This window comes from Eschrichtius robustus, chromosome 13, assembly GCF_028021215.1.
Source record: "Eschrichtius robustus isolate mEscRob2 chromosome 13, mEscRob2.pri, whole genome shotgun sequence".
In the NCBI taxonomy this organism is placed as follows: Eukaryota; Metazoa; Chordata; class Mammalia; order Artiodactyla; family Eschrichtiidae; genus Eschrichtius; species Eschrichtius robustus.
Window position 1 is genome coordinate 87,242,483 of NC_090836.1, and position 144,179 is coordinate 87,386,661.

Genomic DNA, 144,179 nt, shown 5'->3' on the forward strand with positions numbered 1-144,179 from the left:
CAAAAACAAAGAATCAACAAAATTTTCCTCTTGTTTTTGCCCCTTCAGATTCTGGACTTTATGAGCATTGCAGGAGAGGGGCATAAAGAATCGTGCTTATTTTATTTTAAAATTTCAAAATAAATGATGCCATAATGATGCATAAATCAGATTTATCTTTCGAAAACATTGATGGGAAAGCCCAGGTGATTTGAGTGGGAATGCTCTTTCTTATGAAGAGAGCCAAATAGGATCTGTCTCTAATAAATTAGTACAATCTTTTAAGATTAAAAATAGCAAAAACATTTTAAATAGTCTGATTATAGCTTCAACAAGTCAAACATACATTTCTATCTAGCCTATAGTTTTAAAGAGTCTATGTGGGTTTAACTTATCATCCCTCATTCCAATATAAAAAAAGAAGAAAAAAACCAAGTCATTTTTGAACATTAAGATATTCATAAAGACTGTATAAAGTAAAAAACAAAACAAAACAAAAACAAAAATATCTTCACAGATTGTTAGCCATCTCTTTCAACGGTTTCTCATAAATTCTTCTCTTTCCTTATCAGTAGATAACCCCCATCTCAGAAGGAAATACTTGCCAACACTTCCCAATGAGATCAGTGATTGCTTTTTATGCGAGCTACTGCTCTTTGAGATGTTTAGGTGAAGGGAGAATATCTTCTATAAACCAGTAAACTCCAAAGAATTACTCAAGGGGGATGTGGCAGAAGCTATTTTTAGCAGGTGAATCTATGCATTTTTCTTTTTGTTTTTATTTTCTCCACTTGCTGAATATCTGTTTTAGAGCAGAGAGCACGCGCACACACATGCACACACACGCGCACACACGCACACACACACAATGAGTAACTTAATCATCTTTTCAGTTCTGCCATTTGCCTATAAGGTCTTTTTTTTTTTTCTTTCCCATTTATACTCCATGCTCTTGAATCAAGATGTTCATATTGGATAATATATTGCTAATTTTATTGAGTTTGAGAGCCAACAAAATAATGGAGCCTTCTAACTTAAAAAAATTTCCATCTTCTGCCCTTGCACCCACAAACTCACAATTTGGTGAACAGTACACTACTTGTGAGTGATATAAAGTTGAAAGGTGGTGGTGACTAGACCTAATGCTATTTTCTTAAGCCATCTATCTAAAGAATTGTTTTTTTCATACTTTAAAAAAATATGTCTATGCTTTCTTTTTTTTCTTTTTTCTTTTTTTTTTTTTAGTCAAGTACTTTCTTAAAGAAACAATAGCACCACATTGGCATAGCTGGCCAAACAATAAATGGGAAAGCAAAATGTGCTACATCTTCCATTTTAAGCATTCTCCCAAGTGCATAAACTAATAACAGAAACCCTGAAGCCATAGTGCATGAGATGGTTTCATCTACACAAACACTGACATTCCAAGGAGGGGAAGGATTCTCAAGGGAGGCCAGGCTTTTTTTTTTTAAAGATTTTTCAAGGAAGTGATTTCTTCTCAGTATTCCATTGGACTCTTAGGATGAGTGTGTGAGTGCACGTGTCTATGTGTGTGTGTGTGTGTGTGTGTGTGTGTGTGTGTGTAGGGTGGGTATTGGGAGAGTTTTTCTTTATCTCTAGAAGAGTGGATCCTGATGGAAAGATGCTTTAACTTTTTCAGGGGAGCTTCCTCATCTTAAAATGTTCGAATAATACAGTTATACTATTTGGGGAAGTGGGAATGGAAATTTGACCTAGGTATTCAGTGTTGTCAATTAAACTGGAAATCAACCCATAAATTAAAAGCTCATTCTTACCAGTATTTATAGCTCTTTCATAAACATCTTGATATTGCCTCATTTCAAAATTCTAAAGCAAAGCTTATAAAGTTTTGAGTTGTAAGATTTTCTGTGCTTCCTTCTGTCAGTACCAGGTAGTTCTGCTGTAGTATATAGTGATCAGCTGACTTGTGGAGTTGACAGCAATTTGTCTTCTAGTTTTAAATCATTTGAAAATAAGATAGTGGGTTAGTATAATTAGTTAATTTTTAATTAGCTGACTTGTGATACAGTTGGAGAGGACTATGTATTAGAAAAAGTTAAGAAGGGTAATATGACTTCGCATATTTAAGCTTTCCTCACTGGGGTATTTTTTGCTGTGAACAGAATTATTAAGTGAATCAAATAAGTCATAGACACTCTTAGAATTACCGTATTCAACTATGTCTGGAAACTTACAGGTCTGCAGAAGGTTGCATGTAAAGTGTTGTTCGTAGTTAGTAATTTTAACAGATACACACTAGGAATAAGAAATAAAAATCAGAGTGCCATTTTGGGAAAATGGGTCCAGCATCTCATTCCATAGAACCCATATGTCTAGAAAACAGATGAAGGGCAAAATTACCTGTGGTTTCTTTTACATCTGTCCACAGTGATCAGAACATAGCTCTGCATGCCAGGGGTGCTAAATTCAAATAACACTGTGGACTAAGGTTAAAATACCAGTTGGCTGACCAGAGGTGTCCATTAAATAGGCCTTCTTTTTGCATATGTTCAGAGATCCAGGAAATCTTGTTTTTTTCTGGCCTCTGAACCTTGAGGTGAACCAGTGGGATGAAGACTAAAGATGTTATTTTTGTTTTGCATGTACACTCTCCAAGAATAAAAAGGATATAATTTGCATGAAATAATCAAGCCTGGTTGCTTTTCACCAAAAAGTTCTAAGGCAGATAAAAAGATCTGAATGATGGATGATTCATTGTTTTAATAAGAAAATCTTGATATGTAGACAGGAAATATTTTCTAGGTCAGCATGGACCTGTCCTCATCATTGGATTTTCTTGATACCAGTTTTCAATTGAATGGATAAGACACATCCACAGAGGACTAGAGGCCACTCTTCTAAGCAGACATGAGGGAAATTTTCTAGCTGTGAAGGAAATGTTTGTCTTTCAACCAGCAACTCTAGTCAAGCATACTTTAACCAAAAATATATGTATATATCAGTATCTCCAAGGATAAGAACAAAATTCATTAAAGAAAGTAAATTCGTGACATTTTATTAGTTATTATTTCAGTATTTGAAATCTTGGGACTTTTTTTAGATTACTTGAAAAGCGGAAAGAACTGTTTTTCAAAATGAATAGAGTATCATTTATAATATTAAAAGAAGTATTATTAGGTTATTAGTAACTTCCTGGCAGAGTCAGTAAGTGCTAGCAAATGGAATAATCATCCTTTCGCTGGGAGAAATCTTTGTTTTTCTCCTTTTTTCTTTTCCTCTCTTTTCACTTTGTATTCTTAAATCCAAATGCAGAATTCAAAATCAAATTGCAGATCAAATGTTTCTAGGTTATTTTGAAAAGTGTTTTAAAAGAGATTGAGCTGTTAGCCTTTAACAACTAGTTAGTTGGATAGTTAGTTGGATAGCTTCACTGACAAGAACTGGCATGTCAGGAGCATTCAGCTTATCAATTTTCTAGCTATGCTGTGAATGAGTTGTTCATAGAATTCCTTGCATCCCAGCAGCTCAAGGGCTCTGATCTTGACGCCCTCATAGCAACTCAGGATAAAAATCTGGAGCTTTATCTTTTTAATCCTCATACCACCCCTGTGAGGTAGGTAGATGACATATTGCCCCCATTTTGCAGATGAGGAAACTGAGGCACAGAGAGGTGAAGTGACTTGCCCAAGGTCACACGGTGGTGAGTCCTTGACAGAGTCGGCAGATGTTTGTTTCTTCAGCGAGAATAAGAAACCAGGACTGTTAAAATTCCTAGCTTTTTGCTTCTTCTACTCCTCTCTGGACTCGCCAATCAAATTTGCATCAGTGGACTTTGTGTCTTATTTCTTTTGGAAGGCATAATTGGGGAACTTTTCTTTCCCAAGTGGTTAAATTTTGAGTACCCTTCCCCTCTGTGTCACCTTTGGCTCCAGGCTTCCTCTTGTTTTGCTTTCACCTTTTACCGTTTTGGCCAGACTCTTTCATATAACAAACTACAAAATAGCACCATTGTACTAAAAAACAGAGTTTTACATACTGTTTGATACATCCTGTATTATTGACATGCTAAATTTACATAGTGCTTTATATGGAAAAAATAAAAAGAGAGAAGTACTGATTAGGTCGCACACTAACTCATCATTTGAAGGAGCCATTCAGAGCTTGAGACTTTCTATGCTTAAAACATATGCCTAAAATGATTGGCCTCAAAGTTGCAACTACTTGCATTTTTTTTAGCAAGATGTGGAAAAAATAAAGCTTTGTGTCTAAAATAAATGCATCCAACTTATATTTGGTACAAATGCCACAGATGGAATCTTGTGGGTTAAAAATTGGTGTGCTATTTGACTGCTTGCTGCTGCTATTGAGGAGGCCAAATTTGGCAAATAAAAAGGTGATGAAGGGGGGAGAGGGATAGACGAACAAGATTACCAGACACTGTAAAACAAACAGCCTGTGTTGCGTAGAAAGAAGTGCAAATAAAAAAATTAATAAACCACTTAGATAAGGCTGCTGAATGAATGTCTCTAGCAGCCAAGATTCAGAGACAAATGTAGTGCAACTGGATCTATATACACCCATGCATTTGTGGCTCTTGAGAGGCAGGGACTAAGATCTATATATATATTTTCTCTATAGAACATTATTGATAAAGGATCAACAGCAATCTACCAACTCCAGGACCATTTTTGCAAGGTGCAAAGCTTTTAACAATCACTCCTAAAGACATTGTTGGAATGTTTACTTGCGTATTTCATTGGGGGGAATGCCCATCTCAAACTTATTTTTTTGGTAGGTCTTCTGGTGTTTAACAGGTAACTCGTGCAGAGCAAAGGATCCTGCCAGTGGCATGTCATTCTTCACTCTTCAGGAAAGTCTTCCTACATTCTGTAGTTCTTGTTTCCTGCACTCCCTCTACTTGTGTTCTTCAAATGTACTTCCTAAAAATAAGGGAGAAAAAGTGACATTACTTTGATGAAGTTTTTTGTATCCTACCTATCTATTTCTAACATTGGGTCTCAACCTTTCATATCTGTGCCTCACCACTCAATTTAGCAGACAGCTTGGGCCAAGTTTTTCTGAGAAAGACATATAAGTAGATGGGCCTGTAGTTTTTAGTTTAGCCAAACCTCACTCAGGCTACTTCTGTTTATCCTTGATGGCATGGGAACCACAGATTGCTTTATAATTACACAAAAATGTGTTTTTATTCATCAGCTACTATCACAGATTCCTTGACAGGAAGGAGATCCTTTAAAATTCAGTCTTCTGGCCTGGAACATCTTTTCCTAGTGAGGAAAAAAATCACATTTTGGGATCATCCTTTGTTGTTTTATTGCATTTTGTTCTGTTTTAGTTTTTGTAAAAAGGAGCAATTTCTTTTTCATTTTTTCTTTATCTCCTTTGGAGAGAGGCAGAGCTTTAGAAGTAGAAGATTGGGAATTTCTGTAGTTGATTTAGAGTCTATAAAATCACAGACATTCTAAGCCGTGCTCAAATCCAGCTCTTCCATTTTCTAGCTATGTGAACTTGTGCAAGTGACAATCTCTTGTGTCTCAATTTCATCCATAAACTAGGATAATAATAGTTTCTACGTTGTAGGATTAAGGATTAAAGAATTAGAACATAAAAGCACTTATAGTAGGCCTGGCACACGGTAAGCACTACGTAAGTATTACCAATTGTTATTTACTCTTATTATTATTATTTCATCTTTATTGGAAAGTAACCATTCTTGGATTAAAAATTCTGGATTCCGTGCTTTGGTGCTACCATTCACCTATCAACAAGCAATTCTGTTATCCAAGGAATACTGAGTTTTGCTTAGAAGCCCTATGATAGTAGGGACTTGTCTCTGTTCACTGTTACAGCCCCATGTCTAGAGCAGTGCCCAGAACATTTCAGGTGCTCAATAAATAGCTATAGAATGAATTGAAAGAATGAATGAATATAATGGACCCTCTGATAATGTGAAGAATCAAGTCATTATACTTTTTCTGTAATTATTATTTTATCCTAGAATATACTTAAATAGCAACATTAATTTAGACAAATAAGATGTAAAATACAATCTGGGAGGAAATAACATTTGCATGCATAAACATCAGGTGCTGCTTCTCTTGATTTTACTTCTAGTCAGGAGGCCCTTAGAGAAGGATGTAATAGATAATTATTGGTACAGAGTGAGGTTCAAGGATTCAGTGTCCTTTTTCCTGGGAACATTTTCCATCAAGACCAAAACCAAGAATTCTCACCATTGTGACTGGAATCTCCAAATTCTTCCTTCTGGCTAAGGAAATGATCAATCACCCAATCACTGTTAGAAGTTTAGAGATCATTGTAAGGGACCTTGGAGCTCACTCAGCCCTGAGAACTGGAGAGGGGAAGAAGGTGGGGCAGTATCAACTACCAGTCCCTGGAAGTTGTACCTACTGACTAAGACCCATAGGGACTTGATAATTTTTCTTACACATGTTTTTCAGCTCTACCTGGAACATTAGAGTTACCACCAAGACCTTTATAAAAGCAAGTTAGCCCTTTGTAAGTTGATGGTCAAAATATCTTGTACCTACTGAATAGAAGGAAGATCATTGTGTAAAAATGTTTATTAAAATATCTAGCTCAGGGCTTCCCTGGTGGCGCAGTGGTTGAGAATCTGCCTGCCAATGCAGGGGACACGGGTTCGAGCCCTGGTCTGGGAAGATCCCACATGCCGCGGAGCAACTAGGCCCGTGAGCCACAACTACTGAGCCTGCGCGTCTGGAGCCTGTGCTCCGCGACAAGAGAGGCCGCGACGGTGAGAGGCCCGCGCACCGCGATGAAGAGTGGCCCCCGCTTGCCGCAACTAGAGGAAGCCCTCGCACAGAAACGAAGACCCAACACAGCCAAAAATAAATAAATAAATAAATTTTGAAAATTAAAAAAAAAAACAAAACCAAACTGGCACAATTAAAAAAAAAAGAATCTAGCTCAGTGGCCACTGAAAAAAACTTTGTGGGGAGCAATTGGGCATTTGTATAGGATAGCTTGAAATACTATTGTTTAAAATCCTGCCACTTTTCCCCCAAATATCGTACAACTTCTACCAAGTTCACTTAACACGCATTTGTTGCTCTGCTGTTAAGCTAACAGTAAAGTTTGTATTCCTTCCCAGTCTTACCTTTTAATCTGCTTCCTTAAAGGAGTTCTCCAGACAGTGGAAGAAAGACATATGGGGCTACAGAGTAGAGACACTACTGTCCCAAACTCCTTGAAACGTTCCTGTTCAGTTCTCAGTAGACCCTGCTGATTTTATATGGCTCATCAAAACCCCACAATCGCTGTTATTAAGGACACTATCAGTCTATCAAACTAGTAACCAAATTAACCAACAGGTCTAAAAGTACCCTAACTTGGGTTTTACCTCTTTTTCTGTTTAGGAGGCATGCCTGCTTAGAAAAAGAAGGTTTTCAAGAATCTGGATAAAGCCCCAACTAGGAAAATGCTCCAGAATGAGATGGTAACAAGTAAAAAGAAAGTACATGAGGTATTTAATCTCCAGTCTTCCTCTCAAGCCAAATTAGTCTCAGATTTCCAGAAGAAAAACTTCAAGTATCTTCTATGCTTCCCTCTTCAAATTCATGAGGGCTGTAGCAAAAAGTATTGGGGTGAGCTTGGCCAGCCATATAGATCTTATTCTTTTCCCCAACAGAGAGATTCTTTTTCCCTCAAAGCAGGAGTCTAAAGTGTAGAGTCTGAGTGGAGGGATCTTCTGGCCTGTTTCTTCTGGGTCTGTCTCGGCATCGCAGCAAAGTCATGGGCAGAAACTCACTTGATAAAGCGGACACTGCTCCAAGCAGCATGGTTCCCATGCACACAGGCGTATGGTGGAGGCCATTCAAAACCAGCTGGGATGTCGTCTGGTTTGCGTTTGGCTCTCTTCCCAGGCTCTCACGTGCGGCTTCTTTGTTGCAGACAATGACAGTGACAAAACAAGAGCACTCAGGGATTTAGTCTCAGTTGCATCTGTTGCTTTGCTCACTGTCTTAATTTAATGACGCGGGCCACCTGACAATGGGCGGCAAGTGGAGACATGTTAGAAGCAGCCGTCGGAGCTGGCACCCACCTTCAACGCACTTCTTGAAGGGGTTATGAAACTGTCCCACATTCAGCCAAGCAAAAACTTTTCACTTCAACAGCTTGTCCAAGACAAACAAACCAGCTGAAACTGTTTCTAGTATGCAACTAGACAGATTTTTGAAAGGAAAACAGTAGTGAGTAAATACTGTTTCCTATTGACACCAGGGAAGGTAAGATTATTTACAAAAAAAAATGCTGGTCCTTTAGCTCACTGGGGTTGGTTGAGGAAATTTACCCTCTGAAGGAAGGGTTAACCAACTCACGAGGAAATAGGTTTGATAGGGGTTAATTTGTGATATACTTTATTACACAGTGTGTACCGTACACAGGTATTTAGGAAGCTGGAAAATGCCCTGAAGGGGTCATTCATATTCCCCCGTTATCTCTTAGCACATCCTAGCTCTTGGTTTTTTCCAAAGGAAAGCTATCCACAAACCTTTGGATTAAGATTGCTGAGCGCTAATGACAATGGCAATACTAGGAATCTGGATTAAAACTTGCACACACTTTACAGTTTACACGGTAGTCTCAGTGAACCCTCCCAACAACCTTGTGAGATGTTGTTTGCATCTGTCTCATTCACAATCCGAGGCTCCCTAAGATTTAGGGACTTGCTTGAGGTCACATAGGCACAAATCGGTAGACCTAGAACTAATAGTAAAATAATTTATTATTTTAATAAAAGAATAACAATTCTATCACTTGAACATTTGTATGTGCTGGACACTGTATTATAAGGTGCTAATTGTATACATTCTCTTATTTAATTCTCATAGTTCTCTTGGAGATGGGTACTAGTGCCTTGCTCATTTTACCTTTATGGAATACGAAGCTTATAAAAGCTAAACAACTTTCCTAATTTCTTAGAGTGAAGATGTGACCACGGTTGGAATTTGTATCAGTCCCTTCTGATTCTGGAGCTCACCAGTTAGCCACTCTGCCGTACTGCCTCTCTAAGAGGTAGGACAGTATCTGGTGCCTCAAAATCCACATCTCTTTCCAGTAACAATAACTGATAATGTCATGAGCTGCCCATGATCCCAAATGGTGGTAGATGCTGGTTTGGAGGGTAAGGCAAGACTCTAGGGAAGTGGGTGCCCTCCCTTATCACAATATGAGCTGAGTCCTGTTTTTATGGTTAGTGATAGAGGTCCAGTAGCACAGCATTCATTTAACAAAAGCTAACCCTGTGGATGTTATAAGCCCTTATTTTCTCCCTGCCTATCTTTATGAGATTTTGCCCGAGAGACAGAATCTAAAAGAAGGATGATAATAGGCCCTTTACATTTTCGGGAGGGAGCAGTGATGTTTTCAATAGACTCTGTTTCCATCTGCACCCACTGCAAACAAGTTAAGTATTGTATGACATAAACTCTAAGAAAAGACTGGCACCCTATAAAAAATGCTAGGCAAATACTGTCCATCATGGAATGTTAGCAGCCTATTGTACAGCATAAAGTTCTAACTGAGCATTGACCTTCTCCTTAACAGGGCAAAATGGAAAAAAGAAAGAGCAGTGGATGATTGAAGAGATGGCCCAGATGTCAGCTCTTTACCTGTTGAAAAGGATGTGCTCTAGCTATTTTTCTGGTTTGGCCTGGAGACACGTGAAATTGTAGAGGATGATTTAGATGTCTCAACATCAACTTTGATGTCTCGTTATTTTGGGGGATTACAAGTTCAAATTCCAGGAGAGTGAGGTCAGTCTTTCATCTGTGGGAGCCAAGCAGAGTGAGTGTCATGCAATCAACTCAGTGCTTTGGGATGTGACTTTTAAAACCAAAGGACAAAGTGCACTTTTCAAGAGACGTATGCTCCTGGTGGAGTAACTGCCTCTTTAACAAAGGGAGAGATGTATAGTCTGGGCACAGTGTTGGTCTGCTCAGCCTCTTCTTTACTTATTTTTTCTGGAAAGACCTCATCCTATCTTTTATGTGGTTATAGAGGGAATGCACACTTTTTCCAGTATGACTGTCTCCTCTGGCCATAGTGGATGGGCCTGGCACACCCCTCCCATAGCTCAAGAAGAGTATGGTGGGGAAACCAAGGCAGACCCAATTTCTGGGAAACACAAGACTCTTTTATTGGCCAGCTTTGGCTCAAGGGCTCCTCAGTGGCTTTGCTGAACTTTGCTTAGACTGTTCAGCAGTCTAGGATGCTTCCACCCAACTGTCTCTCTTTCCTCTGCTTCATTGGGGTCAGACTTGCATTGCATTCTGACGGCTTGTTCAGGCTTCCCTGATCCTCTCCTATTGCTTTTCACATGGGCATTTCCCCTAATGAAATCCTTGCTCCTTTAACCCAGTCTCATTTATGTTTCTCGGAGGTCCTGGGCTTACATACCTAGCTTGGATCCCAGCTCCCAGCACAGAATTGTGTGACCTTTGACAATCACTACATTCTTCTCTCCTTCTGTTTCCTGTTTTGTAAAATGAAAGGGTGGGGTAAGAGCACCCACCTCATACTGTTATGATTGCATGTGATCACCCTTACACAGTTACCTGGCAGAGTTGTATGCAAGAGAGCCTACTGTTTCAAGGGCCCTTGGTTTAGATCTATTTTGCGAACTTGATGGCAACAGCAGTCTGTTCTGGCTTCTGTGCTGTCAGAATACACTCTGGGTCTACCTTTGTTAGAGCATTGATGTGCTGTGGGATAAATTATGTAAGTGTTCACTTCCCCACTAAAAAGTAAGCTCCTTGAGGGCAGGTAGCATTGTTCCTGCACCTCTGTCTCCTCCCTGGATGCATGTTGCTTTGAGCAAAGTGGCAAACCAGGAAACGCTTGTTAAATTGATTTAAATTTCCTGCAGGAGTGGTGGAATAGAGTTCAGGTCATAGCAAGCCTTGCGTGGCTTCCTACTTCCTGCTGTGCACAGAGCCCCCTCTGGTCTCAGAACTTACAACTGGCGGGTTGCAGTACAGTAAATATCAGCGAAGAAATGCAGAAGAGAGAGCACAATGCATGGTTAACACGCTAGAGTCCGTCTTGAGTTTGGATTCTGGTCTGAACACTTATTAGGGCAAGATCTTGGCAAGACGTTTAGCTGCCCTTAGCCCAAGTTTTCTAATCTGTGCAATGCGGGTAATTATAGCATTTGCCCTACAGGCTAACAGTGAAGATTGAATGAGGTGATTCGTGATAGCGCTTACCACAGAGCATATGCCTAATAAATAACAGCTATTATTATTGCCTTTTAAAAAATAGTTACTGTTGTCAAAGCACACGCCATGCTTGGGTGCTGCCCTTTCTCTGGCTGGTGAAAGAGTAGTTATTTACTGGGTGCCCAGGGCTCCCTTGAGTGCTGATGTATAGCTCTTTTTTCTAGTGACTGGTACATCCCTAGGAATCCCCAGGTTTAGGGAGTATATTTATCCCATAATTATTCACAAATTATCCTGTCTTGGCAACTTTCTTACTTTTCAAAGGATACCACCTGACTCTGTTTCAAGTATTTCTATCTGTGATGTAAGAAATCACTACCAAAATGGTTTAAAAGCCTGAAAAAGAAAAAAAAAAAAAAAAAGGAAAGGGAGGTTCTTCCCTGGTGGCACCGTGGTTAAGAATTTGCCTGCCAATTCAGGGGACATGGGTTCGAGCCCTGGTCCGGGAAGATCCCACATGCCTCAGAGAAACTAGGCCCATGCGCCACAACTACTGAGCCTGCACTCTAGAGCCCACGAACCACAACTACTGAGCCCATGTGCCACAACTATGGAAGCCCACACACCTAGTGCCCATGCTCCGCAACAAGAGAAGCCACCGCAATGAGAAGCCCGCGCACCGCAATGAAGAGTAGCTCCCACTCACTGCAATTAGAGAAAGCCCGCCCACGGCAACAAAGACCCAATGCAGCCAAAAATAAATAAATAAATAAAAATTAAACCAAAAAAAAAAAAAGGAAAGGGAAAAAAAAGCTGAAGGGTATTTTCCCTTGCCAGCAATAGTTATTTATGTTGCCTTTAATAGTCTTGAAGGATGTTGTAAAATACTTCAGAGCTGCTTAGACTGTTGATTATATGGGCAGCCTGTTTAGTTAGCTGTTTGTGTTTGTGTTACATTTTTAAATTAAGAAAAAAAACTTTAAGCACACTATCTTTCCCAGAGGGAGTTGATTTTGGAATTGCTGAAAGGTTCAAATGTTGTGGTATTTAAAAAAGTGGAACACCAGATTCTAGCAATTTCACTGATATGTACTAAAGATTCAGCACATTTTTACCTAAAAACTGGATTTGATTATTCTTTTTCTCTTAAGCCTCCAAAATGGCATTGTTTCATCTGACATACAACATATGCTGGAGTACTTAAACTCATGTATGTGGTAATTTATATTATAATATTCTGGGGAGATGCAAGGCTCAGGGTTGTTACCTTTTAGAGTCATTTCAATGCAATAGTGATGAGTTCAGAGGATTAGTAGGAAAGGGTGTTGCCCTCTTCCACTCATTCTTTGTGTGTGTGACAAATCTGGGCAGAACATTCAAATACTGTGTTCTGAATTTTCCTCCTCACTGAATTGAGAGAAATTTTGCAAGTTTGGAAGGATCTTCTGAACTTTTAGGATGAACAAAATAACACTATGACAAGTTAAAGTGATTTGCATCTGTTTGAGGTTGATGGGAGCCTTCAGCATATAAGAGTAAACATGCATGGTGCCAGCCAGTGCTTTTCCAAGACAGAAAATGGTGCAAGAATAATTCATGCGTGTATACAGTTTTTAAAAAATCAGAATCATTGCATTGTGCCAAAAGTACTTTTACTTCCATCCTAGCGTTTTTTTGAAGAAGGAAACAAATATCATTACTGACAGAGACAAACCAGAGCCGTCCAATCGTGGCCTTGGTCAACCAATACTGACAAAATAATGCTATATATTTATTGATTCCTTTATACTTTTCATTTTTTCTAGTCCTCCAATGCCTCGTGAATGATTCAAGCTTGCCACACTCATACCATGACATAACTATCACATGTTCCCAAGTCTACAATCGTCAACTGATTAGGAATCTTTACCCAACCCTCAACCTGCCATGGTCTTACTTGTAATCATTTAGAATTTTTGTCTTTCCATAATTGTTACCTACAGCTGTGAAAATAGCGCATCATATTTTCATGGATGGCGGAGCTGGTTGGTCTTTGATTACATGACCTCTTGGAGCTGTCCAGACAGAAAGCTCCATGTGAATGTTTATATATTTTACACAGAATTTTGTAAGAATTTTGGCATGTGAATACCAGCGCTCACGCACACACACACACACACACACACACACACACACAGAGAAAAAGCAAAGGAGAGAAAATAATCTCCTTCCCTTCAAAACTATTTGCTGTAGTTAACTACAGATTGTAAATTACCACCAAGGGTATCTAGAATTAAAATTAGTGGGATGGACTTTTAGCATTCTTATTTCTATCAAACCTCTACTTTTTCAAAAGAGTTAGTTTTCTGACCAATGGGTCTTAAAACTGTAACCACATTAGTGAATAAAATATAGATGGAAATTTTAGAAAATGTTTTCTAGCTCTTGTTACTTATCTAGCAATGGCCCATTGAGCTATGATTGAGTTCCTAGTACGGTGAGAAGTTTCTGCTCTCTAGAAGTACCAGACATGGACTCATAGACCCATTGTCCCACATCTCTCATAATTTCCCTGCTGTTCTCAATTTCCATTTCTCTCTACTTGAGTTTAAATGTGAGTATATATTTCTAAACCATCTCTTTTGGTTGCTAGATAAAAATGAGGTAGCACTAAGGCTGTTAAAGGAGTCCCATTAAAGAAGGAGTCCCAAAAAGACGGGTATCAGGGAAAGGTACTCAGATTTCAGTTAGGCCTCTGAGGATGGAGAAGCTGATTTTGACCTTGCAGGTCTGGAAGTTTAGTGGCCACTGAAGAACCTTTGCTAACCTTGCCTGTTCCTTCTTTAAAAGTTAACTTATCTTGCCTAAGTCAATATATATTGTCACTGATTTTCAAAGGACTCAGTAGCTGGGCTTTTAATCACTGAGGAATTCTATAGTGGATATTTCAAACCTCATAAATGGCATTCTGCTTCCTCTAAAATGATTTACCTTTTCCTTGCTACCAAAGGCTTCCACTTTAACTCCAGACTATCAACTTTGCCCTTGGATTAAAAGTCAGCTCGCTGTTTTCTAGTAAATATTGCCAAAAGCCCTATTCCCTTCACACAGGCAAACAAAGACAATAGACCTCATCTTCCCCCATGGATGCAAGTGGACTTGAGAAGTTGCAAAGTTTATTACTTAAGAAAACATTGTTTCCTGTTGGTGATCGGTGGGAGGGAGACAGTCAGGAGATGGAGGAGAGAGTAGGGGAGGGGCTCTTCGGGAGCTCATTTCTTTTCCACCCTTACATCCTAACAGCACGCACATTAGAAGCTATATGAGGTTTTGTTTGTTTTCAAGAGATGTTTGAAAGAAGATCAAATGTTTGTGAGAGGCACCGGATCGGCAGCCCTAGAAACTGAAATGTCCCGGAAGCTGAGTGAGCCCGGAAATATCCCACATTTTTATTTATTTTGGCAATTTTACTTTAAACTAGTAAGAGCTGGAGTTCATGCTACAATTAAATTTTCCTCAGGCACCATGAAATGAAAACACATATTACATTTGATTTTAACTGGTTGAGAAAAATGGTGGTTTTCTGGAAGTTCATTCTGTGACCTCAAAATAAAAGTTAACGGTTCTTCACGTGGGACAGCAAAGCTTCCACTGAAGTTGGAATAATTCATAGAACTGGGGTTCTCTGGGTTAGAAGGATTCTTAGGTCATCGAGTTCTCTTTTCCTATCATATGCTCAAAACACACTACCATGTCACTAGAAAGTGTTGGTAAGCTTGAGCTTGGAAGTTTTTGTTGATAGGAGCCTCGCTTCTACTTGAGGAGACCTATTTCTTTTTCAGATGGCTCTAATTTTAAGAACTAAGTAAAATAACATCAACTAAAAACTTAATAGTGCTTACTATGTGCCAGGCACCATTTTAAACACTATAATATATATTTGTACGCACACACACACACAATCTCAATAAATCCTCACAACTCTACGAGGTAGATTCAATTATTACTCCCATTTGGCAGATAAGGAAACTGAGGCACAGGTAAATTACATGATTTTCCCAAGGCCATCCAGCTATTAAGTGAAATAGCCAGAATTTGAACCCAGGCAGTCTGATTCTAGATTCTGTACTCTTAACCACTATGTTTTATTGTCTCTCCAATCTTTATAATTCTCCTTCCTGCCTTGTACAGAGGTTTGCACATCATAGGTACTCAATAAAAATATTTTCAACAATTTAAGGATCATGATTCCTTACATATTCCTGTTAGTTTTACACACAATCATCAATTTGCCCTACAAGAAACATTTGAAACAGTGGACTTTTAAATTTTATTTATTTATTTATTTATTTATGGCTGTGTTGGGTCTTCGTTTCTGTGCGAGGGCTTTCTCTAGTTGCGGCAAGTGGGGGCCACTCTTCATCGCGGTGCGCGGGCCTCTCACTATCGCGGCCTCTCTTGTGGAGCACGGGCTGCAGACGCACAGGCTCAGGAATTGTGGCTCACGGGTCTAGTCGCTCCGCGGCATGTGGGATCTTCCCAGACCAGGGCTCGAACCCGTGTCCCCTGCATTGGCAGGCAGACTCTCAACCACTGCACCACCAGGGAAGCCCCAACAGTGGACTTTTAAATGATATTTAATACTCTGCCCACTTCAAGAAAGCATTGAGGGGACGAATAGGAACATAACATTCACTATAAGGTACTCAACCAGTTGCCTCCTTTAGCAGTAGGTTCTTGAATGATTTCAATTTTGGCTAGAGTAGGAAATTCCAAATATGCAAGACTTGTGCAAGCACAATTCCTCTGCCTTCCCTTTTTTACGCTGCACTTGCCTCACTGTCTTATGCAAGGACAAAAGGAATTATTTCATCTCAGCAGTGCTACTTACTTTTATGGTCTATGTCTCTAATACTATTCCCCTCCCTATATCACTCACTTGTCCATCCATCCTTTCATCCATCATTATATGCCATGTATCACTAGGTGCTTAGGACTGATTCTAGAAGGGATAAGATGGAAAGACAACAATAGATTCCTCCTGTTTACTTAATTCATATTATTGAGAAATCACATGTAGGCATTCAATATGACTGCCTTAGAGTTGATAAAACCCATTGCAAAAAGAAGTGGGTTTTAACTAATAGTCTGGTAGTTAAGCATTCTTTAACTAGAAAGTTCTATTCCTTTTTTTTCTTTTAAAGTCTTTGCCTTACATTCTCTTGAATGAAGTTCATCATTGGGTATAACTATAGTTTATCCAAAGCCCTGTGTTATAACTGACATTGATTCAGTCATCAAGGAAAAAGGGAAGGGATAATCTTCTAAGAAATCTTTCCATAGGACATGAACTGTTAATTCTTCTACCAAACTGTGGTCCCTTGAAAAGCCATCACTGTTTGCGGGGTTACTCTCAGGTGGTAGAAACAGTAGGTATTGGCTTATGCCTGAGGCTGGTTCCAAAGCATGTATGTATCAGCAGGAGAACTGGGCATCTCCTGAATAAGGTGGCTGGCCAGATGGGCTCAGGCACCAGACTGGCTTTTGTCTGTTCTAATAAGCCAGGACCTACTTTGCAACCATAACAGCAGTGTCTTGGCTCCCATGTGGCGCTTTGACATGCTTGTGATCAGACCTTTTCCTCCTTCCTGGCCTGAGCCTTGGGCATATCCATATATTATATATCCTGGGTTTTCAGTGACCCATGGAGGAAGGATGATCCTGAAGTAGAAAGCATGGCTGGGGCATGAAGGACAGGTAGAATGAATGTTCCTTTATACCATGACATCTTCAAAGTAGGCTACTTCGATGAAATGCTTCACTTCTTGGTTGTCATCCTCTTACCCCAAGTGTCATCATTTGCTTGGCTGAGCACTTCTCTCTTGCACCCTCTCTCACCTCTTATAATTCACAATTTGAATGACCTTGAGGCTTTTTGCTTTATTATCTATGAAGACCCTAACCCTACTGTTTAAATCAAGGAAGCTGAAGGAGAAAATCTCTAAGACTCAAATTCTGTGATTCTACTTGACTTTTCTTTACCCTCAGGAAAATCTACTGCTCTTGCGCTCTTTCACCCCCTTCCTTCTGATGGAAAATATTAAATTAGTGGCAGACTTCATGTGGCCATTTCTGCCCTATCTTTTCCTTTTGGAATTCTTTCTTAGTCCCTGTTGATTGTGTGCTGTTCTCTGTTGGCCAGAGGAGGGTGGCTTAGAACCCAAGCCTGTCTTTACCCATTTCTGTATCTCAGTATCCTTACATTCAAAATGAAGGGATTGAATCAAATGATTTGCAGCTCTAACATAACATGGCCCTAGTATTTCCATGGAGCAGAAACTCATAGGACTTCAGGTCTAAAACTCTAGATTTGTGTGTGTGTGTGTGTGTGTGTGTGTTTGTGTGCGTGCATGAGAGAGAGAGAGAGAGAGAGAGGGAGGGAGGGAGAGAATTTTATAGGTGATGGAATCACAAGGCAGTAGTCAAACATCAGAAGTCTTTGGTTTGGGGCTGAATTGTGTTCCCCACCAAATTCATATGTTGAAGTCCTAACCCCTAGTACCTCAGAATGTGATTGTATTTGGAGATAGGGTCTTTACACAGATATTTAAGTGAAAATGAGGTCATTATGATGGGTCCTACTCCAATATAACTGGTGTCCTTATGAGAAGAGGAAATCTGGGTACAGAGATTTGTATAGAGGGAAGATGATGTGCAAACACAGGGAAAAGAAGGCCAATTCCAAGCCAAGGAAAGAGACTTGAAACAGATCCTTCCCTCCCAGGTCCCAGAAGGAACTGACCCTGCCAACACCTTGATCTTGGACTTCCAGCCTCCAGAAATGTGTGACAATGAATTTCTGTTGTGTAAGCCACCTAGTCTGTGGCACTTTATTATGGCAGCCCTATCACACTAATACATCTTTTATGTCTGATTCCAAAGTGCACACAAAAAAGTTCAGTGACCTCCTCTCATAGGTAAGCTCTCAGGCCTCATGGGCCTTTAGGCAAATACTGGGTGCCCTTTGGCCGGAGCTTGACTAAGAAATGCAGCCTCCAATGACACTGTAGGAAAGGAAATCTGGGAACTTTTATGACACAATTCAGTCTTGCTGAGAATTTGGGGCTAATATTTAACTCTGGATATATATTGACATGGAAATTCTTGTAAAATTCACACAAAAATTTAAAATGCATATAAAAGCCTTGATTTTTATTTTAATTATTTTACTTGTTTTTTTGGTGGGGAGGGGAATTGTTTTATTTGCCTCTTTCATAATTTTTGTTCTTTTTTCATTCTTGCCACTCTCTTTCTTTGGACTTTCTTGGGCATGACATTTTCCTTTTCCATTTCTCCACGTTTATTAGTTTCTCCACATTTCTCCGTTTCTCCTCCTTCTGTCACATGATTTCTCTAGCTCAAGCAGGCCTACTTTTCTTCATTTCCTCTATAGCATCTCCCACTTTTTTCTCGCTGTCTGCTTTTCTCTCATCCTCCTTGCCTCTGTCTTAGTCCTTCTCTCCTCCATTTTCCTTTCTTGCCTGTGTTCAGTTTCTAGCTCCAGTCTCCCTCCTCTGCTCTTTCTTCTTTCCTTTCATCTGCTGACTTGCTTCCGTCCACTCCTTCTGTTCCCCTCCTGGATGTTTCTTTGGCCCACCTTTCCTTCTCCTCTGAGACTTCGTTTTCTTGTTGGTAGATGGGGGCTGATACTGTAAACATCACAAAAATAATTGCATTGAGAACAGGTGGTTCCCTTGGTGTCCCGGGAGACAGAGCCTTTGGGTCAGCCCAGAATGCCTGGGCTCCATAGATGCAGAAGACATCATTGGTGCCGGAGAGGTGTCTGGACCTCAGTCACTAGACCTGATATTCCAGAACTTTGGGACTCATCTCTGACACCACCCACCCCCTCCCCAACTAGAAATTGAGAGGCACTGTGTCACCTGGAAAGAGAAAGAATTAACCTGCCTTCACCCCCTCAAGCACACCTTCCAGCCACATTCACCTAAAAGCTATTTCTGTGGTGCTTGCTCCCTGACTCATCCTCCGGCTACTGTGTTCTCTGTGAACCAGGTTGTGCCGAGTCCCTTTCCATCACTCAAGGTGGCTCCCTGGGGTCACATCTCAGCTAAGCCCCCTGTTCCAGCCTCAGCTGCAAATTAGGACCAGGAAGCAGCAAAGGTGTTATTATGTACTTCTTGGTCTCTCATCTTGTGCCTTCTGCACAATGCTAGTTTTGACTCCAAAGATTAAAACCTCAAGTTGTTGTTTTCTTTTTTTGTCAACAGAGTCCCCAAGGAGACCTGAGAGCTTTTTACTTTCCTTATTCATCCTTCCTCATTTTCTTCACCTTCTCTTTAGTTCTCATTCTTTCTACTTAATCACTAAAATGTAGTCACTTATATTCATTTGTTCACTTGTTCGTTCACTCATTCAACAAAAATGTATTAAGTTATCAACGTGCATCAGATGATTTACGTACTTTTGATGTCATAGATAGTACCTCTAAGGCTTGTTTAAAGTCTAGCTCTTAGTAAGAGACACCTGCAGATTTTGATCATTAGAAATTTTTTGGTGTTCTTAGAGCTAAACAGAAGTTTCTATTTGTTTTTATTTTCTTTCTATTTTGTTTTTATTTTCCTTTATGTTTGCCACTGGATGTGAATTTCTATTAGTTCCCATTTTAGAGTGTTTTTTTTTTCTTTGCACCTTTGCAGAATACCAGGACTTGAAAGGTCACGTACTTTGTTCATGCAGTTATGACAGAAGTTAACACTTGTCCAGCAGTTACTTTGTGCAGGCATGTGAAAAGCATTGCATGCGCATTAATGACCTGATGAGGTAGATAGTACCGTTATCCCAACTTTACTGATGAAGCTAGGGCTTGAGAGGTTACATTATTTCACCAAGGGCTCTCCGCTGGTGGTTGGTGAACCTAGGATGTCAGTTTTGTTTGATACCAAAGCCCAAGTTTAATCACTCTTCTCCACCATCTTCTGGTGATCAGATGGTCCAGAGCAGTGGAAGGGAGAGTTTACAATGTGGAGCGATGTAAGGGATGGACTTCTCAGCTGAGAATGGAGCTTTTTTGACCTGTGAGCCAGGAGACTACGGGACCTAGTTACTGTTTGGCTCACCCACATGGATAGGATACAGATCTCGCAGGGGTGGCCGACCCCCATCCCCACCCCGGGCTGGCTTACCTTCTGAGCCTTGGGCATGTCGGTGTGGCGCTGGGCACGGACAGAGCGGGCCGACTTGGCAGGCTTGAGAGGCGCGCAGTACATCTCCAGCCTCCTCAGATCACAGCTCCGGAAGCAGCATTCGTCCACGATTCCTGTCTGAGGCGCCCTCCGACTGCTCGAGCCATACCCCGTGGGCTTGTCTGTTCCAATCAAACGCAGAGGGGCCTGGCTTTAGAGTGGGATAATATGCTATCTTCACAGTCCCACCCAGCCCCTGAAGACTCTCCTCTCCCCACACCTCGTCAACCCACACTTTTGTGAGTCAACCTCTTCTTGAAGCTCCTCCAAGAATTCCTGACCCCCTAGATCTTTCTGGACTCCAGTATGTCTCCTGGAGTTGGTGCCACACTCGTTGGCAATACCTCACTCATCGTGCATTTATTGGTGTTAATTCTCCTCAAGTTCTTAGCCACCTGTAGTCAAGGATCTTGTCTATGCCCAATCCTCACCTTTCCTTATATGTTGACTTAATTGGGAGGCTGCTAGGAATATTAATTAAAAGAGCATGTTTTATGTTTTCTTAATCTTTTTAGCAAATCTGCATGGTTTTTGTGTGCAGGATGGCTCAGATGTTTGCTCTTTGGCTTAACTGCTTCTGTTATAACATCAGACTGAGAATTAAAGAGGTTTTAAGTCTGGAAAGTTCTCCTCACTTAACTGATGCGGAAACCAAGACTTGGAAACCGAAACTCAGAGTTGGGAATGACTTACTCAGGGTCATTCATGCAGTAAGTGGTGGAGCCAGGATTCAAACTCAGGTCTACTCCTGGCAAAGCCCAAGTGCCCCATAGAGCCTGGGAGACCTGTTGTATGACTCTGGACAAGTCATTTAAGCTTCCTGGGCCTCAGTTTACCCATTTGTAAAGTGGGGTTAATAAGATTTTCCTTGTACTGATTGCTTGAGGATTATATGACATACTGTATGAAAAGTACTTAGCGTATCACCTGACACCTAGTAGGTCCTAAATAAATGTTGGTTTGTTTCCTCAGAACATCGCTTTCCAGGATCATATAGGGTCTGTGAAGAGACAGGCTCTCTATTGACTGCATCCAGAAGCTTTGGAACTTGGAACTGATGACAATACCAATGTGATAGGGCTCCTTCTCCTATCACCCTAGGGAGACCAGAACCATCATTTCTGTTTTCTTATAGCATAACCACTAGACTGAGACAGAATCAACTAAATGTCCATTTTTCATTCTGATTGCCCAGAGGGAACACCAGGAATCAAATTTCTTTTGATATTTGCAAATCAATTAGGCCTCTTTACTTGGCAAGTAGGTTTTAGTTTGATTCTATTTTGTTTTGTTTTGATTTGGACACACTTTTCCTGGCTCTAGAAGTAAAAAGGAGGCAAAACAAGTTTACATGGAACTTAAAATGTACTTGAATTCTTTGTAAACTTTTTGTCATAGTAGAACTTTTGTTACACCAAATCTTACTTATATACCCGTATATAAAACAGACGAAATGAAACTGCTGTGGCTTGGGCAAGGGCAGGGGACTGGATCTTGGCTTTCTCTGTCTCCCTTACCTCCCTTGGGAGGTGGAGGGCCTGAGTCTTCTCCACTGATGTCCAAGCTTCATGGAAGAAAATTTGTGAACTATTGAGCCAGAAGGATCCAATTAATCAATGTGACATATGTTCAATTTAAATTCCTGACACAGAAGACAGCATTATATGTTAAATAAAAAGTCTTACGTTCACATGATAATGATACTGTAGGATGGAGTTTTGAAAGTCAAAATCTCCATGTATATTTTGAACTCTCTAGTTGGGGGAGATCAGACCCATGGTCATGGCCTGCTACCAAACTAGTTTGGCTGCCTTGCGGCTCGAGGGGCCAGCTGTTCATGGCATCCTCTAAGAATCCAAATGTTTTCCTGATGCTTGGCACAGGAACCTGGGGATGCTTCCTCCCTGTAAGGCAGGTTTATTGTCATTCTTAGGGCAGCTGGGGGTAGAAACTTAGCAAGGGTTCAATTGTGGTCTCTTTGGGTGGGGTGTGCTGCTTTCGTTCAGGGCGAACCCTGTGGGTTCCTCATGGTTGAGGGATTTGGAAGGGACCGGGCAGCTGGTCCCAGTTGGAGCCTCAACGGTGCTTTCACTTGCCATTGGAGGATCAACCAGTGCAGAAGACTCTCTGCTTCTGCTCGCCAGCTGGGCCCTGGCAAGCCAGGACTTATCTGGTCCCTTGGGCAATGTAAACAATATTTTTTGTTTTTTTGTTTTTATAATCTTTTCCTGGAACTATAAATTAGAATAAAGACACAAATAGGCTTACATGGTTCTTTGTAATCCACAAAGGACTTCTGCATGCTTTTTGCTAAGTGGCTATTTCAAGAGGCTGAAGGGGTCAGCCAGTGGAGAGTGGCTGATACTCTTTGGTTTTCTCTTGGGGTGGGGAGAGAGGGGAAGGTGACTCAGCCTACTTTGAGGTAAGTGTCCCTGCTATCCACCGCAGGTAATGATTGCTCTCTGCCAAAACGATGCATTTCTTAATGGGACATGATTGCGATTCATTTGTTGAATTTGGAATAGTAATTTGATGTTTGGAGGTAATGTGGCAGGAGTGGCTCCAGAAACCTTCACACTCGGCTAACTTAGAAACAACTAATTTCATCCTTATGGGTTGAAGATGGAGAGGGATAGGCTCTGTGATTCCAGGACCTATTTAGCACCTCTGTTTCAAGCATCTCTAAAGTAATCTTCCTTCTGAGACTCCATAGGTTCTGGCGCTTCTTGCTTGCCACTGGAGAAAGACACTAACCTTCATCTCAGAACAGCATCAAACATTGTATGTATTACATATTCCCTTCTTGGTGACTGTCAACAGCCATGAAACTCACCACAGGACTATTTCCTCTTGAGAGATAGAAAGTAATCATCAGCACAGCAGATAATAATAGCACACGCCAGGCATCTGCTTTGTCACCTCTTAGATGAGCTCAGAGTTTGCCATGGCTCAGTCTATAAAATAGCTGTGCTTTTTTAGTCCATAGATCAATGACTTTAGGAACAGAGAAATTTAGGACTCTTCCATAATGCTCTAAAAAGAAAGTTTACCTTATGTCTATATCTGTTTTTCTACTGTTGTCAAAATATTACAGACTTGGATTTTGCCAAAAATGTAACTACCAGTTATTTCTAGCCACCGGAATCCTAGAAAGATGTTTTTCTTTGTCTATTCATGATGTCTACAATGGACTAATTGTACTTCATTGAAAATATATGAACATAACAAGTATTTACCTTGCCTTTTAAAGTTTAATTGATCCTTTGAAGTGTCTTATAGACTTGACTTCTGGTTCTACATAAAGATATTTAACAACAAAAAAATCATTTCTCACCAATTGAGAGGCCAGAGTTGAAGGTCAAAGTTTTTCCCTTTATCTTCAAATGCCTCATATTTCTTACTTTTCCAGAACCAAAATAAAGATATTTGTTGCTATGGGCTAAAACTAGGAGCATGATGCAATGTGGTTTACCAGGAAAACAGTAAAATAATTTGCTACAGTATCAATTTTGAGAAAAATAGGGATTTTTAATGACCTCAGAATTGCAGCTATTGTCATTATGAGTAATTTTTAAATGAGATGGAATGAACTGTTCCATCCTTGCCTTTAAAAACTCCTCATTAAGCACTAGGTAATTATGCTCCAGTGGGCAGAATCAGAATTGGTAGGTGAAAAAGAAACAAATGTTGGACTAATATAAGAAAAAATTTCTAACAATTTGAACTTAAGAGTGTTAAAAATGGGACTGACTTCTTTTAAATGTAATGAACTTCCCATTGCTGAAAGCAGTTAAGTAAAGGCTATGTGAACACCTGTCAGAGATCCTAAGAGCATATTCCTGTATTGAACACAGTGTCTTGACTGCTATGGTCCTTTCTATTCCAAATATTCTGCAATAAGTAAAGAAATGGAGGAGAAAACTCATCTAGGCCAACCAAATATTCACTATGGGTGGAAACCACTTTTACACTGTCTTCAAGAAAGAAAACCAAATATTTTCTAACTTAGAAGGTTAAAATTTGTTTTCTGTTTATCATTTGAGTTCCCCAAGATGCTCAAAATATTTTTCTGTACTCAATTCTATAACAAAGGACAGGTGACTGGGATAGTCCTTTCTACAACTAGGTGTAGTCCCAGAGTTCTGTCATACCAATTATGAAGTGTCCATATACTCACTCAACTGTTAGGGTGAACAGGCATGTGTAGAATTTCACAGAATTTTCCTTGCTGACAAAGTCTTGATATTGGAAATTTATATATTTGTGTATTTATTTTTCAGTAGGTTTGCTCCAGAGCATGCAAACCAAAGATTGCTTAGTAGACAAGTTGGCTACCACCTAACCTAGGCCTTGAGTCCTCTATGAGCAGACATAAAGTGTCATCACAGTGCATGGCTGTATCTTGAAAGTTGGCCAACAGACAGAATTCCAATGATTAAACAGCTGGCTTCTATAATAATAGCACTTCCCTTTAAATAATGCATGGTCAGTGGAGTAATTCAATAATCTTCAGGGCAAACTTGCTAGTTATAAGGGTTTGGGGCAGAATTGTGGCATCATCAAAACCATGCCAATTAGCTGAGTCTCACATTTTATCATGGATGCAAGCAACTTGCTTCCCTCCATCTCTGAAGGAGAAGGCATAATAATGAGATTTAACTGGGGTCATCACTTCTAGAACAAAGAGCTCTGGTCATTCATCATTGGTAAATGTGTAGTACCTTTATTGGTGCTACATAAGCTTGTGTTTCTTTATAGATTTCTGGGAATACAGTCGGGACATTTTACTCAACTTTAATTTCCTTTGAAACTTCCCCTCTTGCTTATTGAGAAAGATTTCCTTTAATTATTTTAACTCTATCATTGGAAACAGAAGACATTGATTTGAAGAATCAGTATTTAAATAATAAAAAATGCAAACATTTTCCAAATAGGGAAATATCCAGTTCTGAAGATATACACTTGTTACTCTTTGCATTCCAAGGACTAAAAGTTCTCTAGAAATTGCTAACGGGGGAGGTCCTAAAGTTGATTGTGTTTTGAAAGCAGGGAAAAAGAAGTAAGACAGTTCTAGTTGTATTTCCAGGGCTATTTCTAGAAAATTCACAATTATGTGTCTGGTAGAAAATGCAAATGGATTATTAACTAATAAAAAACAAAGTTGCATTTAACTTTGATTAACTTAAGATTGATCACACAATCAAATACCATAGTTAACATCTGTAGAAGCCAGTTAGGTTTCCTACACCAACTATCTATCCATAACTTCCAGACCTGTTGACAATTTAGAATAACTCAGAATGATTAGTTTCTTAGGCAGCAGTGCTCCATGGACCACCTTATCTAATGAAAATCCATTCAGTTGACATAATTTTGCATGGGATACTAGTAGGAAAGTTGGGTAAAATGTGAGTAATCTTAAATTTGTGTCCATTTTAGTGAGAATCACTTCTCACTTTCCTTTTTTATGGCTTTATGTGGAAAACTGGACTCCTTTCATGAATTCCTAATATAAGGAAAATTGTGATAGGACCATTACCTAGACCCCAAATGTAATACATTGAATGGTTGATATTTCCTGAATTCATAGGATTTGCGTTAACTTAAAGCCTTTTGATGAATTGATATTTTACCTTTAAAAAATTCTATGGAAATCAACTTGAATTAAAACAATTATTGAGATATATGTGTTCATGTGCTTAGTAAAGATATGGAAAGATGCCTTCACTACTGTAAGACCATCCACATCACTATGCATTTAGAATAACGAGAGTATGTACACACATATACTCGAACACATATCGGGGAATGCAGTGCTTGACTGTCAGTATCAAAACTATTGTCAAAACATTTTAAAAATAGGATTGTTTTTGAAGAAATTTTTTGAAAATATATACCTATTGCCTGCCTTATATGTTGCTAGTGGACTCTGCACATTTCTGCTTTTCTGCAGAAGATCTTTCCAAGTAGGACTGGCCTTTGGCATTTATAAAAGTGAACACAGAAAATGTCCTCTCTTCTATGAACGGCATGTCATAAACTTTTCTTGAAAACCTATCAAGTTCAGTCATCAGTTTCACTTCAGCCTGTGTTAATTTTTAATTTCCAGTGTCTGCTGGTCCCACTACTTCTCAGTTGAACGAGGTCATCTTTTCTAGGAATCGCGGCTCCGTTTGACCTGCCACCACCCCCATCACTCGGCAACTCTTTCTCAGCTACTAAATCCCCATCACCCAAAGACCAAAGTCTTCCTGTTACCCAATCAAGTCAATGTTTGTGTATCTCTGGGCCTAAAAGGAATGAAGCAGCGCTCTGTGGGGCTGCCCCTTTCTTCAAATCTGCCTTTTTTTTTTGGAAGCCCCAACTCAAGGGCAGGTGTGAAACTAGTGCTATTCGGTCTGCCTCTGTCCCAAAGGCCAGGGAGCTAGAGCGCAAGGCTTATGAGCAAGAAAACTAGAGATTCAGAGGAGAAACATTACCGTTTTAGGGCTCTTTGGAGAAATGGGCCGACAGAGTGGGAAGCAACGTGATGTATTACTTTAGCCTGATACAATGCCCTGGAGGGCGAGCGTCTTGCCAGGTCAGCACAATTTACTAGTTTAGGTTTGATTCCAGGCCTTGGAGGAGATAGATGTAGCCAACAAAATTATACTTTGGCAAGAGAAATGCTTTGCTGGACAGAAATGTTGTCCTGAGGGAATGGTTTGGTTTATCAACGTCTAAGGTAAAAGATAATCAAACGCCAGGAGGTCATTTTTATGTTTGAATTATTTCAGTTGAGCCTGCTATATAATTTAGCTACCATTTTCCAGTTATATAGTTCCGATTATTTAGAACATACTGCAGGGTTTGAGTATGATCTGCCTGTGACATCTGTCATACCAGTGAACGAGGCAATGTGTGGAGTGGCTAAAAGCACACGTTTTGGAGTCAGACAGGTCTGGATTCTGCCACTTATTCACTATTCACCTTGGGCAAGGCACCAACTCTTCTAAGACTCAGATCCTCTTATGTAAAATGGACATGAGAGCATATCCCAAGACTGTTGTGAAGGTTAAGTGAGAATGTACGTGAAGTGTTTTGCACGATGTCTGGTACGCAATAAACTCTAAATAAGTGTTAGCTCTTACAATTGTTATGGAGTTAGTTGGCCAGCAAGGCTAACAGGGCAGGACTCTTCCTCTTCCTCTCTTCCTCTTCAAAATGCATCCTTTCCAAAGTTTGGTTGAAAAGATGGCCTTTCTAGATAAAGGAGGACTGTTCTCTATGAAAATGAATGAATATGTGTTCCTTTGAAAGATTATCCAAACTTTATGTTGTATAGACTGTCCTAAATAATTTTAATCTCGAATAAGCACTCTATGAGAACAGATCCTCCAGTCAAGTCACACAAGTGATATGGACTTATCTTGAACTCTTGTTACCTTTGATTTCTCCCAAATAATCCACTGGCTAAAATAATTGGCTTTTCAGCATTAGTATCGACTCACTTATTTCAAAACAATGCTGCAAGGCATGGGATGGGTGTGGGCAAAACACATGGTCAGAGTGGTTCCCCAATCACTTTCCACCAGCATATGTATTTCTCTCCTCTTTCTTTTCTCTTCTTCCTCTATATCTTCTTGTCTCCTGCTATTGACAGCCATTGACATTCTTTTTGCTCACTGATGCACTTTAGGGCCAAAGCTCATATTATGCAGAGTTCATGGTAGGCTAAGAATTAGAGTTTAGTTCCCTCTCTGGAATGACTGAAATCTAAGGCTCCCTTTCCTGCCAACCATGCTTTGGAAATAAGCAGCCACCAAGTATACAATGTCACCAGGCCCACTAATCACTACGCCATCTTGGACCCACGCCTGAATGAGCTGAAGACAGACAAAACAAGAGAGAATAAGAAGGGATGTTGAGGAATCGCACATATGGACCTGAGTTATCTCATTTTTTTGAGAAAGGCTGTGACGGAAATTGTAAGATGAGTCCGGCTCCAATGTGGAGATTGTAGCCATGCCACCAGCATTATCTCCTATACTTACACTGTTACTGTCAGTTTACTCTTTCAGGTGTGGGAAGAGAGGCCTTGTAGGCAAAACATAAGGCATTCATGAATAGGGGGTAACGCCCCTCTTTCTGGTGCCACAGAAAGATGAATCAGCCAAAGGGGTATTAAAACACATTCTCTTTATTTTTAGTTTCACTCTAAAGTCTATCATTTCTCTTTTCTTTGCAGCTTGGCACCTGCCCTGTGTTCTCAGGGGCCCTGCTCCCCATCAGTCTCCTCACTCAGGCCTCTGTGTTTTGCTCAGGGTGCATCTGGAGATTTTCCCAGGGGTGGGTGTGACACGGTCAGGATCCAGGTGAAGGGGTGACAGCTGCCAGGGCCGTCTGGCGTGTCTGAAGGGAGAGTGTCGGGAGGTGTAGGCCGCATAAGGAGAGGCATCCGGGCCTGCACCAGGGAGTGAGGTGTTGGAGGGCGGCCTCCACAGCAGCAGAGACAGCCCTTGGCATTAGTGCTGAGAAGCAACAGCCAGAGTCAGCGACAGGTTGAACACAGGAGAGGAGGGAGGGAGGGAGAAGGGGGTTAGAGCACTACACGATATAAATAACTGCAGAGTGTGCACGTCAGTGCCAGTTGGGTTGTGTGTGAGGTACCTTTCATGCTGGTGTGTCAACAGCGTTGTTCCTGAACTGAAAGGTCCTGGGGAATGTTTCTATAGCACCTAGCACAGTGCCATATGCAGAGAGGAAGTAAAAAAGAAGGCAATATGGTATACTGAAAACAACATTGGATTCCAGCCCAGATCCTTTGTGCAAACTCACAAGTCACCCAAACTCTCTGAGATTCAGTTTTCTCACACAGACAAAGTACTGGATAACATCAAGCACTCCTTCTAACAACACGACTCCAAGCATTATCTAAATGGCTATGGGACCCACTTTTTAATCAACAATGCATATATGGCACATCAGTGCTTTTCCCCAATAATAGAGAAAAATACAGTGAAGAGAAGTTTGATGAGAGAACCAGGTCTTTCCTCTTTGTCAGATTTAACCTTATATGAAAACAAGATTGATATATCAGATTGAATTTAAGAAAAGCAGGGATCAGCATTGGGTTTGATGGAGGAAAATAGGGAAAATGACCAGTATGGAGGTGGGTTTGAGTACAGGGAGGGGACAAGACCATTTGTGAGGACTGCAGAAGGCAGATCAAGGCAGGATACAGGTGTGAATTAGGAGGATAAGAGAGTCATTTGCTGGAGCTGTTGAAATAGTAGAAAGAATCCAACTTCATTTTGGAAACGGATCCTAAAGGCTTTGAGGAATGAGGAAGTGGCCTAATTTGTGTGGGCACCCGGAAATGAGAAAGAGTATGAGAAGAGTCTTTCTAGAAACTCCTGGGCGTGGTCTTTTTTTTTTTTTTTTTTAACATTTTTATTGGATGCCCCATACATCTCTGAAGCTCTGTTCCTTTCTTCTCCATCCTTCTTCATGTTATTTGGATTGCATAATCACTATCAATCTATCTTTAAGTTTGCTGATTCCCTCTTCTTCCAGTTCAAATTTACTATTGAGCCCCTCTGGTGACTTTTTTTTTTTAACATCTTTATTGGAGTATAATTGCTTTACAATGGTGTGTTAGTTTCTGCTTTAAAACGAAGTGAATCAGCTATACATATACATGTATCCCCATAACTCCTCCCTCTTGCATCTCCCTCCCACCCTCCCTATCCCATCCCTCTAGGTGGTCACAAAGCACTGAGCTGATCTCCCTGTGCTATGCGGCTACTTCCCACTAGCTATCTATTTTACATTTGGTAGTGTATATAACTCCATGCCACTCTCTCACTTTGTCCCAGCTTACCCTTCCCCCTCCCTGTGTCCTCAAGTCCATTCTCTATGTCTGCATCTTTATTCCTGTCCTGCCCCTAGGTTCTTCAGAATCTTTTTTTTTTTTTTTTTAGATTCCATATATATGTGTTAGCATACGGTATTTGTTTTTCTCTTTCTGACTTACTTCACTCTGTATGACAGACTCTAGGTCCATCCACCTCACTACAAATAACTCAGTTTCGTTTCTTTTTATGGCTGAGTAATATTCCATTGTATATATGTGCCACATCTTTATCCATTCATCTTTCGATGGACACTTAGGTTGCTTCCATGTCCTGGCTATTGTAAATAGAGCTGCAATGAACATTGTGGTACCTGACTCTTTTTGAATTATGGTTTTCTCGGAGTATATGCCCAGTAGTGGGATTTCTGGGTCGTATGGTAGTTCTATTTTTAGTTTTGTAAGGAACCTTCATACTGTTCTCCATAGTGGCTGTATCAATTTACATTCCCACCAACAGTGTATGAGGGTTCCCTTTTCTCCACACCCTCTTCAGCATTTATTGTCTGTAGATTTTTTGATGATGGCCATTCTGGGGGCATGGTCTTTTAACATTACTCTTCGCAAAGCGACATTTTCAAAAGATCAGCGACCAGTCCCAGGAGGGTTGTTAATATTGTTGACCAGAATGCTGAATTTCCTAGTATTCAATGTGGGCAACATTTTATTTCACTAGCTTCCTAAGTGTCTGTCAATGGTATCTGAATCCTCTGTGTGATATTCAGTTTCTTCCTGGGGGACTGGTACATAGTTTCCCCAGAAAATTCCATCTACAATTACATGTTATCCCATCTCTGATAACGTGAATGGGCTTCCAGACAGGTCATCATCTCTACCAGTGGGACCCAACATCTGCCCAGAGGACAAAATTAGAAGACCATTATATACATGTTTTTTCAAATGCTACACCTTTTTTTGGTAAGATAAACTAATGTTAAGGTTATTAAAAATTTTAAATCTGTACAAGGAGTTCTCAAGCAAGTGGTAGTATGATTCATCAAAATATTAAGCAGGTATGCAGACTGAGGCTAAATGGTTCATTTAGAGAGAGATTATATTATCTCAGGAACTCTCAGCTAAAATCTGGACTTGTCTAACCATCCTTTATCTCTTTTTTTTCTATAGAATTTTGCTACTGTAATTTTCTCCCTTTCCCCTTAATATTTAATTGCTTAAACATGACCAAGAGACTTTAAGGGCTTTCCTCAAATTATTAAATTTTAGAGTTTCATAAAGCTTTGGACCTGAGAGCAAATTCAAGGTCAACTAAGAAGTTTCTTAGTAATCTGGCAATCACCGAGCCTGTTAGTTTTAGCCACCCCACTCCTCCCACCCCCAAATATTATTTTTCTGAATTGAGCAAGTGAAGTATGAATAAGGAGAGAGAGGTGTGGCTGGGTTGCAGCTCGTCTCCAAGCTGAATCCTGTTCTCATCTTTATTTCATCTGGGACTGATATCATGTCTACATCTCCAAACCTCATTAAATGCTTTTAGCAAATATTATTATCAATCAAGAAAAATCTCTGATTCCCTTATTTATTTTACTAAAGGAAAATATTTTCAGCTCGTGATGTTGGCTGGAGAAATCAAACTCTTTTTTATTTTTATTTTTTGTCACATACTCAAACACACTGTGAATGACCACATTGCTCTGCTCTGGGACCCCACTCTGAGGCAATGGTTTCTTGGCCTTTTAGCCAATCACTCACTTCTGTGAATTTTCTTTCTGAGAACTGGAGACAGTTGCCCCAGAAGTCGTTTTCCAATTTATCACGAAACCTGTCCATGGTTGCAGAATTAGTTGGCCTCATTAGAAGCAAGCAACGTGAGGCCTGATGTGTCCTATGGCTGCGGAGGCTCCTTCGTGCAGGGATACTGGGCCAGGATAACTGCTTGTGGGATATTTTATTTCCCTCAACACTTACCTTCTGTCTGCTCTCTTTGGCTCAGATCTGGGTTTGGGAAGCCTGCATGAAGGCACTGCTGATGTTAATACTTAGGCATAATTAGCTCTGTCCTAACTCTAGTAGGAAGTCAGGGCCCAAGTTCAGGGGCTAAAGGCTCTCTTCTGATGCATAGTTGTTGAACAGGGAAGCCTCCATTCTCTCTTTCCAGCCTTCCAGCAAGTACCTGCTTCCTTGTAACCCCACACCTAGCCTGTCACACCTGCTAGAAAAGAGAATATAAAATCCATTGATCTCTTAATGTGTATGGTCTCCATGATCCCTACTATGTCAATTAGATGCATATTTATATAAAAACTGCATGTATAAACCTTTAGGTTGATGAGAAGAAATGATTGTCAAGGTCTTGCAGCAGCTTTTGTATAATAGGGATAGGAGGAGAAGTGAAGCTTTTTGACTCGTAGTAAGGGTTCTGATAAGAGAATGTGGAGAGAGCTACGAACATTCTCATTTCTGAGCTGTCAGTTCAAGTCATTGACAATGACTTTTACAAAGAAGAGTGACAGGGAAAAGGGGGCTGTTGGTTTAGAAATATTTTAATCTACGTCTATCGACCTGCTAATTTATTTATTTTTCTCCTCAAGCAACTTCTTGTCCTCCTCTTCCTCCTCCTTTGCTTCCGGTTCAGGACGAGACTCTGGTAAAGGTACTTGTGACATCCTAGTCTTCCCATATCTTCTCATTGAACCAGTGCTCCCACGGTCCACTGAGATCTGCCCTCAGCAGGCATTTCCTGCAGTCAGACTATGACCCGTCATAAATTCCTTGCATTCTTCAGAACATCTGTGCCTTCTTTGACCACATCTTTTTTCCTGGTACTCAACAGGCCACAAATCACCCTGGACTTCTCCTTCCAGGCTGTTGATGTCTTAACACTCTCCTTTCAAACCATATTCTTCTCTTGTCCTTGGCTGTGGCTCTTGGCTTCCCAACCTTCTCATCTTCCCCCATCAGGGTTAGTCATCTGTGGCATCACCAACTGTGGCTCTTTCTCCTAGCCTTCTATCTGGCCTGAAATGATGCATTTCTTCAAGTGTCAGAGTTACTATGCAGACCATACTACCTGGTTTGATGCTTAGTTAAGCTCCCTTACATTGATTTAAACACAGTAGTGCAGACAACACCTTCATGCCTCAAGAACATTTGAGAAGACCCAAACCTAGAGGATATTGATTAGCTAGTGAGAAAGAAGGAACTATAATAAGACCTAAAGGTATAATCAAATGAGGTTTGAAACTTTTCCATTAAACACAAGTTTCTCTGGAGATTGAAAAGGGGCATTTCATTCTCCAGTTCATTTTATGTTTAAACTAATTTCTTTGACATTTATAACAAATGCGTGCCTTTGCGGTAATATATTACCAATAACTTCCCTTTGTTGAGTGCTTTCTATTAAGCTAGTATAGTAAATATTACTTTTCATGTCATCTCATTTACAGCAACTGCATGGAGTAGGCATTATTACTATATCCATTTTACATATGAGGAAACTGAGGTTTAGCAAGGTTAAGTAACTTGACCCAAATCATATAGCTAGTAGGTTGCCAAGCGAGTTCACTTCAACTGGGGACACCTTGAAAGTGGGAGAATTCTCAGGTGAGGAAAAATTCTGAAGTTGATACCATTAGTGGGATTCTTAAAGGCACATAATGCTAAAATCCATGAAGGATATGGGGGAGGTTATCTAAGTCAGCCCACCAACCCCAGGTTTTGAGCACATGCAGTAGACAGAGTTATAGCCTAGGTATTCCAGAGACTGCCAGAAGGAATGTCATGCATGGCTTTTGCCCTCGAGAGAAAAGTCTGGGCAACCCTGCAGTTTAAGGCATGGCTGGTGTTGGATGTTCACATCTCACCCAGTACACTGTGATTCTTTCCACTTTCAAAAGGGACAGTCAGCTCTGTAGCGCAGCCAGACCATCTCGTTTCCAATCCCCTTTGAATTGCACAAAATTATGACAACTTCAGCAGAAATTGAAAAAAGAAATTTTACCCATAATCTCGCTATCCCAACAAATCATAATATCATCATTTTTCTATTATTTTTTCTAGTTCTCACCCAGATGCATGCATCATTTTGACACAGTTACAGTCACAGCCTAAATTTACGGTATTTTTGTGTTTTTTCACTTAACATTATATTGCGAGCATTTTCCATATTGCTCCATAATCTTTATAATTATAATTTTAAAGCTGAAGAATATTTTATTGAGTAGATTTGCCACCATTTATTTTTTAAACCATTTTCCTGTTATTAGACGTTTAGTCTAGTTTCAGCTTTATCATTATTTTAACTAATGCACCAATAAGTGTCTTTGTGCACATAACTTTCTACTTCTAGATCATTTGTAAGAATAAATTCCCAGGAATGGAATTACTGAGTCAAATAATATTATCAGACAATCCTATTTTGATGAAAGCCTACAATTTTTCATAAGGACCAAAGCAGAGTATTATATCTAGATTTTCTCCCAGGATTAGAAAAGCGAGAGCCAAGGTAGAGCACAAACAGGAATCTTACCTGCATACCGTGAATTAGATAAAAGAACCAATTTCTGTTTTCAATTACTAGTGCAGTTTCCTCTGAAGGAAACATGGGATGTAACCAAGAATTGGGCTTGGTGTCCAAAAGTTTACCAAGTAGAAGAAAAACCAGGAAAAAATGAAATTGATGACAAGAGACCCTAGTTCTCAATTTTCAAAATCACCAAGTACCTACAAGTTTTCTTCTCCAGGGTGGGGAGAGGGGATCCCCAGGAACATAGCTGCCAACAGCATCACACCTCCTGTAGGGAGATGGGGGGTTTGTGTTCTAAATAGCAAAGGCTCTGCTTTCGTGCTCCGTCTGAACTCAGGACCTCTCTGGAATACCTGCCTCCTGCCCAAGCTGGGGTCTCTCAACCTTCTTTCAGGGAGTAATATCCCTGACAACCTACCTCCCCATCTAACCCCAAATTTGGCCACACCTGCCCTCCTTTACCACGTTATTCCTTTCCTGCTTATAATCATTCAGTCACAAATGTTCATTGAGCACCTACTATATTCTAGATACTGCTCTCAGTACCGAGGATAAGGTGTGAACAAAACAGACAAAAATGGGATAACAGGTCACCATGCCCTCCATGCCCCTGGCTCCTATGACAACCTTATAGGAAACTGTAGTGTCCTCGTTTCAATGACCATTGCCCAGAGCAATTGGAGTCTGAGTCCAGCAAGGGAGTTTCCTTCAGGGCCCTGTGAGAATTCTTGTCTGAGGATTTCATTCCCACTAACCTCTCTGAAGGTGCAAAATGATTATTTTGTGCATCACAAACTAGCACTTAATCTATATATTAGCCTTTTTTTTCTGTTTTATGAGGACCAATCCATTTCCCCAACTTGATTTGAAGCATTTTAAGGGTGGAAATGGTGTCTCATATTTCTGTGTCTAGAAGCACAGCACTGGGCACTTATCAGGCAGTTTATAAATGATCACTGATTAGTGGATTGATGTCAAGTGCACCAACAGTACACAGAGAGGCACAGTATGAAGAAATTTTTACATTGGAAAGAAGAAACCCCAAATCAGGGCCCATGTCTGTGTCTCTGTTTCCTTTCTTGTTAAAGCGGAATGATGCTAGCAATGGTTACCTAACAGTTCCCTCTGTGGGGTTGTGGTGAGTTAAGGCACATAGAGAGATTGGGACCGTGAGTGACATAGAACAAGCATTCATGAAATGTCACATCACCGTCCTCAGCATCACCATTAATGAATTAATTGTGAGGCTGGACAGCGAACTAGTGAAAACAAAGTCTCCAGAGCCGATTTGCCTGAGTTCAGACGCTCGCTCCATTTCTAATTTTGTGCCTGTGGGTAAGTTGCTTAACCTCTAGGGTCTCATCCAAAAGGGGGGGTGTGAATAGTATCCACCTCACAGGGTACTTGTGATGACGGCACGAGTGAATACTTAGTTCCAAGATTTCAGCAAAGAGTCAGTGAATGGCCACTATGTACCTGGACTTGGGGTTCAGAATACAGATGAGGACAGAGGACACGCAGTCCCTTCCGCATTCAGGAGACTGCAGTTCACAATGCATCTTGGTGTTATTGATCCATAGAGCTAACTCCAGAGCTCACTGCAGACAGCGCCTGGCCATTCCCACATCACTTTCACACACATTCTGTCCTTCAGCCATTTCAACAACCCTGTGAGACAGATGGAATTACCCTCATTGTATAGATGAGAAAACTGAGAGCTTAAGTGACTCACGAATCTGGAAGTTCCTTTGATTTCAAACGGTAAAACTTCTCCACCCACATACCTGCCTCCTAACCCCCATGAAAAGACAAACTTCAGGTTCATAAACCTGTGGGAGCTCCTGAAGCAGCCAGTGGCCAAGGTGACTCACACGTCATGCAGTGGGTGGTTACACAATGATAAGTATCAGTGCTTCTCAAACCTCAGCCTGTATCAGTGTCACCCAGAGGGCTGGTTAAAACAACATCATTGGGTCCCACCCTCAGTTTCTGTAAGTCTGAGATGGTGCCTGATAATTTGCAATTCCAAGTTCTCAGATGATGGCCGTGCCTCTGGCCTCTGTGTGATATAGACCTCCAACATTTGGATATAATATATGACTAAGTGGTGGAGCACTGGCCAGGAGGAAAGGGCCAATGAGGGCAGGCATCCTGGGAAGGACCCCTTGCACTTTAAAAACTCCAGAAAGGCTTCCTATCTCTTTTGATAATTGCCTAATAAAGGTAACCGTATGTCAGTCTAGTAGCAGAACCAGTTTTATTGCAAAAAGGAAAAAAAATCATAACCCTCCAAAGTAAGAAACTACACTGAAACGAAAAACACATGTTGACCTTTTTCCCTTCCCTGCCTTTTTCACTTGCACAGTCTGTGTCGTTCTGACTTGCAGCTAGCACCTCAAGACAGCAAGCCAGGTCACAGGGAGGGAAATTAGAGCCTTAACAAATTCCCCGGCCAAATGGAAAACTAGAAACACAGGGATGTCCTCTGATATTGAAAGCTGCCTTTTCTAAGTACCAGGTTCAATTTATTTTTAGGCTTTCAAAATTGTCACGTGGGTATTCAAGCCAATCTGCTCAGTTGTAAAACTTAGTTCTAGAAGACCGACTTCCCAAGGACCCAAATCTATCTTTTCTATGCCCTCACCCTTTATAACCTCCCAGGCTAATGCAGAGAAGCCAAACAGGTGGGGTGGGTTTTGGGCACACCCTCAGGACCACATCATCAAAACATCTTTTCACGGAGCATTCAAAACTCATGGCAAAGGAGAGTTAAAGGGAAATATGCCACTGATGATTGCTTATAGAACCAGGTGGTTATATAAAGTAGAGGACATTCAATTTTGCAAACAGGAAAATCATAATTTGTTATTTGTCAGTCAGGCTACACATAAGCATCAAAGTTTCTTGAGCAAGTGTCGGGATCAATCCTGCTGAGGAAACAGGGTTAATTAATGCGACTGCTTCCATGCAGAAGTGGCAGGAAGAGGGCAAACGCTGTTCTATTTCTTTGCCGAGCCCTTCTCATGAGAATGTCTGTGAGGCTCCCATAGCTTTAAATCAAATGGTGCCCCGCAGGCAGGAAATCCATATTGGGAGCAGGGGGAGGAAAGCAGGGGCCACTGCTGGCTTGGCAATTATAACCGTCCTCCAGGTCCCTGTTTCCATTTCCCTTTAAAGAAGAAGTTGGATTTTTAATGATTCCCTTTCTAGTCACTTCCTTCCCGTTGCCTCACTAGGTCATTTCAGTGCACGCCTTCTTCACAGATCTATTTCTGGAAAACATCAGAGGGAAAATGACCTCATTCACTAATTGGGAAGCCAATTGGGTATCCCCAGGGTTGGCTGGTACTTCTGTGTTGAGGGGTCTCCCCACCCTCCCTGGCTGTTACTTATTAGCATCCTTTGTGTACTGAGCACTTCACCAAGGCTGAAGGAGCTTGGGAAGATGCAAAACGCTTGGTCTGGTCCCAAGAAACCCATAAGTTAATAAAAAACACGGACCAAGAGATCAACATAACCTGAGAGCAGAAACTTAGTAGAACTTTAGCACTGAACAGGTCCTTAGAAATCCTGTAGTCCATAGATGGGTTTTGGTAAGAGGCCTGTGAATCCTCTGTGTGGTGTGTAATTATGTGTGTTTGTGGATCAGACACTCAAGATTCTCAAAATGTTCCACGATCTGAGGAAAGTAGAGAAGTCCAGGCCCAGGCTTGCAGAGAAGCCAGTTTTGTTCCTATTTTACCTTTCACAAACATCCAACTGGCCTGTACATCATATCCCAAATGCCACATCCAACGTCAAAAGACACCAAAGGATCCAAGATACCTCCTCAGCCCAGTGTTCACCAAAGAGTGTTTCTCAAGAGGTTCCATGCAAAAAACTTAGGAAACAGCTGTACATGTTGTCCCATTTTAGAGAGTCTGAAAGTTCACCAGCCTATTCAAGTTTGTGAGAAGTTCTATAGTGAAGAAATCTATCTGATGGTACTTAAGTCCACTCTCCCCGTATTTAATGGGCCACTGGACTCCTGTTTCCCAGGAATGTCTATTAACTTCCTAAGGAACTAAGGCAAACGGATCCCGAAATTCCTTCCGTTTATCACTTCTTTTGATTAAAGTACATGAAAGAGTCCTTTGGAAATGTCAATAATTTACTAAGGAACAGTGCATTGTCAGCCATCAACATCCCAGTAAAAGTGAAGTCTAGGTCTGGGAGAATAGACTATAAGGAAGGTTGGTTTGCTAAAGGGGATTGGTTCAGAATAGCAGACCCCTGCTAAGCTGTAAGGTCTTCAGAGACCCCTCGTTGGGGAGCTTTCTCCACATCTAAGATAGCCACCACCCTGATATCTATCATTCCACTGTTTCTTTGAAAACATTTATCAAGATAGACTCGGTTCCGTTTATTTATTGGTTGACTTGTACCTTGTCTCCCCCCTCCCCACCCCCATTGGAACGTGAGATCCATGAGATCCTGTTCACTGCTCTAGCCCCAACACCAACCGCAGGTCTGCAAAGAGAAAGAGCTTAATGAATACCTTTTGTGGTATACATTGTATGGACGTGCTACTGAATGGATAGAGAAATTGTGATTTGTTCACTGTTGTATCCCCAGTGCCTATCATTAGTGCTTAGAAAGATGCTTGTTGAATAAATGAATGGAGAGGGGTGGTCTGCATTGTTTTTCATGCTCAAACCATGCTTGTGGGTATTGGGAGAAATGAGTGGTATTCAGACTCTTATAGGATTGATATAAATTGAGATTCTTTTCTCAGGGACTGAGGTAATAGATTAGAATGTTTTTCAGATTGCACTAAGTCAGGAAAAGATCTTCAAGCATTAGGAGGTAGGATGAGAATTTAAAGTGACCTTTAACAGTTTAGAAGGGGGTGGTCATTAAAAACAGGAAGATGTTTAAAATGGACAGAAATGGGCTCCAACTGGCAGAGACAAGTACTATAGCAAGATAGCTGTGGGCCCTAAGTGAGTGAGAAAGGGCTACAACAAAATTGTAATACGATGCGGCCGTATGTCGAGCATTATGAAATGAAAGCCTGGAGAGTAATCTTTCCACAAAACTTGGCATTGCTGAGGTTTTAATTAGACTGGGAACTCAGATTTCATCCTCCTATTTTCAGACTCATTTGGAGAAGCTGGAATGGATCCAGATAGGACTAAAAAAATGATGAACTGGGTGAAAAATAGAGTGAAGATTTAACCCAGAAAAGAAAAGACTAAGAGGTGACTTAATCTTCACTGCCAGGTATAATAAGTGTTATTATTACACAGAGTATTCATTCTCATCTCCACTGAGGACTAGACGAGGGTAAACAGACTTGTGCTACATTGAAAGTGTTTCCACTTAAGCATCAGGAAGAATTTCTTGATTGTAAGGGGGAAACATGCTGACCCAGGGCTCTGTGGGAAGCTGCCCTGGAGATCTTTAAATGTAGGATGACAACCATCTGCCTTGGAAGGCTTAGATAGAGGCAGGGGACTGGACCTAAGGACCTCTTGGCTTTCCTTCCATCTTTGATGCTGTGTTCAGAATCCCGGCTGCTAAGCACCCCATTCTCCACTAATCCTCCGTTCCTGTCACAAGACAGACCCCACACTGTCAAAATCCGAAAGGCTTCCCCTGGGAGGAGCTCGATTGTTCTCTTCTGAATAGGAAGGAAACTGATAGTGTTGCTTCAGCTGCTTCCCTTCTCCAGCCCCCACAGAGAGAGGCCAGCTCGTGTCCTGATGGGCCTCCCCAAATACTGGGATGGGCCTGCTCTCCATCTTGTGTGGGATTGGAAGATGTGCATCCAGTTGGAGACAGTCGATACCTCCAAGAATCAAGGAACATCAGAGCTGCAAGGCATTTCAGAGCTAATCCAGATCAATCCCTTGCTGCTCAAAGGAGGAAACTGAGACCTTGAAAGATTCAATGACTGTCTTCAGGTCATGCAGCCAGTTCTTTCTGCTTGGGACTAAAATCTACGCCTTCTGGCTCCTTGTTCCGCAGTGTCTCCTCGCTACCTGTGTCTGTACTTTAGTTGGAAGGAACATTTAAAATGCAGATAGAATGTCTAAGACCATACCTTCAGTAGCTAAACTGTAGGTGAAGAGATGTGCAAGGAGGAGCAGAAATTCCTCTGGCAGGTTAGGGATACCTGGGAGCATCATTCAACTTAAGTATGTACAGGCCACCTGTAGTACCTGAACTCTAGTAGGTCAGTTTCCCCTATGTCAGTGAGGCATTTGGACCAGGAACATTTTAAGGCTTATTACAACCGCAGTGTGTTATGATTCTGTGATTTTAAATTTTTGTTACAAAAATAATAGTGAATAGAAACTCAGTTGCTGGGCTAAAGGAATGAGATTATTTGGGATGTAATTGAATGGTGCTCAGTTTTTTTGAGACTCCAAAATGGCAATTTTCTTTTCTTTCTTTTTAGTTTAAAATATAACTTAAAGTTTTAATGTTGGAGCTCGGGAGGGTGTTGTACTTCAGCAGTCATCTGTACAAAGAAACTTCCAAACCTGTTGCTCTGGACTGCCCTCTCCCAGAGCTTTGGACCACCACCATTCATGAGCCATGGGGGTTATCTTCTGAATGCTCCATTATTATTCAGTATCTCTAAAACCAAAGTCAGTTAACTAAGGTCATTAGTTAATTAACTAATGCCATTAACTAAAGTCAACTAAAGTCGAATACTCTTCTGGTCTTGCCCATGTCTGCACCATCATCCTCTTGCTTATCTAGACTTGAAATCTACCAATCATCTTTGACTACTTTCTCCTCCTTTTTCCCTTTATCCGGGCAGGCAACATTTTGTATCAAGTCTTCCTTTATCATAGCTGCCAGGTTTCCCTATTCCTGCCCATTCCCACTGCTCCTGCAAAATTCCAGGCACTCATGACTGTTCTGCTTCCAACTTTTTCCTACCCTTATTTATCTCTCAGGTGAGCTAGAGCAAAGGAGGCAGGTGACAGAGGAGAGCAGTTTCAGGAGTCAAGAGTGACAACTGGGAGTGGGAAATAGTTGGAAAACAGACTACGGAGTGAACTAACTTGGGAGAAGCATGGCACCCCAAATCTTCAGAGCTTTTGGAAAGTACATGGATTTCCCATGGAATGTGGAAAGGGTGTCACCAGACATTTTATATAGATATTGGATAAAACTGTGACCCAAGTGGATTGGAAAACTTGGGGACATCTGGTTTACAAATACACTTTATCATTTAATTCTTAAGACAATTCAACGAGATGGACACTATTATCCCCGTCTTACCATTAAAAATATTGAGCATTAGAAAACTTAATTAATTTGTCTCAAGATCACTCACCTATTAAGTGGGCAAGCCAGGATTCAGACTCAGGTCTGCCCAAGCACTAAATCATTCTACCACAGTAATTCTCAACTTGAGTAGAAACTTCCTGCTTAGACAGAAGCCAATGGGAAGAGCTTAGTGCATCTTAGAGCATCTTCAAAGAGGAAGTGAGTATGAAACAATAGAAAATAAAGCCTAGTATAGTTCTTAATCTATTTACTTGATATGGCATGGTAGACAGTACCAAAAGAGATCTATTTTTCTTTACCCTTTTCCAGAGTGACTTCTCACGTTAGTTTGCTTGACCTGATAAATAAAGCGATGTGAAGATGAATGATCTTTGCATTCTGAAAAGTTTACTTCCCCCCTCCATTATTTTGGGCTTCCTTTTTAAGTTCTGCTGATCCTAATTGTCATCTCTTAAGCTGCTGAGAAGTTTGCTAATTGCTTTTGTCTTTGTTTGACATCATCCAACAAAGACAGAAAGGAAAGGGCAACTGAGGATAAAGACATTCTTTTGGGCAGCCATTCATTTGCTCTAATGCAACTGGTTAGTGGAATAAGGTATGAAATTGCTCAAGAAACATGGCCACTGGGAATTTTGTTAATGTTTTTATGCCCAAGTTTGTCTACAGTCAGAAGCAGAGCCAGCCTCATATGTAGGCAGAATGATAAAAATAATAATAAATGTTAGCTGAGCATCTACTATGTGCCAGGCACTGTGTTAGGCACTGCTGGTCATCTCATATCATCTGATAGGAACCAAAGAGGGAGGCACTATTCTTGTTTTTGATAGCATCACACAGCTCATCAAGTAATGCTGCCAGGATTGGCATCTGGATCTTGCTGACACTAGATCAACCTTTGATTTTATAGTGCATATGTGAGCACCTAAGTGATATGATTTACATTCTGGGATGGTCCTTCTGGCAGGGATTCCTACTCATTGTTCAATATCCATTTTCCCTCTTTCCGTAATAACAGAAACACTGATTTTCAGCTAACCATATTTCTCAGCCTCCCTTACAACTATGTGTGACCATTTGCTGAAATTCTAGACAACGGAATACAAGTGAAAGTGTAACATGACAGCTTCTAGGATCCTTCCTTAAAAGACAACCAGCATACTTCCTTTACTTTTTATAAATCTTCTCGCTGACTGGAATGTTGTTCCTCGATGCTCCAGCAGCTATCTTGGGCCATACAGATGAGGGCGAAAATATAAGGATGTTGAGGTAGAAAGCTAGAAGAAGCCTGGATCCCTGAGGACTTTGTGGAACAGAACTGATGTTCAGCAGCCCTGATCTATGTATCTTGGGATGGCTACATGAGAGAGAAGTAAACTTCCATGTTGTTTAAGCCAATGTAAACCTAGAACTCTGTTACTTGCAGACTATCTTATTGACAACCACTTCTTGAATGAACAAAGTTCACTGAAGTTCAGTGAATGGTTACTGGTGCCTTGAATGTCCCCATTATAGCTTTGTTCCATTGGATTAGGGTATACTTATACAGAGCTTCTGGGAAGGAAGTAACATAACACCCAGGGTGCATGAATAGAGCAGGAGGAGGCATAAAGTAGGCAAGCTTAAGGGGCCTATTATTTTGTGGAAGGCCTTGGTAGGTGCTACTGTGGGAGTTGAGGGGCTGAGATGGAAGGGGCAGAGCAGAGTTAGGGCCTTCCTCGCTCTTGACAATATGGAAGATGCCCAATTTGTGTTTTGTCTACTTAACAGTTTAGTTCAGGGGCTGTTCTCTTCTAGGAAATTCACCCAGATCTGTGATTACACAGAGCAAAAGTTCAGGTTACATCAATATTGGATAAGCAGTGATGATGACACCATTGTATCAGCAATACTAGACTGAAACAGGAGAGTTATGTTCAGACAGTAAAACATTCTCCCAATACGGCCTCAACTTCACAGGGAAAAAGGGAGAGCACCCTCTATAAGCAGTTGTTCATTGATGTATTCACTCATAAATTCATTCAACGAACATATTTACTGGCTACTGTGTGGCAGGCATACTTTCTATGGATTAAATATAAGGAAATATTAAGGAAATTTAAATCTATGGTGACAAAATTATTTCTAATCTGAGTAGTCTTCTGCAGAGCAAAGCTAAAATCCAGTTTAAAAACAAATCACTTTAAAAAGCAAACAAAACTATTGATTACCTGCCATATTTAAGGCACTGTCCTAAGTGTTGTGGAGTATGTGAAAATGGTTGGGTAAGGCAAAGCTCTGGCCTTCAAGGAGTTTATGACCCAGCAGGGGGATGAGATAACCCATAAGTAACCATAATATAAAGCAGAGTGAGGTCAAGTGCCTTAGCAGGTACAGATACAATGAAGGTTCAGAGAAGGAACCCTGCTGAGTTACCAAGGGGTGACCTCCACTCATGAAAGAGATGACTATCTCATCACTCGTATAATACCCCATTGCTATGGTCTTCTGCTTGCAGAATAGGGGAGGCAGTGGAGTTGTTTTACCACTGATGTCCTTACCGTTTGGGGGGATTTCAGCAGAGGCCTTCTGTCAGGACATTGAAGAAGGGATTGCCTTCTCAGCAGAGAGATTTTAGGAGTTTGAATGTCTTTTCCAACCCTGTAAGTCCATGGTTCTTCTGCCTCCATTCTTAACAGAAACTCTCCCCTCTGGACTACCTAGGGTTTCTAAGTCTTGTCATATTATATGTACTTGGCAGAGCAAAGCACAAACATGGGTAGGCACAGAGACCTCCAAGGGACCCTACCTCATGGATTCTCCTTTTCATCTCTTCCAGCTGAGTAGATAGAGAGGTGTCCAAAAGAAAATGTTCAACCACGTTGAATGTGAGGTCATGAGATGAAGACTTAAAAAGCATTTTGGTAAAGTGATGGACTCTTCAGAACTGAGAAAATCCATCCAGAGTACATCTGTTTTACAGGCATGGATTTTCACATAGTAGAGTCTTTAAAGAGGAAGCACTCTTTTCCAGGGATTTTACATTATTCTCCTATCACTCTTTCTTTCCCTCACTAAATTTCATGCTTTCCTTGCCCAGTTCTCTCATTTGCTGCTCAAAGCTAAAAATCTCCTTGTTTTTACACAACTCTCATAGAAATTGCTCCACTACAAAGAGTAAGAGAGGAGCACAAAGAGCTATGTGAACCATTTTGGCTGCGACAGGAACCTTATTTGCCTGTTGGCCCTGCTTTTTGACTTTCTTTGTGAAGTTTCCCTTGCTCTGATGGCCCCAGCAGCTTTCTGCCATGAACGGAAACACAGCCACCAGGCAATGCTCCATTTGGAGTCAAATGGACTCCTGATAGCTCTAGGACTAAATTAGACCTGATAAAACACTGAGTGTTTTGGACTTCTCAATCTATTTTCACCCTTCATTTGAAGGCCAAGGTTATGCACCATCTAATTTGGAGACTATGGTTATTACTCTGTGTTGGCAAATACAGATAAAGGACACATTTGCTTTCTTTTAAACTCATTTGGTGCCCTTAAATTCTCTTGCTATTTTAAATTTCATTTTCTCAAGATCTACTTGCTGTTTGTCAATACTATATTCTTCTCTCTGTGGATCTAATTTTGATTCATTCTTTCCAATTCGAATAAGACTCCAATAATAAATTGGGTAGATTTTCAGGAGAAGGGTCTTGGGTCATTTCTCCTAAACCCCTGTTAATTGCAGGATTTGGGATCTAGGGATACAAAATCACAGCAGTTTAGCCATAAGAGAGGCTTCAGATGATCTCGTTATAGAAAGTTAATCTCCTAGCATCAGAGGAAAGCAAGGAAAAGGATTTTGGAAAATCAGAAAGGTTACTGGCAAGAAAATAAGCTAATGTCAAAATACACATTCTAATGCCATATCAAGTCACAGTTTCATATCTGGAGTTTGATCAATGGTTCCCCACACATAGTCTAGTTTGTATATTGCCAGAACACTTCCAGGTAGACCAGTTGGCTCCTAGATAGTGGCTTGAGTTCATCAACAAAGTTGTATCAAAACCTGTGACTTCTGTGACTTCCTTATGGATTCGATCTTCAAGGATCAGAGAGACCATTGCTTTCCCTTCTACAGAGCACTTGTGTATTTCTCAAGCAAGTAATTGGAGAACTGCCTTTTTTTTTTTTTTTACCATTTTCTCTTTTGTTTGTTTACAGAGTGAGTAATAAATTTCTAGGAAGCTGGTGCTTCCAGGAGCTTGAGAGCAAAAAGTACCAAGATATAGGCCCATAGATATTTTACAGTGCCTTTTTTTTTTTAACACCTCAGGAATTGTGGGCCTTCCCAGGACAAGAGACTCCAGTGTACCTGGAATTTCCCAATACATGTAGGAAAACAGAGAGGACCAATGAGTCTGACTCCAGATGGAAACCAACAAGTCACACAATTCAAGTTGCCTCCCTTGGTTGGCTGGGTTAAGAGGAAAGATTAAGAGCTCACACTGAACCTAATAGTGAGACTTCCTTGCCAGAAGGAATCTAAAACCAGTGACTATAACAGTGGCTATGCAACAATGCATGCTGTAGAGAGAAATAAGAAGAAAAGGGGGAAAGAAGATGGGAGATTGCTTAGAAAGATATTCCCACAGTTGGGAAGGAAAGAAAACTTGGAGAATGTACTGTATAGTCTCCTCCCAGACAAGTCCAGGGCACAAGGGTCTCACCAACCCTCTTTCTCTCTTAGCACTAGCTGTCTGTAGCTTTCTGGCAAAACGCTAAGCACGTAAGGCAGAAGCCCTGTCAGTTTGGTTCAACACTGTATTCCCAGAACCTGCTACAGGGCCCGGTGTGTAATAGATACTCAGGAAATATATACGCACAGACTGATCACATTTTATTTTAGCACTCGAATTTGCAGAAATATAACGCTCAATCTGTGTAACGATCTTGCCAATTAGAAAATTGTAGACCATTCCACATGCTTGTTTGACATTCTTCCAGAAGGCAGAGTGCTGTGCTTACTGTTGTTATTGACTATGTGAGTTTCAAGGTAACTAAAGACAAACATTAAAAGTATACTTTAAAAAAAAAAAAAGAGGTAAGAATTCTCTTCCTATTGGCTAATCTTGCCTATGGGAGAAAGAAATCTTGCAGGCCAGAAAAGAGTTGGGTGAAGGAGGAAGAGCTTGGGCTGGAATCTGCCAGAGCAATTTGGCCCTCAGAGATATCTAAGCAGCAAAGCAATTTAAGGACATGGGCCCTAGAAAGAAAACAGCACCTGCCTTGCTGAACAGTCTAGTCTGGGAATTGCTGGGTTAGCAACACGTTGCACCCTGTGAAAACTTGTGACTTCAATGTGAAAAAAAAAGAAGTTTTAATTAAATTGGGTGTTTTTGAGTCTCCTGCAGGGAGTTGGGATTGGGAGGTCGAGAAACTCAGAACTTTATTAGGATAGAAGGAGCCTTCTCAGAAATCCTGGAACCCCCAGCCCTTGGTGAGAGACTTCATCCACATGTGGCTGCGTTTTTGCCTTTAGAAGCCCTGTTACCATTAGCCTTTTTTTTTTGCAGCCAAGCAGGCCTGAACCTGGAATGGTGTTCTTGGTCTGTGGCCTGAGATTGTCCATGTTGTGCTTTTCCAAATGGTTTTTTAATGGGTTGTAGGTTTTCAGGAGTGGGAGAGTTCCCTGTGGGTTCTAAGATTTCTTTGGTTTTTTTGTTGTTGTTGTTGTTTTGTTTTTGTTTGTTTTGAATTTGGAAAGATGATCTTAAAGAAGTGTGGTGGGATGATTAGGGGACATGCCTTGCCTCAACCAGTGGACTCTGGTATTCAGTTCAATTCAGGCAATGTGAATTGAGCACTTGATACATGCAAAGCACTGTCCCAGGTTCTGAGGATATAAAAGGGAATACGATGTCAATTCTGGCCTGAAGAAGTTTGCAAATGAACACATACTGAACTCTAACATAGGTAAGTTTGGAAAAGTTACTGTAGGTAAAATAGAGGAGCCAGGAATAGGGAAAGATAAATTCTTGCTGACAAAGCTAGAAGAGGTCTCACTAAGGAAGGAACATATGAACTTGTCCTTAGAGGTTAGACAGTACTTCCACAGCTAGGGAAGAGGGAATGAGAAAAAAAAGCAAAGAATAAAGGCATGCTGTGGGCAGGAGGCTGTCAGGACAGCCAGGGACCATGGGCACTGGAAATGGCTGCCTGGGTGAGAACCTCGGTTTTGTCCTACTCAAAAGCGATGTGCCCTTAGGCACGTTAGGTACTTCTCTGTGCCTCAGTTGCCTCACTTGTAAAGTGAGGATAATGACAGAACTCACTTCACAGGTTTGTTGGGAGGATTAAAATAGTTAAAACATATCGGTGCTTAGAACAGGACCGTGCATGTAATTAGAGCTCAGAAAGTGCTAGCTCTTATCACTCTTCAGTATAAACGTTGCTTTAACCTATCTTTTTGGGCTTATCTTGCATGACTCTCCACTAGCCTGTGACCCCCAACAACTGGCTGGATGGTGTCTGCTCCTGCAAACATACTCTACATTCTGCTCTCTATGTACTTTTCCACTGAGTTGGTTTCTCTTCCTAGAATTTCTCCATCTATCAAAATCCTATCTATTCAAGGTCTATGTTAAACACTAGATATGACTTCCAGACAAGTGGGAGTAGCCTCATTACACTTTACAGGCATTGTGGCCAATTTTTGGAAGCTCCCTTTCTGAAACTTGCCATTAACCAAGGCTACTACTGACCCTCTGGAGTGATTCATGGGGTCTAGGGAATGTCAGGGTTTTCCCTCCCTTCTCCCTAGAGGGAACGCATGCACCAGGGGGAAGGACGGGTTCATTCTTCTACTATTCCTGGGTTTCCCTGAAAGGTGACAGCCTCACAGAAGGAACAAGATAAAGATGGCCACCTGCATGTGCAAGGGTTTCACTTAACCCAATCTGAAGGCCATTGCCACCTTTGTGAATAAGCCAGGACTCAGAGCTCTTCATGAAGCTCCCAAGAACATTCTGGGCCAGCCTATTTTAGAATGGAAAAGAGTCTCACCTCCTCAATTTTGAAAATTGTTCCATAGGTTGAAGCCAAGAAATAATCCAACTGGTTAAAAGAGTCCCCATCAAGGGGTCAACTGAGTCAGAGGTGAACATTAGCTATAGAGTTGGGCTGTTGGACAGAACCCCAAATATTTGATTGGGAATGCAAGGATACATGGGAAGAAACCTTTTCTGTTTTCTGTTTACCTATCAGTCTGGGGACAAATTGATGTTCAGGCTCATGTTTCCACATCCCACTGTGTCAGAGTCCAGCACGATGCAGTGCTCAGCAGAGAGGTTCAGGACTGAGGGCTTCTTTCCTATTTAGTTCTCTCAAGCCTGAAGAATCTTGGCTGAGGGGGTGGGGGAAGGGAACGAGAGGAAGGGAGAACATGGCCCCAGCCACCCACCGTGCCATTCCTGGGTTTTGATTAAAGAAGAAATGATTGGCTCTGACATTCTTGATTTGCAGATCCAAATGTATTTTGACTTTTTAGAAGAACCGAGGGCTCAAGTTTCACGGGAATGATCCTGCTCAGAACTTCTGACTTAAAACCTAAAGCCGCTTGGCTTCTCGGTAGTGAACGCACAGCAAGCGCCGTGAGCAAAGTAACATTGCGATGGCTGGGAGTTGCACAACAGCATGATGTCAGCCTTCTGAAGGGAGCTGGGCTGTTGAGCAACGCCACTTGGAAGAGGGCGGTCACACGCAGAAACCTGTCCAACGGTTCTAAGAATTGTATATCTTTAAAAATATTCAATATATTTCTTTACGTGTTGGGAACCAAGCTTTCAAAATCCCTGATTAGTGTTTTTCCAGAAATCTCCCCCTGAATCTTGGGTCAGGCAGTGAATTTCCAGTTGACAAGCTAAGTTCATTTTAAAATATCCCACAATGAAACCAGAATTGGGCCTTTAAAGTAGGGGAGGAATTTCCTAGAGCGGTCCGTACTGATTGCATCTGCCCTTTCCTCCCAATTACCTCTACCTACAGCCTCTTTCTTAATGCTGAGTCTGGGGTGGCTGGAATCAAGACCTTGTATGGGGCAAGGTGGGTGGACTCAGGTGAGATTTCCCATCGCCTCATCCTAGCAGGCGTGAGACACGCATTCTATTGCATTCCATCGCGCCTGGTACAGGACTGAGGCACCCTGCTGCTCCATCCACAAACCCTCGTCCCAGGATGAACCTAGCAGACAGCTTGGATGGGAAGCTGCCGTTTCTCTCCCTGGCCCTGGGAAGAGATGAGTCATGAACATGAGCAGAGCACAAGGAGTTGGCTAACCAGGCCTACAGAGCTGGGATCCCCCTGGATAACGTTCCCTCCAGAATGAAAGGGAAAAGGCTGCATATCTGACCACGTGCTCAGGAACCGCAGCCTGTGGGAGGTGGCCCTTCATTTACTGATCTTTTACTTTATCCCTTTGGTCATTACGTTCACTGCTAATATGTTAATTGCTAAAGATCTACATGTACATAGTAATTTGGTAAAGAATCACCTTCATGAAAAGGAGAACTTTTGTAATAGGTCATGGTGACCATCTTGGGAGGATCTGAGAGGAAAGTTTTGCCCTTTTTGAATTCCTAACACTGATAGTCAATTTTGCCATTTTAAAAAGGTGTGTGTGTGTGTGTTCTAATCTGGAGGGTAAGGAGAGATCTTGAGGAGCTGATAAAGTATGAACAAATGTACTTCAAAGACTAACAACTAAATTCTAAACTCAAATGAGAAGAGAGTCTTCATTTAGGGAAAATCAGAGAAAATACCACAGGGAGGAAGAGATATCAAATCTAACTGTTAGCATGTCATAATATTTTGTCAGGAGTTTTTCCCTCATTTCTGTTCAACTACCGGCTTTCAGGTAGCATTAATCTTCTAATCAAAAGGGAACAAATCTATTTATAATTGACATAAATGATAGTCCTATTTATAGTTCTCTTTGGTGTTCCATGTTTCTCTGTGGGAGATTTTCCCTGAAACAAAAGCCTACTTTTTGAAGCAACTGTGTTCCAGGGACAGCCTTGATCATTTCTGTTGCCCAAGAGATGTATTTAATTAACCTCTTATCCTTACTCACGGGATGGTGGATTATGGGAAGCACTGACCAATAATACAGCTACTTCTGCCTTTGCCCTTGTAATTCCAGTCCACAGAAAGCATACACGACCCAAAAAGGAACGGCTCTGGAGGAAGATCTCAAGGAAGACGCGGGAATTGAGTACCATCTTGGCTAACCCACTTGCAACTTCAGAATGTACCCCGCCCTAGCACTCCCTCAATTCAAACAATGCCTCATTCAAATTATCTCTAGAAGTCTGTAGCTGGCCTTGATTCCCTGAGAATTTTGTGATGACTCCCTGGGTATTATCTCACCTGATACTTACAAAAAATCCTTTTGGGAAGCAGGGCAGGGCTGATTGTACCCATTTTACAAGCAAGAGAACTGCCTAAAGGTACCCAGCTTATAATCAACAAAGCCAAGTCTCCTCAGGGTGTTAGGTCTCCACACCTCATATTCAGAGCTCCTTCTGATACCTGACATCTCTTTGGTGACAAAATAAATATTTTTCAAATATACCCAGGCACTCATAGTTGGATTTCCATTTAATTCAGAAAAATCTCTGTTTTGAGGATTTCTTGTGCTGAAAGAAAAAAAACCAGTGATGCCCATGTTCTTTGCATCAGATCCTGTCTGAACTGGGAGTTACGGAGGATCAGGTGGGAGGGGAACCGTGTGATTCCAGGTAGGATTTACATTGAACTTGAACTGGAATTGTCATTGGATTGTCATTGAACTTCAGCTGGAAAGATTGGCCCGGCAACTTCACAAAAGGAAGGATTCTTTCATGAGCTTTCCATCAAATCAAAGTCAAAGTACCTTGTTCATACAGTATTTCTGGCCTCTGGCAACAGAACCCATCCATACGTCTACCTAGTCAAGGACCCAGGCAGACAGAAGGTACATGAAGGTGACAAATTCCACCTTACTTTTAAACATCAGTGGAAAACCTCACAAGATAATAGATAGGGAGAGGAAAATGAAAATCCCTGGTCTTCGTTTGTAAACATGTTTTGAGATCTGCCATGTCCCAGAGGAATAGAAAAAAAGAATGCCATATTTATATATTATTAGCTATTTTTTTGCTGTCAGATTGCTTTGATGACAATTCCTACACATGGGTAAGTGTTGCATTCTTAACCAGATTGAGGGCAACCTTAAGGCAGGTTTGATATCACACTTTGAGAATGTGGTAGGTGCCCATTAATATTAGCTGTCTCCACTGGCTTTCTTATTTCAGTTTTCTCTTGATTTCTAGCACTATTTCTAGCTCTTGATTTCTAGCACTATCCCGGGCACACAGTTGTCCATAAGACATTGCTGAATTAAATTACATTTAAGAAGAGTGGCTTTCTTCTTTTTAGTCCATAGTTTACAACTGGTCATTTCGATCAAAATCTAATAAGTTGGATCCATTTCTGAAGTCACTGAGTCTTGGCTCTATAACCTTGTAACTTGTTGACAGCTCTTCTGCCAGGGCAAGCAGGAATGAGAGCTCCTTTCTGGGCATTCGGTAACTTTAGAAATAGACATTTCTGAAAGCAGTGTGCAGAGCTCTTTCTGTTTCATTTTTTTCCAGAGTATTTGTGCTCTACCTGGTGCTGGCTCAATTCAATATTTCAGCTGGGCCCCCAGGAATGGATTGACTCCTGTAATTCTGACACAAGCATACTAAAGGGTTTGCTGATGCTTCTTGTGAGATGTGCGATAATGATTTAATCTGAAGGTCACAGCCAGCTTCCAAAAAAAAGGATCATGTTCTGTTTACCTAAATTCCCTCAGTAGTTTCCTTTAGATCCAGCATTTCTCACTCCCTACTTGAAAATGCCTGAAAGTCCACGGGAGCCTTCTGAGTCAGCCATGTCTGCATTTCAGATGAGTTACTGCCTTCTTATGGGTACACACAACTAATCTAGGCCTGGAAGGCCAAAGGAAAATGGATAACTTAATTAATTTCATACAAACAGACTGTGCTGTCTGTGTGCAACGGAGTGTGTGGGACCTTGCAGCCCTCACCTTTGAGGAGCTTCTAGTCAGCCAGATGGTATAAAGCAAGAACACTGAATAAAAAAACACAATATAGATTAGATGATAAGTGTGGTTAGAGGAATATTATTGCTACTCAGAGGAGAGAGGGTTAACATCTGGTAGAAGATTTTACAGAGGAGGTGACATTTGAGAGAAGAATAGAAGGAAAGGCCAGGAAAATAAAGCATGTGGTAGTAAGACATCTAGGTCAGATATTAGAATATGTAGGGGGCAAATGAAAACTCGGATGCCCATCAGAGCCAAGCAAGTCACATAAAGGAGTAAAGTGGGCCAGAGTAAGGTAATAGAGAATGGTGAGGATTTTGGTAAAGCAGAAAGCATGTGCCAATCTAGAGGGAAGAGTCATCTAGTAAATATTGACAAATAATTCAGAGTTTCATGAAAACATTGTATTCACCAAACAAAATACTTCTGAAGATTGGCTATCACTTACAGACTGCCAGTCTGTGAGCACCGCTGTAGGGAAACATTAGTTAGACATTAGAAACAAAACATTACAAACAAAAATACAATTGGAAAGTTAGATAGAGTCCTCGTATAAAATGCTTTACTGTCAAATTGGAGAGTTTGGATTCAATTTACTTAGCCACGGATGGTCACTGGAAATTGTTTAGAAGAGGGATAAAGTGATTAGGACTGTGCTTTAGGAAGATTAATCTCATGGGTGGGATGGCTGGTGTCAAGGAATATTGGACACAGAGCCATCATTGAGGAAGCTGTTGCAATAGTTTTGGTGAGTGATGAGGAGGACCTAAATAATGATGGGAATGGAAGGAGGGACACATGTGTAATCTTCCAGCGAATTGGTAACAGCTGTTCTGGATCTTGGTGCAAAACAAACTACAATGCTACAACTCGATTTGTCTGAAGAGTTGGGTTTGATGGTCTCCACTGTCCTAAACACTTGGAGTGATTGCATAACTTGTCCATTGCTCTGGCTGGGACCTGGCCTTTCCTGCTTTACAAGGTCACTGGCCAAAAACTTCACTTGCTCTTCAAGAAATATCTCTTTGATAATCTCTAAATTATTGAGTTCAGTTCAGTTTTTCAGATTTGGGCTTTTCCTTTACCAGGAGGACTTGGTTGCCTTTTAAATTCTACCTGAACTGTACTCTTGTTATGTTTGAGGAGAGCTGTGGAGTTCCTTAAAGATAAGATTTGTGTCTTACTCACGTGCATCGGCAGTGGCTGGCCTAGTGCCTGGGTGATAGTACAAAGGCAATAAATGAGTGTTGAATAAAAGAGGAGGGTGTATGATTAATATCCAAAGAGATCTTGCATATCTGGGACATGAGTGGCATAGATCAATGTAGGCTGAGGCCATATGGGTACATAAATGAATAAAGAAAGCCTGTAAGTCACTGTGGTGAGCTGGAGGGGCACATAAAAGGCTTTAGCCAATAGCTGCCATTCAGGAATGCCAGCCAGCAATGTTAGATCACCCAATTTTTCAAGAGAAGCTGTTAATCTTTTTCTTGATTTAAAAACCTCTTGATTTTTAAAATTTCAAAATTAAAAATACTCATTGAGTGGGTCAAACAAAACATGTTTGTTGGCTAGATTCAGGTGGGGTGGGAGTAGGGTCTGGCACCATTTTGTGACATCTGCTCTAGAGTATGAACTCCATGAGGGTAGGGGCTGTGCTTTACTCATTCCTTTCATCATTAGTGTACTGCTAACCAGAGGGCACTCAATGCATGGTGTGGACTGGAATACAATGGACGAGAATTATTCCTATCTGAGTCAAGCTTGGGGTTGTCTGATTGATATTTAATGGGTCCTTAATAGCTATTAGGAAACCTCTTTAAAGGCGTGGCTACATCCTCCCTTGGGTATTGCTTAGCACAGAGCACATGACTAGCCGATGATGTTACAATTAAATTGGTTAGTTAGTGCTATAATTTTACTTCCGTATATTTTACTAAAGCACTGAACAAAAGTAATGGAAGAAAAATGCTAATAAAAGAAACATACATTAAGCTCCATATCCAGTTAGATTTCTTAAAGGATTTTAGAGATTTCCGTGAAACAACAATAAATGTTAGTTCTGGAAAGGTCTTAGAAATTATCTTGTCAACATTCTGTCAATGGGTAGAGTGCCAAAGAGTCAGGGATACTGTATTAAAATGCAGTGGATTAAGTCTAAACAAATTCAATATATAATTGTGAGCTAAGTCCAATACCACCTTATCTTTGAGTTGAATACAATTAAGAGGTGGCAAGTACTTAATGTTTAAGAAAAATGTATGTGAAAAAAATATGAAAACTCTATCTATGGCTTATTCCCCTCCACCACCCTGGAAAATTGTGAAAACAGACCCCAATAATCCCATTTCGGAAGTGGAACAACTTAGTTCATCTTAATATCATTGTTCCAATGGAAACAGGTTTGGAGACCCATGAGACTAATCACCCAGTTTACCAAGTTATTTAGTGGAAGAGCTCTGAGTAAATCTGAGATTCCCTAACTCCCCAGTTCAAATCCCCCCTTTTTTTCTAGTGTCATTTAAAGAAGAGAAGTTACAAACTGGCCTTCTCTCACTTCTACCTACCCTGCTATGGGATAATGTCTTTCTGAGGAAGCCATGTCTTTCAGATGACCAGACCTTCTTCAATGGGTTCAGCCTGGGGAAATCACCCAGTTCCAGAATGGGGTCTAGTGAAGGCTATCAACTGGGGAACCAGATGTCTCTGAAAAGCAGATTTAAAGTTTACCCTTCACATTCCAGTAGGTGACAGAAACCCACTTTTTCTTAGTTTAAAACCATTTCTCTTAAATCCCAATAGGAGTCCTAATGGAACAAATCAACTCAGAGTTAAAAGAAATAATACTAGAACCTGGCTGGGGATGACAAAGGAAGCAATTTGATATGAGTAAAATGCGCATTTCTCCACTCAATGCAATTAGAAATATATTTTTTTAAGGACTCTTGCTTGGCTCTTCTTGAAAAATGTAACTATTGAAAAAGAAACTGGCAAGATCTTAAGGCCTGGATCTCAGTTCCTGGCCCCAGTGATGGGTTTGGAAACTGCAGCCACAGCAATTAGGAGTTCCAATTTCCAGTTCACAGAAGGTCAGGCCATGGGGTTATGCTTGGAGCAGTTCTATACTTCCTCTGAGGAAAAACTCCACCAACTTGAGAGAATCAGGATTTGATACTGTCGAATCAGCGTATATATTGTTAATGACCACAAGCAGGTTTGGCCCCAACACCATTTTTCAAATCTTTAGTGAAAGTTCAGCTCTGACTGTTTTGCGTTCTCTCTGTTAACAGATGAGAGACACGGATCAGCAGGTACCTGCTATCTCCTGCGATTCCCTAGACCAGGGCTCCTCAAACCCTCATGTGCATACAAATCCCCTGGGTATCTGTTAAAGTGCAGGTTTTGTTTTAGTTAGTTGGGAGTAGGGCCCCTGATTCTGCATTTCTAACAAGCTCTCAGCTGGCTTTGAGTAGCAGGGCTCTAGATCCATCTACACGAACCTGGATTTTTACTATGTGACATTGATGGGTGCCCCTTGTAACGTTTGTTAATCAAATCCAATTTTCCCACTATAAATAAGAGATTATTTCTTGCCACACAACACTTTCATGGCCTTCAGTAAAATCTGGCTTCTTCTAAGAGAGACTTCTCTGTTCTTTATTATTGCTTTTTTTTTATGGGGGAGCATTGAAATCATTTTTATTGATTGAAACCAATTACCTACTGAATGACTTTGAAGCTAAATGATCAGTGTCTACTTCAGAACCAGCCAGAAGTAAGTCCTTCTGTGTCTATAACTTACATATGATGGTGTTTTTGTGCAATGTTACTGAATCCTCGTCTGATTTTTCTGGTAAGGGAGCTCTCCATTACTGCATGCAAAACACTTAGTAATCTACAGAAATGCCAGCCAGATTTGTGACATTAATACCTTTTACAAGTCTTACGATTCTTATGTCTCAGGGCCCACAGGCTGTCTATCTTAAAGTAAACCTGAAACAGTGCCTACTGTAGGTGTGTGTCATTGATCTTCTCAGAATCTATCCCCGAATATCTGTTCCATAGTGAGAGGCAAGGATCAGAGAAGAGGGACTCTTTGGAGAGCCAAAAACATCTCCTCTATACCAAATTGAGTGGAATTATAAGGTGAATGCAATTAGCTGGCAGTGGCGTCTATGCCGAAAACATAATCATCCCTTTAATAGGGAACATTTGCTGTGCTTGACAAACTCAGAGTGAAATGGTTGGATCCATAGGAAGGAACATGCTGAAAATGGTTTCAATATGATCCTGCTTTTTCACTCAATAGCCATTGATTGAGGGTGTCCAGCCAAAAACAATGAGAAAATGAGCCAACAATAGTCTTACCCTTTGACCAAATTTGATATAGTTGCAGCTGAAATTTGTTACATGTTTCAGGAATAACAAAGCATCCATATGGAACAAATATTTGGCAGTATGGCAGCTGACGAAACCAGGAAAAATTAGACAAATTATCAATCGCTCGCTCCCAAATTACCCAAAAAAGAAATTAGATCCATTTTCAGTAGCTTTGCTTTCAAATTTCTTCATTCCATGAGTCACCACTACCTTCTGCCAAACTAAATATGTCTATGAACGGCTGGAAACTTTAATGGAAAGAAACATAAAACTCAAAATACGTAGGAAAATTTAAGCTTCTTCATGGAAGGCCTTCATGGAAGACTAGTAAGTCAGGAATGTTTAGAGACAGAAATAATGCATCGACAATACCTTTTGTTTTGGGTAGCTTCTTAAGTTAACAAGCAATACAAAATGCATCAACCAGTCAACCAGCTGACGTGACTTTAAATTAAAATGGCCTCTAAAAGGAATTAGTCCTTTCCTTCTTTGTTTTAAGTCTCCAAACCATCAAACTACTAGAGTCTATGAAGATCCATAGCCCTGCAGTCAGGTTGGTCAGATTTGGGATAAAGAGACTTGATGAAATTATCCAATGGGTGATAAAAATTGGAAAAAAAGTTCTTATGAACGGTTAAGGGCTTAAATTTTCAAAGACTATTCCGATGCATGACACCAGAAGAATATGACATAGCTGTTCACTTTGAGTTTATGGACTGTGGTTGTTATGCTACCTTCATATGAGTTTATCAAGGTTAAGTTTAAAATGTCCCGCTATGCAAAGAGCCCCAGACAGAGGGTGAGGTGACTGAATTACGGTCCTGGCTTTCCCACCAGCATGCTTTGTGACCTCATGCACATCATGTTTTTTTCTGGACTTCGCTTCCCTCATCTGGGAAGTGAGAACACTGGACCAGATTGCTCTATATGGTTCTTTCTAGCTCTCCAATTCTTCAATTTTACTTTGGCAAATAGAAACTACTTGTGTTCTCTGAGGGCTGGTGCTCTGGTTGTTATACCTATCTTGGGGCTTATTTACCAGGGATGTACCATTTGTTATGTACCTTCCCTTGCCTACCACTTTTCCTTGTAGTGTGAATGCCTCAGATGAAATAAGAGAGAGGAATTGAGTGGAGGTTCTGTTCTCAAAACCATTTTCATAGGTGGAATCTATTGTGTGGGCTCCTGTAATAGCTCTTGAAGACTCCCTGTTGACTAGAATTAGCTTATTGTTGATCTAGGGTAAGTTTTCACTGGGGCCACAGTGAAGGAGTCCCAAGGGATGACACCTCAAATAGACTTTTTTCTTCTATACCTTCAATCTCAGATCCACAACAGTGGCAGTAGCAAATGGATAGTCATGGGGTATACCCTGGGGACCAGTTGAAGGAAATATCTTTTGGAATGCCTTTTTTAACATCAAGTCAAGAAGTTTTATTAAGTGCCCAACACTGGATGCTGTGGAGGACAGAAAAAAACTTTTAAAACTTAGTCTCTGTTTTTCTGAAAGAGCTCAAACGAGAGAGGATGAAAATTCATGGTGGCAGTAACTGGTATTTGATTGTGGTTTCTATGTCAAATGTATCTCTGGGAGCCATTGGATGTGAAGCCTGTGAGATAGAAGAACCACATGGTCATGGGTCCATGTGGTGATGAAACTCACAATTTTGATTTCATCAACGCCATGCTCAAACAAAAAAATTCAATTCCCCTAAGTCAGGCTGTGATTAAGGAAGCAGTTTAGATGGGCAACCTGAGAGTACAAAGAGACTTTTCTGATTAGTGAGTACATTCCCTCTGCTGAACACCGCTTTTTTGAGGGTAAGCAAAAATCACCAATAGCTGACTTGGGAGAATGGAAATCTTTTGCTTATGTGTGATAACCTCAGTGACTATCTCACCACTGTGTGAAAACTAACTCTTTAAGCAAGCTCATTGTGGTAAAGTGATAGGTCCCATCTTTTTTCTGCTTCCTCCAATGAGGACATAAACAGTAATACTGAGTAAGCATTCTGAAGATCAATTAATAGACTCTTGGGTGGTCTAAATGCAAAGTGATAGGTGAATAGAATATACCAGCATGCTTTTATTTTTAATTAATAAGGTTCAGAAGATACACTGCCAAATTAGCTTTTCTAGATTGAAGTTATTGCAGAACCATTGAACTAATGGTTCAATGTCACTAAAAGTTGAAGTCAAACCACTGAACTAATTTGTGGACGGTGATTAGAGGGACAAGGCAGAGTGAGTATTCAATTCAGTCCACTAATAGTAACACATTTGGTTGCCCTTTCAGTTTCCAAGCCCCTCTATAGTTGAGCCTTAACAAACCCTTGAGGTATAATATTTTTATTCCTACTTTACAAATGAGGAATGTAAGACCCAAAGAAATTAAGTGGCTTCTCCAAGGTCATAGCGCTGTTGAGGGAGCTGGGCGAGGCCCAAATGTGGAAACTCTGATTTCCAAACTAATACTTCATTGATCTTCTCTTTCTGCTTTCTGGTGGGGCTGTTTATAGACAATAAAATGACTGTGATGATACTCAGATAGGAAAGACACAAGAAGGGAAAAGAAAAACTGTGGCCCTTCCTCTGAACCAGGCTTTTTCACTCTGAATTGAGAGCTTATTTATTATATGACCAAGTAGGGAACAGCCACAAATACTGAGTTCAAAGAGAACCAGCATTTTTTTGTTTTTTTTTCATTTGTTCCAGGTGGTCACAATCAAACTTCTAAGCAGACAGCTTTGCTCTACATCATTTCTGCCTTCCCTTACTGCTGTTACTAAAATAAATGAGTTCCATAGCTATCAGATGAAAGGGAGGGCCCACAAACACCTTTTTTTGATGGCCTGTAGGAAGAGCTTTTTATTTTCATAGAGAAGCCTTCAAAACCCTAGTAACTCTTCTCATTGCTTTACTCTGGGCAATGGACCATAGACCCCATTAACCAGTGACTGATAATTAGTTTGTGTGTCACTTTCACTCATGGCTTTCCCATCTCTCTAGTTGCTTTTCTTCTGGAGTCCAGTAGTTCTCAATGAAGCGTGATTTTGCACCCCGCTCCCCAGGGGAATTTGGCAATGTCTGGAGACATTTTTGATTGTCACAAATGGGAGGAGGGGACTACTGGCATCTAGAAGGTAGAAGCCAAATATTTTACAATGCACAGGACAGTCCCTCTCCCCCAACAAAAAATTATCTGGCCTAAAATGTCAATAGTGCTGAGGTTGAGAAATCCCATTGCCAATGTCACTGCTGGGGGACATGAGGGGGGAATAAGAGAATAAAGTAGAATTTTAAAACATGCCACTTGGTCTCACAAAAGGGCTGGGGCTGGGGGCAGGGAGGAAAGAGTAATGAGGAGGCTGAAATGTACAGTGTCCCCAAATCAGCTGAACCCAGAATTCCCACCCTTGGTGTTCCTTTCCCCAGTTTCATAGATAATCAGGAGCTGGTTGCATGTGGGTTAGCTCAGTACAGACTTTCTTCATCACTTGCCTCTGATGAAAGACCCATTTCATCAAGGTAAATGGCACAGAGGTAGGACCATCTTCCCAGAAATACTCACAGAATTGACTCCATGACTAACAAATTCTCAAAGTTTAAAAGCGCCTTCCAACAGCCTTTCTACTACCTCAAAAAGACCACAGGTGAAAGAGGAAAATCTGAGGAGATTCACAGAGTATTTGCTTGGAAATCTGCAAAAAAATCAGGTGTAAATTTCTTTTGGCTTAGGGCTGTCAGAGAAATCTCCAGTAAAAAAGCTGATCCAACGACTCGTCAGGCTGTTTCAGATTTTCCAGGAGCACAGCTTTGCTAAGTCATTCCAAAGCGGTTCTACCCAAGTTGACATTGGAGAGAGTGACCAAAGAGTCAGAATAATATAATATACAATAATAGTCTAAATCATGACCTGAAGTGGACTTGCAATGCCCAAAGCATATTGAAAGGCCTAGTGCATTGTATAGGAAGCGGGCAGGGAATCCCCTTAGTTTGTACAAATTTCTACAGCAGGGGAACAACGGTGTTAGCTTCAGTCTCAGGTGAATTCATCGGAATGAGAGCGCCACCAAGATCTATGTTCATTTGGATGCGCTTGATTGGAGGCCTCTCCTGATCATTTAAATTTACCAGGTGACTTAGACAGAGGCGTGGTCCATTGAAGCTAAAGGTGGAACACCACATGGAATCAGGAAACAGAATCAAGAGTATCTCCTACTTCTGCCACTAATTAGAAGCATGGCCTTGGACATGTCCCTTCTCTCTGAGTTTCACTCTTGATGTTTGACTAGATTATTTTTCAAGGGCTTCCAAGCTTACAACAATCTTCAATTTTACTTCCTTTAAACAATTAGGTAGTTTTATTAGAGAGATGTATACTTAAACAAGAATCAGGTTCTTGGGTGTCTTCCCAGGGGCTTCAGCTTGCCCATTTTTGTTGTTGTTATTGTTGCTGTTTTCTGGGGCATGGAAACTCTTATCCCCACAGAACGCCTGAGCATTTAATGCAAAAGGTTTTCATTTAAAAGACCGTGTGGTCTCTGCTGGTTGCACAACTTCTCTTTGTGTCCGTGCTGCTGCTGATCAGATATTGCAAAGCCATTAATTACCTTAGGACCAATGCAGAGGGCCACGTGCAAAAGTTCTGGCCAACTGCATAAAGCAACATGCCAGATGTAAAGTAAGCGAACGGTTTTTCTTGGTATTTAAGGTTCAGTGAAAAAGTAAGAGGGGCAGCTATGCCAAGAATGAAAAGCCAAAGCTTGCCAAGTGCTTCTTTAAGTGGCTTTAGCCAATGTGAGACTAAACAATGCATTAAATAGGCATACGACTTACTGCAGTTAAGGAATCGCATGTCAAATAACAGCTCTTTGCTATGTTTTAAACATGATCTCGCATATAGATAAAGACAAGTGAAATGCTCTGTTGTCATCTCCTTAGTCTAACAGCTAATAAGGGCTGGGGATTTGAACTTTCCAGGCAACCAAAAGTAATTCTTTGTGATGTAAGAGCTTGCTGATGTTTCATGGAGAGGTGTAGGATGGAACTCTGCCAGGGCAACAGCTCAGTGCAGAAACAATTTTTTTGCTACTCTGGTTGTCAAAGACTCTGGCTGCATAAAAGAGGAAAGGCTTTGTAGCCCATTATTGAGAACAATGAGAAATCTCCTTGGGAGAGATCTCGCGCCTGTTTGCAGTGTGTCTAATTCTTTGGTATGGGCTGTGAAATCAGAAGAAAGTCTGCTAGAGGGATGAGGTCGGCTCTTTACAGAGGCCCTGAGGAATGCTGGCATGGTACATGATGTCTGGACTAGGTATATGGAGGCCCAGAGGGTTTGGAGAACACCAACACTATCTTTTGGATCCCAAATGGAGATATGCACCTGCCAACCACTGAAGATCTGAAAACTTCCGATACCATTGGTCTTCAAGCAACTGGTTGAGGGGCGCCTGCACAGGTGGAAGCCTCCCATCCAAACCCCTGGCTGCTCCCACAGCTCCTTTCATGGCCAAGTTGGGGAAGACTCTTCCTGCCTGGCTCACTCTCAGGCTTATGGTGCCTTGGTACCACCTCTCCTTTACCACCTCTCTTATAGCACCCAGAGAACGATCCTTGGTCCAATAAACAGCCTTTCTTCAGTAGGTCTTTGAGAAAAACCAGCAGAACTCATAGATGCTAGAAATAAAGCACTTGAGGTTTGCCGGCAGAGAAAGAAGAAAACTTGAAGTTGGCCAGAGGAGAGGGTCCCACAGATCATAAGGCATACCCTCCTGCTCATGGGTGAGATGCGGTGCTCTGTCTGAGGGCAGTCCAGTCTGTGAAGGGTCTTGAACAGCAGCAGCTGCTAATCAAAGAAGCTTTTCTTGTGCACCCTGAGGAAATTCTATTAGTATTTTCTAAGTTTTTCTAGAAGGTAAAATGTAGGGCCATTACATGGATGTCTCCCTCAAGCCTCCTTTCAAAGAAGTGTTCAGAATTGACACTGAACTGAGGGGTTCCTGCTCTTGATCTCTTAGGGAAGCCTGGGATTTTTGGAAGCATCTCCCTATGCTATAACACTTTGGACCTTTAAACAATGTGAACGGCCAGATGAACATGCTTCTTGGAGACAAGAGAACTTGACTTTGGTTCTGCATCCATCCAGTGAGGTAAGTCACAGAATCTCAGTGTCTCACATTTCTCATTTGTCCGATTAAGCAATAATTCTTGCCGTCTAAGACTGGGGTAAAGACAAAGTGAGAGAGCTGATACAGCTGGATTTTGAAAAAGTGAATATACTAGTCAAACATAAGGCATCCTTTGTGTTACTGAAACTACTATGTAACTGTTACTGCTAGCAACAGGTTTTATCAGCTGCCCCTGTAGAGAGAAATGAGTGTATAATGAATTGGGCTGCCCTGATACCTCTACCTTTGCAATAGACTCTGCAAATGATCCCAGAAGAGAGTAAATAAATATAATTGCTAATGTGTTTATGATGGTTACTATGTGCCAGGCAGAATTCTAATTTAATATGTTCTAATATATTAACCAGTTTTATGAGGTAGGCCCCGTTTTATAGATGAGCAAATTGAGGAAAAAAAGAGGTTAAGTTACTTGCTCAGTGCCACCCACCAAGTAAGTTTCAGAGCTGGGATTCAAACCCTGGATTCTTTGCAACAGAGACCACGCTTGGTCTTGAATCCTTCCCTCTCCTGCTTCTTGTAATTATCCATCAGGGAGAAGATGGTCTCAAAGAGCATTACAATGTCAGGAAAATGCAAATTATTCTCTGAATTTGCACAGAAATCATCACTTTCTTAGCAGTCCCTTTGTTGCCCAGACTGGTCCCCTTGGGCATTTTTAAATAGTAGCAAGCACTTAGGGTCAATAAAAAAACTCATTGTTTTTCTTTAAGAATATCTGTGGCCTATTAGCTTAGTGGTGCTAATGAGGCCAGGGCCAAGGTCAAATCCCACATGTTCCAGTTAGTTTCAAAGAGAAAAGCTTGACCAGCTGTCATACAAATGCATGGCTGGCTGTCTAAGGGGTGCCAAGCCAAGGATGCAAATGGTGCAGCTCAAATCCAGCCCCACTGACAGCAATGCTAATGGTGGGTGACTGTGTCTTTGGGTGTCCCCAGAGGTGCACTCTCCTTTAATGGAAAGGCAGTCTCAATAGGCTGGGAGAAGGCTTTTAGTCAAGGTTTAGAAGCCTATAGATTCTAATTTGCCCCCTCTAATTTAATAAAGGGCAGCTAAAAAATGACCTACTTACCATCCTCACGTCCAGGAGAGTGAGAAAATGTAAAGATGAGACCTGTCAGCTCGTCCTTCCTAGTAAGGAAAAATGGCAATCTGTTTTCATGAGGTGTGTGCTCCTTTGGCCAGATGACTTGCGTGTATTTGGTCATGTCTGAGCTTCTATTTCATCCCCGAGGGGTTGGAACCCAGCTTAAAACAAAATAAAACAAAGAAGCTGGCTCCTCTTTCTTTAAGTAGGTGGGATCTCCTATCTTTGGGGAGGAAAAGAAACTATGTGGAGAAGATAAAGGAGTCTAAATGTTCTTCGGTCAGGTCACTATTTAAATCCAAGGTTCTCCTTTCTTGAATAGCACCAAATCCTTGTTAATTACAACCTAGACTATGAGTCTGTTAAAGTTAGAAAAGGTCATTTACTTTAACAAAATCCCCTTGTTTTATAGACAAGGACATTTTGGCTCAGGAAGTTTAAATGCCTGCCAAAGTCATACAGCTAATGAATGACAGGTCTGGGAGTAGTTTTCTGAGCACTATATTTCAAATGAAAGAAGCTTGAGTTAATAATAATAACTTCGATCTAGGAAGGTTGTTGCAATCAATAACAATGAAATTCATTGCAAAGTTTTACTTAAACTCTTTATAAAACAGTATGTTCTAACACATGAAGAATGCCATTCATTTATTCAGACCTGTTCTTAATAACTATGCATTGGAGGTATGTTTTACAAAAGCTATAAATCTGGAATAGCCAAAAGGGCATCCAACTTTCCTTTCTAATTGATTTACTTCTCCTTTTTCCCAGACCGCCGAGGTAAAGCATATACAGTTTATTTAAGGGACTGTTTATAGACTCTTAAAACTAAAAAGGACCCCAGAAACTCGCTTTCTTTTGGTTGCTCTTAATTGAAACCATCCAAGGTGGTTGGTTATCCGTCAATTTTTAAAGTATCTTCAAGGAGAGAAATTCCACAAGCCTCTAAAGCGCATGTTAAAATGGTTAATCACCATGACTGTCAAAAGTTATATCTATGGCAAGCTTAACTTCTCCTATTTCACTTGAAGCTCTTTTCCTCTTGCTTTGTTCCATGCACAGCGAGGTTATAACAAGCTGCTCTCTAGGAGGGTTCCATCAATCTGGTAAGATAATAGCTAGCTAGCTCTTTCCCAATGTGCCAGCTCCATTATGCCACCATTTTTCTCCCAAGACTATGAAAGTATGAAACTGGTTGATACGCTCTCTTACTATGATACATAGGGAAGGATCAGTAGTTAGCTCTTCTTTGCAAATTTAATTGCATAAAATGTCTGCGGAAGCTGCATTATTATAGAGGAACTATTTCACTTATGCTGGGAATATGTTCACAAAACAAATAATCCAGAAGGTGGCTTTCCCTGTGCTCTAGTGGAACTTGGGCTTGTAGAGAAATAGGAACTCATTTACAGCATTGGGTCAATCTATGCAAAATAAGCATTACAAAAAAAAATTATTCGGAACAATTCTGTCTCTAATAGGGTTAAAAATTCTCCTTGTTAAATGTTCCAGCCCAATAAAAAAGATAGATAGGGAGGCAATTTTCTTTTAGATATTTGTGTTTCAAACTAAGATCAGAAACCCCCTTCCACTATGAAAAAATCCATACATTCAAAATGGATATGAAGTAGCTTAAAATGAAACACACAGCCGCAATAAAACTTTGAAAATAAGGGTAAAAAAAATAATAAGAGTCGATTGACAGAGGATAGAGGTAGGGAAGACTGCTTTCCTCTAAAAAGTATTTCAAAGGCTGTAAATGCTTAGAGCTGACTTCTCCACACACAGTAAATCTCAAGGGGCAAAAAGGAAACTCAATAAAATTTGTTGACAACAGTTAATGCCTGTAAGAATAATTGGCTCAGACACAAAACAGACCATCAGCGTAGCTTGGGGAGGGCCAAAATGCTGCCTCTAAGTCATTGTTAGTATACACTGTATTCAGTTGAAAAAAGATAAAGTTTTATCAAATAGGTGGGTAAATATGAGGTGAGAATTGTCCAAAGTACCTGACAAACCTAATTCTTGATGATTCTGAAGACTAAGATCCCAAACAAGCCATGCCATTCCATTCAGCTGGATTCCGTTCAATTCAGCCCTGCCAGTTCAACAATCAAATTAGAGCTGCAGCTATATCAGCCAGGCATTGAGCTAGATACTGGGATTCAGTGGTAAATAAATATGGCCTTTGGTATCAAGGAGCCCATTGAGAGGGCAGATCCGGGTTAGGTGATTTCAAAAAATAGGAAAAAGTATTCAGGAAAAGCATAAAGGACTATAATCTATTCTTCCATGATTAGTTTTCTCTATGACACTTGATAATATTGATACTTATTTTTTTTAACCTCCCAACTAGACTGTGAGTTCCTTGAAGGCAAAGTTAATCTCTCGTTCATTTCTAGGTATCTCACTCATGCCTCGTACTGTGTCTTACACATAGCAGATGCTCCACTGATGTTTTGAATTAAAGAATTTAAAGGGGTAACTTCTCTTGGGCAAAAAGGCTAGTCCAGTTGACTAGAAAGTTAATAAGAATACTTTGGTGCATGAGGGTTTATGTCCGACAAATAATTTATATTAAGTCATGGAGTTCTATAAGGCAGAACTTATGAAACCTAGACTCTCAATAATAATAAAACACAATTTATAAAACCACTTTCTATCCAAAGTCATACTCTAAACATTAAGAGTTGCCATGTAGAACCTTCCCCTTTCAAGTTACTAAAATGGAATTAAAACACATTTGCTAAACTTTGATCCTTGGAGTAACAGAATGCCTTTCAGTGCGTTGAAATCAGTTTCCATCACAGTTGTCCAATACTCTTAACTATCTGCGTGAACATATATAAGTATCATATGGTTACTTGAGACCAAATTATTTCTTTCCATTCTCATTTTCAATCACTTAATGCAAGCATCACAGTCATAGAAAGATCCAGTTTCCATGCACTGTGCATGGAAATCCTGGAGCGTGTCACACTGAACATCACAATTCAACCTGGCACATAACACAAGACACTTGGGGGCTTGGCAATCACTTAGTGAACTGGGTAAAAGGAAATGGCACAAATGGATTATCAAGACAAAAAAATCCTCTTGGGCATAATAAGTGAGAAACACTTATCCATCTTTTAAAATGTGGATCAGTAGTAGCAAAGTAAAGAATAGTGACCACCTTTCGTTGGGTGATGTTCGTGTGACACATTTGCCTTCCTCAAGATATTCTGAAGGTAAAACAAGCCTGCTCTTTGAAAAGCACTCACCCAATGAAGGCTTTCATCTGCATAGCAACAGAGAATGGGATAGAATCGCTTTATTGCCAGAAAAATAAATGAATTCACTCAAAGCATTGGCTGGAAACAGAGAGTGGGAATTTTCCCATTCAAAGAGTAGAAAGCACTTCTCACTTTCTGTCACTAGTTGTTGAAAAGCTATTTGTCACCAAATCTACAATGAGTACAGACCATCAACACGCCTATCAGCCTCTTCCTTCCCATGCTCCGTACTCATCCCGGACTGCTACACACAGACCCCTCCTTCCAGCCTCACACACACACACACACACACACACACACACACACACACACACACCCCTTCCTGGGAAGAAGATGAGAGAGACTTGAAGTTTGTGAGTCATCACAGGAGCTATTCAAAGCCTAGTGGGTAACTGAGGTAAGCTGTCTACACTTAAGCGATATGAACCTCTAAGAATGATTCATGGTCTTGAGGACCTGAGAGTCAGTTTCCTGAAACTCTCTAAACTTCCAAAGAATTATACAGAATGAGCATCTGGCTTTCCATCAGTGTCCTGTAGTATACAATGAGACAGTTGCCTCTGAGGTAGGTTCTTTAAATGATCTGTTCCCTCAGGTAGCATGGACTCTTGTTTGTGTTTATTATTTATTTGCAAGCGTGGACTTGGCAGTCTACTTTTTATTGACTGTTGACTTTTTAATCACCTGAGACCTACTTATGGGATAAGTGACCTTGCACTTGTCAGAAACCCTTTTCCAGATGGAGACATCACTGGAGAGCTCCAGAGAAGAGCAATGTCAAAGGAAGGCAATAACAAAGACTCAAGGTCAGTTTGAATGGAGGGCAAATTAATTCAGCATTTCAGTTTGCATTGAGTGAGAGCCTGTGTATTTGCAAATGTGCCTTTCAGCAAGGTTCACCTTCTGTGTGTTCCTGGTGATTTCATATCACATGGAGGCATCTGGGAAGGGCCCCATCATTCTTTGCCCAAGTCCACCTTCCTAGTTTCCTCCAAATAACCTAGCACTTAAAACAGCCCTACATGTTCACATATGGTTGCTACGTGCACTCACAGATCTCAAAAACCAAAACCTTAATCCTCCAGGGCCATTTTGTCACACCTTTTCACTGGAAGGTATGGAAGAGTGAGGGTAGAGCAGCATAGTTGCAGGAAAGCTCAGTGGGAAGTCGTTAAAAGACAAACTGCTAAGGAGGAAAATTCCATCTGAAATCTGCAAAACGTGCTACAGCCCCGCGGAAACACTAGGCTCACTTTAAGGTGAAGAATCTCGGAGGCTGAGGCCGGCTGCCAGCCGTGGGCAGTCATTCAGTTCTTCACACACTCCCTGCGGTTGTAAATCCACAGAGCAGTGAGAAGGAGGCTACTTACTGAAATAAAAGCCCCTGTCTCCGCACACGAACTGAAGGGCGTCCACCAACTCAGCCCCACAGAGGGTCTCGGGTCCAGCCGTGGCAGAGCTGGTGAAGGTGAGCAAGAACAGGGCCAAGTAGAAGAGATGCGAGGAGGGCGTGATGTGCATCTTTACCTGCCGAAGAAGCAGAAGGAGGGTCATGCTTCCTCCTGGGTCCTTGCCAGGAGATGGGGGCGAGGCAGGGGTGCCTTTACCCTCAGCTCTCCCTTCCTGTCATTAATCAAAACTACCCGCTCCGAAGTGCAACAAGGTGTGTGAATGACCACAGGGCAGCGAGGGCTGAGCAGGTCTTGGCATCAGGCAACCTGAGTTGAATCCTCTTGCTACTGTGGAACCTTGGGGAAGTCCTTCCTGAACCCCTTCTTTATGGGTTCCTATTACAATTCAGTGAGATAAAATATCTAGAAACATTTACTATGTGAATGTGAAAGATGCTATTATTGCAGTGGGATCCCACACCGCTCAGAGATCCTGGTAAACCTTTGGAATCATCAAAGGTTAAATTGGGCTCAGCCCAGATTTGGGGCCAAATATGTTTTATTAATTTAAGTTCTCTCAAGATTGGCCATCCACAAATAGCATGTGCATTCATTATCGACCAGAATATTAAATTAACCAGAACATCATTCCCCAGCTACTGATTAAAGAGAATTTACTGCAGCTGAAAAAGAACTTGTGAAAATACTATATATCGTTACAGTTTTTTTTTTTCACTTGAGAGAGAGAGAGACAGAGACAGAGACAGAGAGAAACACAGGCAGAGAAAGAGAGACTGAGAGATTTCTTACCTGGGGAAGATCAGCAATTAACAACTACAGGTAGAAGTTAAAAATCAGGAACGGGAAAAATGTGAGGATTTAGGAATGAAATTGGCTTATGCTAAGTAGACCCTACGCCTTCTTCATTCTAAAGCCCCTCGTGTCAAGCTCAATATCAGATCAACACACATGTGGACTGTGCCTTCCATGAACAGGGCACTGGGCTCAAAACCTGCAAAAGCCTTTTTTTTTTTTTTTTTTTTTTAAGTCACAGGAATTCTGACTTCATCTCTTGGAGGGACTTATGTCTCGCTGTAACCATTTTATAGCAGGAACCCCTGGTTGGCTTGACTTAGCAAATGAAAGACATCCAAATGGCAGCCCTGCCAGAAGCAGGATTCCTGTGGCTCAAGTCTCCATCCTCACTCTCAGCAGTAGAAACAATGCGAAGGTGATCATTAAGTTTTTCCATATTGCTACTTGTGGCACCAAGATGTGGTTTCTTCTAGGAAGCCTTCCAAGGTGAGTAGCTTCACCCCCCTCAGATGCATTCACTCTCAGAAGCATCAGCAGAGTCAGTGGCAGGATGTTAAGCGAGGGACCCTATCAAAAGGTCATGTAGTTAAGCTGGAAGCTATCATTATGCAAAGAGGCTTTTCTGAACCTCCCAGTGGTGGCAGGTCCATTTAACCCCATCACTTTTGGAGAAACAGACTCAGTCATTTATTTTCCAACCACCTTCCTTGCCCTCCATGGACTCTTAACTTAATGGCTCTCTACATCAGTGGCAAAGTTTGCTCCATCATTGTAATTAAGATTTCCATTTTTGTGGCCAGACTTTCAGCTCAGCAATTGAGAAAAAAACCCCTAAACCCCTGACTCTCGTTAACACAATGTAAATATTTAGTTAATGCTTGTAAAACTGTGGAAAATGAAAAGCCTCCTCTATTTGCAAATCCTCATAAATAATGGACATAAAATAGAAGAGGAGGTGAAAGCTTGATGGACCATTTCTTCCATTTTCTCCATAGGACCTGTTCATGGAAACCCTCCACCCCCATGTAGCCAAAGCCATGGGGACCGCTAGAAACAAGTCATCCAATCCTCATCTTTCTTAGTTATAAAATAATTGGTGGGAGTTTTCCCTTTCAATATTTCCAGTGGAAATCTCAGCCAGTCCAACCCAACTGGATTTCCTTGCCCTTTTCAAAAGAGAAAACTCATAATTGATCTTACTGAACATATCCCACACTCTGGCAACGGGCCAGTTCTAGAATGTATGTTATTTTGCCAATCCTATTTCTCCATCCCTCCTTCTCTGTTGATTTAATAGTGATGCTTAAGGCCAAGCACCTGCAACTGTAGATGCCTTCAAGTTCTTCAGTTCTCGTGAAATCCAGGGGAAAAGGTACTCAGCTTATAGCCTTAGTGAATTGAGAACTTCATTAGAGGTCAAAATTATATTTTAGTAGTTATTTATTTTATATGACACATTTAAACCCAGCAATACATATAAATCTCTAGCATTTAAGAATTTAAGATTTATTTTTTACAGGTTTTTCCTTTCTTTCTTTCTTTCTTTTTTTTTTTTTTTGCTGAGTTATGTTCTAAGATAAATATCAGCACTTATAGTTCTAGGACAAGATAGAACCTCTAGTGCATTTGCCTTTAGTTCAGGGAACAGTCCAGTACACCCACAGAGAACCAGAGAATTTATCACATTATGTTCCCCAGAAAGAAAACAATAAGGAACTTGCTTAGGAGTTAAAAGTTCGAAACAAGTGGCCCCATATGTTCATCATTTCCTGGGCCTTTTATTTTTCCAAACACAAAAGAAATGAAGAGAGAGAAAGGAAAGATCTGAGAGAGAGAAAGGAAGGAAGAACGAGAAAGAGAAGAGAAAAAAGAAAAAAATTACAGAGCACTCTTTCTCAAAAAATCATTCACAAATCCAAAATTTAAAAGACCTTTCTTTTTATCTTAAATAAATGGAATATCAATTGATTCCAGATGTTTGGGCTACGATAAAAATGCCCAGCAAAATTTGAGGGCAATAGTCATAAGAAAATACTCACTGTAGGTGTAACCATTTTTGTTTGTTCCAGATCTTTTACAGCAGGTCAGGGTGGGTATTATGAGACTGATGTGAATAAACTGAGGACTTAAAAGCATGTGCTGCTTTGTGGGTGGGGTTTGTGAAAGCATCTAGTTACATCTGGACACCCAGGCAGGTATGCTATGAGCCTGGGTAAACTGCCTTTTGTCCATTCAGACAATGAACAAATTGCACGGCTGAGATTTGAGTCAATCTTTTCCTCCAAATCAAGCCACCAATTTCCACTGTGTGCCTATAGTAGCCGCCCTAGACAGTGACCCAAGCTTCAGTCCTCTCCTGTGCCCTCTTCCTCCTGATTCAAACACTAGGAAATATCTTGAGACTCAGAGTACAATCAGCTTGCTAGTTCTGCCTGGCAGACACCTTTACTCATTGAATTACGTTTGAAAGACCACGTAGCTCCCTCAAACCACTTCCTGCTCCAAGTACAGGAAAAAGCAACAACTTACGGCTAGCTCTACTTCTGAATAGTTCAGCATACACAACATGGAAAGTTCATTTGGAGTTTTCCAGACTTGTAATTAATGCAGAGATAACACTCCACAGCCTCTTCTAAGATCGTCTAAGCAGGGAGACAAAGCCCCCAGCTCTCAGACCACATAGCATATGTGTATATTGACTTCATTTCTTTTAAAAGCAAGGTAGCCGGCATGCATCTTGGCATCTCAAGTGCAGCAGAATCAGGTGCCTGGCAAGGATGTATCCTTAACTCCTAAGCCACTTACTTGACTAAGAAAAGTCCTAGTGGTGGAGTATTTGAAAGCAGCAAATGATTACCGTACTAAGTGGTAGGGACGTTTTATGAATTGAGCCCTCAGGCAATTGCATCGGGGAGCCAGTGACAGCGGCTTAAAAGTGCTTGCAAATTGGAAAAACACAAGTCTTGAGAGAGATAATTTTGCTGAGAATGGAAACTTGAACTAGGGCCAGTGATTGGAAACGAGAAGTCAGTGCATTGACAACGCCAGCCAAATTTACCTAAAGAGACTTTACAACACCGAGTATAAAATCAGAGTTTTACAACACGAAACCCCAAGTCCAAACTTCGCCCCTGAGAATCCTCTTCAAAAGAAAAAACTTGGAATAGCAGTTGCTAGAAAGTTTCCGCTTTCCATATACAGTATGCATTTGTTTAAATTATACGAATGTGCAAGGTCAGCAAGAGTTCTTAAGGAGTTCTTTTTCAGAAGAGCAAAGTAAACTTCACTCTAACTTTGACTCTCTGGGCGTAAGTGCAGAGAGTTCCGGGACCTTCGCTCCAAAGATCACATTTAAAAGCTTTAATATCATTTAAAATGTAACTCTTTATATGTGGCATGCCTTGTAATAAAAGTCCTGACAAGTTACACACACACAGATACATACACACACAGTCCTACATACACACGAACATGGTCTTAAAAATAAAACATCTGCACCTGCAAAAAAAAATCCAAAAGTTCATATCCATGCTCTCTAGCCCTTAACCATAGACAGGATTTAAAGGAATCTTCTATAATGACACCACTCAAGCCCTGCAGAAGTGGAGGATTTAGCATAAGTACCTTGCAATAGTTTTTACTCATACAGATATCTGTGCAAAGGCATTTATCTCCCGGAGCTATTTTTTCAGATCCCACAGAATTGCATATTCAGCAATTTATAAATAACTCCCGGTGCCGAAACAATGAAAATTCTAAAGTGAAGAACGTCTCTAAGCAGAAGCAAACAGTACACAGTTTAAAGAAAATTCCCCAATGACTTCAAAGAGTAAGAAATATTTACCTTCAAGAAATCACAAAAGCAGCACTTAAATAATTGGGTTGGAAGACTGCTGATTTTTCCCATTGCTTCTGAAGTGCAAAGTCTGGAAATGAATTGGTTAGCAGGAATAATGAGGCAAAAAGAAATCCAGGGAGATGGGAGATGTTGAGAGCAATGTCACATTTCAATTTTGAGGACTTTATTCCATTGCGCAGGCTCTATCTGCTCTGAATTTAGCAGTGACAGTGAGATTTAGCAAACAGAAGAGGGATTTAGAGAAAATCCTCACATTTATCTACAAAACACAGACACTGTAGACAGGAAACAGCTGGGGGAACGCTTGCCTTCTCTCTCTCTCCCTCTTCTGGCAAAGTTATCGAGTAAGGACTTTTTTGGGCATGGTGACAAATAACATCATACCTTTGCATTTTAAAACTAGAGCACAGAAGCATTTTTTCCCTTAAAAGAATGCGTGTTAGTGACAGGGTGAGCAGACATTAAAATACCAATGTTGTCCTCTGATTAACTTTCTACTGGGCAGGAAGACACACACATCTGCTAATACACCTTACCAGTATGAAAGGAATATACTTGGAGGATGGGCAAGCAATTTTATATTCCAGAGCGAATGCAAAATTAAAAAAAAAAAAAAAAAGAAATGAAAAAAAGACCATCTCAAACATACCCTACAATTTTAACCCTCAAATGACTGGGGTAAACTAGGTTGGAAGACAGCGCTGGGATGACCCCTCGTCCTAGTTGCCAAGTGAGGGGAATGATCTCATTTCCTAGAACCTGGAAAGGGGCGGGCAGCTTTGCAGTTGGCTCCCTTTAGGACACTGTCTAATGCTTTTTGCCCACGACAGGGCAGAGATTTTGCTGAGCTGTAAAGCCAACTGAAATAATAAAACAAAATCTTTTTCTTCCTTCCTCTACTCTGCTGCTTATCACCCCCGCCCTCACCCCAGGGGAAGGGCACCTGAGGGGAAAATGATTTTCCTGTCGTTCATATTTTTCTGCATAACTTGAACCTGAGTGTGTGTGTGTGTGTGTGTGTGTGTGTGTGTGTGTGTGTGCGCGCACGCATGCGCACGTGAGTGCATTTTATTTCTCCAGTTTTTGTGTATTCTAAATAACACCAGCTGGCTAGCAATACCCTCTCAAGGGTTATGATGTCATTCAAATCTCTCGACTGGATGAGTGGCCGGCAACATGGTCCAAGCCAGCTGTTTTGCTATTTATAATGTATACTTGCCTTTGCCACTGAGAATCAAGTTCTGATCTTTTGTCGATATAGTTTGCACCAATTTCTCTTCGGTTTTGCGAAGTAGGAGATAAGAAAGTAGATTATGAAATAAGGTTGCAAAAGCCCAGGTCGGACATCCCACTTTCCCTAGAGGTCTGTCGGGGCATGGTTTCCCAGGGATGGTGGAGATAGTCTGGACCTTGCCTCTCTCTCTCGTGATTCTCAGGAGACCCAGTGATATTGACGCATTGACTCAAAACAGAGGTCTGCTGGAAACCCTTGTCTGGGTCTTTATGTTGTCCTGTGGCCAGGAAGTTGTTTGCAGAAGTGAGTGCCCTCGAAAGAAAACCCGATTGGTTTTGAAAGGGGGTTGAGTTTGCTCAAGGCTTCTCTGTGATTCATAACTTGTGGCAGTGTTTACCTTCGAGAAAGACAAGTTAGACGTTCGGAGTGATGCCATTTTAATGGTGCAGTACATTCAGCATCAGTTAGTGAGTGCCTACTATGTGCCCAATTACATGCATCACAGTCAAGGCCCCACAGGGGCTGTCAGCTAAGTGGCAGAGACAGAGAGGAAAACACTGCTGTCATGTGGAGGGTATGTGCTCTTTTAAAAATACGAAAAGTGCACACTTTCTCTGGAAAGACAGGGAAGTGAAACCCTGTTGAGAATCCAGGATGGGGGAGGAGGGGTGTGTCATGAGAGGCTTTGGGGTGCAAAGTTGGGAAGTTCCAGGGGATGCGATTTGACCTAAAGAGTCTACAAGTATGCATCATCAAGAGGTGGCCTGGGAGGCATCTGTAGGTGTGTGGGCAATTCCTATACTTCGAGAATAATCCAAGACTTCCTTTAATTACCTCCCCTTCACACATTTAACTTAGGACCTGATTTACCAAAGATCTGTTTTTTTCCCCCGCAGCTTTGGCAGATCACATCCTTCGTGAGAAAAAAAAAAAAGTCCAACTTCCTCTCATGGACTTTGATAATGTAGATTGTCTCACACGTAGAAAGATCTGCCATTTCCACGTGTGCAGAGTCAGGTACCCGCTGAGTCTTGGTGCTGGGTGCCTGGGTCCACCGCTGGGCACCTTCACAGATAAAGGCCGTGACTTTCCCATTGCAGTTTTCGCTTGTTTTAATCATTCCAAGATGTCCTAGGAGCTCGTTGCCCTCTCCAAGTCTGTACCCCAGTTTGATGGGCTCTTTTGGCATGCTGTACGAACAGATCACCTTATCCCCAGCCATTTCATGTAAAAGGCTGCTTCGGGAGACAGAGTGCACACCGTTCCATCCGACAATGGGCTCCTGCACTATCGACACACAGATTCACAGTCTCTTGGTTTTACCCTTAAAGGATAATTGGGTTTTAATTTATGTCCCAGTTTTTATGTCACAATCAAAGAAAACTGAAATTTCAGTGAGTCGTAATTATCATCAGCTGTGCTGTGGAAACATTCCGATGTGAGCTCTCAGTTTCCAACAGGGAAAGCAATTTCCTGAAGTGATTATTGTATACTTCAATGTGGAGAATGGTCTAGATTTCTGGGTAGGGTGAGCCAGCAACAGAGCAATAATTCCTAGGGAAATGGCCATTTTCTTGGCTAATTCCAGGAGTCAACATGAAAGCCAAAGGGCAATAAATGTGCCACATGATGACTTTTTAATGACTGAGTCCTGCACCTGTTTAAGAGAAAAAGAGATGGATGCACCTATTACTAGAGGGTCCAAGGTGGTAGTAAATCTAATCCCTAGGAAAAGTTCAGGTCAAGAAGCCCCATTGGAGAGAAACATACAGGGTCGTTCTAAAATTACTGAATGATTATGTAGTCTCCTGCCTGGAACAACCTGACAGTTAGATATGGGAATTGTGTGCCACCAAAATAGCAAGGATGTGCTCATCATGAGAACATCCACTCCTGGAAATGCAGAGATTCACAGTTTCACCTTTTGCATGTGTAATGACTGAGGGATATAAATAACTCTCCCCTAAAGCCTTCTTCTTGAGTAGCGTATTTGCATAAAGCTGCAGTCTCAGAAGACTTCTGACACCTTTCTTAACAACAACAAAAAAAAGTCGTTCATCTCCTTAAGAGCAGGCTGATTGAGATTCACAGAAAGGGGGGGGCAAGACCCCATCCCCGACTCTTTTTGCTCAAGCCACATTCCCAGTCCTCCCCATGTCAACTGCAGAGTCGCTCATTCAAAAGGTCATCTCATATCCATGTGCAGTGGGGCAGACTTACAATTTATTTCATTAATATCAGTGCTGACTCCTACGAAAAGCTTAGGATGGATATCTGGGGGTAAGAGGACTTTGGAACCAAATAACGGGTGAGGTTTAAGTCTTTGGGGCCACCCACCAGGCAGAGAACTTGGGGTAAACTACTGGGCCTGTCTCTTGGCTCACAGTTTGTGAGGAGGGTTGGTCTGGGAGTGTATTCTCCAATGTCTGAGATCAAGATCTGGTCAATTCAGAATGTAAAACTCAGAGGAAAAGGCTGGGCCTCAAAAATACAACAGGCTGCTTAACAAGGGGACCAATGGCAGCTCCAAAAGATCTGCTCAGAAGCAGCTCTGTTAGCCCTCAGAAAGATCTTTAGCTCAAAGGAACTGCTTTAAATCCTTAGAGGCGCTTTTTCCCCACAGCTAGGGAAAACAGTAATAGGGAGAAGAAATCCTCCCACTAAAGAAATCAATGCTTTCTTTTCAACATCAAACTCGGATCTTATTTCTTCTAAAATGTCAAAAGGGCAAATGCTGAGAACAGTCAGAAGCAAAACTTTTGTGGTTTGGGTAGCAAAAGAATTCTTCGTAATGGCAGATGAGGAGTCACTGCATGGGGCGAGGATGGCTTGGTGGAGTGAGAGAACCTAAGGGCTCACCACAATTGCCCCAAGTTGAAAAGAAAGTGAGGAAAGGAGACACCAATTCCAAATTTTCAGGGGCAAGTACCCAAAGAACGCTTTCTTTCGGAATAGAAAAATGTGCGCGCCCTCTAGTGGGCTGCGGGGAAACTGCCACCGCAATCTTCACCGTTGATGTGTGGAATTTGGGAGGCGTGGGGAGTTTTGCAAAGCTCGGGATTCAAATATACTTTAAATTGCACTTATGTTTTGAAACAAATAAGCTAGGTATTTAATTCACTCTAGTTTTAAAAAAGGGAAGAGTGCTAAGGGGAGAAAGGAAGATGATAAACTTTACGAGAGCAGGGATGACGTCTCCATCATCATGATGGCTCTACTCCCCGTGCTTACTCTTGGTGTGGGCTCCAAACATTTTGTTGGTTGAATCAAAGTCTGGAAAATAAATGGTGGTAAAGGTAAACTATTTCACATAAAAAAGATAATAAACTCTCTGAGAGTGAAATGACCAACTTCTTCATTTTATAAATAAGAAAAATGAGGGGTGGGGGAGTGGTGGATAGACAAGTGACTTGTTTTAATGTAACAAAGTTAGGTGCTTGCAAACCAAGCTCAAATTCAGTCCCCCCTGTCCATTCTACACTCTTTCTTCCACATCAGTGTTCAGAATGTGGGCGTTAACACTGATGGTCAAAGACATGGCATTAAAGAATCATGTAAGAGTGGAAGGGGTTCCATTTTTAATTCTCTTTCTAGCCTGAATTTACTGAGGGGAAAGTCTCAGTTTGGTACGAATCTGTCTTCAGTGCCTCTCTGACACTTGCTAATCGCCCTTTTTGACAAAACAACAAAGAAACACAAAAAACAAAAAATGAACCTTAAGCCAAAAGTCTTTGCATGCAGTAGTTTTATCCAGAATTTAATAATACCGTTTTGTTTTATGGCATTTGTTTTTAAGAATACTTTCTATTCAGGGCAAGTGATGCTGTTTTTGAAGTAGATGTTTAAAATATATGTTTCTAAGTCTTAAAAAATCAATTTAAGGAAAAATATTTTAAAAGTAAGTAAATTCTATTGCAGATGACAGATAGTTCATGACAAAAAACGGTGTAATTGGTATTTGAATATCTGACGTTTGGGCATGATCGCAGTGTAACATTCTCTGTGTTCGGAAAAAAACCCAACCTAACCACTATGAAAAAAGCATGGAACAGAGACCCTGTGTGTAAAACATTCCACCATATAAATGTATTAATTATGTTTCCTGTTAATTTAGATACCCTTTAAGCTCACTCTTTTTCATTCCAGTCTTTCTTAGAGCTTAGAGATATTGAAAACGTCTTCGTAGAGTGAATAGCATTTGAGTTGAGTCTTGAGGCATAAGTTCACATCCAAGATGAAAAAAAACAGTAAAGGCTGTTCCAGGCAGAGGGAACAGCATGGACAAAATTAGATGGGAATGAAGAGGTTCCCAGTGCTGTGATGTGGGAGATAATGCTGCAGCCATGCTCTGAGACTCCTGCACTGTGGAGGCCCTTTAGTCTCTCCTTTCCCCATCAGTAGCCTTCACAGAGCTGTAAGACTGGAAAACAGTCTAATTCCCTCATGATTCTCTTGTAAACAAAGATTTGTATGTAACTGAATCTGTGATTAATTCTGGGAATGGCATAGTGCCTCAAGGTAAATATGCAACAGCAGACCTGGGTTACATTATAACCTCGGCCAATCTGAGTAGTGCTGGGTAAGAAGAACGAAGGTGGAGACTGATCACACAATGATCTTGCCAGAGATGCCGTTTTGAAAGATTTAATTGTAGTGTTTATACTTCGTTAAGTAAATTTTAATGGAAAAATGAAATGATTACAGTTGATAAAGATTTTCCACAATAAGGGTTGAAGCAAAAAGATCTTATTTCTGGTGAGCCATGAACTTTCTGGAAAAACTGGATCATCAGAACGTCCCATGCTTCCTGTGGGTCAACTGAGGCAGTTTTATTGTGCTCTTTGAGAGCAGGGCACATAGCCTCCAGCCTCGATTCTTTACTTGAAGGTGGCTACTAAGAAACATTTCAGACTGCTTCCTGTGAGGGTTCCCTGCATAAACAGAAGTTTGAGTAATCAATTGAGGAGGAGAAACGGAATCTAGGGGAACCCTTGGTAATGATCCATCTGGGAAGCATATATCCTTGGAGACTGTACCTCGTCCTATGCCCAACATAGTCCCTTGAGGGTGGAATGAAGGTGTGCCATGGAAACACGCACTTTGCTCCTTTTCACAACACCTTGGTAAAGGCCTCAGCTTCTTTCAGAGCTCAGAATAAATATTTAAACTCAGTTGTATTAGTCAGAGTTCTCCAGAGCCATGGAACAAACAGGATCTATTGCCTATCTGTCTCCTCTCTCTCTTTTTTTTATATTTAATTTTTATTTAAAAATTAAATAAAATTTTAAAATTTATATTGGAGTATAGTTGATTTACAATGTTGTGTTAGTTTCAGGTGTACAGCAAAGTGATTCAGTTATACATATACATATATCCATTCTTTTTCAGATTCTTTTCCCATATAGGTTACTGCAGAATACTGAGTAGAGTTCCCTGTGCTATGCAGTAGGTCCTTGTTGACTATCTGTTTTATATATAGTAGTGGGTATATGTTAATCCCTCTCTTGATCAATATACTTTAAGGAGTTGGCTCATGTAATTGTGGAGGTTTAGCAAGTCCAGAATCTGCGGAGTAGGCCAGCAGGCTGGAGACTCAGGAAAGAACTGCAGTTTGAGTCCAAAGATGGTCTGCTGGCAGAATTCCCTCTTCTTCCAGGGAGACCAGTCTTTTCCTGTTAAGTGACTCGACTGACTGGATGAGGCCCACCTTCTTTATGGAGGGAGATCTGCTTTACTCAAAGTCCACTGATTTAAATGTTAATCTCATCTAAAAAGTACCTTCTCAGAAACATCTAGAAAGTTTGACCACATATCTGGGTACTGTGGCGTAGCCAAGTTGACACATATAACCACATTAGTGGTTCTCAAAAGGTGCACTCACTCGTCCTCCCTCACAAAAAGAAAACTCAAGTTAATGGATTACATTTCCCAATTCTAAGTTTTCCTCCCATACATTAAACTTTGGCTCCTGAACTTACTGTTCCTTGGTCGTTGCCAAAAGGAAGTCACAGCACACTTGCCTTGACAATATCATTAATATTTTATGAAAATTCTGTTCATTGGTGACAAGAAGGTAAACAGTGCTTCATTTTTTTCCCTTCCACTAAGGAGAACAAGTGTGCATATGACACACACACACAGCCACACTCATACCACTAAAATGCATGCACACAGTCACACATGTAAACATCTGTGCTTAATTTCTCCAGATAATAAGTGTGTTCATTCCCTTATTTTAAAAATTGCAGTTTTGATCAATGGGAAGAAGTTTCAAGCATAAGGTAGTGTTTGGGGTAGGGTGATGTCCTTCCCATTGGCAAGATGGAGAGAGAGATATCCCATGTGCTTCTGTCCCCAGAGACTGACTCTATGCCTGGATTAATGGGGGTCCTATGACCCTTTGGGTAGCAGGATGACAAGTGATTTTAACTTTCTTCTCAATACTTTTCTGCATTTTCTAGATATTATTGTTATTATTATTTACTTTTAGCAGGTATTACTTTTATAGTTAACAGTTGTTAAAAACATCATTGAATAGTGTTATCTGTACTTAGTATTGACTGAAAATGTAGCCTATACATATATGTTTGTGTGAATGTGTATTAGTGACTTAGTTTACCTCTTTGTTCTTCAAAGCTTGAGCCTGTATGCTTACTGTCTCAGACTTGGCTTTTTTATGTGACATTTATATGCACTCACTCATCAAACCTCACCCTCATTTTCCCCTCCTTCCTTTTTCATGTCTTTGAAGTTCAGCCTCTTCCTCTCAATTTGCTCAGCGTTGCTCTAGATCGGATTGATGAATTCCTGGATTATTGGATGGGCTTCTAACCAGTTTTCCCTCATGGCAATCTAGGCAACTCTGGTTGCTGGAATCGTCTTCTTCAAACGCCATGTTCATGTTACACCTCCTGAGAGTTCCTTGGTCACATCTAAGTCCTCTCCTGTCATTCAAAACACTCCCTTCCTCAGCAGTCTTCTCTTTTGCTAATGCCCATCATGGCTTCTTCATAGCCTGTTACTGTTCACCTGTCCATCCCTGGCCCCCGCCTAGTGCTTGGTTTTTAATAGGTTCTCAATAAATATTTGTTAATTAATAATGATAATAACCACTAGCATTACTGAGTGTATTTCATATTATTTTAATCATCTCACTTAATTCTCACATACCTTAATGATATAGATACTTTACTTCCACTTTTGTTTCAAAGTGCCTGGTGCTGTTTTGGGAACATACCAGATTCTCAAAAATATTTGTTAGATGAATGAAGAGAAAATCGAGCTAGGAAAAGTTAAATGATGTCCAATGCCTAGTAAATTACGGAGCCAGGATTCAAATTCATGTTGGTCTAATACACACCACTACGCGGTTTACGCATCTTTGGTAGATGGATGATCTCTTGCAGTATTTTGTTGTACTACCCCTACATTCCCCACAGTACAATGTTGGACTTTTACTGGTACTCAGTAAAGGGATAATTAATTCTAAACATGAGTTTAGAATAATTGTAATAGCCATTTCCAAAATAGCCAGTCTGAAAAGTTTAGAGATGTACACTTAGGTTGGAGTCTGGTTACAGCCATGTTTGGAGCATTTTAGGGGAAACTAACAATGAGAGATTATGTTTACTGGTCCTCATTCCCACCACTTCTAGCCTTAGCTACTGCCTCAGAATACACAGAGAGGAAATCAAGTCCCTGCAGACTTTTCTCTATATCATGTTGCTTCTAATAAAACAAAACAAGCAACCAAAGCGGCAGAGACAATTACTCTCCAGAAACAAGATGTACAAGCCAGAAGCTCAGGCAAAGCCTGCCTCATACTGAAAGCCACTTATACTCCTCTAATTACAGTAAGAACAGAGGATAGATTTTTCTAGAGTGTAGTCTTCCTGGAGCTTTCCATGTGGGCAACTGCAGTAAAGCAACTCACACTGGCAGACATCTGTCAACTGAATCCATTATGGAGAACAGTATGGAGGTTCCTTAAAAAACTAAAAATAGCACTACCATATGATCCTGCAATTCCACTCCTGGGCATGTATCCAGAGAAAACCATAATTCAAAAAGATACATGCACCCCACTGTTCATTGCAGCACTATTTACAATAGCCAAGACATGGAAGCAACCTAAGTGTCCATTGACAGATGAATGGAAAAAGAAGATGTGACACATATATACAATGGAATATTACTCAGCCATAAAAAAGAATGAAATAATGTCATTTGCAGCAACATGGATGGACCTAGAGGTTGTCATACTGAGTGAAGCAAGTCAGACAGAGAAAGACCAATATCATATGATATGGCTTATATGTGGAATCGAAAAAAATGGTACAAATTAACTTATTTACAAAACAGAAATAGAGTCATAGTTGTAGAAAACAAACTTATGGTTACCAGGGGGGAAGGGAAGGATAAATTGGGAGATTGGGATTGACATATACACACTACTATATATAAAATAGATAACTAATGAATGACCTACTGTATAGCACAGGGAACTCTTCTCAGTACTCTGTAATGACCTATATGGGAAAAGGATTTAAAAAAGAGTGGATATATGTATATGTATAGCTGATTCACTTTGCTGTACAGCAGAAACTAACACAACATTTTAAGTCAACTATATTCCAATAAAAAATTTTAAAAATAAATAAATAAACTTTGTTCTGTTGAGACATAAAGGCCTTAACATTTCCCACTCAATGACAATTTATGCTGTACTTCTTAGCGTCCTAGAGGCTAGTGCAAACTCAGTCTTTGGTGTCTATACTTCCTTAGATTAGGGAAGAATCTACAGATTGTTGTGGAATAGACGACATAGCAAATCCCTTTCAACCTGCCTTAGAATTGGTGCAGCTTGGGGGTTCTCAGAAAGCTATTGCTTTTCCTGTCTGGCAATTCCCAAAGGGAGCTTATGATGGATTAGGGACAGTTCCTAAAGTCTTACTGACTTTCCTGCAATTCAAGATAGGATGGTTTGACCAGATTGTATTATCACTGACTAGTATTTTAGCCTTTTGCTCCCAGTTATTCTTTGTGTGTGTGTGTGTGTGTGTGTGTGTGTGTGCCCCCTTCTTTCCCTGGCTATTGAATCTTAGCTGAACTATTTCCGTTTAATCAACTGCTCTCTGGCTTTACACCCCTGATTCTTCACAAGGAAAACAGTGACTTAAAATTTGGATCTTGCTGGGGCTAGAGCACTGTCAATGCAGCTGGCAGACTCCTTCCTAGCTTGGGTTCCCATCAAGGTAGCAATCCCACATCCTGGACTGGCTAGCTTCCCTGCAAGTTTGTTAAACTCACTCCACTGCTTTGGAGAGAAAGAGACACCCAGAGGCAGTGGTAGCATTTGCGAAATTTGGAGAGAGGTTGAGACTGCTAAGTAAGGACATCTGTTTTTCCCAAGGGGCTATCTAGGTCAAGTCTTCCAATATCTGGACTTTTCTGACCCAGTAACTTTTGTGGATTTTGCAGATAAAGCAAAGGTTTTCAAACTACAGACAGTTAGCCAGGTGTTGGCCCTATGGACAGCCTCAATGGGACAGGGGACTCTTGTGATCCAAACGCAACCAACTCTCAGGACCCAGACACAAAACAGACAAAACATAAACCCCGAAACTCCTGGGGAATGAAAGGAATCTTTTCAGTGGGAGAGAAGAACCAAGAACAGACAATAAGTGCAGTCAGGAATAACCAGACAATAGCAATCATCAGCAGTTAGCATCAGTGGCGATACATCTGCATTTTTACGGTTTATAAATTACAATTCCACAGGATCTTCATTGAGCCCTTTTGAAAAATTTCAGCAGCATCCATGTCCTGAGCATGCCAAACCCAGGGCTGTGTTATCCTACAAGAGGGATTTTCTTTGTGGAGGGAAACCATTTCCGAAACACATGACGAAAAGATGCAACTCATCATTTGGGGCAGTCCAAGTACCCACACTAAAGCTGGGGTCACCCCGAACTAGAAGAAACATCATTCTCTTGGAACTACTAAACTATGCTGCCTGGAAAGTAAGTTTACACAGCTCAGTGTCAAGCAATTTGGTTAAGTCCAGAAAATGGGCAGGAAATGCCAGGGCTGGGCTGACATGGGTGCCCTGAGCTACAGCGTCACTTTGAATGGGACTATTATTTACTTTAAGTAAATATCATGTGGCAAAATCATGCCTTATACAAACCAGCTGAAGTGTGTGATGTAACCATGTTAACACGTTTTTATAGTCCTGGAAGAATGCGATGGGATTGGGTCTATCAGTAATCATGTAAAGAAGCCGAGTATACATTCCAGATGTTCATTATGTCCCAATCATTCGCTGGGAGCAAAGTGGAGGCTTTCTCCTTGCCCAGGAAGCCTGATTTTAGTAATTGAGACAGAGACACACTTGAAATCTGAAACACTTGGGATTATAATGCTAAATCCTGCAGTTCCAGTTAGGTAAGTGTATGTGTGCAAAACAAAACAAACATGTAAAAACAAGTGGGAAGAAAGAAAGAGAAAAAGAAAAAGAGCAAGCCAAGGCAAGACTATAGGACCTTTCCATCTGAGGTCTTTCTTTCCTTGTTTAAGCCTCACAGCGCTATGCTCATTTCTACTGTCAAACAACCTTTGCCGGAAAGGTCTAGGGGCACAGAAAGTAAATGCAGCTGTAGATCAGCTCGAATGGATCACTGAGTAACTGACCTTTGTAAAATCAGACCATTCAATATCCTGCACAATCAGAAAAAGATGCTTTTATTTGTCGAGTTGCTTACATTTCAGTATCTCCTCCAAAAGGAATTAGTTCTAAGCAACCTCTACTGAGCCCTCTTAAAAACTGTTTAGACTTTTCGACTGTAGCTTTCTGCTTCACAGTGTTCTTTATCCTGGAGGGTAGTGTACTGAATCACACCAACTTTTTGGTTGAAGTTATTGCTGAATCAGTACAATTCCCAAGCCCTTTACAATTCAGCTTGAACTGATCTTTTCAAACAAATGTACCTCGTCACATAACTTCATCTGCCCCTCTGGCCAAATTGGAACTACTTACTACACTCTGGACATGCTTTGCCCCGTTTGACCCTTTAGTTCCTGATGAAGTATCTTCGCCCCCCACCTCAACCCCAACTCTTTGGGTTGAAAATTTCAGCACATTTTCCACCTGCCCTTCCTCAGCCCTCCTGCTATCTCTTCATGCCTCCATTCCTGCACCAGCTAGAAGTGAGGCGTCATCCCTGTCAACTCGCATATCACTGTGTTCATGCCTTCTCCTCTTGTAGGCACTTATGTACATATGTAGATTTCTATTCATGTATTTATTCCTTCATTCATAAAATAGCTGCTGAGCATAATAGGCAACATGCTAAGAACTAGAAATACAACCTATGTTCTTCTACCTGTGTTCTTCTACCCAGTACCTGGATTAATTAATTGTGGCCTTGACCCACTTTGAAAAAAGGCCTCCTAGAAACACAAAGGGTAAGAGTGTTGTGGGTACTAACTGTGGGCTTTAACTAAACAACATGAGCCCTAAGTAATTTTTTTTAATGCAGGTTGACTTGAGAGATGGTAGTTAATTTAATGTTGAAATAAGACTAGAAATATAAGAATCTAGAGGTCATCCTTTAAAAAAAATTGAGCATGTAAAAACTACCTGATATAGCAGTCATGGTTTAAAGAAGCAATAATAAAAACTAAAATCTCAAGTTGCTTCAAACCTCTTAGCTGGCAGAATAAGCTTAGTGTTATAAGCTGAATCAAATCTTCTCCTCATTGAAATTGTAGTTTCCATAAATTGAAAGCACAGAGGTAGGAAACAAATATCCACATGTTCTTGAAAAATGAGGAAGCAAATGGATTAAGAATAAATCTCAGTTAACTCATCTGAATGCTACAGATAAAGATTTTACTACAGTTGCCTTGGGCCAGATAAGGTTTCACCATGCCTGCCTGGCAACATTATAATAAACACAAGCAAGTCTTCCAAAGTGACCTCTGTGGTCTTAAGTCTACACAGAGCAGACGACTCTCCGGTGTGGATATTTGTATCTCAGTTGGTGCCCTCCTAGCCTATGACCCCCTTCCGCCCCAAGCCAAAATCTCCAAGTTAAAAAGGTCAAGGAGCTCCAAATCAACAGTCCTGAAGCACATTCACTTTTCTGTGTTGGCATCAGGCTTGTAAGCTCTACTACACCACGTCAGTTTCTGATTCTAGACAGGTAGCAGATCCGGTTCTAATTGAATGCAGTGAGTATTCACGGAACCTCTGCTATGTGCCCAGCTCCCATGGGAGTCGGTATAAGGACACAGAGAAATACAAGACATGATCTATGACCTTGAGAAATTTGCTGTCTTGCTTTAGAGACACTAAACACACACACACAAAATCCAAGATGATATAGTCATGAAGTGTTAAATTAAACACGTGATCAATTTCCAAATTATAAGATTATTGTTACATGTGTATTGCTATGGTGGGCAGAGAGTGGAGAATGGGCCCTTGACCTTGCCTGACAATCATACTCCATTTCCCTTGACTGTTCACTCACCTCCTTTTGTAGATAACTCTTTCAGATCTTCTCTTCTTGCCCCAATTCTCTACCACCTTTACCACCATCCTCACTCTTAGTTGAAGACCTTACTTCCTGTTTCATCAAAAAGATAGAAACAACCATAGGAGACTTTCTGCAAGCTCTTCCCATAATACTCACCTACTCACTCATTTTTTTTGTGTCACATACTGTTTTCTTTCCTATTAGTAGACATAAAGGTCCATGCTCCTAGTTGAGGCCAACCACCACTTGCGTCCCCTCTCACCTAACAAGGACCTCACTCCAGAAATTCCTCCCCCCTCCTGTATTCTCAGCTCTCTCTCTCCTGCATCGTTCTCATCAGCACATAAATATTCTGGCCCTTCTCCCATTTTGATTCTACTTCCCCATCTTGCTGCCACCTCGTTTCTCTCCCTCCTTTTACCACAAGCATTATTTGGTTGAACTTTTCCCCACTTAACTTAATTTTTAAAAATTATTGTTATGGGGTGGTGGGATGAATGGGGAGATTGGGATTGACATATATACACTAATATGTATAAAATAGATAAGTAATAAGAACCTGCTGTATAAATAAATAAATAAATAAAAATTATTGTTATGGAGAGCAGGGAGAATCACAGTTTATTAGTACTGAGGATTCCTAAAGGTCTGGTTCCAACTGGATAGAAATAAAATGTTTTCTTTTGGAAAAAAAGAAGGCACTACTTAAAATTAGGTACAGTAAAAAGAGAATTGGGATAAAAGTAAGGACTTGTGTACCGTGAGACGTCATAGCCAATAGTCTAGCAAGTGGATTAATGTCCCTGAGCCTCAATTTCTTCATGCAGCTCTGATTTCTTGGAGTGGATGAACACTGAGAACACAAATCATTTGTGAATTAGGTACTACTATTTATAAAACTGAATTATAACTATGATAATTTTAGTCTATTGGCAGGGAATAATTTATCTTGTAGAACTGCACCAAAATTATGTTAGATGTAGGTGGAGAGCTACTTGAGAAAAATCATGGAAAGTCAGAAACAGCAATAGACAAAGGTCAACTGGTAAATTGCCAAGACAGTTTCTAAAACAGTTGACCTGTAGACATCTAGATGAACGTGAACTATCTGATAAATACATATCTATCCTCAGCCTCAAAGATAAAGGCAATCAGTGTCACCTTTTCTTACTACTGGGTACTTGAAATTTTGGATGGCACATACAGAAAACCATTACCATCTTCCCTCTTCACGATCAAACCTTGTTACTTGACATCATAGAAGAAGCTACAGAAATGCAAATCCAACATTTAAAATAATCACTGTGCGTATTTTTGCTGGGGGGGGATAGGAGAGTGCCAACAAAAATACAGATCTGCTACTAGTGCTTAATATACCATGTTTCAAGACAAGAATCAGAAGTACAGTATTGATAGACTCATGGAACTTTAGACTTGGAAGGGACCTTAGAGGCCATCTCAGGTCCAACTGCCTATTCATTTGATATGTCATTGAAATGGAGAATGGGAGATCTGATGAAGGATAGTATACAGAATAATGGGTACAGTGATCCCAACTGGGCAAGAGAACAAGAAGGAAAAAATGTGTATTTTTGCTACATATGTTCTCTAATGTGGCATTTTGTAGAAAAGGCAAATGGTAAACAGAATGGCTTCTTGGACACATAGATGGGCACCTTCTTGGGAAAAGCATTTCTTCTAGATTTGTATGCCTCAGAAAAGAGGGGCAACACTAAAAGAAAGGAAGTTTAGAAACAGATTTTTGGATGGATAGGCCAAGCTTCAAGATGGTCCAGATGGGGAAATAGAAGCATCATGTGAGAAAGAGTAAATAACTGTCCCCCAAAGTAAGTGTCACAGAAATTGAGACAAGACCTGGGTTTAAATCCCAGGAGTATCACCAAATAGTTCTATGACCTTGGGCAAGTTACTCATTCTCCCTGAACGTCCCTATCTACAATCCTAGGATATGACAGACTGGGATGGAAATCCCAGCAGCATCACTGACTGTGTGTGACCTTGGACAAATTATTCATTCTCTAGGAAACTACTTACCTATAAAATTGGGATATTAATACCTACCTCACAGATTGAGCACACAAAAAGTGCTAATAGAGTAGATGTTATTAGTACAAGGATGTTTGTATATATTTAGTATAAATGTCTGCCTATAAAGTTCTTCAATTTGGAACCTATTGTGTGTTATCTGCATACAGAGTTGTCTGATGACCTCTCCTTATTAGAAAAGTTGGGTCAAAATTAAGGTGACCTTTTTCAAACTGATTTTAGGTAGTCCTAAATTTATTTAAGCCTTGAGAAATAATTCAACTAACATGAATGATTGCAAAGCCCTTAGGAAGTTTCACCTACTATGAAATTTATCACCCCTGTCATCAATCCATAGTGGAAACCAAATCTAAAGGTTCATCCCAGAAGAATATCTGATTTTAAAATTTTATTCAAACTACAAGTGGTCACATTGATCTTCCTGTCATATTTACCTGCTGTGATTTCGAGAGACATGACATTAAATATTAGTATTTATCTGATTTTAGTGATTTAATGATGGGAAAGTTGCAGCTATAATCTTTGTTCTGCCATATTAACTCTCTAGACAATTAGCTGAGGTGAAGTGGGGAGCATACATAGAGGTGGGTCAGAGGAGGCAAGGTGTAGAGGCTCAAAACCCCTGTCGTCCATCTGCTAGACTGGAAAACAGCTTCCCTTAAAAATACAACAGCCCCTGGAAAGGTTACAGTTTACCCAGAGCTTAATAAGAATTGCTTTGGGGTTCCATATAAGACTAACAGTGGTTCTCATACTTTTTATCAAGAACATGTTGCTTTCCAACACTTCCCAAGTCATCCCTGAAAACTGCTTCAGAGACTAGTCTTAGAAAGGAGGCTACAGTCAGAGCTGGTTACTAACTTTCTTCTTTTTTTTTTTAAAAAAAAAATTTATTTTTTTATTTTTGGCTACCTTGGGTCTTCCTTGCTGCACGCGGGCTTTTCTTTAGTTGTGGTGAGCGGGGGCTACTCTTTGTTGCACTGCGCGTGCTTCTCATTGCAGTGGCTTCTCTTGTTGCAGAGCACGGGCTCTAGGTGTGCGGGCTTCAGTAGTTGTGGCTCAAGCGCTCTAGAGCGCAGGCTCAGTAGCTGTGGTGCATGGGCTTAGTTGCTCCGAGGCATGTGGGATCTTCCTGGACCAGGGCTCGAACCCATGTCCCCTCCATTGGCAGGCGGATTCTTAACCACTGCACCACCAGGGAAGTCCCTAACTTTCTTCTAAAACACCACGTGGACTAACTTCTTTATGCTTTTGATCCCTCTTTACAGGTCACATGTCACCATGGGGACTCTCTATACTGCTCTGCACATCCCTCAATGTGACTTACTCTCTGTACCCCTTCTGCAAACTTTTCTGCTGTGTCCTCTGGAACTCATGACATGTCATCAGTAAAATCCCCCATTTCTTCATCTTCTTTGCTTCCCCTTTTTGCTCTAACAGAAACTCATCTGCCTCTCCAGGACAGTGATTTTTCCCAGCCTTCTCTTGTGACTTTTTTCTTTTTTCTTCTTGTATTTCATGCACAACCGGGTCTGGAGTTGATGGATGGGTGTCCCTATGACTACTTTATTATTTTTGCTCTCTCTTCCCTAAGCTACTCCACTTCCAGCTCCTTTGAAGCACAAGCTATCAGAATATGCCACCTTCTTTCCCACCTTCTTGCTGTTACCCATTGTCTTCCTGATCATTCCCTTTCATTTGCTGAAGGTTTATTGTCTATATTATTGACTTTCTTTCCACCATTCTTCTTGCACCATTCTTGAGGACTTCAGCATCCATACGGACAGGCTATTTGACAGTGTGACCTCTGAACTCCTTGACTTCCTTACATCCAGTCATCTGTTCCTCCACTCCAGCTATCACTCCCCACGTTCATACCTTAGTCATTGTTAACTGAATGTCTTCTAGCCTGGATAGCTTAGTCCATAGAACATTAGACTTTCAATCTGAGGATCCAGGGTTCAAGTCCTGGTTTGGCAGTCATTTGTGGTTTTTGCCCCTTACTTAGGTTACCAAATATTATCACACGAAAAGCCCAGTGCCTAAGTGTGCTTAAACCTTAAACCAAGTTCAGTTCATTTTCCACTGATTTCAGAATATGCTAGATAAACATCTTCTCAGGGAAGAAAAAAAAGAATTATCTCCAAAATCTTCATTCCACGTACCCCACTCCCTGCAAACCATCTTCTATCTTTCCAGCTCACTTATTTTGGTACTTTTACTCTAACCATTCTTTGCCCCATTGGGATCTCCAGTCCTTTGATTCTACCATATTTTCCTGTCTATTGTCTCCTCATGCCTTCGCTTCCCTCTTTACTCAACTTAGATTCCATGACGCACCACTTTAATCCATCCTCTTGTGTTCTTATACCTCATCCATCTATCCTCCCATCGTACTTGTCAGACAAAACCCCAACTCTGAACCTCTGTCAACTCCATGCCTGGAGTTGAATGTGGCTGAAGAAAATACATAATCAGGTGAGAGGGCTCACTTAGATTTTTGACCACAAACATCAAGTCAACCTTCAGAATTGCCTGGAAATCCATGACATTTCCAGAAATAATGTGTAGAATATTGGGGGAAGGGGCAAGACTACAAGCAAGAAGACTGGGTAGAATTTGGATGAGAGATTCAGAAAAGAGATGATTGACTTGTGGGCTAAGGAAGTGGTCACAGGCATGTAGGTCAGAGGATACTCTCCAGAAACATTTAGGAGGCAGAATTGGCATGATTTGGGGAATGAAACTGAGCTTGGACAATTGGATAACCAGCTTTGCTTATATCATGAACCACTGGGTAGAAGCTAGAAACAATGGACAAATGAAGTCATTTTAAATTTAAGAATTTTACTCAGATGCTTCATTGGAGTATTGGAGGGGACTTCTTAAGAAGGTCATTCATACCTTTCTACCTTAACTGTCTTTCCACAAGCTTCCTACCTCAGACTTCTCAAAAGTGGTCTTTGTAGCTTCTCTCTACTCCTATTTTTGTGGCTTCTAGCCTACTACCATTTACTATTTATTATCTCCAATACAAGGGGGTGGAGAGAAGATATTGAACTCTATTAGTTTAAAAATTATTTATTTAAAAAGAAAAATCAATTAAAATAAAACTGAGTAGGAAGTTAAAAATAGGGAATAGGCTAATTTCAGTTTGGGACATTTCAATTTCCCTATTAAGTGACAGGGTCAGTAGGCACTTGGATATAACGGTTAAAGATGTAGACCTAGGTATTGTATCTATTGTTTTTGCCTGCCTAGAATATGTTAATCCTTCTGTTAACAACATTCTGATATTCTCTGAGAAGTTACCCCTGTCCTGCCCCAGCAGCCTCATCACTCTTTATGTCTTTTATCTTCCTGTGCTTATCTTTGTTTATTGGTTTGTTTTATTTGCTTACTGCCTATATCCACCTCTGGAATATAAACTCCATGAGCCTAGGCACTTTGAGTCTGTTGTTCAGTGTTGCATTCCCAGAACCAAGAACAGCACTTGGCAAGTAGTAGGTGTTCAATGTATGTTAAATAAATCAGTGTCAATTTGGTTAAGGTTGGCCTGACTTCTCTCTTTAGGGGTGGTGATGTGACTAAAGCTTAAGAAAACCATCATATTCTACTTTACTGGTGACAACAATTGGTTTAGAATGGGCACATAAACCACCATGGCCCTAGAACTGTGAGCGTGTACTTTTGGAGCTTCAAGGGGCTTCACAGAAGAAGCTGGACTGGAAACAAAACCAGCTCAGAGGTTTTGTTTCCAGTCTCAATGCAGTGCTGAGAGACAAAAAGAATGAGACCAAATCCTGATGACATTATTTAAGATCCTGGATCAAGACAAATATGTAACATTGAGCCAATAATTTCTATCTTTTGTTTAATTTTGTTCAACTTCACCTAAGTTGAATTGCATCTTCTGCCATTTATAACCAAAAGTCCTGACGAATACAGGTTGTAACTGAAGTGTTGTAAATAGATGACATCACATGGACGGAAGAGATAGTGTGAGAATAGAGCACTGAGAATACCATATTTATGGATGACCGGGAGAAGGAGACTAAAAAGAAACAGCTTAAAATGTAAAAGCAGAACCAGCAATATCAAGTTCACAGAAATCAAATAAAGAAAGAATTTTGAGAAGGAAGAGGAGAGGTTAGCAGTATTGAGCTCGAACCTCAGCGTGTACACGAGAGTCACCTGGAGGGCTTGCTAAAGCACAGATGGCTGAACCCCAACCCAGAGTTTCAATTCAGTAAGTCTGGGTGGAGCCCAAGAGTTTAAGTCTTTAACAAGTTCCCAGGTAATTTTTTTTTTTTTGGCTGGTCTAAGGGACCACCTTTGAGAAACACTGCTATAGAGGTTTTGAATAAGGCAAGATTTGAAGAGGGGAAATGAGAACAGTATCTGTGTCTGTGTTATGGAGGGCACAAGAAGATGCAGGGAATTAGAAATGATTGGGAGAAGTGGAGGCAGTGAGGTAGATACTATTTTCAAGGCATTAAATTATCAAAGAAATTAGAGAAGGAGCCAGCTAGAGGGAGTGACAGGGGAAGCCTTTTTATTTAAAGATGGGAGAGATTTGGGCATGTTTATTTGCTGAAGACAAAAGGTTGTAATGAAGCCTGAAGAAGCTGAAGATACAGGCGGTAAGCCCTAGAGTTATGAGTTGGAGGGGACCAGAGAAAAGAGTTGAGGTCCTCGGGTGGAGAGGCCAGTAACTGAGAAAAGGGGATGGAAGCAGATGTGGAGAGGTTTGTGGAGGCAGGAGCCCATGTTTGGATTGCCTGCTTTTCCCCTTAAAATAGAAAAGAGGTTAATGTGCTTAGAGCAAGGGGAAAAGTAGAAGAACAGGGGGTTTAAAGAGAAAGGAGAAAGTTTGAAAGAGCTGCTGAGAAGAATGGGAAAAAGTTGCCCATGGATAAGTACAAGTTTTATTCAGAGCATCAAGGGCCCAGCTGTGGTTGGAGTCAGTGATTATAGAATAGAGGGAATTCCCAGCAAAGCTTGGCAGCCCTGGTTTAGGAGCAGACAAGGCAGACTGTGGCATTCATCCAGGATAGGGGTGACTTTCCTTGTTCTTTTAAAAACAATAATACCTCCATTAATTTGTGCTCCGGGAATAAAGCTCTTTACTATGAAAACAGGCAGTCTGAAAAACAAAAACATGTCCATAAATCATGAAAGCAGAACATTTGTAGCCTTATGACAAAATTGTTCTGTACATAGCTTCTTTTTGTCCTGGACCAGACCCTCGTCTAGATCAACACGTGAAATCTCTGAAAAATATCTTCTGTCCTAGGTCCCCTTGACCTACTTCAAGGGTCTGACATCTCCTGTTCTCTTCAACCCCATCCCCTAGCAAACCTGGGAAGGATTTGATCATCACTTTTCCTGTTGCCCAGTACAGTTTGTTGGAAGCTCTCATTTCATGTGTTGCTTTAGTCAAGATTATGCATTTTAAATGCTTTTGCTCCAATTGTGGAAGAATATTGGACCTACATTTAAAAAAAAAGATGTTTAGGTGTCAATTTAAAGGAGAAGGTGTGCAGGTGATGGAGATGGTATGTCTGCTCTCCAGGGCTCTATCTTGTATCGAGGGGCTGGCCTGACATAGAAAATGCTCAACAAGTATCTACTGAATGAATGAACAAATGAGTAAATGAATGAATAAACAATAAAACTGGTGGTGAGTTGGGGTGGAGATGGAATTGAGGTGGGGACAGAGAACAGAATTGTTGGTGGAAGTGCAAATTATCCCAACTTTTGAGGAGGGTACCTTTCAACTGCGTTTCCTCAGAAGTCACCCCGAGACACAGATTTGAGGGCAAGTAGTTTGAGATGTGACTCCACGTAGTAGATATAGTTACGTGTGCATAGAGTGTCACTGGGAGGATACAGAAGAAGTTGGAACCAGTGATTCCTCTGGCATGGAAATTGGGAATGAGAGAAAAGGCAGGCAAGGTGGAAGGGAAACATACATTTTTTTTTCTACCATAATCTGTTGCACTGTCTAATTTTTAGATATGTTCATGTAGAATGTATTTTAAGAAGTTAAAATTTAAGTGAATTGTAGTTGTGTTTGTATGTGAGTGTAGATATAGTTAATAAAACAAAATAGAAACTTCTTCTCCTACCTCCAGTCTCACCTTCTAATCCCAAGGGAATTGAATCTAAAAGGATTCCAGCAGTTTGCTGGGGCTCTTAGATGCCCTAGTGTTGGGATGATTCCATTCCAAGACAATCAGGAAAGTGACCTACTCCAGGCTTCTTTTTCTGTTGCATTTTCCACAGGTCTCTGCTTTCCTGTGAACCAAAGAAATGGTGGCTGATGAATGTTTTTTAAGACAAACACAAACAACAAATAAGTTCTGGCACAAACCAGACTAGATGTTCTTGATAATACATTGCCAGCAGAAATGTTGTCATTCTTGGGGAAAGTCTTTCAAGTGGTCATGACATTCTTGGGCAGGGAAGCCACTCTGTAGGGGCACCCAGAATGTCTCAACATTTGGCTGGGTAGTGGCATGTCACGGAAATGTCTAATTAACATAGATCTTCATTTTGAGGAACTGGTGCTTTTTCTGGAGTGCTGGGGGATAGAGGAACTAATTTGCTCTTATGAAACTGGTGAACTGCTGATGTTTCTTCTGCTTCCTCAGCTTCTCCGTGGAGAAGAGGATTAATCATCTAATTGCCCAATGTAATCAGTACAGACTGCCCAGATTAGATGGTTTAATCTTTGGCAGGCAGTTGGGGGAGAGGTACAGAATTCCCATTTCTCTTAGTTGGTGCCATTGAATAATAATAGAAAAGATCATAATTTCTCATCAGGATCATTGCAACAGCAAATCCTAAATGTTCTCCATGTCTCCAGTCTTGCTACTTTTAATACCATCTACCAAGATGTGGCCATAGTGATCTTTCTAGAATGTGGATATAAACTTGATGATGCATTTCTTGAAACCCTTCCGTGTTTCCTATAAGGTAAAATGCATTCCACTAACCAGGGTACTTAGTCTTTCATGGTCCAGGTCTTGTCAGCTTTTCTAGCTATATCACCTACCGTTTCTCATCTGTTTGTATTTTTGGCAGTGCCTGTGGATAGTTATATGCTGTTCTTGTTCTATATTTTCAAGCTCAAAGACACCTTTCCCAGCCCTTTGGGTTCCCATGGCCCTGTTAGAATTCTTCTCTATTATAGTAATTATTATACTGTATTGTAATTTCATATTTCCTTATCTATATCCTTTATTAGATGGTAAGCTTTTCTAGATAAAGACAGTCCCTTAAATTTATACTTCCATGCAGTAGGCATTCAGTAAAAGTTGTTTACATAGACTAACTTTCTTCTACCCTATTCCCTTCAAGTGCCTATATTTAAATGCTTCGAGCTTACCACCTCCGTAGACATCTCATTCTACTCTTACTATTTTAATGATAGTTAAGAATAGTGTTGCAGGTTGGGTTCCCCAAGAAGATTCTGAAATGGAGATTTGTGTGTAAGAAATTTTGGGGGAGGTCTCTCGGGATTAGCACCTGTGGAGGAAGTGAAAGAAGCGGATGCGGAAAAGAGAGAAGTTGGGCTGTGGTGCAGCAGCGACAGGGCCTTACATCACCCCATAGAGAGTTCTGAAGCTGGGGTGGGTTTTTGGAGTTGGCCCAAGTTGGGGTGAGGAGGCTGAGGTTTTATATTCCTGTACCAACCAGATGTTGGATGCAGGTTGCCCCTGGATGGAGTCATGACCTTGGGGAAGATGGCTATTTCCAGCCAAGGCCAATTACTGTAGAAGCCTGAGAGCTGAGAGCTGTTGGTGGGAAACACTCCCAGCATTGGAGTGAATATGCCTTTTAGTCCTGAAGGGGGATCTGGGCAGTGCAGCACTCTGTACCAACTGCAAATCCATATTTGTGTTCAAATGTGAGCTCCACCATTTGCTAAGTGTTCCAATTATCTATTGCTATGTGACAAACAACCCCAAACTTAATGGCTTCAAAAACAACAATCATTTGTTCATAGCACAAATCTGCAATGTGAGTAAGGTTCAGTGGGGACAGCTCATTTCTGCTCTATATGGCGTTGGCTGGGGTGGCTCATCTAAGGTTGGAAGATCCACTTCCAAGATGGCTCACTTACATGACTGGCAATTTCAGCAATGACCTCTCCACCGGTGAGCTTGGACTTCCTTACAGCATGGTGCCTGGATTCCAAGGATAAGCATTTCAAGATAACTAGGCAGAAGCTGTATCACCTTTATGACCTAGCCTCAGAAGTCACAGGTCATCACATTTTGTTAGAGGATGTCAGTGCTACATTGTAAAAAAAAAAAACATGTGAGATTGGAGCTATTCTTATGGCTATTTTTAGAAAATACAATCTTCCATAATCTACGCTTTGGGCACAATGATTCATATTCATCCTTTATGCAAAATATACTCTTACTCCTTTCCCAGAATCCTAGTTTTATCCCATTATGGCATTTGGGTATAGCCATTTGAGTACCATTCTGAAGATCTATGACCAAAGCAAGTTATTTGCTCTCCTCATACCCAATATATAATTTGGGACAGGCATTGAATAACCTCATAGACATTTCTATTCAAAGAGAGAGAAAAACAAGAAACACAAAACTCTTTGGGGCCATAAGAATTCTGGAATCCGGCCAGACACATATTCTTAGTTCCTTGATTATAGTTCACACTCCCTGGAATGGTTCTCCACAGCACTTGGTTCTACCATCTGACTCTTGGTTCTATCTTCCAAATTATCCTTTATCTTCCATAAACTGTAGCCCACGTTTGTAGCTGAGTAATTTTCTTAGTCCATATCCCAGTCCAAAGGTCTCTTTTAGCTGTCCCTTTTATCCCAAATCAGCAGTGCTTCCACCAGAAAAAATTATCATAAATACATTGTGGGTTTTCCATGAATCATATTGATGTTTACCCATTAGACAAAAGTTATACCTACAAACCTATTTTAGGCAGGCTCTTAATCTTTGGCGCCCTGTAAGTCTTCTGAAGTACATTGCCCTTAAGATTCTTGGAAGCCCTATCATTTAATGGGAGGATCTGTGATATACGCCGCTCATATCCTTGGTAGTTCTTTTATCTGAAAGGGTTTCTGAGGCACCACCTTAAATATTTCTGAAGACAAAGGGGTTTATAGTCACACTCTTTATTCAGCTATCTTTGCCTTGAAGCCATTTATATATTTAAAAATCTTGGAAAGGCCAGGAGTGAGAAATGGTTTTATTTTTCAAACTCTGCCAACCCTGGCTCACTTGTGTGCAACAGTTTATTCTTTGGCTCGTCTCTCTCCTCTCACATTTTATCATAGGTAGTGAGAAGAAGTAAGGGGACTCTTCCAATATTCTGTTTGGAAATCTCCTTAGCTGAATCATCAGATTCACTAGGTACATTTCCTATGGGCCATGCTAACCCAGGTGACTGACTTGTCAGATTTTCTGCCACTGCATAACATGGAAACTCTTTCCTCCAGCTTCAGTACAACATTTTATTCACTTTTCTTTCTGATGCCTCCTGAGACCATTTAGGCTTTCACTAACACTCCCTTCAAGACCCTCTAGGTTTCTGCCTACTGTCCAATCCTAAAGTCAGTGCCATATATACATATGGCACTGACTTTACATATACGTATATATGTATGTACATATATATATGTGTGTGTGTATGTATATATGTGTGTATATATATATATATACACATGCACACATTGTTTTTCCATTCTCAGTACCAAACTTTCTTGATCTATTGATCCATAACATTCCATCACAAACTTAAGGCTTAAAGTAAAACCAATCATTTATTTGATTCATGAATCTTCAGCCTGGTCAGTGCCCAGCAGGAACGCTTCATCTCTACTCTTCCCACTTGGGGTGGCTCATCTAGTATTGATGATTCACTTCCAAGATGGCTTATTCACACAACTTGCAATTCAGTGCTGACTGCCAGTTTCTCTCCATGTGGGCCTCTCCACTGGGTGACTTGGGCTTCCTCACAGCGTAGTGTCTAGGTTACAAAGACAAGTGTCCCAAGAGAAGCAGGTGGAAGCTGTATCATTTTATTAATTTTTTTTTCTCAAAAATCACGTAGTGTCACTGTGCCATAGTCAAACTTTTGCCCAGAGTTAAAGTTAGGAGATGTGGGCCCCACCTATTGATGAGAAGAGTGTCAAAGTCTCATTGTACAAAGGGCGAGTATAATGGGAGACACTGTTATGGTCAATTTGAAAAATATACCCTACCTAAGGCATATTCTGTAACTGCTCTGTGCCTTAGTATTTTCTAAAAGTGTAGTACCTGGGAGAAGACACAATACTACAGTTCTGACTAGCACAGAGTGCAAGGAACTTACCTGCTCCTTTTATCTCTTACATCAGAATGCTGCAAACTACAGCCCAAGGTCGATCTGGCCCACCGCCTGTTTTTTTGATAAAGTTTTATTGGACCACAGCCACACTCATCCACTTAGGTATTAACTATGGCTGCTTTCACATTATAAAGGGAGAGTCTAATGCAACAGAGACCATATGGCCTGTAAAGACTAAAATATTCACTCTTTGTTCCGTTAGAGAAAAAGTTTGCCAATGCCTGCTTTACATCCTACTCGATCATAGAGAGTTGGACCTGAGAGGCACCTTAGAGATGATCTTGGGTGCATGCCATTCTATGGATGAGGATGCTGAGGCTCACAGAGGATTAAGTGACTAATTAGAAGTAGAGTAATGACCATCTCTTACTATTCACTGTATACCATGTTCCGTGCTTCTAAATATTTGACAAACATTCGACAAACATTTTCTCCTCTCATCTGACAGGAAGGGTCTATTTTCATTCCCAATTTATGCCCAAGGACAGTGAGAACTCAGGATAAGGAATCTGTACGATTACATAGGGGCAGAGCTGGAATCCCAGTGCTGGTCTTCCTGGCTTCAGACCTGTGCTCTTAACCATAACAGCAACATTTCCCAGACCTGTGCTCTTAACCATAACAGCAACATTTCCCAAAGTGCAGGCTGCATTCCACTTGCCTCAGAGCCACCCAGTCTGGGACCCATTGCACCACACATATTCTATACTCAAGGTTCTTGACCCTGGCTATACATTAGAATTACCTGAGGAAGTAGTTAAATATATAGGTACCTGCTAAAAATAAAACACTTGTCTTAGTCTGGTCAGGAAAAGAGAAAACTTGGGGGAGAACTTGGCAGCTTCCATGGGGCTAGGGACAGCTTCTAGCCCAAAACTATGATGTTGAGCCTTTACCTTCACCTTCCTTCTGTCTTCAATATTAGTGCATTTGCGTTTCCAAAAATGGAAAAGAAGTGCTCATTTAAACGTCAGTACTTTGAAGTAGTACAACAAACATATCTCCATTTTTACATATGGAAGTTGGGTTTTATTTACAAGAGATGTGATTTCTATGTATATCACAGAGGTTTGGTGAGTTGCACAGTTGGCAGGGCAGGAATTTAATCTTTGGTCTTCAGGCAAGAGAGAAGCTTTCTAATGAAGGTTCTCACATTCATAAATAATTTAAAGCACTTTTACAGCCTAGCAAGTGGCTTTTGAAAAATTATAGATTCTTTGGGTGTGGGAAGAGATGTTTTCTTTCCCATTTTGCTCATTTACCCTGTTACAAAACTTGACAATGTTTTGCAAAATTCGACAGTCTCTTGGATTTGTAAAAATGTATTTTGTAACCTGAAGTCAGATGAGGTCTCCAACTCCCATAATTGCACATGTTGCCCTAAGGTGATTAACTACCCTGTTGCCCAAGACTGAGGGGTTCCTGGAACAATGGACCATCACTGCTAAAACTGAGAAGGTCTCAAGCAAACTAGGATGAGTTGGGACAAGTCAGCCTACTGGTTGCCCCAACTTGGATACAGAAATCAGCTATTTCACGGACCTCACAGAAAACCATCTACTCACCATTTCATGACCAACATTTCTCGTCTCTTTCCTCTTTCCCCATCCTTCCCTTTCTAAGGAACAAATACAATTCTCTCTTCTTGTGCAGAGGGGTTCTGCCTCCCTTCCTGAAGCCTTGGCACCAACCATTTCATGGCCCCAAGGCCTCAGTTTCTAGTCCGAGTAAGCTTTTCATAACATTCCTTGAAACAAACACCGTGTGAGTGTAATGCTGGCGAGCACAGGTTTCATCTTGTCTTGTTACTGTCTTTCATACCCCACCTTATTCCAAATGGATACTTTTGTGGAAGGTCTTTCTAATCTGTGATAATCTTCCCCCATTCATCATATGAACCCCAATCTACTTGCTACATTGGGCCATATATAAGGACATGACTAGCTCTGCAGCCTAAAACAAGTCACTTGGCTCCTCTGAGCTTGGATGCCTCATCTAGGAAATGAAGTAAAACAAATTGATTTCTAAGATTGCTTTCTGCCCTGATATTCCATTGTACTCTTCACTGAGTTGAATGCAACTGGTCAAGGCAAGTTTTCCTGTGTAGCCTGGAAAACTCACTACAACATCCTTTAAGCATGTACTAATACAGAACGTGGAAACCGCAACAAGGCTGGTTCTTAAATTTTTCATAACCACGATATAACAATGGCCATTTGTGTCTCCATCATTCTCAGCAGTCCCTGCCCTCTGCTCTGTTCCCCTGTGGTAAAGTGCTATTTAAAGAGGTTTTTTTTGAATTAACTACTTAGAAACAAAAAGATGCATCCCTCCCACAACCCTCTAATTTTGAAAGTATTGTAAGGACTTTACATAGATTGCAGGAAATTTGGAAAATATAGAAAAGCACAGAGAATGACAAAAATCACCAATAATCCTTCCATATAGACGTAACCACTGTTAAACTTCTGGTGTATTTGGTAAAAAAAGATAAACGCTGTACTGAGTTGTTTTATAATCAGCTTTATTCACTTAGCAATGGATTACACTTTCTCACTTTATCATGAGATTTCTGATGTCCCAATTGCATTCCTAGTCATACTTGATTTAATTAAACCTATGATTGGATATTGAGGGTCCCCCCGCAAGTTTTTATAAACAAACATCTAATGAATTACTTTCTCACCAGATATTCTTAATGATGAATTTCTAATATACAAGTTACATACATTTCTGGGTTTTTAATGGGACTGTCAAATTGTCTTCCAAAAGGTTTTCTCAATTTACACTTCCCCAGGCAGGATATGAGAGGGACTCCTTGCAGCTTTGCCAACAATTAGTCATGATCAGTGATAACACTGGCCAAGGGCTTTGGGCAGTGGCAAAGTCCAGTGTGACAGCAGAGCTCTGACATTGCTCTTTGATATTGGTGTGTTTACACAGCATCCGAAAATAGAACAAGAAAGCAAACAGAGACATTGATCATTTGGGGTCAGAGTCATCCACCAAGTATTGAAGCATCTAAACATACATCAGGAATTCTTAACCTGGTGTCTATGAACCTTACCCCAGACTTTTATCCCACTTACTATGTGTCTGCTCCAACCAGAACAAACCAATTTAAACCAGAGACCATAGCTGCTCCGAGGAAACTTGACAATAAGTAAAGCATTTATGAGAAAAGCAGGAGTGAAGGGAACTTGCCCATAGTGAGTGCACTTGCCCTGTGGATCAAATTCTTTCATCCTGAAAGTATGGCGTGGGTATTTCTTTAGACCCATTTTATCAATGAGAAAACTAAGCGTACAGTAGGACTAGAATGCATTTGTGCTGAGGGAGTGAGCAAATGACCATTATTTCCTTCTTATCCTTGGTTTCAAGTATCCTAAGCAATAGCAAAGGGACAGGGAAGGCTTTCTCTTCCACACAGTTCGGTCCCAGACTTCACCCTTTCATTATGGTCCATATTTTCTTCACTCCAAATTAGTTCAAGACAACTGACAATAGCTTTGTGTGCCATGTCTGGATGGGAGAAGCAAGCCAGGAGGAGTGTGTCTGAGTGACATAACCCTTCTATTATTGGTAGGTAGCAAACTGATGATTTCATGTGGTTCAACTTAATAGTTCAGATCGAAAATGCTGACATTTCTTTCCATTTGAAGTGTTTATGTGAGCAACAGACCCACCTTCCCTTCCTTTTCAAGGTCTTGGGGATACCCTTCCCTGCTTCCATGGAGGAGGGGCAGACCCATTTTGCTTTTGCCCTTGTTGTAGCAACCTTTAACACAACCCGTCATCTGGGTGTTGGCTGCTTTGGACGAAGTCTGTGGGGAGAGGGATGGGAAAGGCTTTGCCGGGAGACACGGGGATCGTTCCAGAAGCGACCCTGCTCACCAGCTCAGCAGCAGCAGCATGGCCCCAGCACAGGGCCTGGGATGAGGACCAGGACTTTAACTCCTAAGGTGGCGGGAGAGTGGATAAGAATAAGGCAGACCGAGAAGCAGGGAGAGCAAGGCAGAGTCTATGTATGACCTGAGAAATAATATGAATATTTAGGTCCAAGAATAAACCACAACCTTGGGAATTAGACCTCGGGCCCAAGGCGGAGGCAGGCCTAACATTATAGGAATTTGATGTGAGATCTAAGCAAATCAGGGCTCTTTCAACCTTTCCTAGAGTCTGGGGCCAAGTTGAGCTATAGCGTGTCAAAAGGCTTAGCTGTGACTTGGGGTGATGGCCAGGGTAGGGGAGCAGGCAGGCAGATCAAGGATTCGGGCATTCTGCATTCACAAGCTTTTAACGGTTTACCTTCATTCATTCACCCAATAAATAGTTATGGAGCTCACTTTCTGTTCCAAGCACTGTGCTGGTTGTGTGAATAAGATAAGTAAATTATTTGTCTTCATGGAGCTTCTACTCTAATGGAGAACAGGGATAATAAGTGAGGGAACAAATAAACAAAAAAGATAATTACAGATGGTGACAGTGATATGAAGCAAATACCCAGGTTGATGGAATGGAGTGTACCCAGAGGAGGCCCATTTTTATTTATTTATTTATTTATTGTTCTAATTTATTAATGAGCAGACATTGCTCTTTTTTTAAAAAAAATTATTGCATTTTTATTTATTTATTTTTATATTTATTTTTGGCTGTGTTGGGTCTTCGTTTCTGTGCAAGGGCTTTCTCTTGTTGTGGCAAGTGGGGGCCACTCTTCATCGCGGTGCGTGTGAGGCCCATTTTTAAACAGGGTTGTCCCAGGGCAGTTGATCAGAGAGCTGAAGGGTGAAGATATGCCACCCTTAGGAACTGCTGTGAAGGAGCAGGCCAGGCAGAAGAGGAAGCAGGTGCAAGGGCCTTGGGTGGGACTGGGCTGCAGTTTCTGGGGTCAGTGGGATGAAAGGAGGCCAGTGTGGAAGGAGGGAAGCTAAGAGCTGAGGCTGGAGAGATGGCCATGAGGTGGGATGGGCAGGAACTTGAGGGTCCCTGCTAGGAGTCTGGGCTGTATTTTAAGCACAATGGAAGAACATTGGAGGGTTTTTGTTGGTGGAATGGCATGATCAGAATTTCACTTGAAAAATTTCACCCTGGCTGCTGTCTGGAAATTATAGAGGGGCAACAGAGCATCCAGGTAAGAGACTTCAAAGCTTTTTGGGGAAATCAAAGCCATTCCTCAGCTCCTTGTGAGATATCCCAGAAGAGGCACTTGGCAAAATATCACTGCTCTTTACAAATATCTAAGATTCATATTGGGATGGAATCATGCACAGAATCTAAAAAGAACTATTTGGGCATTCTTTTATGAAGATGTATATATGGAAAGGAGATGGAGAAACATATGTTTGGAAAAGTGCCCAAAAAGTGCATGCATCTTTTGATTAGACTAATTAAGCATTCATTTCATTCACTCATTCTTCCTTTCATATAACAAATATTTATCAGCTGCCTGTTCTGTGCCAGGAACTATGCTCTGTCCAGGGAGTTCAGTGGAGAATAAATAGAGAAGATCCCTGCCCTCCTGAGGCTTGTGGTCTGCTCTAGGCAACTTTCATAGCTACCAAGTTCTTGAAAAACTGAGTCATGTGGAAGCATGGGGAGGAGGGATGAAATTTGACATGCAAAGAGACTTGGGTTCTCCCAGGAGTGGGAGCTTGATAAATACTTGTTGACAAACAAATGATGTTGAACAAATCATTAAACTTCCTTGGTCCTGTCTCTTCCTTTGAACAAATGAGAAAAGCTGGATAGGGGTCATAAACTCAGAGTGGCTTCATTCAGTGTTGAAATCCTATCATGCAGCAGTTGGATGGAAGGATCGGGTGACATCAGCTGAGCGACCTTAACATCACCAATAGAAGGACAGTCAGACATTACTGGCCTCATGAATGGCACAATGTGATGTGTGTTACACTCCCCATGAAGCCATCTTGCTAAAATACTGGACACTAGTCTGGTTAAGCTTCTCCATCTACTTACCCGCTTTCATAATGGAATGGAGGAGCATGGTAAATACTCCCCAGGGAACAAGTATACAACCAGCCAAATTGAATGTGGGCAGTTCTACAGGACAAATGACCTGGTTTCTTTAGCTAACAAATGAATGGCACAAAAAAGGGCTAGGTCTTTTAGCTGCCCAGCAAAAACACAACTTTTCCCAGCCTCCCTTGCTAAGTTCAGGACGATGAAATGTAAAAGGAAAAGAAAGTGCTAGGTTTTGGGTGAGAGGGCACTGTTAGATTAAAGGAAACTTACCATATTAATATCATATTAATTTTGTTAAGGATGAAAATAGTATCGGATTTTGCTACAGGAAAAAGTACTCAGGCATTCCATGCTGCAACATGGATGAACTTTGAAGACATTCTGCTAAGTGAAAGAAGTCAGACACATAAAAGAACAAATATTGTATGACTCTGCTCATTCTAGGTACCTAGTATAGTCAAATTCCTGGAGACAGAAAGTAGAATGGAGGTTGCCACAAGCTGGGGGAAGGGCAGTTGAGGAGTTATTGTTTAATGGGTACAGAGTTTCAACTGAGGACCATGAAAAAAGTTCTAGAATGGATGGTGGTGATGGTTGCATAACAATGTGAATGTACTTAATGCCACTGAACTTTACACTTAAGAATGGTTAAAATAGTCAGCGTTAAGTTATTTTTATTTTACCACAACAAAATAAGTCCTCAGGTGTTAGAGACAAATGCTAGAGTAGTTACAGGTGAATAATATGATGACTGGGATTTGCTTTGAAACAATCTAGTAAAACAAAACAAAGAGAAACCCTGGAAGACAGAGAGGAAACAGGACTGAGAAAATGCATGTAGTTGTTGAAGTTGAGTGATGGGTAATGGGGGCTCATTATACTGTTCCTTTCCTTTTATGAACATTAAATACTTAATACAAAATTTAAAATATATCTATCATGTTTTGGGATGTTGAGTTTAATTTTCTGAGATGCTCTGAGCATTATACACGTTTTAGAGAACTCAAAAAAAAAAAAAAAAAAAAAACACAAAATCCCCTGCAGCCCCCTGGTATCCTGAGCTGTCATGGTGTGAAACTGAGCATGAAACAGGCCCAAGCTTGAGGAGGCAGTGATGGAGGCTGCTTTCTCGTGAGCAATCCCCTCGTGTCGTGCAGGATGCTCCTGCTGCCCTGGTCAGATGGCTGGGAAGAATAAACACATGGATATAACAGTGTTGCTTACTGCTGCCTCAACCTTAGTGTCATTAGGGAGCTTTTAAAAATACTAATGCTCAGCCTCCATCCCAAACCAATTGAGCTAGACTCTCCAAGGGTGGGCCCCAGGGAGCAGTCTTTTAAAAAAGGCTCCCTAGGTGATTCTAGCGTGCAGTCAAGGTGAAGAACCACTGGTCTGTGAACCGCCTGGTACCTAGTTAGTGCTCACAAAATGCTGATGGAAAATGAAGCTGGAACTAGTTACCTAGTAAGCTGTGTTTCTGTCATTTGAAAAAGCCTTTTATGGAAAAGAATTTACATGCAACCTTTTCTCCCTCCCACCCAGGAGATCCAACTTCCAGAGGCTATAAACTTATTTCTTGAGCGTCTGCTAGAGTAGGCAGACTTATACCCAAGAGAGTATCGTGGTGGCTGTTCGCAGGAGCCCGGAAAGATAAGAAGAGTTTCAAAAATGTTTTTGGGGCATCACAAAAACCCCATTGTAACACGATGCTCCTTGGAATAACATTAAAGAAAAGTGAATTCTGCCCATTTATCAAAGGGAAAATGAAAGCCCTTTGGACACAAATTTTATTTTGAAGCTGAAGCCTTTAATCAAATTGACATTAAAGATAGGGTCCTTCTATGAACCAAGGAATGATAAGCAGTCATTTGTGATCTCAGTACATGGCTGCTGGTATTTAACTCTGTGTTTCACCTCCGATGGGTTGAGAATGGACAGGTTTTCACTAGAGAGTTATGGAGAGACAAATGGAGTCCTTCCACTGATTCGGTTAACTGCATGTAGAGTATAAACAACTCCTTTCTTCCCTCACCTCTGCGCCTTGGAATTTGGAGAGAATATTCACAGGGCAATCAGTTCAAACAGATGACAAAAAATCTTTGCTGTAAGCTTTCATTGCAGGTAATTCTTCCATGAAGTGATGGAATAAGTGATCCTAAGCCTTAAGTGTGTGTATGTGTTGGGAGTGGGGTCATCTTTTTCTTTTGTCAAAGCCCACCAGAGTAAGTAGTAGAGGAGAAGTGTTGCTAGATTCAGCAAATAAAAATGCACAATGCCCACTTAAATTTGAATTTGAATAAATATTTGAAAATATTGCTTGGAATATACTTATGCTTAAAAATTTTTTTAATTTGAAATGCAAATTAAACTAGGCATCCTGTATTTTATCCTACACCTTTTCAGAGAAGAAAAGAGAGGTCTTCTGAGATATGGAGTCTAAATATCTTATTCAAGGATGCCCAGGATGTTTAGGAGGTGCAGGTAGTCAGGGAATGTCCAAGAATATGGGCCAGGAAGGTGATATTGTCAGTCAGTATAAGGAAGTCAGTGTATCAGTTAGCAATTGCTGCATAACAAATCACTCCAAAATTATGTGGCTTAAAATAATCATTTATAATTGCTAATGCTTTTGCAGGTTGACTCTGATTTATCCTTCTAGGCTGGACTTGGGTGAGCAGCTCCGTCTCTAAATGAAGGTCTGTGGTTAGGTTGGGTTAGCTCAGCTTCGGGCTATTGCAGATGGGAGGCTGTCACAAGTCTCTCACCCTTCTCTGGGGACCAGTGGGATAACTTCTGATGATAACAAAGCCACGAGAGTGTAAAAGGCCTAAGCTTGGAACTAGCACACTGTTATTTCTGCCCACATGCCATTGGCCAATGAAAGTCATAGGCTAAACTGAAGGTCAAAAGATAGAGAAGTACATTACACCCATGAATAAACCATGGCAAGGCTGTGAATGCAGGAAGAGTGAAGAATTGGGGCTAACAATTCTGTCTACTACATGCAGGCACAAAGAAACTGAGGTTTAGAAGAAAGACGTGAAGTCCCTGGCACCTTCAGAGCGAAAAGGGACTCAGACATAAGAGAGGGAGGCAGAGGTCAGTTACTGGGGATCTGGGCTACAAAAGTCAGAGGGACCCAGACTCAAGGTCTATTTGCTTCTTAATTTGAGCGCTTGAGTCCAACATTTCCATGTTTGCCCAAAAAAGTTCTCATGAACTGAGATGGGGATTTAATGGTCTCAGCTGTGAAAGTTAGAGGACAGGAGTATGGTTTGAAGTTCTATTAAATTTTTTCTATGACTCACATGTATTCCTCACCATCATGCCCACCATTAATTACTTCTTTGGTTGAAGAGGCAAGACATTAAGGCCACTATAAAATGACAATTTAAATTTGCTTCTATCAGTACTAATTCGTAGTCAGTACTTTTTCCATTCAAGTAAGAGAAACCCAACTTAAACCAGCTCAAGATGAAAAGGGTAATTACTAACATAACTAAAAAGGCTGGGGAGACTAGCTTCAGACAGGGTTGGATCCAGGTGCTCAAACGATGTCAATAGGAACCTGTGTTTCTCCATTCCTAGGCTCTGTGCTGGCATCATTCTGAGGCAAGCTGCTGCTTCATGATGCCACAATGGTTGTTGAAAGCTCCAAATTCAGTTATACTGGCCACCTTATGCACGAGCATTCGAGGGTCACCTGTCCTAAGGATTCTGTGCCACCTGTTTGGTCTCTCACTGAGACCTACCCTAAACACTTTATTTTTATTTTTTTTATTTTTATATTTTTTAACATCTTTATTGGAGTATAATTGCTTTACAATGGTGTGTTAGTTTCTGCTTTATAACAAAGTGAACCAGCTATACATATACATATATCCCCATATCTCCTCCCTCTTGTGTCCCCCTCCCACCCTCCATAACCCACCTCTCTAGGTGGTCACAAAGCACCGAGCTGATCTCCCTGTGCTACGCGGCTGCTTCCCACTAGCTATCTATTTTACATTTGGTAGTATATATAAGTCCATGCCACTCTCTCACTTCGCCCCAACTTACCCTTCCCCCTCCCCGTGTCCTCAAGTCCATTCTCTACATCTACATCTTTATTCCTGTCCTGCCCCTACGTGCTTCAGAAACATTATTTTAGATTCCTTATATATGTGTTAGCATACAGTATTTGTTTTTCTCTTTCTGACATACTTCACTCTGTATGACAGACTCTAGGTCCATCCATCTCACTACAAATAACTCAATTTCATTTCTTTTTATGGCTGAGTAGTATTCCGCTGTATATATGTGCCACATCTTCTTTATCCATTCATCTTTCGATACACACTTAGGTTGCTTCCTTGTCCTGGCTATTGTAAATAGAGCTGCAATGAATGTTATGGTATATGACACTTTCTGAATTATGGTTTTCTCAGGGTGTATGCCCAGTAGTGAGATTGCTGGGTTGTAAGGTAGTTCTATTTTTAGTTTCTTAAGGAACCTCCATACTGTTCTCCAGAGTGGCTGTATCAACTTACATTCCCACCAACAGTGTATGAGGGTTCCCTTTTCTCCACACCCTCTCCAGCATTTATTGTTTGTAGATATTTTGATGATGGCCATTCTGACTGGTGTGAGGTGATATCTCATTGTAGTTTTGATTTGCATTTCTCTAATGATTAATGATGTTGAGCATTCTTTCATGTGTTTGTTGGCAATCTGTATATCTTCTTTGGAGAAATGTCTATTTAGGTCTTCTGCCCATTTTTGGATTGGGTTTTTGGTTTTTTTGATATTGAGCTGCATGAGCTGCTTATAAATTTTGGAGATAAATACTTTGTCAGTTTCTTCATTTGCAAATATTTGCTCCCATTCTGAGGGTTGTCTTTTGGTCTTGTTTATGGTTTCCTTTGCTGTGCAAAAGCTTTTAAGTTTCATTAGGTCCCATGTGTTTATTTTTGTTTTTATTTCCATTTCTCTAGGAGGTGGGTCAAAAAGGATCTTCCTGTGATTTATGTCATAGAGTGTTCTGCCTATGTTTTCCTCTAAGAGTTTGATAGTGTCTGGCCTTACATTTGGGTCTTTAATCCATTTTGAGTTTATTTTTGTGTATGATGTTAGGGAGTGTTCTAATTTTATTCTTTTACATGTAGCTGTCCAGTTTTCCCTTCACCACTTATTGAAGAGGCTGTCTTTTCTCCATTGTATATTCCTGCCTCCTTTATCAAAAATAAGGTGACCATATGTGCATGGGTTTACCTCTGGGCTTTCTATCCTGTTCCATTGATATATATTTCTGTTTTTGTGCCAGTACCATACTGTCTTGATTACTGTAGCTTTGCAGTATAGTCTGAGGTCCGGGAGCCTGATTCCTCCAGCTCCATTTTTCTTTCTCAAGATTGCTTTAGCTATTGGGGGTCTTTTGTGTTTCCATGCAATTTGTGAAGTTTTTTGTTCTAGTTCTGTGAAAAATGCTCTTCATAGTTTGATAGGGATTGCATTGAATGTGTAGATTGCTTTGGGTTGTATAGTCATTTTCACAATGTTGATTCTTCTAATCCAAGAACATGGTATATCTCTCCATCTGTTTGTATCATCTTTAATTTCTTTCATCAGTGTCTTATAGTTTTCTGCATACAGCTCTTTTGTTTCCATAGGTAGGTTTATTCCTAGGTGTTTTATTCTTTTTGTTGCAATGGCAAATGGGAGTGTTTCCTTAATTTCTCTTTCAGATATTTCATCATTAGTGTTTAGGAATGCAAGAGATTTCTGTGAATTAATTTTGTATCCTGCTACTTTACCAAATTCATTGATTATCTCTAGTAGTTTTCTTGTAGCATCTTTAGGATTCTCTATGTATAGTATCATGTTATCTGAAAACAGTGACAGCTTTACTTCTTCTTTTCCAGTTTGTATTCCTTTTATTTCTTTTTCTTCTCTGATTACTGTGGCTAAAACTTCCAAAACTATGTTGAATAATAGTGGTGAGAGTGGACAACCTTGTCTTGTTCCTGATCTTAGAGGAAATGGTTTCAGTATCTCACCATTGAGAACAATGTTGGCTGTGGGTTTGTCATATATGGGCTTTATTATGTTGAGGTAAGTTCCCTCTATGCCTACTTTCTGGAGAGTTTTTATCATAAATGGGTGTTGAATTTTTCTGAAAATTTTGAAAAGAATTTGAAAACTTTTTCTCCATCTATTGAGATGATCATATGGTTTTTCTCCTTCAATTTGTTAATATGGTGTATCACATTGATTGATTTGCGTATATTGAAGAATCCTTGCATTCCTGGGATAAACCCAACTTGATCATGGTGTATGATCCTTTTAATGTGCTGTTGGATTCTGTTTGCTAGTATTTTGTTGAGGAGTTTTGCATCTATGTTCATCAGTGATATTGGCCTGTAGTTTTCTTTCTTTGTGACATTTTTGTCTGGTTTTGGTATCAGGGTGATGGTAGCCTCATAGAATAAGTTTGGGAGCATTCCTCCCTCTGCTATATTTTAGAAGAGTTCGAGAAAGATAGGTGTTAGCTCTTGTCTAAATGTTTGAGAGAATTTGCCTGTGAAGCCATCTGGTCCTGGGCTTGCTTTCTTTCTTTTTTTTTTTTTTTTAAGGAATGTAGTTTATTTATTTATTTATTTATGGCTGTGTTGGGTCTTCGTTTCTGTGCGAGGGCTTTCTCCAGTTGCGGCAAGCGGGGCCACTCTTCATCGCGGTGCGCAGGCCTCTCACTGTCGCGGCCTCTCTTATTGCGGAGCACAGGCTCCAGACGCACAAGCTCAGTAGCTGTGGCTCACGGGCCCAGTTGCTCCGCGGCATGTGGGATCCTCCCAGACCAGGGCTCGAACCCGTGTCCCCTGCATTGGCAGGCAGACTCTCAACCACTGCGCCACCAGGGAAGCCCCTGGTCCTGGGCTTTTGATTGTTGGAAGATTTTTAATCACAGTCTCAATTTCATTACTTGTGACTGGTCTGTTTATATTTTCTATTTCTTCCTGATTCAGTCTCAGAAGGTTGTGCTTTTCTAAGAATTTGTCCATTTCTTCCAGATTGTCCATTTTATTGGCATATAGTTGCTTGTAGTAATCTCTCATGATCCTTTGTATTTCTGCAGTGTCACTTGTTACTTCTCCTTTATCATTTCTAATTCTGTTGATTTGAGTCTTCTTTTTTTCTTGACGAGTCTGGCTAATGGTTTATCAATTTGTTTATCTTCTCAAAGAACCAGCTCTTAGTTTTATTGATCTTTGCTATTGTTTCCTTCATTTCTTTTTCATTTATTTCTGATCTGATCTTTATGATTTCTTTCCTTCTGCTAACTTTGGGGTTTTTTTGTTCTTCTTTCTCTAATTGCTTTAGGTGTAAGGTTAGGTTGTTTATTTGAGATGTTTCTTGCTTCTTGAGGTAGGATTGTATTGCTATAACTTCCCTCTTACAACTGCTTTTGCTGCATCCCATAGGTTTTGGGTCATCGTGTTTTCATTGTCATTTGTTTCTAGGTATTTTTGATTTCCGCTTTGATTTCTTCAGTGATCTCTTGGTTATTAAGTAGTGTATTGTTCAGCCTTCATGTGTTTATATTTTTTACAGACTTTTTCCTATAATTGATATCTAGTCTCAAAGCATTGTGTTGGAAAAATACTTGATACGATTTTAATTTTCTTAAATTTACCAAGGCTTGATTTGTGACTCAAGATATGATCTATCCTGGAGAATGTTCCATGAGCACTTGAGAAGAAAGTGTAATCTGCTCTTTTTGGATAGAATGTCCTTTAAATATCAATTAAGTCCATCCTGTTTAATGTATCATTTAAAGCTTGTGTTTCCTTATTTATTTTCATTTTGGATGATCTGTCCATTGGTGAAAGTGGGGTGTTAAAGTCCCCCACTATGATTGTGTTACTGTTGATTTCCCCTTTTATGGCTGTTAGCATTTGCCTTATGTATTGAGGTGCTCCTATGTTGGGTGCATAAATATTTACAATTGTTATATCTTCTTCTTGGATTGATCCCTTGATCATTATGTAGTGTCCTTCTTTGTCTCTTGTAACAGTCTTTATTTTAAAGTCTATTTTGTCTGATATGAGAATCGCTACTCCGGCTTTCTTTTGATTTCCATTTGCATGGAATATCTTTTTCCATCCATTCACTTTCAGTCTGTATGTGTCCCTAGATCTAAAGTGGGTCTCTTGTAGACAGCATATATACCGGTCTTGTTTTTGTACCCATTCAGCCAGTCTATGTATTTTGGTTGGAGCATTTACATTTAAGGTAATTATCAATATGTATGTTCCTATTACCCTTTTCTTAATTGTTTTGGGTTTGTTGTTGTAGGTCTTTTCCTTCTTTTGTGTTTCCTGCCTAGAGAAGTTCCTTTAGCATTTGTGGTAAAGCTGGTTTGGGTGTGCTGAATTTTCTTAGCTTTTGCTTGTCTGTAAAGGTTTTAATTTCTCTGTTGAATCTGAATGAGATCCTTGCTGGGTAGAGTAATCTTGGTTGTAGGTTTTTCTCTTTCATGACTTTAAATATGTCCTGCTACTCCCTTCTGGTTTGCAGAGTTTCTGCTGAAAGATCAGATGTTAACCTTATGGGGATTCCCTTGTATGTTATTTGTTGCTTTTCCCTTGCTGCTTTTAATATTTTTTCTTTGTATTTAATTTTTGATAGTTTGATTAATATGTGTCTTGGCATGTTTCTCCTTGGATTTATCCTGTATGGGACTCTGCACTTCCTGGACTTATTTCCTTTCCCATATTAGGGAAGTTTTCAACTATAATCTCTTCAAATATTTTCTCAGGCCCTTTCTTTTTCTCTTCTTCTCCTGGGACCCCTATAATTCGAATGTTGGTGCATTTAATGTTGTCCCAGAGGTCTCTGAGACTGTCCTCAATTCTTTTCATTCTTTTTTCTTTATTCTGCTCTGCAGTAGTTACTTCCACTATTTTATCTTCCAGGTCACATACCCGTTCTTCTGCTTCCGTTATTCTGCTACTGATTCCTTCTAGAGTATTTTTTATTTCATTTATTGTGTTGCACATCATCGTTTGTTTGCTCTTTAGTTCTTCTAGGTCCTTATTAAGCATTTCATGTATTTTCTTCATTCTATATCCAAGATTTTGTATCATCTTTACTATCATTACTCTGAATTCTTTTTCAGGTAGACTGCCTATTTCCTCTTCATTTGCTTGGTCTGGTGGGTTTTTACCTTGCTCCTTCATCTGCTGTGTGTCGTTCTGTCTTCTCATTTTGCTTAACTTACTGTGTTTGGGGTCTCCGTTTCTCAGGCTGCAGTTTCGTAGTTCCCATTGTTTTTGGTGTCTGCCCCCAGTGGGTAAGGTTGATTCAGTGGGTTGTGTAGGCTTCCTGGTGGAGGGGACTGGTGCCTGTGTTCTGGTGGGTGAGGCTGGATCTTGTCTTTCTGGTGGGCAGGACTGTGTCGGGTGGTGTGTTTTGGTGTGTCTGTGACCTTATTTTGATTTTAGGCAGCCTCTCTGCTAATAGGTGGTGTTGTGTTCCTGTCTTGCTAGTTGTTTGGCATAGGGTGTCCAGCACTGTAGCTTGCTGGTCATTGAGTGGAGCTGGATCTTAGCATTGAGATGGAGGTCTCTGGGAGAGCTTTACCATTTGATATTACATGGAGCCGTGAGGTCTCTGGTGGACCAACGTCCTGAACTCAGCTCTCCCACCTCAGAGGCACAGACCTGACACCCGGCCGGAGCACCAAGACCCTGTCAGCCACATGGCTGGGTTCCGCTGCAGTGCAGTCTTGGCTCAGAGGTTAGCCTGCCATCCTGGTCCTAGGTTAGCGATCTAAACACTTTATTTTAATAGCAATCTGACATCACTTCTGATTTCCTTTATTCTGATTTACTCTTTTTTTCATTTTTTACAAAGAACTTCTCATACTATGTAATTTAACTTATTTATCATGTTTATTGTTTACTCTCTGTCTCCACCTTCACTCTTGCCTTCTCTTCCCTCCCCAGTAGAATGTCAGCTGCATAAGGGCAAAGGTCTTGTATCATTCACTAAAATATCTCAGATGCCAACAATAGTGTCAAGCACATAGTATGTGCTCAACAAATATGTGTGGAATGAATGAATGAATGAATGAATGAATCTAATACAGTTCCTGAGAGGTGCTAAATATCAGGTTAATTTGATAGGAAAAGAGGGATTTGCCAGTGGTGCAAGTCCACACAATCCAACTCTCCAACTCCCTAGTTATGTACCCATGACAGAGACATCAGTGTTTTCTCTTGAATCTGTACAAGACCAACCAGTCAGGCACTGCCAATCAATGGAAGGTGTCCAGAGATTAGAAACACACAAGATGGAACTTGGGATATCAGCCCAGGTGTGATATAAATGCAGAGTACCAGATGACTTGTCTGGTGGTTCTGGGGGTGGCTGGGGGTTGAGTATGACTAAGGAAGTAGATGGACCTCCACCAAGGTGGAGGTGATGGACACTGAAAGAGACATAGAGTTTCTGTGTCTAAAACAAGATTAGATCTTAATATTTTATACCTTGTCTTTGAAGGAGCTGCCTTAGTTACTGAATCCAAAATGAAAGGGTGGATTCTGGGGTCACGGCATGTAGATAATCATGAGGCAGCTTAATTTGTGTTTGTTTTGCACCAGCTGGTTGAGCCTCTTCCTATGGACTAGAGCACCTAGTCACTGTCTAGTCACCAAAGTCATGGAATGTTCCAGGTGTGGACTCGGAGCTTCTCCTCTACTTATCTGAGCCATGGCTGCACATTTTTCGCAAATGTGAGCATCACTGCTTGGGCCCTAGAGAGATCCACTGCCCAAGTTCCATTTGATTTTCTAAGGAGTAAATGTCTGTTATGTATGATCACTTAGGCCGATGCTACTGAGAAATGCTGTGGAGAGATGGAGAGTGAGCTGGGATTAGCAGTGGGTGGGGTTATGTGCCATTTCCAGCCAGAGCAAACGTTTGGAAGTGAGTGCATTTGGAGGGCCCTGTTGGAAAGGTTACTTCCTAGAGCTTTTCTGAGAGAGCTGCACTTGAATTTCAACAACAACAAAAATATAAACAGCTCGGGGTGAAAGAAGTAAGGGTAGTCCCCCAAACTGGGACTGCCTTCACCAGGGATCTTCAGGAGAGCTTAGATCTTTGGCAGTGTCTTTCTTTGCCAGTGACCTCATGTGCTTATTTAACTGTCCAGCTGAAGGTTCACCCTGACATTTCAGCAACGAGGCAGAGTGTGTGGATTTAGGGTGACCACTCAGACAGGAGAAAGAGAAAGATGCCCAACAGGGCTGCAGGGAGACTCTTCAGGAAACTTCTGCTTTTTAGGATTTTTCTTTTTTGATCTTTCTTTTTTTCTTCCTCTCATCACAAGTTGCTGCTCTCCGAGCTCTCATCCTCTCATTCGTGATTGTGCCTGAGATGACTTGACTGTGTTGAAGTTGGCAAGGGGCAGTCCTTGCCCTCAGGGAAGGGGCAAAGAAGCCTGGGGGGTGGGGGAGGTGGGAAAGACACAGAAAAAGGCAAAGGATGGTTTGTGTCAAGAGAGTGCTGCCCTGAAAGGGGGGGAAGTAGGAAAAGATGAGTTAAGGGAAGAACTGCTTCTTTGCATATGCAAAGGGAATTTTTTTTTTTTTTAGTTTCTTTTCTCTTTATTTTAACATCTTTATTGGAGTATAATTGCTTTACAATGGTGTGTTAGTTTCTGCTTTGTAACAAAGTGAATCAGCTATACATATACATATATCCCCATATCTCCTCCCTCTTGTGTCTCCCTCCCACCCTCCCTATCCCACCCCTCTAGGTGGTCACAAAGCAGTGAGCTGATCTCCCTGTGCTATGCAGCTGCTTCCCACTAGCTATCTATTTTACATTTGGTAGTGTATATATGTCCATGCCACTCTCTCACTTCATCCCAGCTTACCCCTCCCCCACCCCCGTGTCCTCAAGTCCATTCTCTACGTCTGCGTCTTTATTCCTGTTGCAAAGGGAATTTCTGCAAAAAAATTTCCAGAAACTTTTAGCAGTTGTTAGCCTTGCAGAGCTGGACAGGACATCTAGAAAGGGACAACCAGGCGAGGGAGACTTCTGCCTTCCATTTTATCATTCTCCACACTGCCTGGTTATGTTATCTTGTGTATCTACTTTTTTTTTTTTTAAACCAAAAATTTTAGAAAAGAATAATTTAATTAAAACAAACTAAACTATAGGGGCTTTGTCCACCCTACCTTGATTTTCTATGATCCAGGAAAAAGGGCTTCAATTACCAGCTGTGTCGACCTGGGCAATTTATTGAGCCTTTCTGTGGCCCATTACCGCATCTGGAAAATAGGGTGAATAATAGTGCCAGCATCGCAGAGTGGCTGTAAGGGGTTTGGTGCTAGAAGGTGTGTAAAGTGCTAAGCCCTGGGTATCACAAGCACTCAGTCATCTCAGCTATCACTGGTATTGTTCAAATCCTATCAGCAATCTAGGCTAGTTCGTCCTAAAGAAAGTACCTAATGGTCATGGCAAGTGACTGCAGCAGCTGGGGCTGTGATGGACGACGATAGTGATGATGATGATGATGATGATGATGATGATGGTGATGATGATGATGATGATGATACTGCTGATGGGGGACAGATGGTTCCTGAATGTCTAGCACATCAGAAGTGGGGGAAGAAGCAGCTGTTTGGAACTGGAGCCATAGGAACAGACAGAAGGCAAGGTTGATGGGGTCACAAACACACCTATCATCATCTTAGTAAAATAAATTGTCTGCCTTTCATGATGTCCTGAATATATCTGAGATAAGTCTGAGGGGAATAGAATTTGTGGAGAGGCCCAAGTGGTAAACAAGAAAAGAAGTATTCTTTAACGTGGTGAAAAGGTACTCTTCCCCACCATCTTCTACCAGCACTCCTTAGAATTATTTACCTTACCTCTAAGTATGTCCAGGGCTAGAAGGATCTTAGCCACATCTAGAATCATAAAATCATTGAATCATAAAGGACCGAAAGGGACCAGACAGATGAATTTGAAAGTCTCAAGCATCAAGTAAGAGAAAACACAATTCAAACTAACATAGAACTAGGGCATTTATTTATCTCATGTAATAAGTTTAGCAGTAAGATGTGTCTCAGGTTTGGTTGATCCAGTAGCTCAATCATAAAGTTCAGGTTCATTCTCTCTCTCTCTGCTCTCTCACCATTGGTGTATGAGTTGTGTTCTTGGACTGCTTTCTTCATGTGGTCATAAGGCATTGTCAGTGGCATGTGGGGAACCATGCTTTCTTGTTGCCAACCAACAGCGAGGGAGGGGGTAAGGGAGAAAGAGGCAGAGGGAGAAACCCTCTCCTCCAGCCCTGGGAAGAAAAGTCCACCTCTGCGGTCAGATTGAGCCAATTCAGGATGTACGTACTCACTCCTGAACCTATAATAGTGGCCAGGAGGACACCGTGTGCTGCGGGAATTTTTAACCAATCATTAGGAAGGGGGCTGAAATGATGAGCTTACACCGGGTTCTTCAACATTGGCTCCATTGACATCTGGGGATAACTCTTCATTGTGCGCGCTGTCCTGTGTGTTGTAGGATGTTTATCAGCATTCCTTGTCTCCACCCACACAGTGTCAAGAGCAAGAGGCCGTGTGGGAGGTGAGACTGGGAGGAGGGCAGGGACTCGTTGAGGTAGGATCTTGTAGGACATGTTAAGGAGTTCAGTGTTTACCCTAAAAGCGCCAGGAAGCTACAATAGGACTTTCAGTAGAGGTTAATTCCAGCTGGGATCTGCCGAAAGAAAAGGAGAAGCCTAGGAGGAAAAACAGTGAGACCACTTATTTAAGTAGAACAGGTGATAAACGATGGCCGTTTCAGCTAAGGTGGTGTGGGTAGAAGCAGAAAGAAATGGATGTATGTGAGCTTTATTTAGGAGCTACACCAAGATAGAACCTGGTGCTGGAGTGATATGGGGGTGAGGAAAGGAAGATACTAGGATGACTCATAGGTTTCTGGTTTGTTCACTTCTACGGATGACATTACCTCTCGGGAGGTGGGGACCACTGGAGATGAGTCAGACTGTAGAGGGAAGATCAGGTTCCAATGTGTTGAGTTTGAGGCCTGTGTGAGTTATCCAAGTTGAAATGTCAAGTCGGCAGAAAGAGGTACAGGTATAGTGTTCAGAGGAGAAGAGTGGGATGGAGATAATAATTGGAGTCGTGGGTGTGATGAGAACTCACCCTGAGGGGCTCTGACACTTACAGGTAGGACAGAGATCCGTGAGTCAGGGTAGGAGGGATTCCAGGCAAGGGCCCTGTTCCTTAGCCCACAGGAGGTCGTTCCGAGAGGGAGGGCTTGATCAGGAGTGGTGTGTGCTGTCGAGAGAAGATGGAAGATGAGGACCCAAATATTGTCCTTTGGATTTAGTGATATGGAGGCCATTGGTTATCCCAGCAAGAACCATTTTGGAAGTGGTTTGTACTGGGGTCAGAAGTCAAGTTGGAGAGGCCTGAAGAACATACGGGAGAAGACATGGGACAGAGTAGCCCCTCCTGGACAAATTTGGCCACAGAGGGAGGAGAGGATAGCTGGAGAGGGAAATGAGGACCAGGGAGAGTTTTTATTTGTGATGAAAGACACTTTACTGTGTTTACATGGTTTATGGGGGGCAGGGAGCAGAGGTTTGGAAATACAGGAGAGATCGAGGTAGAGGTAGAGAGAGAAAGAGATTAGAAATGGATAGTGTAAGGTTACTGAAAAAGCAGAAGGGAATGGAACCCAGACCCACGAGCCTCAGAAAGGAGAAGGGGCACCTCAGCTATTGTAACCAGACAGGAGCAGGAGGAGGGCCATAGGTGTAGGTGACTTGAGGCGTTGTGGAGGAAGTTGATAGCATTCCTGTTTGAACTCTTTTATAGTTACCGTAAAGCAGGAAGTTCAGGGTCTGTACAAAGGATGGGGGAGAGTTTCTGTCGTCAAATGTATTGGGGAAATGCTCTGTGAAGGTTAAGCAATTATCTTCACCAGTGGACTTTTCAGAGCCATTTTCATTGTGAGTGTCCAAGAGGAGAAAAAACAGCATTTCCCATTGGACCACAGAACTTTTTATGTGCATGGCACCTCATGGAATGTTCTGGGAAACACTGACCAGAATCAGCACCTTCATTTTATGGTAGAAGAACTTAAAACCCAAAGATGGGTAGGGATTTGTAGAAAGTCTCTTGTTTGGATTAGCAGGCAAGGAGGACGCTTTTGTAGGAGGCACAGGGAATGCCCTAGGCCTTCACTTTGGTGAGCACAACCCTCTCATTCATGATGGTACTGTGTGACCTGGACCTCCTGCCATACTGGGACAATCTGGTTCTACTCGGAAATATGAAATGAGACAGAGAGAAAGCCATTAAACCTTGATATGTGACATGAAAGACTACGAGGCAGGACATGAATATATTGGCTCTGAGTTCAGCCTGCTGGAGTCCATAACTGAACTAGCTGTGTGTCCTTGAGAAAGTTACTTGACTTCTCTGTGTCTCAATTGCTTCATCTGTATAAAGGGAGTAATCATGGCATCCTTACTATAAAGAATCGTGGCAATGATTAAATAAAATAATACTTATAAAGAGCTTACAATAGTGTCTGATCCAAGTAAGTGAACATTAACTGTTGGCTATTGCTGGGAGCGGAGGGGCAGCTATGTTCCTTCCTGTAAACAGGGCAGCAGAAAAAGCTACTCTGGCAAAGCAAAGAAAGATGAACAGATGTGTCTAGCAAGGTAGAGAAGAATAATAGAGAAAGAAAAGTCTTTCCAGAGGCCTGAATCTGCATTTGGGACCCATGAGACACCAGTGTCTCTAGGATAAATTCCCCTATTAACTTAAGTTAGCTCTGTGACTTGCAAACTAAGAAGCAGAATGAGTACTGCGGCTGAGACAGGATTTGAACCCGAGTCTCCTGGCTTCCAGTCCTGTACTCTGATTATTCCCATATATAGTTTGTTTAGGACCTGGGTATAACTCAGCGAGAAAAATCTTCTCCCAGAGGAAGAAAGCAGATCTTTGCAACCAGCAGCAGATTGTGTCTGGGATTAAATTAAATGTCCCCAGTTTCAAAAGAGGCAGACTTTCGACCTTCCAGCTGCTGTAGCCTGCGTCTGATTGAAGAAGCTGAAGGTGTCACAGAGACTCAGGGCATCAAGGGCTTAGAAATCATTTCAGCCCCTCCCTTTAAGATTTTCAACTCAGTGGCTAGTCTATGATGTCATCTAGAAATTGATGAAATGGATAATTTTGGTCTGTTGTGGATTCTGAGTTTGCTATGAATGTCCATAACTCCACACCTTGGCTCGCACACTTCTCCCTGCCAGGAATGTTCTACCTTTCCTTTTTTTGTCTGTGAAGGGTCTACTCTGGTGGATCTCAAACTTCCAGGGGCTGGAGATTCACCCGGGGGAGTTTGTTAAGCTGCCACTTCTCTGGCCCCTCCTGGGATTCTGACTCAGTCAGTCTGGAATGGGACCCAGGAGTCTCCCTGTAGACAAGCGCCCTAGATGATTCTGATGCTGGAAATTCAGGCACCCCTCTGAAAACACTCCATACTCTTTTATTCAGACTTTCTGGAAAGAATTCCAGAGCTGAGGAAAGTATGGAGTGGGACTTCTAAAAAAAATTTTGAAGTGGGGGCTAGTTTTTTTTTACCACGGGCTCAGTTTCCTGGTCTGTAAATAGGGTTTAATCATAGAGACACTTCTCTCTTGAGGTTGCCTTGCAGCTCAAATGAGCTCAGTGCAAAAAAGGCAGCTTGTTAGCTGTGACTTCAGTGGCAATAATTATTTGTATTAACATACAAATCTCTCTTGTAATCTAACATTTCAGTTTTCAGTGGGAGAGCGCTGGGGCAGGAACATATCTTATTTTCCACCATATCCACTGACCTAGCTCAGAGCCCAGTGTGTAACAGCAGGCTTCATTTTTGTTGATAAGGACCCAATATTTTCGAGCTTTTGAATGCAAATGAGTCATCATCCAAGATGCTGATTGGCTGTCACCAGTTCTCTTTGGTCGGATACTGAATAATGAAGAGGAAAAAACTGGTTATTAATGCAGAGAAGCTAGGAAAAGGCAGTGAATAGCAGCACAAAAATAGCCTCAATAATTATGTCTCACAAAGCCCGTTGCGACATACTTTGTGAGTCAGAAATGAAGTTTGTGTGACATGAAGTGAATCACAAAATGAATGGTGAATAAGAGAAGGAATCTTACTTATTCAATGTGTTTTGTCAGAAGTAATAGCTTTGTTTGTATCTAACATAAAATATGTATCTAACACATATGTACCTAGCATATATCATGTATGTAAAATAAGGCACGTATCTAACATAAAAAAGATACAATTCTTATAAAAATATCATGGTAATTCAGTAGTAAGTTGGCTCGAGCCTCACTTTAATAATAAAAAAAGCTACAGGACACGTAAGTAAGCTTGCACGTATCAGTTCCTTCTGTTTGGGAACGTGTGGCTAGCATCTTTCTTTGACTTTAGAATTGGATGGATAGGAATAAGAAGACCATATTTTTCTACCTATCTTCTTCCAAAGCAGTCTCTCAGTATTGCTATATGCTATTCTCATAAGCCGCTTGTCTTATATAGCAAAACGTTCATATTTTCATACTCACATTATCTGTAATTATTTCCAGTGTTTTTATTGGGAGGGGGGATGGAAGATGAAGGATAAAGAAAGGAAAGTCTTTCTTTATCCCCTTTGTTCTTCCTGCTGACTGAAAAGTGGAGGTGATGGATGGAACTCAAGAAGCCATACTGCACCATTAGTTTCTCACTACATGTTGACAATGATGAAACAAAGAGAAAACGAAAAAAAAAGTTTGCTATTTTGATGGTTAATTTTATGTGTCAATTTTACTAGGCCATGGAGTGCCCACACATTTGGCTAAACATTATTTCTGGATGTGTCTGTGAGGGTGTTTCCAGATGAGTTTAGCATTTGAATTGATGGACTTAGAGAAGCAGCTTGCCCTCCCAAATATGGGTGGGCATATCCTCCAATCTGTTGAGCGCCTGAATAGAACAAAAAGGCAGAAGAAGGGAGAATCTGATATCTCCGCCTGACTGATAGAGCTGGAACATCTGTCTTCAGACTCCAGCTGGGACTTCTACCATTGGTTCCCCCAGTTCTCAGGCCTTAGGACTCAATCTGGGACTACGTCATTGGCTTTCTTATATCTCCAGCTTGCAGGTGGCACATCACGAGACTTCTCAGACAATTTTCTCTCTCTCTCCGGCTCTTTTTTTCTGGAGCCTGACTCATACAGATTTTGGTAGCGAGAATGTTCTACAAGGCAAGACTACTGCCCCAGTGGGTCTGGAAGGCAGAGCATCAAGCCGAAGATGATTATTCTTGAGCCTTTAAGATCTCATGGATTTTGCCCTGCTAAGTTTTAGACTTGCTTGAGACCCATCATCCCTTCCTTCTTTCCCATTTCTCTTGGAGCAGGAATGTGTACCCTCCACCTGTCCCACCACTGAATTTTGGAAGTACATAACTTGTCTGGCTTCACAGGTTCACAGTTGGAGAGGGATTTTGCCCCAGAATGAAATGTGTCTCAAGTCTCACCCATATCTAATTTGAATGATATTTAGATGAGGCTTTGGACATTAGACTTTGGAGTTGATGCTGGAATAAATTAAGACTATGAGGGCTCTTAGGATGGAATGAATGTATTTTGCATGTGAGAAAGGCATGAATTTCAGGGGGTCAAGGACTGAATGTTTGAGTCCTCCCAAAATTCACACGTCAAAGCCCTAATCTCCCACTGCTATGATATTTGGAGATGGGGACTTTGTGAGGTAATTAGGTGATGAGGGTAGAGCCCCTCCTGAATGAAATTAGTGCCCTTGTAAGAAGAGACATGATCTCTCTCCACCATGGAAGAACTTAGCTGGAAGGCAGGCATCTGTAAACCAGGGACGGATCTTCTGCAGACAGATCCCAAAACAGAACCACTTCAAGGGGGCTGAGTCATCAATATCCTGTTCCTTCTTCCAAACACCAACCATGTTAGTCATCCATCCCAGGGGAGAAATGACCGGAGGCACCAGGAGAGACCGGGAATGTTAACTAAGGAGGCTCCTCCACATGGAAATATGAGACTTGGAGAAGAGAGGTTCTCCTGTACCTGGGAAATATGAATGCATTAAAGATTGCAAGTTCTGCAGGTCATGGGGAGAACTTCAGGAAGAGGGTGGAGGTGGGAGAGGCATTTACAGTAGATAACATAAGACAGCATCTTATGTGTGCAAAATAAGGAGAAAAGGAGTTTGGAGGTGGGAACAGTAACTTTGGCTGAATGGGATTTAAAATCCTAAGCATTATTAAAAGCACCTCTGAGAGAGCATCTGGTCCAATAATCTTCATTTTCCTGATGAGGACCAGAGTGGTTAAGAGAATTTTTTAAAAATTGGTAACAGGGTACCATTAAATGAACCAGGACCAGAGCTCCAATCCCTCAAAGGTCTGAAACTTTCCACTGGGACTTTGATACATTGGGAGGGGAAGAGGATCCACACAGGTGAGAGAGAAAGATGTGAACAAAGGCTGAAATATAGGATTACCAAAACCTGTGCCGCAGACAGTAAAGCAGACTGTTGTGGTTAGAGTGGGCGATTCATGTTGCTAAGGAGTGGGATAAGTAGGGCCATGTATTTGGGTTTTAAAATGCTAGATTGAAGTGTTGTTGACTTTATCTTTTGGCAAAGATGGAGCCATGTAGGATTTTGGAGCTGGTTACTGTTATGTGACCCTTGATCCGGCACCACACAAAGAATGTGTCACAGGATTGTGGGCCCTTCAAGGGCAGGAGGACGTGGCAGAAGCATCTTCCCAACAATTTGTAGGAGAGAGCTTCAGCACCTGAGCACACTAGGGCTCTGATCTGACTCCCACCCACCTACCAGACATATCCCTTGACATTCTCTTCCTTGATTTCAGGCTCCAAAAACACCAAGATACTTTCAGGCTGATGCAACTAACAATTCCATGTTTTAGTGGATTAAAGCAAAATTCACTTCTCATGAGTGTTACATGTCAGCTGCAAGCCAGCAAAAGGACTTATCACAGAGGTTCAGCCCTCCGGATTGATCAAGGCTCCATCTCAAAACATGCTCTGTGGTGACCGAGGCAGGGTAAAGAGAGTACAGCAAATCATGCACTGACTCTTTTTTTTTTTTTTTTTTAAAGCCTAGAAGAGAGACTGATATTCCTTTTTTTTTAAATTTATTTATTTATTTATTTATGGCTGTGTTGGGTCTTCGTTTCTGCATGCACTGACTCTTAAAGCTGCTGCCCAGAGGTACCATGTCACTTCATTCGCATTTTATTGGCCAAAAAAGTCACATATCCAAGACTGCCTCCATGGAGCAGGCAAGTATAACCTTCCCCAGGGAAAAGTGGGCAACACAGTTTACTACTGTCCCCTACATCTCACCCCTGCAAAACTCGTGTTCTGTGCTCCGAGGTCACTTGTATTCTCCCACTCCTCCTCCTCTGGTCATTGCTCCATCTGCTAGGAGCTGAGCTGAGAGTTTCCCATCCTCTCATTCAAACCTCAAAGTGACTTTATGGACTCAGTGTGGTTATTAACCCCATTTTACAGAGAAAGACACTGAGGTAGAGAGATTATCAGTGAGCTCTTCGGTTCTTCCCTCTGTCCTCTTCTTCTGGCCCTGTTGTGACCTATTCTGATTTCCATCTCCACAGGCTTTCCTGGCATGTTTCCTCTGCAGCTTCTGGTGAGAGATGAGACGGTCACAGCTTTGGGAACCTGCAGCCTCCAGCCAGGGAGTGTGAATTGCAGACAAAGGTAAGGTGTTCTGGGAGCACAGAAAACTAAGGCAAACAGGCTAAGCCTGTTGATGTAGAGAAAAAGGAGGGACAGTGGTTTGGGATACACGTCTGGTACAAGTTTGGTGGGAAAAGCAAAGAACTACCTGTATGCAGGCCAGTGAAGGGACAGGTGTTCCTTAAGTGCTCTTATATGACAGATGCTTTTTGTCTGCTCTTTCTTCTCTGTAACTCAGAATCTGGGCTACACATATGATGATGATGACGATGACGATGATGATGATGATGATGGCAAACATCTACGTGATTTATGGCACTTAATATGGGTCAGATGTTATTTTAGGTTCTATACACATCAACATATTTAATTCTCACAACACTCTTGGGAGGAGAGATTATGATTATCCCTATTTTACAGGTAATGAAACTGAATCATAGAGGTTAAGTGACTTGCTCAAGGTCACACAGCTCGTTAGTCGCAGAGCCTGGGTTTGATCCCAGGCAGTCTGTCTCTGGAGTTTGTGTTCTTTAACGTCCATAACAATTATGAGTGCTTGTTATGGGCCAAGTTCTGTTCTAAGTGTTTTACGTGTATTAACTCATTTGTCCTATGCAAAAAGAGACTTTAAAAAAATTTTTACTTTATATTGGAGTATAGTTGATTAACAATGTTGTCTTAGTTTCAGGTGTACAGCAAAGTGATTCAGTTACACATGTACATGTATCTATTCTTTTTCAAATTCTTTTCCAATTTAGGTTATTACAGAGTATTGAGCAGAGTTCCCTGTGCTATACAGTAGGTCCTTATTGGTTATCTATTTTAAATATAGCAGTGAATACATGTCAATCCCAAACTCTCAATCTATCCCTTTCCTCGACCCTTCCCCCCTGGTAACCATAAGTTTGTTCTCTAAGTCTGTAAGTCTGTTTCTGTTTTGTAAATAAGGTCATTTGTATCCTTTTTTTTTTTTTTCAAGATTCTGCATATGAGACTTTTTAAAAAAATAGCTCTTTATTGGAGTATAATTGCTTCACAATACTGTGTTAGTTTCTGTTGTACACCAAAGTGCATCAGCCATATGCATGCATATGTCCCCATATCCCCTCCCTCTTGAGCCTCCCTCCCATCCTCCCTATCCCACCCTTCTAAGTTATCGCAGAGCACCGAGCTGATCTCCCTGTGCTATGCTGCTGCTTCCCAGTAGCTAATTATTTTACATTTGGTAGTGTATATATGTCGATGCTACTCTCACTTTGCCCCAGCTTCCCCCTCCCACCCGTGTCCTCAAGTCCATTCTCTATGTCTACCTCTTTATTCCTGCCCTGCAACCAGGTTCATCAGTACCATTTTTTTTTTAATTCCATATATATGTGTTAGCATATGGTATGACTTTTGATGTAGGTATTCTTCTTATTTGCATTGGACACATAGGAAGCTGAGACACAGAGAGGTTAAGTAATTTGTCCAAGCTCACACAGAGGTAACTGGCAGAGCTGGGGTTTAAACCCAGGGAGTCAGACTCCAGGGCCAGGGCTTTCAGCTACTGTGCAGTATTATCACGGTGTTTCTTCATTTATAACCTACTGGATACAGAGCTCTCTGTGATGGGACCAGATGGGTTAGTCTGGATTTAACAAGGACAACACTGGCTGATCTATCACATGGAATAAGCTCTTTATAGATCACTGAGTATCTAAGTGTGTGTGTATCTGTGATTAAGTCTCAAACACAGTGCAATTCCGGTGTTATGTCCAGTTCCTCTTTGCTAGGACTTCGGTGAAACTTTAATTTGATAGGGCCACGAAAATTGTCTCTGTTCTGATTCTAATTCAGTGCTATTCTGTGTCCTGTGATGGTCCACATCCCACAATAACCTATGTAGTTTTGTTTGTTCATTTATTTATGCCTTCATTAAACCAGTTAATAAATATTTATTGAACCCTACTAAGTGCCAGGCACTGTTGTAGATACTGAGGATATGGAATTGAGCAAAACAGATTCCTGCCCTGTACAGTCTACATTCTAGTGGGAAGAGTCAGATAATAAACAAATAAACGAGTGATAAGTGCTAGGGAGAAAAATGAAGCAGGGAAGGGAGATACAGAATGCCAAGGGAAAGAGGAGTTGCTTATTTATCCTGGGAAGCTAGAGATAGAGTCTTGAGAGAGTGCTAGAGAAGGTAAGGAGGTGAGCTGTGCAGACATCTGTGACAGAGAATAGCATGTGCAAAGGCCCAGTGGTGGGAACGAGGGTGTTGGGTTTGAGGAGCATCAAGGAAGCCAGTGTGGCTGGAGCAGAGACAGTGAGGCAGAGAATACTGGGACAGAGAGGACGGCGGGGAAGTGAGAGTGGAGGGATCACTTAGGGCCTCGAAGGCCACTGTGAGGCCTTTGGATCTCATTGAGTGAGAGGGCGCCTCTGGAGGGCGTTCAGCAGCCGAGTCACAATCTGTGAGTGGCATTTAGGCTGCCATGTGGAGCACAGGAAAACCAAATGCTCACCAAGAGGGGGTGGTTGGATAAATTATAGCACAGTCAAACCACGGATTAAGCCATTACAAAGATCAACTTAGGCTTGCCGCTTGATTTGGAAGGAATTCCATGAGGAAACTCGGAGTGAAAAAGCCAAAATGCAGGAAAGCATGCACAACATCCTATTTTTATAAGGGCTTTCACCACTTTCCATATGCAATATAAACATGTATTTATTGAAACAATTATGGACGCATGGAGGAAATGATGGGAAGACGCATACTACTATAGATTGTTCACAGGGGCTACATAGTTAAGAGGGGGTAATATTTGCAAGGGTTGGGGAGAGAATAAGAAGGGAGATGCCAAGTTAAAAAGATGATTGCTTTAAAAAAACCCAGTATATATGACATATAAAATAGATAAACAACAAGGACCTACTTTATAGCACAGGGAACTATAGTTAATATCTTGTAAAAACTTATAATGGAAAGGAATCTGAAAAAGAATATATATATATATAAAACTGAATCACTTTGCTGTACACCTGAAACTATTACAACAGTGTAAATCAACTATACTTCAATTAAAAAAAATCACAGTGTGTCTGAATTGATCACATTTAAGCATTTATGGAAAAACAGTGTGTGAATGCAAATGCATTTATTTGTAGATATATATTGTATAAATGTATATATTGTATATAGATAAGAATTTTATTGAAGTATAATTAATTTACGATATTGTGTTAGTTTTAGGTATACAGCAAAGATATTCAGTTATATATATATATTTTTTTTTCAGATTATTTTCCATTATAGGTTGTTACAAGATCTTGAATATAGTTTCCTGTGCTATACTGTAAATCCTTCTTGCTTATTTATTTATTTATTTAAATAGATGTTTATTGGAGTATAATTGCTTCACAATACTGTGTTAGTTTCTGTTGCACAACAAAGCGCATCAGCCATATGCATACACATGACCCCATATCCCCTCCCTCTGGAGCCTCCCTCCCATCCTCCTTATCCCACCCCTCTAGGTCATCACAAACAACAGATCCAGTCTCCCTGTGTTATGCTGCTGCTTCCCACTCGCTATCTATTTTACATTTGGTGGTGTATATATGTCCATGCCACTCTCTCACTTCGTCCCAGCTTACCCTTCCCCCTCCCTGTGTCCTCAAGTCCATTCTCTATGTCTGTGTCTTTATTCCTGTCCTGCCCGTAGGTTCATCAGAAACTTTTTTTTTTTTAGATTCCATATGTATGTGTTAGCATACGGTATTTGTTTTTCTTTTTCTGACTTACTTCACTCTGTATGACAGACTCTAGGTCCATCCACCTCACTACAAATAACTCAATTTCGTTTCTTTTTATGGCTGAATAAAATTCCATTGTGTATATGTGCCACATCTTTTTTATTCATTCATCTGTCGATGGATATTTAGGCTGGTTCCATGTCCTGGCTATCGTAAATAGTGCTGCAATGAACATCGTGGTACATGTCTCTTTTTGAATTATGGTTTTCTCAGGGTATATGCCCAGTAGTGGGATTGCTGGGTCATATGGTAGTTCTATTTTTAGTTTTTTAAGGAACCTCCGTACTGTTTTCCATAGTGGCTGTATCAATTTACGTTCCCACCAGCAGTGCAGGAGGGTTCCCTTTTCACCACACACTTTCCAGCATTTACTGTTTCTAGATTTTTTGATAATGGCCATTCTGACTGGCATGAGATGATACCTCATTGTAGTTTTGATTTGCATTTCTCTAATAATTAGTGATGTTGAGCATCTTTTCATGTGACTCTTGGCCATCTGTATGTCTTCCTTGGTGAAATGTCTGTTTAGGTCTTCCACCCATTTTTTAGGTGGATTGTTTGTTTTTTTGATATTAAGCTCCATGAGCTGTTTGTATATTCTGGAGATTAATCCTTTGTCTGTTGTTTCATTTGCAAATATTTTGTCCCATTCTGAGGGTTGTCTTTTTGTCTTGTTTATGGTTTCCTTTGCTGTGCAAAAGCTTTTAAGTTTAACTAAGTCCCATTTGTTATTTATGTTTTTATTTTCATTACTCTAGGAGATGGGTGAAGAAAGATCTTGCTGTGGTTTATGTCAAAGAGTGTGTTTCCTATGTTTTCCTTTCAGAGTTTTATAGTGTCTGGTCTTACATTTAAGTCTTTAATGCGTTTGGAGTTTATTTTTGTGTATGGTGTTAGGGAGTGTTCTAATTTCATTCTTTTACATGTGGCTGTCCAGTTTTCCCAGCACCACTTATTGAAGAGGCTGTCTTTTCTCCATTGTATGTTCTTGCCTCCTTTGTCATAAATTAGGTGCCCATATGTGTGTGGGTTTATCTCTGAGCATTCTATCCTGTACCATTGATCTATATTTCTGTTTTTGTACCAAAACCATACTGTCTTGATTACTGTAGCTATGTGGTATAGTTTGAAGTTGGGGAGCTGATTCCTCCAACTCCGTTTTTCTTCCTCAAGATTGTTTTGGCTATTCAGGGTCTTTTGTGTTTCCATACAAATTGTGAAATTTTTTGTTCTAGTTCTGTGAAAAATGCCATTGGTAGTTTGATAGGGATTGCATTGAATCTGTAGTTTGCTTTGGGTAATATAGTCATTTGCACAATATTGATTCTTCCAATCCAAGAACATGATATATTTCTCCATCTGTTTATGTCATTTTTGATTTCTTTCATCAGTGTTTTATAGTTCTCTGAGTACACGTCTTTTGCCTCCTTAGGCAGGTTTATTCCTAGGTATTTTATTCTTTTTTGTTGCAGTGGTAAATGGGAGTGTTTCCTTAATTTCTCTTTCTGATTTTTCATTATTGGTGTATAGGAATGCCAGAGATTTCTGTGCATTACTTTTGTATCCTGCAACCTTACCAAATTCATTGTTTAGTTCTAGTAGTTTTCTGGTGGCACCTTTAGGATTTTCTATGTATAGCATCATGTCATTGGCAAACAGTGACAGTTTTACTTCTTCTTTTCCACTTTGTATTCCTTTTATTTCTTTTTCTTCTCTGATTGTTGTGGCTAGGACTTCCAAAACTAAGTTGAATAAGAGTGGCAAGAGTGGACATCCTTGTCTTGTTCCTGATCTCAGTGGAAATGCTTTCAGTTTTTCACCATTGAGTATGATGCTTGCTGTGGGTTTGTCATATATGGCCTTTATTATGTTGAGGTAAGTTCCCTCTATGCCCATTTTCTGGAGAGATTTTGTCATAAATAGGTGTTGAATTTTGTCAAAAGCTTTTTATGCATCTATTGAGATGATCATATGGTTTTTTTCCTTTATTTGTTAATGTGGTGTATCACATTGATTAATTTGCATATATTGAAGAATCCTTGCATTCCTGGGATAAACCCCACTTGATCATGGTGTATGATCCTTTTAATGTGCTGTTGGATTCTGTTTGCTAATATTTTGTTTAGGATTTTTCATCTATTTCATCAGTGATATTGGCCTGGAGTTTTCTTTTTTTGCGATATCTTTTTCTGGTTTTGGTATCAGGGTAATGGTGGTTTCGTAGAATGAATTTGGGAGTGTTTCTCCCTCTGCAATTTTTTGGAAGAGTTTGAGAAGGATCGGTGTTAGCTCTTATCTAAATGGTTGATAGAATTCTCCTGTAAAGCCATCTGGTCCTGGACTTTTGTTTGTTGGAAGATTTTGTAATTACGGTTTCAATTTCATTACTTGTGAAAGGTCTGTTTATATTTTCTAATTCTTCCTGGTTCAGTCTTGGAAAATTGTACCTTTCCAAGAATTTGTCCATTTCTTCGTGGTTGTCCATATTATTGGCATATAGGTGTTTGTAGTGTTCTCTTATAATCCTTTGTATTTCTGCAGTGTCAGTTGTGATTTCTCCTTTTTCATTTCAAATTTTATTGATTTGCATCCTCTCCCTTTTTTTCTTGATGAGTCTGGCTAAGGGTTTATCAATTTTGTTTATTTTCTCAAAGAACCAGCTTTTAGTTTTATTGATCTTTGCTATTGTTTTCTTCATTTCCATTTCATTTATTTCTGCTCTGATCTTTATGATTTCTTCCTTCTACTGACTTTGGGTTTTCTTTGTTCTCCTTTCTCTAGTTGCTTTAAGTGTAGGATTGGATTGTTAATTTGAGATTTTTCTTGCTTCTTGAGGTGAGATTGAATTGCTATAAACTTCCCTCTTAGAACTGCTTTTGCTGCATCCCATAGGTTTTGGGTTGTCATGTATTTGTTCTCATTTGTTTCTATGTATTTTTAAATTTCTTCTTGGATTTCTTCAGTGATCTCTTGGTTGTTTAGTAGTGCACTGTTTAGCCTACATGTATTTGTGGTTTTTTCAGTTTGTTTTCTGTAATTGATTTCCAGTCTCATACGTTGTGGTTAGGAAAGATGCTTGACATGATTTCACTTTTCTTCAATTTTCCTAGGCTTGTTTTGTGACCCAAGATGTGATCTACCCTGGAGATTGTTCCATGTGCACTTGAGAAGAAAGTGTATTCTGCCACTTTTTGGTGTAAAGTTCTATAAATATCAATTAAATCTATCTGGTCTATTGTGTCATTTAAAGTTTGTGTTTCCTTATTTATTTTCTGTTTTGATGATCTGTTCATTGGTGTAAGTGGGGTGTTAAAGTCCCCTACTATTATTGTGTTACTGTCAATTTCTCCTTTCATTGTTGTTAGCATTTACCCTATGTACTGATGTGCTCCTATGTTGGGTGCATAAGCATTTATAATTGTTATATCTTCTTTTTGGATTGATCCTTTGGTCATTATGTAGTGTCCCTTCTTATCTCTTGTAACATTCTTTATTTTAAAGTCTATTTTATCTGATACGAGTATTGCTACTCCAGCTCTCCTTTGATTTCCATTTGCATGGAATATCTTTTCCCATCCATTCACTTTCAGTCTGTATGTGTCCCTAAGTCTGAAGTGGGTCTCTTGTAGACAGCATATATATGGGTCTTGTTTTTGTATCCATTCAACCAGTCTGTGTCTTTTGGTTGGGGCATTTAATCCATTTACATTCAAGGTTGTTATTGATATGTATGTTCCTATTACCATTTTCTTAATTGTTTTGGGTTTGTTTTTGTGGATCTTTTTCTTCTCTTGTGTTTCCTGCCTAGAGAAATTTCTTTAGCATTTGTTGTAAAGCTGGTTTGGTGGTGCTGAATTCTCTTAGCTTTTGCTTCTCTGAAAAGCTTTTGACTTCTCCATCGAATCTGAATGAAATCCTTTCTGGGTAGAGTAATCTTGGTTGTAGGTTTTTCTTTTTCATCACTTTAAGTATATCCTGCCCCTCCCTTCTGACCTGTAGAGTTTCTGCTGAAAAATCAGCTGATCACCTTATGGGGATTCCTTTGTATGTTATTTTTTGTTTTTCCCTTGCTGCTTTTAATATTTTTTCTTTGAATTTAATTTTTTTTAGTTTGATTAATATGTGTCTTGGTGTGTTTTTTCTAGGGTTTATCCTGTATGGGACTCTCTGTGCTTTCTGGACTTGGGTGACTATTTCCATTCCCATGTTAGGGAAGTTTTCGACTATAATCTTTTCTAATATTTTCTCAGACATTTTCTTTTTCTCTTCTTCTTCTGGGACCCCTATAATTTGAATCTTGGTGCACTTAGTGTTGCCCCAGAGGCCTCTGAGATTATCTTCAATTCTTTTCATTCTTTTCTCTTTATTCTACTCCTTGGCAGTTATTTCCACCATTTTGTTCTCCTGCCTTACTTATTCGTTCACTTATTCGTTCTCCTGCCTCAATTATTCTGTTATTGATTCCTTCTAGTGTAATTTTCATTTCAGTTATTGTGTTGGTCATCTCTGTTTGTTTGTTCTTTAGTTCTTCTAGATCTTTGTTAAACATTTCTTGTATTTTTCTCAATCCGTGCCTCCATTCTATTTCCCAGATTCTGGATCATCTTTACTATCATTACTCTGAATTCTTTTCAGGTAGATTGCCTATTTCCTCTTCATTTATTTGGTCTTGTGGGTTTTTACCTTGCTTCTTCATCTGTGACATATTTTTGTGCCATCTTATTATTATTATTTTTTTAATGAGTGGGATTGTGTTCCTGTCTTACTGCTTGTTTGGCCTGAGGCTTCCAACACTGGAGTTTGTAGGCTATTGGGTAGAGCTGGGTCTTGGTCCTGCAATGAGGAACTCCATGAGACCTCACTCTGATGAATATTCCCTGGGATCTGAGGTTCTCTTTTAGTCCAGTGGTTCGGACTTGGAGCTCCCACCACAGGAGCTTTGGCCCGACCCCCAGCTCATGAACCAAGATCCTGCAAGCTGCGTGGGGTGGAAAAAAAAAAAAAAGAGAGAGAACAATAACAAAGTAAAAGATAGAAATAGACTAGGAAACTAACAGATATGTTAGAAAGAATATAATCGTAAAAATATAGATGAATCAACAGCTGGAAGGTACATCAGTACCACAACAGTAAAAAAAAGGAGGAGGGAAAAGAAATGTAAAAAATGGGGGAAATGGACTTGGCTGTGGAGGGTGGGGCCTAAGCAAGGGCGATGTTTGGGCAGTAGGTGAGCCTATGCTTAGTACCCACAGGGCTGGAAAAGGCCCTGGGGACTCTGCAGGGTGGAGCTTAGGCTCAAGGAACAGAAAGGGCCCAGACTGCCCCCAGCCCTGGTCTCAGAGGGCAGGGGACCTCACCTGGGAGCCCAGCAGACTTCCTGGCCTCGAGTGAGTGAGGCAATCACCCTCCACTCCTCTCCCACCCCTCCCAGAGGACCCCTTCCACCGACCTCTCCTGTTCTCCCCTTGGCCTCCTTCTTATGCTCCCAAGGACCCACGTGACCTGGAGGGGGTTTGGAGGGCAGGGGATTTGCCTGAGAGTTCAGTAGGCTCCCCGGGCCCAAGTGGGCTGGGCAATCACCCTCCACTTCTCTCCTGCTCCTCTCAGAGGGCCCCCCCGCCTGCCTCTCCTGATCTCCCCAGCCTCAGCGGCACCGATCTTGTCTGGCCTCCACTTCTCCTCCCCCCTCAGTCCCCCTACTTCCTACTGCTTCACTTTGGGGTTCCTCCCATCTCCTTGGGCGTCAGAGTCCCCCACCAGTGGCCGGCAGGTCCCCTAGTTGTGGGGAAACTCTAACTCTGCATTTTCCCACACCGCCATCTTGGCTGCACCTCCTTGCTTATTTATTTTACATATTGTAGTTTGTATCCATTAATCCCATCCTTTTAATTTATTCCTCCCCTCCTCCCTTTTCCCTTTGGTAACCATAAGTTTGTTTTCTAAGCCCATGAGTCTGTTTTTGTATATATATTCATTTGTATTATTTTTCAGTTTCCACGTATAAGTGATACCATATGATATTTTTCTTTGTCTGACTTACTTCACTCAGTATGACATTCTCTAGGTCCATCCATGTTGCTGCAAATGGTAATATTTTGTTCTTTTTTATGGCTGAACAATATTCCATCATATATCTATATCTATACCTATATCTATACCACACCTTCTTAAACCAATTGTCTGTCAACGGACACTTGGGTTGTTTCCATTTCTAGGCTATTGTAAATAGTGCTGCTATGGATATTGGGGTGAACGTATCTTTCTGAATTAGAGTTTTCATCTTTTTCACATATACACCCAGGAATGGCATTGCTGGATCATATGGCAACTCTGGTTTTAGTTTTTTAAGGAACCTCCATACTGTTCTCCATAGTGGCTGCACCAATTTACATTCCTGCCAACAGTGTAGGAGGGTGAGAAGAAATTTTAATGTAAATGTGGCATCAATCCTACAACACAAGCATGACTATTCACTTTCACACAGGGAAACTGAGGCTCGGTGAGTTCGGTGGCTGCCCAGGGCCACACAGCCATGTATCAAGTGCACAGGAGAAATTCTCAGAGGTCTAACTCTACAGCCTGCATGTCTTCTTCTTCCCCACATTATTCATTCCTGTGATTTATTTCCCTTCTCTTAAAAGAGAGTAACTTTCCTTAGCAAAAATGGAAAGAGCAACCACTTGCAAGATTTTAGAAATAACACATTTCCTGAAAGTTCTGAACTCTGGAAAAGCACTTCAGTCCCAAATTCAGAGCTGCAGGGACTGTGGCATTCACAAAAGTGGTTTCCACACCATTTAGAAAAATATCGTTGGTGAGATAACTGCCCTGCCGTGGGAAATGAAAGGAGATGAACTGGAAATTCTTCACCCTGGAAAAAATGAATTGCCCATTTGGAAGGAAAACCAAAAGAAAGAAAGCCCTATTATGAAAAACAAAATAAAGCAAAACAAAACAGAAAATGACAAATGTTGGTGAGAATGTGCAGAAATAGGAACACTTGTGCCCTGCTGCTGGGAATGTAAAATGGTGCAGCCACAATGCAAAACAATATGGTGGTTACTCAAGAAACTTAACACAGAATTACCATATGATCCAGCAGCTCTGCTGCTGGGTATGTAACCAAAAGAATCAAAAACAGGGTGTCAAAGAGATATTTTCTGCTCATTATCCACAATAGCCAAAAGGTGGAAGCAACCCAAGTGTCTATTATCAGATGAGTGGGTAAACAAAATGCGGTATATACATCTATTGGAATATTACCCAACGCTAAAAAAGGAAGAAAATTCTGACACATGGTATACCATGCATGAACTTTGAAGACATTATGCTCAGTGAAATAACCTGGACACACAAGGGACAAATACTGTGTGATTCCACTTGTATGAGGTCCTTAGAGGAGTCAAATTTGTAGAGACAGAAGGTAGAATGGTGTTTGCCAGGGGCTGGGCCAAGAGAATATGGACAATTAGTCTTTAACGGTCATGGAATTTCAGTTTAGGATGATGAAAAAGTCTAGAGATGGATGGTAGTGAGGAGTGCACAACAACGTGAATGTACATAATGTCATTAAGCCGTATACACTTAAGACATGGTTAAAATGGTGAATTTCATGTTACGTAAATTTTACCACAATTAAAAGAAAGAAAAGCAAGAAAGGAAGCCCTGTGTGACTGAAAATCCGCTATTCACAGTGGTCGGGGTCCCGTGAAGACTGTATCTGGGAGAACTTGCCCGAGCTTACGGCTGCCTCCTCTTGGAACCATTTATACAGTGTGGTCCAACCTCTCACAGCATCAGTTACCCTGGTGTTCCTTCCCCCATTCCAGTCTCACAACCTAATTAAGTGTGCCCAGATCTGGAAGCTCCTAGGGAAGGATGGATGATGGTGGCCATTGGTCACAGAGACCAGGACGTGAAGATGGCCTCACTGTGAAGCATCACCTTCAGAGGGAACTTGGTAGAGCCAGGAAAATGCCAGAAGCATGCTCTGGCAGAAGGAGGGGTATGGAACTCAGATGGAAACGGAGGTAATAATCACACCGGAGTTTCCAAAGTTATCCAAGACTCCGCTTCAATGCCAGTTGTATTTAACCTTCTTTTAAACATTTTGCCGTCCCCTCTTAAGCCTGTTTGAGATAAACCCGTCTCCCCAAGGAAGAGAGAAAATCATTTCGCTTGACTGAAAGCAGCAGGATGTCACCAAAGCCCCTGAGCTGTAGCTGTCTGCCAGCCTGGTTTGAGACTGTGATCTTCAGTTAGAAAGAGCCATCAGCATCTTTCAGGGTTTCATTTCAAGCGCTTTGTTCAGCAAGGGGCATCCTCTTTCTTATCCTTCTTTCTCCTTAACCAGCCTCTTACATCATGTCCCTTAAAAGAAGAGGATGTTCCATGTCCGGCGCGTGTGAGCACCTGGCAGACACCTGTCAGCGCTGACTGTACTTTGCAAACCGGACATCACCTGCCGAGGCAGAACACGTCTCCACGGGGAACCTGCCTTCTGTCAGGGCGGCCAATGGAAGACAGGGGCTGGCGCTGAGGATCCAGGACACTTTGGCTGATGGGAGGAGGCAGGAGCAGTAGCAAATCCAGAACTCGGTTGCGTTCCCTCTGGGGAAACGTGTGGCTGGACAGAAGCTACTGCTTAACCTGTAGGGAAGAAGACTTACCTGTGGGCGAGGGCAGGTGGAAAAAGAGCCGCTTCTACGTGTGATGGAGCATTTACAGCTACAGGTGCTCTGTTCCTTGACTGTGCACAGTCTCCCAGCCCTAACTCTATCCGGACTGTGAGGGAGGACTGAGGGCTTTTGATTGTCCTCCTGGCCTGCCTCCCTTGTGCTGCTGACCTGCGAATGTGAAGCTGAGGTCTGAGCCCGCCCTTCCCATGAGGTCCTGATGCTGCCTTGCTCACTATTACTCTTTCTCGCCACCATCAATTCCTTAGTCAGGAGCCAGACCACCTGGGTTCAAATCCCACATCCCTAGGCCTGAGGGTTGACCAAAGAGCAACTCCTGGGGGCGAGGGCAGGCTGGGTATGCTCTGAGGCCCCCGCGGCGCTGGGCAGAGGTGGGCCCACCCCGCTCCATCGTCTGGGAGCTGACCCAAGTCCGCCTGCTGTTGATTTCCCTGGTTGGCTTCGTTAATTCATCCCACATGTTTCCTCGCTGGCTGGTGATAGGAAACTCCAGTGTCAGGTTGCGCCTGAGACGGAGTCAGAGCGGCTTCCCCTGACATCTCTGTGATCCTGGGCAGATGTGCGTCCAGGGCAGGGCGGCATGACCACCGGGCCACGGGAAGCCTGCGCCAGAATGAAGCGCATGCGTGGGCTGAAGGGCTCGCCAGGCACCTTTGGAAGGGCGCTCCGTGTGTTAAACCTTCTAGCATCTGAGGACGGAGCAGCCCAGGCCATGTCGTCCACCTGTGGCAGCACAGACCTTTGTTCCTGGTTGCTGCCTTGCAGTTGTGAGTACAGATTTTTATAAGTCCCATCAAGTGCAAGTGCAGCTTTACACACACTGCCATCTTCTATCTGCTATGCTCACAGAATCTTGCAAAGTGGGTCAGTAATAGCCTCACTCCCATTTTACCAAGGAAGAAACTGGGATCCCGAGAAGCCAGGTAGCTTGCTTCCAGTCACCCAGCCAGGAAGCAGCAAAGCCTTGAACTTGGAGACTGTGCACTTTCCTCGTACTGCAGAGATGTGGGTCGATTTTGCAGAGCCGAGAGAGAGGGTGAGAGGGAGACAGACAAACACAGAGACAGAGAGAGCGCTGAGGGATCCAGGAGGATCCAATAGAGGATCCCCGCCTGGCTCTTGCCTCTGTCCAGCTGGCCTGTCCTCACTTGGTCATGCACCAACTCCCATGGAAAATTCAAAGTCCAGTGTAGCTGTCACCACCGCTGAGAAGCCTTCCTAACTACAACCCTGTGCCTTAGCTGCTCTTAAATAAAACTCATCATGCTGCTAACGTAGTTTGTACCTGCTTCTGTAGTTGTGATGTTTTGGGCTCATTGCTTGTTTAAGGATTTGCCTTCTCTACAGATATGTGGGCCTCCTGAGTGCAGGGACTAGGTCTATCACCTTTGATTTAATAGTACTTAGTAAAATACTGGTGTAGAGCAGAAACTCAATCAAGATTAGGGGAAGGAAAGAAGGGAGTAAGAGAGGGAAGGAAGGGGGAGAGAGGAAGGAATAAAGGAAGGAAGGAAGGAAGGAACCCAACCTAGTTGGCTTTTTCTGTAGTTACAAACTTAAAAGAAATCTTCAAAGTGCATGAGCTGCTCAGCAGGACTGCACCACGTCAGAGGAGGTTTTTCTGGTCTTAACGGTCTGCTCTCCGCCCCCGGGCCCCCACCTCCTTCCACACACACTCACACACACACGCACTCACACTCACACTGCCACAGTTTCAACTGTGAGGAACACAATCAATTTTAATAGGCCTCATTTCCCTTCCCATCAAAACTTAGAGAAATTTAATGAAATTCCCTTTAATTTCTCCTTAGTGAAACTCGTGGGTGACGTTTCAATTATTCAGGCCCATTTATAGGTCTATAACCATCATTCCTCTCTTTTTGTTTCCTCCTCTGGGAAGCATTGCTATTTATGCATAAAAGTGTGTGTGTCTGTGTGTGTAGCATCAAGAAATAATTATTTTTTTTCAAAACTGGTTTCTTAAAGCATCTTTGAAACTATTCCCCTGTTACTTCTTTTCTAAAATAGAAGCTGTGGTCAAAACCTGCAAGAGAAATAAAATCCTTGGGATTAGATATAGTGTTAGTTGTAAGCACATACTGTCATTTCTATAAGTCATGTCTCAAGACAAGCTCAAATGGGTTCGAATGTTTATTGCGGTTCTCATGCTTGCATTCGAATCCATCTATCTGTAAGTGAGCAGAAAATATTACCTAGTTCATGATCATACAGTTTCAACATTCTATGTTCTGGGCATTACTCTAAGTTCTAATGCTGTGGTAAGATAGACACGATCATTGGCTTCATGACACTTTCATTCTGTGATGAGAAAATATTTTGTGAAAGCAGAAATAAGCAAAGAAACAGATACATGCAATAATTAGGAAGTGCGATAAGTGCTGTTAAGAAATAATCTGAGGACCAAGACAGAAAATCATGGATGTGGGTGACCTCTCTCAAATTAGGTGGACAGGAAGGCTGCTGTGAGCTGAGGCCAGAAGAACAAGGAAAAGAGAGGTCAAGACCCAGGAACAGCATGTGCAAAGGGCCTGGGGTATAAAAGAGCTTAGTATGTTCTAGAACTTGGCAGAAAGCCAGTAAGGCTGTAACCAAATGGCTAAAGCAGAGGTGGCATAGGTGAGATGGGAGAAAGGTGAAGTGGCCAGACCATGACCTTGTGGGCTGGGGCAAAACAACTGGATTTCATCCAAAGTTCAGTGGAACGCCATTGAGTATTCTAAGCCAAGGAGTGGCATGTGCCATTTTATATGTTAAGAAGCTCTGTGGTGAGTGGAGGGGGTGGGCAAAATGGAAGTTAGGGGTCCTGCTAGGAGACTGAAAGGAGAATCCAGAGGAGTGTTAATGAGGACCCAGAAAGACTAATGATGATGACTACAGCCCATAGCTCCATGGCACTTGCTCTGTGCCCTGTGCTTGAGTGCTCTGTAGACACTGACAGATTTAATCCTCATAACACTCCTGTGAGATCAGTTCTACTTACTACCTCCATTTTACAGAGTAGGAAACTGGGGCACAGACAAGTTAAATAACTTGCCAAGGTCAAGCACCACTTAGTAAGTGTAAAGCAGGGATACGCATGCTAGCAGCCTGGCTCACAGCTAAGAGTTGATGGTTGGAGGGAGAAGTGACCCTGCATGGCGACTTAGTGGGCAGGTGGGTAAAGGAGAGAGAGGCACCAGGGAGGCAGTGACTTGGACGCTGGGGTAGATGGTGCTGGAGAAAGCATGAGTCCATCTTTCGTCTGTGCTACAGACAGAACAGCAACCTAGAAGGGCCCGTCCTACCGCTTGTGTGGCACTGAGAGAACCGCTTGGAATCCCGTTTCCCAGTTTGATCTGTGCAGACTGGGGGTTTCCCAGCCAGCGTTGGCAAGCGTATGTGTCACATGAAAATTTCACTGGAATGTCACCGGGATTACAACCCTGCCCTTCTGACCTCCCAGGGATATCGTGAACATCAAATGAGATAATGAGAGGCAGCCTGGAGGAGTGAGAAGCCAGAAGGCTTGAGCTGAAGTTCCCTCCCTGTCTTTGTACCCTTGTGGGAAGTTAGCTAATGTCACTGTACCTCAGTTTCCCCATGGTGAACTAGGGACCAAAATACCCTATCCAAGAAACAAAAAGGCTGGTGTCTCTGAAATGCTGTGGTTGAGGGGAAGAGTGGTAATAAATGAGGCTGAAGTGACCATATCATATAACACACATAGAGTTTGACTTTATTTTAGGTGCAAAGAAACCATTGGAGGATTTGAAGCGGGAGATGATGTCATTTGAATGAACTTCTTGAAGACCCTTCTTGCTACTGGCTGGAGATAGGGACTGAGGTGGAGCAAGCTGGGGGAGGGCAACACGAGTTAGGAGCCCGTCATCCAGACCAGAGGTGCAGAGCAGGTGGAGAGAGTTTGGGATACACTCTGAGGACAAAGGCAAAAGGACCATTGATGGATTAGACGTGGGTAATGAGAGAAAGCAAGGAGCTGAGAAAGACACATACGTTTTGACTGGATATAAGGAAGCTCTCGAATTAAATAAACTCTTTGCTTCAGATTCTCATAAACCTGAGTTGTCTTGTGAAACTGCAATCAACAGGGACCATTTATCTGTCCACCTCCAGGGTAGTTCAGCCATCAACATCAGCAAGACCTACTCAGAACAAGAGTTTGGGGAGCGAGAGATGGACCAAAGAAATAAGGAAACTTGTGGAGTAGAAGTGGGAAGACTGTTCCAGCTTCTTTTCCTCTTGTCTTTTCATTGAGATGATTACTAACATCTCTTCGTATCTGTGGGCAAAGCCATAAGTAAAGAAAAAAGCCCTGAAGTATTGATCCTTACATCCATTTCAATTTCCCTTCCCCTGTCATTTCCAGGAGTATCCCACCATGTGGGGTCATAGAGGAGCAGAGAATGGAAGATGGTGGAGAAACAGTAGGGCAGGCGGGAGA

The 144,179-nt window shown here is 41.2% G+C and overlaps 1 protein-coding gene across 2 annotated transcripts; it reads right to left on the minus strand.

Moving 5' to 3' along the window:
• Positions 1 to 3,079: 3,079 nt before the first annotated feature.
• Positions 3,080 to 74,499, minus strand: IGF1 (insulin like growth factor 1). 2 transcript variants are annotated; one of them, XM_068561096.1, is made up of 5 exons: positions 74,182 to 74,499; positions 69,501 to 69,657; positions 20,366 to 20,547; positions 18,820 to 18,871; positions 3,080 to 4,901 (listed from the first exon to the last, which is right to left on the minus strand). In XM_068561096.1, exons 1-5 carry the CDS (start codon positions 74,242 to 74,244, stop codon positions 4,876 to 4,878), a joined length of 480 nt encoding a protein of 159 aa, XP_068417197.1. In that variant the 5' UTR covers positions 74,245 to 74,499; the 3' UTR covers positions 3,080 to 4,875. The 2 variants fall into 2 exon arrangements, with proteins under 2 accessions (XP_068417197.1, XP_068417199.1); XM_068561098.1 differs by lacking the exon at positions 18,820 to 18,871.
• Positions 74,500 to 144,179: the final 69,680 nt, after the last annotated feature.

Bases quoted from the DNA above. Each gene is read 5' to 3' on its own strand.
- IGF1 (XM_068561096.1), bottom strand. From the start codon at position 74,244: ATGGGAAAAATCAGCAGTCTTCCAACCCAATTATTTAAGTGCTGCTTT. The intron at 69,658-74,181 runs GTAAATATTTCT...CTTCTTCGGCAG, and splicing joins GCTTTTGTGATTTCTTGAAG to GTAAAGATGCACATCACGCC. The intron at 20,548-69,500 runs GTAAGTAGCCTC...TGATTGGAACAG, and splicing joins AGACAGGGGCTTTTATTTCA to ACAAGCCCACGGGGTATGGC.